At 37.7% G+C, this 144,179-nt stretch overlaps 6 protein-coding genes across 20 annotated transcripts; 2 read left to right on the top strand and 4 right to left on the bottom strand.

Annotated features, from left to right (window-relative positions):
- Positions 1-50,917: 50,917 nt before the first annotated feature.
- Positions 50,918-97,565, bottom strand: galt (galactose-1-phosphate uridylyltransferase). 7 transcript variants are annotated; one of them, XR_010911397.1, is made up of 12 exons: positions 97,387-97,565; positions 96,545-96,714; positions 96,217-96,292; positions 95,316-95,364; positions 92,721-92,850; positions 90,526-90,582; positions 85,368-85,490; positions 83,101-83,233; positions 81,710-81,793; positions 74,607-74,679; positions 74,251-74,405; positions 52,789-52,937 (listed from the first exon to the last, which is right to left on the bottom strand). XR_010911397.1 is itself a non-coding variant. In XM_067483229.1 (11 exons), the coding sequence occupies exons 1-11, from the start codon at positions 97,421-97,423 to the stop codon at positions 52,869-52,871; spliced, it is 1,083 nt and encodes a 360-aa protein (XP_067339330.1). In that variant the 5' UTR covers positions 97,424-97,563; the 3' UTR covers positions 50,918-52,868. The 7 variants fall into 7 exon arrangements, 4 of the variants coding, with proteins under 4 accessions (XP_067339330.1, XP_067339328.1, XP_067339331.1 ...); XR_010911396.1 differs by lacking the exon at positions 52,789-52,937 and adding an exon at positions 72,841-73,229 and having other exon boundaries at positions 97,387-97,564; XR_010911398.1 differs by lacking the exon at positions 52,789-52,937 and adding an exon at positions 73,726-73,746.
- Positions 97,566-97,852: 287 nt separating this feature from the next.
- On the top strand, positions 97,853-101,985 carry sigmar1 (sigma non-opioid intracellular receptor 1). The gene is made up of 5 exons (XM_067483238.1): positions 97,853-98,145; positions 98,307-98,358; positions 98,757-98,905; positions 99,165-99,257; positions 99,406-101,985. The coding sequence occupies exons 1-5, from the start codon at positions 98,001-98,003 to the stop codon at positions 99,633-99,635; spliced, it is 669 nt and encodes a 222-aa protein (XP_067339339.1). The 5' UTR covers positions 97,853-98,000; the 3' UTR covers positions 99,636-101,985.
- A 153-nt stretch (positions 101,986-102,138) lies between these two features.
- katnal2 (katanin p60 subunit A-like 2) lies at positions 102,139-109,881 on the top strand. Of its 3 annotated transcripts, none has more exons than XM_067483224.1 (16): positions 102,139-103,796; positions 104,568-104,638; positions 105,213-105,379; positions 105,503-105,539; positions 105,760-105,862; positions 105,963-106,061; positions 106,287-106,358; positions 106,449-106,526; positions 106,875-106,973; positions 108,000-108,063; positions 108,191-108,309; positions 108,447-108,538; positions 108,760-108,870; positions 109,186-109,348; positions 109,511-109,613; positions 109,742-109,881. In XM_067483224.1, exons 1-16 carry the CDS (start codon positions 103,743-103,745, stop codon positions 109,879-109,881), a joined length of 1,572 nt encoding a protein of 523 aa, XP_067339325.1. In that variant the 5' UTR covers positions 102,139-103,742. The 3 variants fall into 3 exon arrangements, with proteins under 3 accessions (XP_067339325.1, XP_067339326.1, XP_067339327.1); XM_067483225.1 differs by having other exon boundaries at positions 102,139-103,800; XM_067483226.1 differs by lacking the exon at positions 109,511-109,613 and having other exon boundaries at positions 109,742-109,877.
- On the bottom strand, positions 108,987-114,514 carry hdhd2 (haloacid dehalogenase-like hydrolase domain containing 2). 7 transcript variants are annotated; one of them, XM_067483237.1, is made up of 10 exons: positions 114,434-114,458; positions 113,826-113,856; positions 113,145-113,254; positions 112,892-112,994; positions 112,652-112,757; positions 112,365-112,449; positions 111,873-112,038; positions 111,534-111,584; positions 110,897-110,960; positions 108,987-110,752 (listed from the first exon to the last, which is right to left on the bottom strand). In XM_067483237.1, the coding sequence occupies exons 3-10, from the start codon at positions 113,243-113,245 to the stop codon at positions 110,649-110,651; spliced, it is 780 nt and encodes a 259-aa protein (XP_067339338.1). In that variant the 5' UTR covers positions 113,246-113,254; positions 113,826-113,856; positions 114,434-114,458; the 3' UTR covers positions 108,987-110,648. The 7 variants fall into 7 exon arrangements, with proteins under 7 accessions (XP_067339338.1, XP_067339336.1, XP_067339335.1 ...); XM_067483235.1 differs by lacking the exon at positions 113,826-113,856 and having other exon boundaries at positions 113,145-113,273; positions 114,434-114,514; XM_067483234.1 differs by lacking the exon at positions 113,826-113,856 and having other exon boundaries at positions 114,434-114,500.
- A 2,434-nt stretch (positions 114,515-116,948) lies between these two features.
- ier3ip1 (immediate early response 3 interacting protein 1) lies at positions 116,949-118,974 on the bottom strand. The gene is made up of 3 exons (XM_067483239.1): positions 118,813-118,974; positions 118,306-118,407; positions 116,949-118,076 (listed from the first exon to the last, which is right to left on the bottom strand). Exons 1-3 carry the CDS (start codon positions 118,901-118,903, stop codon positions 118,021-118,023), a joined length of 249 nt encoding a protein of 82 aa, XP_067339340.1. The 5' UTR covers positions 118,904-118,974; the 3' UTR covers positions 116,949-118,020.
- A 592-nt stretch (positions 118,975-119,566) lies between these two features.
- On the bottom strand, positions 119,567-131,347 carry skor2 (SKI family transcriptional corepressor 2). The gene is made up of 9 exons (XM_067485142.1): positions 131,119-131,347; positions 127,086-129,087; positions 126,357-126,420; positions 125,542-125,619; positions 123,162-123,227; positions 122,866-122,964; positions 122,543-122,610; positions 121,399-121,462; positions 119,567-121,258 (listed from the first exon to the last, which is right to left on the bottom strand). Exons 2-8 carry the CDS (start codon positions 129,072-129,074, stop codon positions 121,406-121,408), a joined length of 2,421 nt encoding a protein of 806 aa, XP_067341243.1. The 5' UTR covers positions 129,075-129,087; positions 131,119-131,347; the 3' UTR covers positions 119,567-121,258; positions 121,399-121,405.
- Positions 131,348-144,179: the final 12,832 nt, after the last annotated feature.

Here is a 144,179-nt window from a genome sequence, read left to right as displayed (position 1 = left end):
GTTGAAATTTTTTTACTTCTATTTCCTTCTTATACAAGCTTGGATTCACAGAAAGCTAAAGCAGGAGACAGGTGAGAAGAGCAGTGACATTTTAACAGGGAGTGCATGTTTAATGAGATAATCACTTTTTAAATGTGTCCATTTTATTATTCATAATTCACACACGCCTATATGGGTTGGCAAACATGACAAATAATTTATAAAACATGTTGAAACAGCATTACAAACGAAAACAAACTGAAATTATTCTTACCTAACTAGTATTTTATTAGAATCACATCGCTTCAATATTACTGAGATTGCTATATATTAAATTGGCTTAAATTAATCAGTATATGGATAATTTTTGTAGGATAGACTTGAGAATGTGCAAGTGTAAAGCACATAGTCAGACAAATAAGTGTTCCATTATATATTAATTTAGAACAAAATTTTATATGACTTTCTTCATTTGCATATACAGAGCAATATAAAAAAAATTACATACATAACATACATGTGCATACATGTGCTATATGTTAACTCAGATATACATATATAACCTACATTTTGCTCATCTGCATCCACATTTTGATCATCTACAGCCCAGTGATGCTATCCGTCTAAAAAGATACAAGTGACAAGTGAAATGCCTACAAATTTGAATTTGTAGTTCTGTTAATTCCAATAGTCACCTGAGGGCAGCATAGATTTGAATTTAGTATATGTTGCAAATTAATAGGAATATACTTCATCAGTTAATCACGGTGCTGCTTAGCAAACAAAGAACAACCATATAAAACATTTTGCACATATCACATATTATTTTATTAGATTTCTTCTTTGTTGGCAGCTTAAATGCAAGAAAATAAGCTATAAGCAGAATATTCACACTCTCCAGGATTATGTGGATATTTTTAAGTTAAGTTAAAAGTAACACTTCTGTAGAGCTTGTTGTGATGTGGTGTGACACTAGGTGCTGGTGGTTGCCATAGGTCGGGTAGAGGAGTGCTGCCTTATCTTTCCCCAATCTCTATCAAATTTGAATGACTTTCAGAACTTTTTAGCTTAACAAAACAAAAGATGTATGTAACCACGGTACAAGGCTAAGTGCAGACTTGACGAGATTAAGTTACATCACCCAGTGTGACGTAACTTTACATTATCTATTACCTCCCTCTTGGTTTCCTCCACCTCTTGAGGTTTATATTTGACTCTTATGTATATAGCTGCACCAGTTTGTTTTCAATGAAACCCAATGTTTGGATCATTTGGAAACATCACTAATCACTAGTTTGACTGAATCAAAACAGTGAAAATACTGAACACATCAGAACACTTAATCAAGGAGCTTAATCAAAATGCTTCACTGTGCTGAGGAGAACAGACTGATAATTCTCCATAGGTTTTATCATTGTTAACGCCAAAAACTATAATTACAGCAGCTTTGACTAAAAGATCTCTACTTTTTTTTCTGCAACTGTACTTAACAAAGAGGGTTTTGTTTTATAATACTCATTTCAATTGATATTATGGGATTCTACACTGTGTTAGTAGGAAGTCCCTAACAAAGCACCACTTTATGATGGTTAACAACAGGTTACAATTACAAAGTACAAAGGTGAGAATATTTTGCTTGAAATAGGATAAAAAACAAAAGTAAAAACTAAACTAAGCAATCCAACACATACACACACTTTCCTGTCTGTATTGTAAAGCTAAGGAGATAATATGCATAAGCAACTTTTTTTTCTGTACTAGGATGGAATAAATGTATCTATCACAGGAGCAGAAAGCACAAGGTTGAATAGGGCATATATAAATTTTTCCTTAACAGTACAAAACCACAGAGCAGGTAGGGAGACAGAAAGAAAGAAAAAAGACAAAGGTATAAGAAAAAAAAGATACACTGAACTATATACAAACAGCTTGTAAAGATATGAGCAGGTACACAGAGATGTGCAGAGTCACAGCTGGAGTCAGAGACGAGCTGTGAGGTGGAGAGAACAGACAGGGGCAAAGACACAGGCTGAGTAACTGATCCAGAGACACAGAGAGGAGAAGCCCTACAGGTCAGAAATGTTTTAAAGGAATGAGGTTATAAGTTTTCTTCAAGAAGTGTTTGTGTGTGTGTGTGTGTGTGTTTGTGTGTGTGTGTGTGTGTGTGTGTGTGTGTACGAATGAGACAGAGAAAGAGAGACTACATTAGGGTTTCAAGAAGAGCACAGCAGACAGTCAGATCTCCTAAGACTACAGCTCAGGGGAGAGGACCTTTAGAGGCTCAGAGTTGAAGCAAGAGTGTGTGCATGCGTGTGTTCTGTGTGTGTGTGTTTGGCTTTGTTTAGATGTGTGGATGCATTTTACTTAAGTGCCGGAGGGATCGGGTGCAGCAGGTCATCTACTAATTGCAGGGTTGGCAGTTTGATCTCCAGGCTCCTTCTGTGCACGTATCGTAGTATCCTTATGCAAGATTCTGAACCCTAAGCTGTTCCTGGTGGGTAGGCCTGCGCCTTGCATGGTGCCTTCATCACTATCAGTGTGTGAGGTGTGTGAACGGGTGAATGACAGACAAGTTGCGAAGCCATTTGACCATCAGTGTAGAAAAAAGTTGACCAGTCCTCTCAACTTTAAAGGGCTGTGGGGGTTAGGATTAGTGTACAGTAAGGGTTGGAGTTAGATATGTACAGTAATTGATAAGTTTAATCCATTGGGTTTGGAAATACAGTGTGGATAGTATGCGTGATGTCATGTTTGTACAAATGTTAATGTTAAAATAAACAGGTCTTAAAGTAAACATTTGATGTTGCATCTGTGTTAACATGATGAAACCCCATGTGACATACTGCATAATGTTTCCCCGCAGAAATACTGAATTACAATGTTGTCCGTCCATGCTGGCAGACAACAGCTGTGGCCAGAGGCATAACGTTGTCTGGTTGCTTGTCTGCCTGTCCATCTATCCTTTTCTTGTGAAGGCAGTATTACAATAACTGAGGAAAGTTCTTCAAAATTGGCATAAACATCCACTTGTAGTCATAGATGACTGATTCAATTTTGGTGGTCAAAAGTCAAAGGTTAAGTCTACCGTGACCTTATTTTTTTTTCTTAAACATTACAACAATATTGCAAGAATGTCCTGAGGGAAATTCACAGCATGTGGAAGAAACATCCAGTAGGAGTTATGAATGCACTGATTAAGTCTGGCTTGACATGCAACTTGAGTTATGGGGCCATACAATCCTACAAGCAACAATTATAGTTTATCTATATAATGTGAAAAGGTTTATAATGAATGTATCTGTTTAGCTGCAACAAGATCATAATGAGATCTGAAAAAGGGTCACTAACAGGTTTCATCACCTTTCCTTTTTCAGCAAAATATTGTTTTATATTTATATTTGATTTGCACTCAAAGCACTTGCTTATAATTGTGGTGTCTAATAGATGTTATAGCGTTAACAGACTCAAAGCAGGAAACAGGAATTTCTTTTACTTTCTTAGTGAAAGTGTATTTGTTGCTGAAGCTCAACTACACAGGACCGTTTACGCAGCTCACCAATATCAAAGTCCAGCTACCATCCACTCCAACTGCCACTCTGTGACGACCATAGACCATCACATTGCAGTGAGAAACATCAATGCAGCAATTATGTCCACCACCAAGACATCCATCTTGTATCAAAAACATCTGTGCTAAACCTTTTAGTACTGTATGTGTTTGTAATCATCATATAATAGCACATCTTACTGTATGTGTTCACCAAAGTGTGTTTTGTCATGCTGGTGTTGACTCCCTCTGACCTGAGGCAAAGACAATAAATTGGCACAGCACAGTGATGGAGGAGTATGAATTGAGGTTAGGCCCCTACAAGAGACTCTTGGCATTTAAATAAAAACTTTAGAAGCTAATTGAATAACACTCAGATCAAGGGATTTGCAGTCTGAGATTTACAGAGCATAAATACAAGGTGTTAAAATCTTGTTGTCACACAGCTCCTCTTTGTAGTTAAATATCAATAGTAGTTGCTCACAACAGGAAACCTGCACTTACTGATAGACTATAAGCTCTCAGTTATTTTCTCTGTGGTAGTATACCCTCCTGGTTCTCCTGTCAGATTAACTCCACAAACTCCAGTTTTCTTTATTGTTCAGCACACTACAGGCAAATTAGTCCTCTCTGACTGGTATGGTTTTGTACAACAATTCATAAGTGAATGTGAGCTGGTATCGGACAATCGTTTGAAGTTACTAACTTGTTCATGTTGTTTTTCTGCCCTCTGCATTGCTTGTCCTAGGAACGCCATGAGCACCTCCCCCAGGCAAATCATTCAGCAGCCCAGAGGCTCTAACAGCAAAGACTACAGGATGTTACAGAGGACAACCCAAACATCCCAACAAGACAGAAAAACAACACTGGCCTTCCTGCTTGAAATAATGTGCATAAACCTGATTTATTTCTGGGGTGATTAAATTGGTCTTTTTCATTTTGAACAAAGGTTGGATCTACAGAAAATATCCAGGGAAGCAGTTTGGTCGAAGAAAAGAACAAACTACACACTAAGCAAACACACAAAAAAAATCTTTCTTACAGATGACTGTAGGAAAATCCTTGAAAGGTATTATGCAGTATTAATCTGCGAGATTCCACTAACTAATACAGAAGATAGATATTCCCAGTGCATCTCATTACAAAATCACATTCCTTAACACTTCTCTGGATCAGTTTCAATGTGCCTTACCTCCAAGGTTAGTGAGAACTCATTCAATTGTTCCGTGTAGATCCTCTAATTAAATTAGTTCATTAATTATTTTACCTTACTGGACACATTTTAAAGTGTCTGTACAAAATTACAATGAATTACCAACATTTCATCCTGGTCAAATGAAACGTTTCAAGAAGTGAGAATTTATTAACTTAACAAAAAATAAATAAAAAAATAAACTGCCTTATTGCTGTGTGTTTGCTTTGTTTAATGCAGAATGTACTTTTCCACCTGTATGTGGAACATTTTTTGGATAGAAACATACTTATATCTTGTATTCCCCTTTTTAATTTTATTGATTTGATTCTTATAAATTGATGTTATTGTAGTCATTCCTTAATGATTATCTGTTGCAATAGATGTTTTCCAGAGTTTAAAAAACTTACTATGACCTTTTTACCTTCGGAGGTAGAAATGTATTTATAACTCCCACATAAAGCAAGTCCATTTTCAGCAACACAGTATAGTTGGATAAGATGTTATATTTTCTGCTCTGCTTTAGTGTGAGGAGGCAGTCAGCAGAGATCCATTTAGGTGGAAGTCGGAGTATGCATGGAGCTATGTATGGAGCAGAACTGGAAAAGCTTTATTTTGGCCGATACTACTACTTTGAAATACGTTCCACTTGGCAATGATACAAATAACTCAGGACATCTCTAACATACACAAAGAAAGAGAGAGTAGTAGAGCGGACAGGTGTGAGTCTTTGTCTAATTGATTATTCTTTTGGTCAATTTCAAGTTTCTTTTGAACTGTATAATTTTTAGCATTCACAAACACACACCCACGCACACATGCACACACACACTGAGCTAATCTATTTCTGATGGATTGTAATACTAAGGTCATGTCGTGTCTGTGCCTTCTCATCAGCTTGTTAAATCTCACTCTGAAACACGTTCAGCATTTAAACACTTTATGATAATTAGGCTTCCTGCTGCAAGGCAGCCAATCCTGTGTGACCTGCATTATTACCATGTTGAACTCACTTAGTTTGAAATAGCGAGCACATGTCACATGCTAAATGTGCTCTTTGAAAGGGTCTTTTGGAACCAACTGCCATGCCAAAAAATGTGCTTTACATACATGCAACATAAAAACTGGACTTCTGAATGTTAATGCAAACCATATTATTAAAGCATTCACTCAAATAATCTGTAATAATACACACTTTAATAAAGATGAGAGAATGTTTCTGTGTGCACCAGCCCTACCAAAAATTGTGCTGAGTGTCAACACATTGCTAGAGACATAACGGGGTCTCAATCAACACTGATGATCAACTTTGTATCCACAATTTTACAAAGTGAAAACAAAACATCACTGTACTGCATCCATGCATATACACATGAACGCTCACATGCTTGTGCACAACCTTTAGTACACTTTTCTTATACTTTGTATTTTTTCTTGCACTTTGTTTTACTTCATTCTATGGCCATTTTGTGTTATCAATAGCCATTAGCCAACAGGCTCAGTAGGTCATCATGTGATAATACAAACCACCATATCGTTTGGTTTGGGCAGACAAATGACATGATTTGTTTAGGTACAAATACTGAGGGGTAATGGGTGGAATACTAGAAACTCAAATAACAACAGCATGGGGACATGAACTGGTGTCATTTATTAAAAAGTCCTGTGTTTTTCACCCAGCCTTCCATCCTCACCTTCTCCCTCCTTAGACTTTGTCGACTTCAAGTGCCAGCCTTGTGACTGTTGTATTTACTATGATTGCTCGATTTCACCAATTTCCCACACGTCTCACTATTAATAACTAAGCCAGTGTGTAATGACCTACTGTAGAAAACGATATCAATGAGCCTATAACAACTAAGAACTCACCATTCTTTGACCTGACAATGTTCAAATGGTTTGAAGGCAGGCTTCAAAAAACATTTATTAAAACTTGACAGAAGCTGCAAGCTGTATGACTTACCTGACATTTGGTACGTGAGAGCAGAGTGTGGCTTACTGTTTAAAGATGCCATAAAGTGCCCTTGTATTGCCACAGCATTTCTCAACTATTGTAAGTTTGTTAGACAAACAAATTATGCAAACGAATGATTCATACAGGAACAATAAAATCAGAGCTGTCGTCATTGATGGTGATTCCAAAATTGATGCTGTGAATAAATAAAAGAACAATTCAAGTTCAATCTTGGGTCACTTCAGTGAACTCTAATTTCCTTCTGAATGTACCTCAGTTCATAGCAATGTGTGTTAAAGCACTAATTTTGGGTCACAGCTGTTACGAAAGAGCAAGTTGTTTATCTGAGTGCACAGTTTGTGTGTGTGTTTATGTGAATGCTTGGAAGCGTTCATCCCCCTCACTCTTGGCATTATGGTGTTTTAACGATTCTGGCAGATGTTGTTTTTGTTGGAGAATGAACTCACTTAAGTGTGAGATGGTGATCTGGTGAGATTACCTGCCTTTTCCCTCCAAGGGCAAATTTTAATGGTGCTGTAAATCAGCAAAGAGCTCATTTTGTAAGAAATATGCGGCCCTCTCTCTTCTGATGAAGGAAGGACTGAAAGGTTGGACCAGTTCAAATCTGTTAAGGGATTTTTTGCATGTAATTGAATTTATTAAATAATTCAGTATCTTTTTCTTAATCAGTTCAGTCATTCAGTTACATGTTGGTCACAAGTACTTTGCAGGAAAACAAAGCATCAGCTCTGTAACCTGATCTTGACATGGGACAAAGAGAAAAGCATACATTTACTCTGTAATGTGACCAAACTTCCCTCCAGGACGGGCAGTAATCAAATATTACTTATAACTATTTAAATATATGATAACCGAAAGCGGTCATTCATGGTTGGCTAATTTGACAGAGACAGATTGAAAGGAAAGGTTATTGCAAAGAAATCTACTCTTAATGTTTTTTACTTTGAGACCTAAACATGGGAATAAATGAACTGGCAGAAACACAAGTTTTATTGGATAAGCTATAAGACACAATTAAAGAATCATATTGAAGGGATGGCAAAATGGTTTGTTTTTTTGTTGCTTTTTGTGTCTCAAGAAGCAAGAATTAAAAAAAATTGACCAGCATCTGCGATAAAAGAGGGCGAGGCTCCAGGCTCACATCAAAATGGGTTTTTCATCAGCATGTGTTAAATGTGCCAAACCAAATGTCATTAACATAGCCAGCGGTTTATATAGTAAATGAGACTGGTCTCCTAAGATATTCTAGATATAACCAAAGCCCTGAGTAAATATTTTATTAAAGAAAAAAAAAACTTGCAATTTCATGTGTTGTAAATTGCACTGGTGCCATAGTGTAAATCAGGATGACTTAGAAGCTGAGCAGTGCAGAAGACAAATTTGAGAGTAAAGAATAAGCACCAAGAAAATCTTAGAAAAACCTTCAAAAAGCTTAATATGACATCAAAAAATTGCTATCTATACTATTAGTTTATATTGTTAATTTTTTTATTACCTATTTTTAACAAGTAGCTCAAGTGTCATGACAACATTCACATCTCAGCACCCAAAACTAAAATCCACATAGGAAATACACACACAGTGCACTAAAAACCACAACCTCCATCTATTCCATTAAACACACTTACATTTCCTTGTTATAAACTAGTTAGACTAGCTGAATTGTATATTTTGTTCATACTTTGAACTGGTTGTAATTATCTGCAGACAGAACACCTGATCTACTTAAACAGCATCGACTATAGTTGCAGGAAAAACCAACGGCACTGTTTGGAATTTCAAAGCAGCTTTGCAAAGCTTGATTTGTTATAACATTGTTTTGAGATGTTTTTCACTCCAACACTGGACAAAAAAGATCAATAAAGTCACACATCCCATTTCTTTTCAACTACATGACATGGAAAAAGCTTTTGTTCTTACCATGAGGCATTTACACAAATCTCTTCACCTGGTAGTCTTTATTAGAACTTGTAGGACATTTTCTTTGACCCTGTGGCTGACAAATCCCTGGCTTAAAACATCTTGACATTTGTCTTGTTGGGCCATGATGTTGCCTGTCATAACCATTTTCCCGTTTACACAGTGTACTTCTCATGTACTAGGGTGACATGGTGGTGAATGGTAAATGGTTTGCCCTTATCTAGTGCTTTTATCTTATAAGCCAAAAAACTTTACACTGCTTCTCATTCATGTATTCACACACCAATGGAGGAGTTACAATGCAGGCCTGCACTTAAGGAGAGTAAGGTCAGATGAGGATTTTTCCAGGGAGCAACTCTAACAGAGGGTTAAAGTAGACAGGGGCACAGATGCAAACAATCAGGACTAATGAGGCAAGTAAAGTGACTATAAACAGGAAGTTGGGAAGAGGCATTACAAAATAAAAGCTGGGAAACAGGAAGCAGGGCTGGGGAAGACAGGGTGCGAGAAGAAATGTGTGCGTGCCAGAGAGTGAGGGAGAACGAAGGGCTGAGACGGATGGTAAGAGAAAGAGAGACAGAAGAGGCGAGGTGGAGAGCGGATGGGTAGACTGGAGCACGGAGGGCCAAAAAGAGACTGTGGGCAGAGTCCAGGGTCAGGTGTATGACACTTTCAGACATGCACTGGGATTCTGGTGCATGTGTGAACTGATTGAACCTATTTTATTAGATTCACGGTTCCAATGTGCTGTAAACACAACACTGTTTCCCAGATTTTAAGTTTTCTATTATGTTGTGCTTCCTGTGCGTGTTAATGTGCACGTATATCAAGCAGATTTTCACACGTGGGAATGGTTGTTACTGGGGCGATCTCCCGCTGTGTGTTACATGTCTGAAACATCTCTCTGGACCATCTCTGGGGCTAAATTCTCCTAACATTTTCTGAAGTTCAAAGCTCCTGAACTATACAATCAGAAGGGTGGATTAGTTAGCATTCGCACCTCACATCCAGGATGTAGTGGGTTTTAACCTGCTGCTCACCACTGGCTTTTCTGTCTGCAGCTTGCAAGTTCTCCCCTAACTGTTTAATTTGATACGCTGGTTTCTTCCCATCATCTAGAAACATGCAGATTAAGTAAACTGGTGGCTCTAAGTTGCTGGCTCTAGGTGTGAAGTGATAAATTGGCGACCTGTCCAGAATGTACCCCACCTCTTGCCCATTAACACTTATATCATCTCCACCTTTGCAACAAGGATAAGTAGTATAGATATTGGGTAGATACTTATACTGTCCCCATTTTATCATTGTCATTATCACGCCATTAGAGTTTAAGTGAAATCACAATAAGCATTACATTTGACCTCTAAACAATGAACATGTTCACATTTGTAAAGTTGAGGAAATGGTACGTTAGCCTTATTAAGAGTGACTGGGGGGATTAAAGGGCTAGAGCCTTCTAAGATTTTTAATAAGAGATTATAAAGGATATATCAGATTCACTAACACTACAGTATGTCTATAAAACAATACACGCAAATCATCTAAATTGGTAACATTTACTGTATGTACATTCACACACTCATTTGCACAGGGACAGATCTGTTTTTGTTTTAGCACATTTAGAAACAGGCAGCTCTTTATACGGTTCGTATATATCAGCGGCAGTGTGTAAGTAGATGTGGCTGGATGCTGGAATTAATTAATTTAAAAGGAATTGCATGTTGGGAGCCACCAGGGAAATCAGGGATTAGATAAAACTACCTGCTTAATCTTCCTGCAGGAAAATAACACATTACAGACATTATTAACTGGCTGGATGAAAGACTGAGACACTGAGAAATAGACAGAAATGGTAAATTAGACACGTAAGGACGCAGACAGGGCATCATTAAAAAATGACAAACACACCAAAGTGTGAACAAAGCTAACAGGTTATTCCTCCAGGATTGAAAACACACAAGCTGGGTGACAGACAGAGCAAGTGACACACACACACATTTGAATCGTTTCTCCTGTATTTAAAGGATTTGTTTAAATGTGTTTGAAATTAAAATGTTGGTGGGAAAAAGGGTATCTAAGCCACAGTGAGGAAACATATATGACCTCTTTAGTGATATTTGCAGTTGCAAGCATGTAATCACAGTGCAACGGAACCATGCTTATCAGCTAAATCACCTACTGAATTAAGAGATATTTTTAGAAATGTTGTGTTGATAAAAAGTAGAATAAATGTTGATTTGGGGTGGACACGAAATAGGTAAGTGCCAAAGAATGCTTTTTTAGCATGTCAGTGGTAGCCGTGTGTCAAGTCCTGTTAGGATGAAGCATTTGCTGTGGAATAAATGTGGCAGGCCTGGTTCAAAGGTTGGTCGAACTAGTAAGGATGACGAGATTTTTTCTTTTTTTTTTGTCCTGGACCTGAGTTGGGAGATGTCCATCCTTGGCAAATGGTCTATTTTTCTCTCAGTAAGGTGCTGATGACTACAGATGGAGCAGGATGCAGCTGGATTTTTACAGCCAGGTGGGGCAATGATGAAAGGATCAGACTCCAGATGGTAGACATCACCCAGATATACTTCAGAGTTGGGAAGCTTGGTGGGGGCAGGTAGGGTACAACATTGATAATATGACAGCTCTATCAGGACAAGATGGCAAACACGTGGCAATGCCAGCAAAAAGAAAGAGCTCTAATGGCTTAAATCTGTACATAGAAATGCTTAATGACCAGGCTAAGAGGGAGGCTCACAGCTAGGTAAAGAGTTGACCCTGTTTGAATGTGGGCTGAGCCTCATAACACAGGCTAAATGGTTTGAATTACTGTCAGTGATGCAGACAGAAGATACAACAGAGAAGTATGTAAATAAAAGATAATGGAAAATGTGCAGATAGACAAGGTTTTACACGTGAGCGTGAATATGTTTCTAGTTATAAAAAGACAAACAAAATGATAAGGGATTGTTAACTCTGTGCTATAATTTCTTAATTATACATTAAATCCAATATTGGTAAAGGGCACACCTAAGCCACCTGTGGGGAGCATTTTGACTAAAGTCATTCTCTCTTTGTGCAGTTAAACACTGGTTGGTGACAGTATCAGCATATAGTCTTTTTAAAGAAAACATCTGCAGTGCATTTACAAAGCCTGGTGTTAAGTGAGGTTATGGAGAAAAGATACATCATAATATCGAGTTTCCACATAGGCACTAATTTAATTTTGTCTGTGTTTTCAGCTAAATTAAGGCTATACTACAATTACATTTACATTACAATTAAATGTTCTAACAACTTAGTTTCTTGTTTTTTTTTTTTCTTTTCCATTTCCTTTTGTGATCCCCATATTTACTCAAGATAGAAACTCTGCTATGATTCCACAAAAACACAAATAGTGAGTGAGTGAGTTTGATATAAGTCTCAAACATTCACTCAGTCAAGGAAAACACATCCTGTGTGTCTGATGTCAAAATCTCTCCTGAGAGACACTTACTCACAGACATCAGAATCCACCGAGAGAGTGTGTTTTTTTTTTTGTTGTTTTTTTCAAAATGACCTTTTTACGCATCTCCCTGGAGAAAGGACAACATAATTTGTTTGTCTTTACTTGCAATCAGAATTCAGTGACTGTAAAATAGCGAGTTGAAAAATAAAATTTGTGATGTGAGTGCCATGTTTACCTGCACAGCCCCAAAGTGAGCTACAGATAACAGAGTATAATTATTGTAGCTCAGACTGAGTTTGTTCTACCCCGGTTGAGATTTGATTGGTCAGATGATGGCTAACATTCTCCAAGCAGCTATTTTTTCTTTAATATTGCTGTGAAGTGTTGGATGTGAGTGAGATGCAGCCATTATACACTTGTATTTCTGCACAGCCTGTTCTTTTTCCCAAGGCATCGAAAACAAGACGTGCGAGACATGCATTTTAATAATCATCACTGGTCAACATCATGCACATTGTTATTATAGTAAGGAAGAACATGCGTAACATTATTATCAGATGCAGATGAGCGTATTTTATGTTTATGCTTTATGAATTTTAGGTTTTTCGAACATTATCTTACCCTGAAATAAGTGCCCAGTCCTTGCATAGGGTACCTTCGGCGTTCATACAAGATGCCAAAACACATAAAAATCAGCAATGTTTGATCCCTTGGGCAGGTTAATTTTCTGACACTGTGGGATGAGAATGTGTTGTTCTGCAATAAGCAAGTTTGCCATGATTGGAGGAACCTGCGATTAATGAACAATGCTACCTACAATTAATGCCAACACACCCTCTAATCTGACTCATAGTATCCCAAACAACTGTGTAAATAATTACCTCTATTGAAACTTTGGAGCTAATGTAGAAACTAGGTGCGTTTTGAGCATTTTGAATAAATAAAAGAGTGAATAATACTGCAGGAGCTGTTCATTCACTTGCCGTCTTTGTATTCTCACATTAATTGCTAGAAGTAAAAACCACCATTTTATGATAATACTTTTTTCTGCTGACAAGGTTTAAAGCACCTAGTGTGTAAAGGGAAGAAAATGAATGCTCATTTATACTATTCGTGTTCAGTATTCAAAATTAGACAATAATTGGCCATTAGCTATGACAGCACTTTGTCACAGACTCTGAATCCTCTTGTTTTGCTAAATGGCTTATGTGCCAAATGGTTTCAATCCATAAATGAGTATGTGGAGACTCTCAGCCATAGCTCAGAGACTCCACATACTTGAACATACAACATGTATGTTCACACACAGAGAAGCAAATTAACATGCACACAGAGGCAAGAAGTCATTATAGGGACTTTAATTAAAACTTAATGCTTTGTGATTGCTCACCACTCACAGTGGTGAGGTATACAGGATAAGTGACACAAAAAACTATAATAATAAAAAAAGTCAAGACTCATGAGATCATAATGAAAGAGAGAATACATGTATAAATTAAAACTATGGGATCAAGCAACATTGTGTTTTATCAGAAACAAAAAAAATGCATATGGAGCTTGTCTAATTTCTTGATGAATTTATGTGATGATAAATTACATTTTAGATTAACATATGTAAAATGCTTATCTGTGACCGCAACAACATTGGTGTCACTAACCCCCTCCCTCCTTTCCTCGGTTCATCCCTCCTAGTGTAATAGGAGATCATTTCAGATCTTTACATCTGCTTTACACAGTCAGCACACACAGCTGGGCATCAATGACAAGACTTTCATTCAATGCTCCACAATCACTCCCTCGTGTTCTTTAACTCCTCTTTTTGAGTTTAATCGTTATGTTTTTTCTACGCTAAATAATGCTGTGAACTGGATATTAGTATGGTTCAGTATAATGAATTGTTCGTTGTGACTTTAACCCTTAAAGTTCTATTCAAGGTCAAAAATGACCCATCACAACGTTAAAAGGCCTCTACATTATCTTTTCTTGATTTCAGACAAATATTAATTAACATTAAAAGTCCAAGATTTTCACTATTGGAAAAGCGAGTCATGCTGCAGTTTTTTTCAGATGTTTAGGAAGAACAATAGAACATTCATTTAGGAGAGGGAAAAGGTGAAGAAGGAAAAACACAGAACATGATGCATTATCTTTAGAAGACATAGAAATTCCTTGATAGAGAGGCATTTTAGCCAAAGAACAGGAAAATAAGAGAGTCCTTACTGCCATGTTACAATCAGGGTAGAATAGCAGCATAAAATGACATAGCGACGACCCCAGGACATTGCTTCAATATTCTCATGATCATCACACCAACCACTAAAAAAAAATTATCCTGGAGATGGAACATTTCGAGGGTTTCCTCTGCCAAAAAAGTTTGAGACTGTTATTGTTTCTCTTCCACAATGCAATCTTTTACTAAAAGGGTATGTCTGCACCTGCACAGTGCATTATTAATATTATTAATAATAATAAACCTCTATTTCAGTAAAAAAAAAAAACTTAATTATGACTGGTGTGTGTAATAAAACCAAGTGGTGTCCTCTAAATAAATGTAATCATGTTGGACTATAAAAAGGAAAATCCCAGATGTATCTATGGTGAATGACAATTGTTCCTTTGTGCAAAGTAGATGTGAGGTTTAAAATGTTATTGAGCTGCTTTATTTTAAGGGTTTATGAAGGTGGGTCATTTGATGACAAGACAGGACCACAAAAGAGTTAAATTACAGTATGTGCATCACTAATATGAACTAATGAACTAGGTCCTTGTTTTGCATAGTGTCTTTCTATCTGACCCACCTGTTTCTGGATTCATGCTCTTTTTTTCACAATTTGGTTGTAAATTGCCAGTTGTTTAGCTTTCAAAAGTGGCTTGGAAATAAGGTAGAGAAGAACACACAGATATAGGGTGAAAGTAGAGACACTTTGGAAGAAAGGGGAGGCTATACAGGGGTAGTAAAGTGATGGAAAGGGGAGAGGTAAAAAGAGAGGCAGGAGGATAAAGGGCAGACAGGCTGCCAGGGCAGTGAGGAGGAGATCAGGCTGGAGCCCTGAATATGTAAAAGCTTTATGATGGATGGCTACCCTGCAACCACATCAACTGCAGGTTACTTATGCATGTCATTAACTCACCGCATTGAGGAGTCAAAGTGTGGAGCAAAGCATAAACACTTCTGATGAATGATATATGGACAGTCTGGCAGTTAAATAGACAGGCAGGGAGACAGACACATAAATATGCTGCCAACTGGTCATATAATAAGGCAGATAAGAATTATAAGTCAAACTAATAGACTGATGCCAGGTTGCACAGATAAACAAAATTGACAAAAGTTAAAAAGTTAAGCTTCAAGTATCACATACAGCAAACATGTGACCATATTACACATAAACAAACAATAGGTGAATCTAAGACATACATAAACCCAGGAAGACCATGGAGTTTCTATATTTGGTTAGTCTTTTCTGTCACCCCATGGTCTCTGTTACAAACATGCAGGGTAGCATCCAAATAAGCATACAGGAAAATTACAGAGCCAGGGGTGGATGATTACATACAGAGAATAAAAGATAAAGTACAGTACAAGAAACCGACATACAAGCAGAACAGGAGTTGACCTCTGAAAATCCAGAGGGTGTGAATTGATAAAAACAACGGTGTCTTTTAGTTGTCACTAAGCTTGACAGCTGTTTCAGTATTCTTAGTGGCTCTGTGTGTGAGAGAGTGTTTATGTCAGGGATACAGGTCTGGGGTTGACATGCTCCACAGGACAAAGCCTGGGCCTCACACACACACACACACACACACACACACACACACACACACACACCTACACACACACACACACACACACACACACACAGCCCAATGTCCTGCAGACACTTAACAGAATCTTGAATTTGTTGGATTCTTTCACACCTGCATCACATCAGCATTTGGAGTCAAGCTGGGTTCATTAAATCAAAGCAAAGCAGTGAAAAGCATATTTTTCTTAGCACTGGACAACATAATACACATGGCACACATAATATTGTCTCAACAGATCACATCTCAATTTGGAGATGATTTGATGGTTGTTCTCTTTTGTTTCTTCCATTGGGGATTTTTTTCCTAAATAAAAAAGGTCCAGATGCAAAATTTCCAAAACTGTCCTAACACAAATACTATATGCGGTAGGAACTTTGGTTTGGACAATTTTTAGATCTTTTGCACAGGAAAAGTTGTGTCAGGAAAATACAACCAATGAGTGTTTTTGTATAAACAGTAAGTAAAGTAACCTACAACACAGGGTGCACATCATTAGAGAGACAAGCATGTGGTTCACTTCTGTGGTTTGTTGTGTTGTTGAACTGTTCACCAAATATTTTCAGCACTACTAAGAAATGCCATCCCCACAGCAAAATGAATGTGCTCTAGAAAATACAAACTATATTGATTTCTCATTTATGTAAAGATGTACATTCGTATGTACGTGTGTGTGTGTGTGTGTGGGGGGGGGGGGGGGGGGGGGGGGTAATAGCTTCTTTTTGTTCTATCATCAGTTTCAATTGATTGTGAATTACCTTCAAGGGTTTTGTACATAACCATATGTTGAGATAAGATTCACACTAACTAGACTTTGAGGGAGAACTTTGCTATCTGGTGAAAGCTTATGGAAGTGATCTTTTGTGGGCTCATTTTTGATGTACCTCTAAATCATTATTCAAAAATCGATGCAGCTTGGTACTTCAGCCCCCAGCCAAACTGATTTGCCGGTGTGATTTACTCAATAGCTCAACAGCTTTAAGCAAAACAATAAATAAAAAAAACCTGCACACTTCACATGGGTTCTTTCAGAAAAATGCAATTGCAGTTATCTTAGCAACGACAGGCACCACCGGTGTTTCTGCCAAATGTCTGTTGTGTGCCAATAGCTTGGAAGAAAGAGAAGCACGGCTGACAGGCACAGAGAGAGGGATGTGAATGAAGAGAGCAACATAAAAGCAGAGAAGAAAGGAGGCAGCATGAAAGAAAGTGGCTGAACCAAAAGACCAAAAATTCTATGTTACAATAAATTACTAAAATATTATTTTCTCACCTTATATGTCGAAGTGTCTCTGGGTGAGACACTGAACCTTTAACAGCCCATTCGCATCCCCAGCTGTGCTGTGCCGGTCCAAGCCTGGTAGAAATTGGGGAGGGTTGCGTCACGAAGGGCATCCGGCATAAAAACTGTGCCAAATCAACATGCGGACAATGATCCGCTGTGGCGAACCCTGAACTCACGGGAGAAGCCGAAAGGACAAAATAAATAATAATTTCTCATCTTAACTTACTTCTGGTATTTTCTTATTAACTACAACACACACACCCACTACAGTTTAGAAAAAAAACAAAAAACATAAAAATGTGTAATGAAACACCTTATCTTCTTTTATGAATGGTATAGAGCTGCTTATTGCAAGAGGAGAGTATTGGTTAGTTTAATCTATAGAGTCCACTGATTAACATAAGGTGAAAAGACTCTAAACCAAGCTCACAATGATTAATCCCACATGCTAAAATCAGTTAATATTTGTCTACACAAAACACGACTTTAATATCTTTCACATTTAGGAGGTATACTGCATATACTGTTAATGACATAGAAACAATCCTGAGGACCTTTACCACTACACTGCATGAAGAACAGTAAGTACATGACAATTAAATCGCATGGTTGTTGCTAGGTCTGGTTTATTTTATATCTGTACACAATTTGTGTTTTATTATTCTCTAAATTGAAAATCATTGGCTTCATATTGTCCAAAAATGAGTACAGCACAAACAAAGATACTAGTTTCTTCAGTGAGTATATCCTCAGTAAACAACAATGCAATTCAATCACATGGTTTGTAAGGGGACAAAAGATTCATAGTCTTGTTATTTCTGATGCTTGTTCCCAAGGTCAACTGTTTTGTTTGAGTCTGTATTAAGTGCTGGGGCTTTAATTTTGCAGCACTGACCTACCGTAATGATGTAGCAGCTATTCATCACCATGAAAGTGCATTGACATAAGCAGCTAATGAAGGCTTTTCTTATTGCTGAACAATGGAGACTTTTAACAAGAAGAACCAATGGATATGGATGGAAAGATGCAGTAGATGAGTGATTGTGCCGTGGGAGCAAAAGATCACCCAGTCACTCATTTCATTAAAAAGAAGGAAAACAAGATGGAAAAGTGTCTTCTTTCCTTCTTTTACTTTCTGAATGATTTTGTGCTTTTATTCAACTGTGTTCAGAAATAAAAGACAGATTAAATATGGCTCCTTTAGATGCAGCAATTCATCTCAGTTTTCATTGACTCTCGAGGCTATATTCATTATATTTCTGTGCTTCATGAATGCTAAATTACAGCACAGTTACATCTTAATACATAATAAAACTTTCAGTTACCATATATTGTCAGTGACACCTGCTCTGTCCTCTCTGTAACTTCAGATTGTATTTCTCACTCTGACTGTGTGTTTGTATTAGAATTTTCCAAATCTTCACCTCTCCAGGAGTTGTCCTCCCTGCTCCAGTCACCTGCCTGCTCAGCTGCTCTTCATTCACAATCAAACCCAGGTGATATATAAGGGTCAGTTTCCATCTAGTCTTGCTGTTTGAGTTTTAGGTGTTTAAACTTTAAAGAAACATATATTGTTTCTTTTCTAAGTAGCAGACTGAGATCATGTATTGTATTTTCAGGGATGACTGTGGCGCAGGAAGGTAGAGCGGCTGTCCACCAATCTCACAGTTTTTGGTTTAATCCCCGGCTGCTCCGCTCACATGTCGAAGTGTCTTTAAGAAAGACACTGAACCCCACCTTAGTTGCCCCCAGTGAATGTTGGCCAGCTGCATAGCAGCTTCCCCATCGGTGTGTGAATGGGTAAATTAGAAAGCAGCGTAAAGCGCTTTGAGTGCCAATAGGTAGAAAAGCGCTATATAAGTGCTGACCATTTACCATTTACTCCATAAACTCAAAATGGGGATTCTCTACACATTGTCAATAAAGCACCTTTATTTCCTTGTCTTCATAGAAGAGCAAAAATTAAGCAAAACATAGGATGTTTGTGTTACAATGGTCTTGTCTTTAATTTTACTAATTAATAGTACATTTTTTTGTGTGTTTTTTTACACTAAACTCTGACTTGGTGAATTATTTTTAATAAATGATAAACTACCAAATTGAAAATAAGTCTCTGTTACCAATAAATGTAGAACTGTTCACTTTCCCTTTGTACCACTGAAAATTAAGTGCTGAACCATAAATATAAATTGCTAATGAAAGCAACTGTATGTACTTGTAAATTTATACAGCGTGAACCTGTGAGTTTAAAAAAAATGTGCGTCCAGCAACTGTTAACAACTTTGGGGCGATTTCAGAGAGACATGTTTGTGTGAGATTTTGTGATTGATGTGTAAATTAGCTTGGTACTTTAAACAAAGCTGAAAACCCTCAATCTGGCACAGGCTCCAAACAATCATAAAAAAAGAGTTTTATTTTATGAGGTTTTATCATCTCCAACTTTGTTTTTTAACCATGTTGAAGGTTTTATCTTTAGGAATGTGATTCAGTGAAGCCTCTCACACTCCTTTGCCACTGGTGCACTCACATATTGACTGGTTAAACCTCCTTTGTGTGTCCAATGTACAAAGAGCTCTTGTCTGACATCTATGCCACTCATTTTTCAGTTTTGTTACAGACTTATAAACCTGCACTTTCTTACTAATAAACCATGTGCATTGATCATCAGCTTCATTCTGAACAGCGGATTAATAAGACAGAAGGACTATAAATCAGTATCAGTATGCAGTGTTGCTACAGTTTGCATTGAACAGCTCATTGATCAGGGATCTTAATTATTAAAGAAATTCACAGCATAAATAATTTTCTTCTTGTGATTTTAGAACTTTTTAGAGATAAACCCTTTCATGTTTTCATATGTCACAACAGAATAGTAAGAATGAAGGCTGAACTCCATTTAGCTCCTTTGGTTTCAGGTTCTTGGTGGTGTTTCATCTTTTATGTGTAATTTAATTCATGCATTAAAAATGCTCCAAGACCATTAGGAAAATATATAGTTTAATTTTAAAAGTAATTTTCTCATTTGAGAATGCACATGCGATGATGTCCAAACTAGATTGGGTTTCAAGCAAATTTATTAGTACTAAAACAGCTCCATCAGGATGGTATCTGGATTGAGACAGATGCCCATTCGTGCTCACATTCACACCTAGAGTACAGCCAATTTAACCTAAGCTGCATGTAATTATTGAAATTTGATCTATCATATGATTAGTCATATAAAATGACATGTTGTAAAATAAACACATGCCTCTGACACATATTATATATTGATCTGTAGCTATCATACATCACACTTTCTTTAAAATGCAGACTCTCTCTCTCATACAAACACAGATGTTATCAAAGGCGAGTGACAGGGGTTCTGAGCAATCCTTGAATACAAACACATTGTGTTACATTGGAGTAGGGAGGAGAGGCCTGCACAGAGCTTCAAAGCTGACAAGACTGCGGTTTAGTTATTGAAGGGACAAAGGGGAGAGGTGAAAGAGGGAAGAAAAAATAGGGTGGCAGAGAGGATGACAAACACAAGCACAGCTTTACAGGAAACACAACCTCCTTAGGGAAAGAAAAAGGGGGAGAGGAGTGAGAGGAGATCGAAAAAAAATGGGAAGAGGACAAACACACAGCTTCGTAGTTGACAAGACTTCCTGCTGAGCACCACATGGGACAAGAGATGTTTTGGGAATAGAGGCAAACACAGAGGAGAAGAGAAGCTGTGACAAACATGTACCCACTGTTAAAGCTTGGAGAGGCAACAGAAGAAAGAGAGTCCACTTACAACTAGAACTTATTTAGTTCCTGGGTGCTTGCACAATCTTAATATACTCTATACTGTATATTTGTGATTAGCCATATATGGAGAACAGGGGTGAAAAAGTAGCGGAGCAAAAGTAAAGCCAAAAATACAAAGGTAGGTCATTTATTTAGAGGCACCAGTAGAGCTGTGTTGTAGACTCCTGATTACTCCTCGTTTAAAATGGATTACAGCAGCGATTTGGCTTTGGGCACTGAATTGCTTCAATGTTCAAACAATGACAGAGCTCAGTGTACTAATCTGTATGCTAATGAATGTGTTTGATATTTCATCTTAAGTCTCTTTCCTTGCTGCCTAGGCTGCTCTGATGCCAAAAAAAAGCTACGTGGCTGTGATCAGGACAACCAGAGAAAAGGAAAGGAAGTAGAAAATCTTTTTTGGTTAAAAAATACACATATATGTGACCTTAAAATCTACAGTGCAGAACAAAAATGCTGTTGCATCCCTGAAAGTATTGTATTAATAATAAAAGCTTTTCTTTAAAAGCAGTTTTCACACAATAGAGGCTGATGAGACTCGGAAACAGAGGAGATTGGTGGCCCACATAATGGAAACTAATGAATGGGAAAAGAGAACAGAAGGAACAAAGAGAACACTTTGTTATTGTACAAGAAGAGATACCCTCATTACACACTTAAATTCACTATGTAATTATTAGATGCCTGTTTGCATGTCTTTAAAATTGAACTTAAAGCAAAACTATATTTTCATTTAACTGATTACATGTTCACATTGGGCAAATATTTTGATAAAGTGTAGACATGTAAAGGGTTGCTTTTTTGGGTCTGACATTTTTTTAAGTGTTGAAACCCACTGAAGCTTCAGTAACAGTATTTTTAAAAATGTGTGATCATTTTGCATTTTTACCATCTAATTAGCACTTCTACACAGCTTGACAGTGGATTTGTTTGGTTCAATTACAATGTGTGTTTTTAAAAAAACAGGAAAAGTTTGAGGACAGCAGGATCTAGAATGCCAGCATGCATCCCACATGTTTTCATTCACATGCAAGCTGAACTCTGATCAAAGAACATGTAGGTGTTTCATTTTGTTGAACTGTATCAGTGTTCTGTTCACAACCATTACAGCTTTATTCAACAAGTGTCCATGACTGGTTTCATTGCCAAAGAAGGATTGAACAAAGGCAGATAAAAATGACATGAGAGGGAATCCTATCAATGTCCATAACAATGTTGATTTATCATACAATCTGTAAAAATCAGTGTGAATCACCTTTATTACATTTCCTAAATTACTCTGGGCTTTAACTTTTGAGTCTAAGGTATTGGGCACATCACAGATCATTTACTGTAATTGTGTGCAAAGATGTTACATTTAGTGCCAACATTTTGCTGAATTTCATTCCAACCAAACACTACAGCGTTTGATTGCACTGATTAGGACTTTCAACCAGAGAGGAGGATGCAATCACTCAAATCACCTGCTACTGGGTTTAGTTGGAATGAAATCTGGCCTGGTCCTTAGCTTCCCTGACATATGGTTGGAAATTATTGGTTTTGAAGTTGAGGGCTCACTCAAGTTTAAAAATTACAAACTAAGTTCAAAATCCTAGTTTTAAGTTGAAGGTAGCAATTACAATTGTAACCTAAAATCAGTAAAGAATGTATAAGGATGACAGCATCAGCGAGGCTCAGTTTACAGCCAATTGACATTTGAAAAATTCAGCAATTTATCAATTGACATTTCTCTTTTGGAAGTATTGAAAACTATCACAGAACTACTGTGATACTGACAATATCCTAAAAACCTGATCAATCTATGGCAGGTTCGGAAACTTTCTCATATTTATGAGGTCCCTAAGTCCTGTATCTCATAATTTACTCTCATAGTTTTAAGAAACATAACTCCTAAATACAAGATCCGGAGGTCATAATTACGAGCAAAGCATAATTATGAGATAAGGTCTCAAATTTAGTTCCTTTGATGAATGCGATGTGCCGCCGCAGACACATACCCACAAAAATTGTTACTATTTCCCCACATCAGTGTAGGTCTCGCAGTGCTTGCATATCTCAGGACGTACCTCTGTACTGCACTGTTTTTTTTATCAGCTATAGTCTATATATTCCTTCTCACGTGCATTTTACCTCTTGTTTGCACCAGTTTACCTCAACAACTCCTTAAGCTACTTAACATTGAACTTATTTCTGATTTTGATAATATCATGCCATTTACACACATATCATGGAGGGTTTGGCAAAGCAAGGGTTTGCTTGAAATGGACGAGGATGAGGAAGTAGGATTGAAATTGTGTTCTCCTCCACAACTGCTAGGCATACTACACAGAAAGTGTGTTTCTCTAAAATGTTTCCATTTCCTATATACTACTCAAATATTATGTTGGATAGACAGATAAATATTTGCCATTATTCTCTGGCTTGGTAGCTGAGGATAAATCACAGTAAAGTAAAAAATAAAAGAACCTTTAGCTTCATAGGACATGCAGGGAAATGGCACATAATATAACACAACAGCTGGGAGAGAAGGTGTATTTCATTATCCTCGCTGGCAGATTTTTCTGGTCATGGTGAGGTAAGCGAGCACATCCAGCTGTTATTTATTCCATCCTACTTAATACAGAGAGCCCACCTCAAGTGCGTGTGTGACTTCATACAGTGTGACACTCCTTAGCGAAGGGCTAGTGGGGAGGGACTGCTTTGGCAGAGCTCCATATTGTATCAGGAATAAGCAGCGATGAGTTTGTGCCCTTGTGGCTTGTGCTGGGGGAAAGAGAACAGCATAATGGATTTAATTAGGCTGGAGGACTGTGTGCAATAAGTTCCATATCCAGAAGGGTGCTGCTGCAAATAAACTGCAATTGTGTGAGAAGTGCTACCACTGTATGAGAGACTTCTTATAAGTTGTCCTCAGCCGATAGATGAGGCCCTTTTTGACACCTAAAACTAAAACAGCAAAACACACTGTAAAGTACTATTATTCAAAAAACAAGTGTTTATTAAAGTCACCTAATATTCACTTATTACTGTCTGATTGCTATTAAAGGTGTAATCCTTGACATTTGCTTCTCAACATAAGCCCAATTAATTACCCACTTTAGAGTTTAAAAACCTATTTAGCCATACAAATTGTTGCAGTTTGTGCCTGGTTTTCCATATTTCTACCCCTTAAAGCACTAATAAACACAAAATGTTTGGAGCAATCCATTTTGCATTATTTCAAGTGTTAGGTCTGAGACTTTGTTGTGTTTGGATGCAATCACCCCGTGCCACTTCTCTCTGTCTCTCTCTCTCAGCTCTCAGTAATTTAACAGACTGAGTCACCAGTTGTCGTGCCTGCTCCACAGTGGTCCCAACCTGAGCATAGTTTAATTCATTATTGTAAAGTCCATCCAGTTAATTTAACTCCAGCAGTTGAGTCCGTGCAGAGACTGGATGGTCTAATTGTTGGTTTGTCTCAGCCAGAGGCACTGTAGTCTCTCAGCAGGAAAAGAAGATGGGCCAAAAGTTCCCCACAGAGAGCCTGCTAGTGTCTTCAGCAGAGACAAAGCAACAATTAGCAACAATTAGCAATTAGTCTCAGCTGCTAAAGTGAAACTAACAGCTATTTGGCTTCAGGGATTGGGTCCATTGTTTGCATTCCAAGGCAGAAAGCTACATTGATCAGTGAAGATTTGCTGGAAGACACAGTAATTAGCTCAAGTCTTTGTTCAGAACTTCAGTCTCTGGAATGAACAAAATCATCAGTTGCTCATAGAAATTTTCCACCAACACTTGTTTGACACTTCTGTAGTGCACCTGTCCACAAAATGCGTTATGTTGTTAAAATGTTTGGTGAGAAGAGCAAGCTAAAGGGGACAATTTGTAGTTACAGTAGCATCTTTTGGGTAAGATTTGTGTAATGCATAGGCTTATCTATTAAAGCATAGGTTGGATTCACTCACATTCAAATGAAAATACGTAGTGTTTGCTGTGATGTTTCCTTCCCTCTATTTTATCGCTGAAACATCCCTGAAGTCACTTGTACAGGGAAATGGGAGACAAAATGCACAGCCCTCATTCATTAAATATCTATTCCAAAGTTCAGCTAAGTATATTTTTTTTAATCTCATTTGTTTATTTGTCAGGGACTATACAACTGAACTTATATACAAGCAAATGATTGAGTGTATATGTGGTTCCTATCAGTAAGCTATTTCACAGCCCCACCACCTCTGGTTAAGCTTCACCAATCCACTAAGCTAAACTGAGTCTTTCAAAGTTATAGTTGTTCAAGACAATTTTCTCGTGGATTCCTTGTTAAGTTATGCTTGAGGGATAGCTGGAGTTGGCTCATCACTTATGTTACAAACTGAGTGAATCAGAAGTTGGATTCTGTTGTTGTTACAATACTCTGTATTTATTGTACTTACCCCATGTCAGTTGTTAGTTAGCTTGTTAACTGACAATAAAATTAAATTATGTGTTTTTCTCATAGCATCTCTCTGTTTTGCAAACACTGTATTTATGTCCATTAGACGCAGAAAAACAGATGCAAACCTTGTTTTGTGTCTTATAAAGCACAGAGGAGACAGGAACAAGTGAAGGTGATTTGAAAGACAACAAGAGAAAAATACAGAGCAAGATGTCACACATGCACAAATATAATACAGAGTTGCAGGATGTCATAACAAATTATTTGAGCCACAAACCACAACCTTCAAAGATACTCCAGCTCTTTAGGTACTATGGCACAATTTGGCAGGACCTACTATCCTGGGAAACAAATCAAGGGAAAAGTGGGGTAACAGACCGTCTTGAAAGATGTTAACTCAGTTCATCTTAGTGGGTGAAACGCTTTAGGGCTCTTCTAAACCACCTAATTTTGACCTTTTCAAAAACTTTTAATACACTTTCATGTAAAACCATTGGTTACTGTATGCAGTAATGAAAGCATTCATCTTCCTCATTAGACCTAGAATTATTCCCAATGAAGTCCCGCTACAATAGTTTTCTGATTTATTTACAATACCAAAAATGGGTAAATCTGGCAATGGGTCTTGGGTCGCCAGCTCTTACTCCACTCTGCATAAAATAGGTAGCTTTAGCTCCTGCCTCTTTAAAGTGTCCCCTCACCACGAGTCTGTTCTGGTTGGCCAGAGAGGAGAGGTGGAAAAACGTACCAACTCACATGAGCTATGGATGTAATATGAGCATGCTTGGGCAGGACTGTAGGCATGCAGGGAAAAAAAACAGAGGTTAGTTTATAGAGTGACAGCAGCCAAACAGTATGAACTGCAGGTACATTTTGGTTGAGTCCATACAAAGTCTTAACTTGTGCTGATGAGTGTCACTCTACGGAGTCAACAGAGGAGACAGGCATGAAATGGTGTTTCTTTGTGATGTCTTATTTTCAGCATATGCTTTGGATCATTGGCATTTATTTAAAACGGACACCCATCATTGAAACAGTTAATGCCCCCAAAAAGTTGGATTTAGTATTTTGTTACTCTTTTCATTTCTGTCACTTCAATGTATGTGATCAGTTTCTAAAATAACAACATTTTCAGAAAGGGATGCATAATCTGAACTGGGACTCTCAATGTTGTCTACTTAAACAGCCCTGTTCAGAAAGAAATTTAACGCAGAGCAGAGATCTGGAACAGTAAAATGTAAATTTTTGTCGCTGCATACTACATGAGAGCTGTTTCATCTCTTAGAAACTTTCCCTTAAAGGGAATAAAAGTTGGAACATTGTGTATCAGTAAGGCAAAAATGTGCTTCCTTCCTGAGAGCGTCTGGGCTCGAGCTCCTCTGAAGGTGAGTACACACTGACCAGAAAAATCATTGTGTTGATACTCCAGCAAGTCTAGCTCTCAGTCGTGTTGTTAAGTCAAAACACTCTGGGACTGTGAACCAGTCTACAGCAGCACACAGGCTGCCGAAGGATGCAGGAGATGTCAAACAGTGCAAATGTTGAATTCTTCCTAATTATATGTTGTGTTTCTCTTTATATACATTGTATGTTAGTTATTTAATTATTAGTGGGTTTTGGAAAGAAACATGAAAAGTGGCTGGTTGCCTTCAGATCAGTGAACCAATTGCCATCAAGGAGCCAAGTCTCTAGCCAGCTTATAAGATATGAGATTGCAGCCATGCACAGGGATTTGTGTCACTTGCCAGGAAGCATAAAGCAGACCTTATGTTTCAGCATGTTTCTGCGTGTTGAAAGACATATTTTTGTTTTCTTTTGATTATTTAGGCTCAAATGAAGCAGTGAACAGCTGGTTTCTTCCTGAAATTGTTTAATCACTTTAAATGCTAAAACTGTCATCCAGAAACTAGATTTTTTTTTTAACCCAGTGACACTTGAACTTTGGCATAAACTGTGTTTGACAAGGCTAAGTGATAGAACACTACAGGACTAGTCTCTGATTTTTATCTGAAGACATTTATATCAAACATAAATATTAATCTGTGATGCTCTTTGTTTTGTGTCCATGCTGCAGGCTGTACTGTATGTCATTGATACAATACACAGGCTGTACGCAGCTACACAAATTAATACATAGCATAAAAATAAATTAGGCACAAAGTTGGTATATGAATCCAGAAATACTGTTTCATTTCCATTCTTTTCTGTGAGGTTTCTAGGCTGCCATCAGCATGCAAGACATGTCTGATTCTTCAATCTGAACTGTTGTGAACCAAGTTTAAGACCTTTGTTCTGAAGTCATTTTCCCTTATGAGCACAAGCTCTTTTGGTATTATAATGGACAGCATGTCCCATAGAAACAGGGTCCTGTTTCAATAATGCATCGTATAGAGGGATTATTATTAATTCAGAGGAACCTGAAAGAGAAGTTATGGCTATGGTATAAGGTGTTATACAATGTCAACTTGATCAAAACAAGGGTTGGATGGTTGAAAGAAACTACTGAGCATTTTGAAATCCTAAGTGGTCAGACAATTTATATTATCTTATTTATGTTTAGGAGTTAATGATGTAAATTAACAGCAAAAGTGATTGTGCCACATCTCGCTAAGCTTTTCAACAATGGAGACCAAGACTAATTTCAGTTGACATCTCTTTAAGTCAGTCAATAATGGCAGATTACTATGTGCAGACTCATTTTCCATTAACATCTGTTCATGTCTGTATTCTCAGTAAGGTTATTATTATCCTTTAGGAAGAATCTTGCAATGTAAATGCATTCCAAGATGCTGGAGTATGTTTTGAGAGGATTACACTTGAGACAACAGAGATTCAGGGGCATCTGTTGCCCCTAATGACTCAAATCACACTCTCATTTCGCCTCCTTTGTTCTTCTGCTTTTGGTAAGTAATACCTGTCTCTCGACCCGGTTGCACTGCTTTATTTTTTATTTTCAGCCATTTCAGTGGGCCATGTACATGCTATGGACTTACCATCATTGGAGTTGCAATAACAAATGCAAGTTATAGCAGGTAAGTGAAAATGTTATGTTAGTCTAATTTGGAGGGCCCCAAATGGTTGGTTACCCTGAACCCATACTTTATTGTATCAATAAACAATGTAAAGCAAGGAGCAGAGCAACTTACTACCAAAAATGTGCCCTTAGCTTCCCTGGCCACTATTGTGATAGTCATCATCACATTCTTTCTGCCATCACCAACTCCTAACCCCTCTCTGTATCATCATTTTCTCTCCTTTACAATCTCTCTCCCTTCTTTCCTCCTCACCATTTCTCCCTGCTGGACCCTGTCAGCCTGCCTCCTTGCTATTGTTTGTCCCTCCCTATCTCCATTGCACGCTTTTCAGAGCTCAGATTATTGTCCGTGGTTGACAACTCCTCATAGTGGGAGTGTTATAATTGGATAGAGGAAGACGTTCTCTCTATGAGTCCCAGAAAACCTTCGGCTCTAAGTGCTGAAAGTCACAATCAATAAAGAATCCTTTTTCCCACTCCAGCTGTCTTTTACTTTGTTCTTCATCTCTCCCATTTCTCTCACTCACCCGTTTACCTCTCACTACTTCTAATTAGGTCGCTGCTGACACATTCTTGTTGCAGGAGTGTATCGCATTCACAAGCTTGTCCATTGTGTATTTGTATGTAAGTGTGCATAGCTATTGCTGTGTCTGTCACTGTGTGTGTGTGTGTGTGTGTGTGTGTGTGTGTGTGTGTGTGTGGTTAAAAAAGAGCACACATTGCAGTGTTGACAAGCCAGCTAATTAGCGGCTCAGCTAACAAATGTGTCACTAACAAGGCTGTACTTGTGGTGGCAGCATGTTTTGAGCACTGCAACTATGACTCACATTCAGAATATTGGCGAAGATGAAAAGAAGCTTGACAGTGCAAGAAATTCAAAAGCAAATCAAAGCTGAGTGTATGTAATGAAGTGCCACAGGTGCAGATGCAGATTTTATCATAAATCGTTGGGAAAAGTAAAGGTTGTGTGTTGTCTATTAAACCCCACATGTCTGTTATATTATAAAATTTGTAAAAATATTACAAAGCATGAAATGTTATTTTGAGGTTTAATTGTCCCAACTAATTAGCGTTTTTGTTAATTAGACATTTTTAATAACTAATACTGAAATTTACAAATATGACATCCCCAAATATCTTTCAAAAACAATACTGCACATTGTATTGTAATTTCCTATAAATTTTGTGTTTAACAGATGTAAATGAGGATCTAAGGACAAATCATTTTAATGCTTTTTCTTTCTTTGGAACTTTAGCTTTCACTTTGTTTCCACCTGTAACTGAGAGACAGACACAATGAAAAGGAAAAAGGGCAGGACAGCCACAATAACATAATTGATAACTGTGTCATCATTCATTATTTATCATAATTTAATTGATTTCACAATTCTTCAGTTACGTTGAGCACATGCATTAAACACGGAGCCTCTACAATGTTATGATGAATATGAAGCGAATAACTGCAGTAAGCGTGAATTGAACTTAACAATGATAATACAGCATTTGCAGTGACCTATTTCTTTTCAGCAAAATTATAGTAATTCATTTAAATTTTGTCCTTTAATTCCTCATAATCACCACTGTGTTTAATGAGTAATAATTTGAAAATTACATACCACTACACTGAAATGCAGATGTAGACAAGCTATTTTTTCATTTGTGATGTTCAAAGGTGAGCTAGCCATTTAATTGTCGGTCACATGGTCATGTGGCATAATGAGAATTCTGTCTCACTGAGAACACAGAAGTCTGGGAAGATGGAAACGTGGGGGAAAAAAATTGAAAAGATGATTAGAAACTAATAGAGACACAGTCAGTTCCATTTAATAATCTAACACAGGGGATAATGAGAGGTGCTGTTTCTCTTTATTGCTTAGAGCCAATTAAATGTCTACTTTGGGACTGTATGCACCAGAGGAAACTAAGCTTCATCCGCTTTAAATGTTGTTTTAACATTCAACTAGTTTAACTATGATTTAGCTCACTTTGGGATTTTCTCATGCACGATATGGGAGGCTAGCTTCCCATATGGTACTTGCTTCAAAAAACATGCTTTGCTCCTTAGCAGTGCTGGGAAAAGTTAACAAAAGCATTTATTATGAATTTTGACCTTTTAATATTGAAGTTACCCTGTGTATTGTTTTTACCATATTGTTCACCATTGGGATTGTATGTTGCACTCAGGTTTTCAGTTCCTCTTTCACATCAACCTCAGCAAATATCTAGAGAATCAGACTGGGTTATTCTCCAGACGTGTGGGGTAGTACCTGGGTAGAATTTGGTACATAAAGCTTGCTGCGGGAATCACAATGATTTATTTACAGCAAATCAAAGATCATATATGACCAGGTCTCCTACTGTTCCCGGAATTTGTTTCACATTTTTAATGTCTGCCTTTACTGACAGAAGTTCATCAAGTTTGTTGTCTTTCCAGTTATCATCTTCATAGAAATGAACGTTCTTTGCCCTTGGGTGTTGGTATGTGTTTGTTTGCGGAACAGTAGCAGGTTGTAGATACTTGTGTGATAATTACTTGATCTATTCACATGTGCTTAATTGCATATAATCTGGCCTTTGTTCCAGAGAGCTGGCTGGGTATAATGCACATAAAGTCTGAGCCAACTTACTTAGGCATTTCCATTCTCACATACAGCCTGTCTAGATAATATCTAGATAAACTCTGGGATAGTGCATGTCTGAAAGGGGCCCAAGAGACAAAATTGAGTACAGGAGATTGTTGAGCTAACCTTCAATATAGTGCATTTAGGTTATTGTCACTTGGGTTAAGGTATGTAATAGCAGTGATATTGCACGCTATAGCGTATTAGCAGAAGGAGGAGAAAGAATAGAATGCATTTAACATATTATGTGGCCTCAAAAACAAGAACAACATTTTCCATATGAATTAACATTATGGGTACCTTATTTACTTGCTTTATATTATATAAAGATTTAACCTGTTATAAACATATGAACACCCTGTTATTGATGGTTATTTTTCCCTCATGTTATCTTACATGATAAGAAATGTGTAACTGTGCCACACTGATCATATCTGTAAAGGCACCAGAGGCTGAGTTTCAGTGCTCATTTTTGAAGAGTGCAGGAGAGTGAAGGAAAGACAGGATAAATTAGTTTAGCGGGTTGGTCTTCAGCCCATATCAGTACCAGGACACGGTATGCTCCACAGCCAGCTGAGCCGAGGGGCGTCCCAGGAGCTTCCCTGGAAAGAGGAGTTGTGATATGCACACACAAACACACCGAAGACTTGTGCAGGTGTGTGCACATATACACACAGGTTGCATCCCACATGTCCTCTTCATCTCAGGAGCTGTTCTGTTTTGACCGGAGCTCATTTACCACAGCCTGAGGCTATCAACACCACCACCAGCACATACCCCACCCACACTCCTCTGCACGCGCACAAACACACACACACACACACACACACACACACACAGTACTCCTTATTAGCCCTCCCTCCACATTTCTTCTAGTCTTCTATTACCAAACCTCACTCAGTTTACCTCGTCATGTCTGTCTTTTTTGCCTTTGTCTCGCTCCAACACCATCCTTATTAATGCAAACATCTTCCCATGCTCTTCAGCAACATACCATTATTGGCTAGACAGAATGATGCAGAAAATAAATCAATGTGATATGTTTTGATCGCATTCTTGTTTATACACAAATACCGAATGAAGCGCTGAGATTCTGTGTGTTAACAGAATATGAGGCAGGAAGTACATTAATACAACCACAAGGGGGCACAAGCTAGTGTCTTCTTGTGCCAGTCCCAAGTCTGCATAAATGCAGAAGGTTGTGTCAGGAAGGACATCCGCCGTAAAAGACATGCCAAATTAAACACACAAGTTGTGACTTCCACACAGAATCTGATATTCCATACCTGATCGGTCAGGGTGATGAGTCTGAAGCTGGAAATTGAAGGCGTGATGTTCAGTGTTGTTAGTGGTTATGCCCCACAGGTAGGATGTGAGTTAGAAGAGAAGGAGAAATTCTGGAGTGGGTTAGATGAAGTGATTCAGAGCATCACCAGAGGTGAGAGAGTGGTGATTGGTGCAGATTTCAATGGGCATGTAGGTGAAGATGAACAGAGGTGATGAGAATGTGATGGGCAGGTTTGGTCTTCAGGACAGGAATGCAGAAGGACAGATGTGGTAGACTTTGCAAAGAGGATGGAAATGGCTGAACACTTTCTTCCAGAAGGGGCAGGTAAATAGGTTGACATATAAGAGCGGCGGTAGAAGCACTCAGGTGGACGACATCTTGTTTAGACTTTGTAATCTGAGAGAGATCAGTGACTGCAAAGGATTGGTAGGGGAGAGTGTAGCCAGACAACACAGGATGGTGGTGTGTAAAATGACTCTTGTGGTGAGGAAGATGAAGAGGACAAAGGCAGAGCAGAGGATGAAGTGGTGGCAGTTGAAAAAGGAAGAATGTAGTGTAGTTTCTAGGGAGGAACTGACACAGACTCTGGCTGGTCAGGAGGTGCTTCCAGATGACTGGACCACTACAGCTAATGTGAACAGGGAGACAGGTAGAAGTAGAGTTACAAACTACAAGATCTTGGAAATTGAGAGGATGCCCGAGGACTGGAGGAGAAGTGTACTGGTGCTGGTGCTATTTTTAGGAACAAGGGAGAAGTGCAAAGCTGTGGCAACTACAGAGGAATTAAGCTGATGAGCCAAACAAGGAAGTTGTGGGAAAGAGTAGTGGAAGCTCGGCTAAGGGCAGAGGTAAACATTTGTGAGCAGCAATATGGTTTCATGCCTATAAAGAGGTGCAGTTGCAGTATTTGCTTAGAGGATGCTGATGGAGAAGTACAGAGAAGGTCATAGGGAGTTGCATTGTGTCTTCGTAGATTTGGAAAAAGCGTATGACAGGGTGCCAAGAGAGGAGCTGTGGTGTTGTATGAGGACGTCTGGAGTGGCAGAGAAGTATGTTAGAGTGGTGCAGGACATGTATGAGAGCTGTAAGACAGTGGTGAGGTGAGCTGTAGGTGTGACAGAGAAGTTCAAGGTGGAGTTGGGTCTGCATCAAGATCGGCTCTGAGCCCCTTCTTGTTTGCTCTGGTGATGGACAGACTGACAGATGAGGTTAGACAAGAATCTCCCTGGACTATGATGTTTGCAGATGACATTGTGATTTGTAGTGAGAGCAGGGAGCAGGTGGAGGAAAATCTAGAGAGGTGGATGTCTGCTCTGGAAAACAGAGGAATGAAGCTTAGCCGCAGTAAGACAGAATACATGTGTGTGAATGAGAGGGACGCAGGTGGAACGGTGAGGTTACGGGGGAGCAGAGGTGAAGAAGGTGCAGGACTTTAAGTACTTAGGGTCAATGGTTCAGAGCAATGGAGAGTGTGGATCACATACACTCCTACCACTAGGTGTCACTAAGTGGCAACACGTATCTGTTGAGATTTTTTCACAAACAGTATAAACAACATGCTACAGTATCTCGTGTTTTACAAGAAGACACTCTCCAAATGCAGATGACAAGTCATGCTTTTTCATCCTTCCTTTTCAACCTTTCCTCTCCTTTGTGAAGAAAAGAGATGTAACTGTGTTAAGAATGAAATTCAAGCTTTTGAGAGAAGTTCAGGTGAAATGAAATGATAAGAAACATGGAATTTGCATAGCAGCGTGTCTTGCTCTCTGCAGCAGCATAGTGTGGCCAAGTCTAAAATTTCCAAATTGGCCAAACATTGGCTCTGAGTTTGTTAGTTTTCCAAGATGAACTTAGATTATGTTTCCTTTTGCTCACACATGCAGCTGTCACTGTCATATGTTTATGCAGTTTGGTGTTTTGGAAGGAATCTTGGCCAGTAATGCTGGGGCATAAATACACTAACCTTCAACAGTAGGAAGCTCAGTTTGATGGATCATTGGGCATGACTGTGTTTCACTGCCAACCGATCTTCCCCGATCTCAACCCTGGATCGCTGATTGCGGCCTTTTCTCCCTGCACAACACATCACCTTGTTGCCCCATTTACTCTGTCCTCCACCCTACACCTCCATGTTTTGCTGCTGTAATAACTCAATTTCCCCTCTGGCATGCCTGGCCTTCAGGGATCAATAAAGCTAATCTTAAGTTGCCTTACCTTATCTCGCCTTGGATCTCAGCCTCATTAAGACATACTGGAACTTTTGCCATACAGGGGACTGAATAAAAATAGGCCCATGGCCCAAAAATGTGTCTGAGGCTTAGTTCTGGTGGCAGCAGTGGCAATGTATTTTAATAAATCTCGATCCTAGACTCACGGGGAGTGCATTTCTCATTTGTGTCCCTGACTGAAGGAGCTTTAATATCCCTGGGATTACGGGTTTGTGAAAGCCACAGGGCTTCGAGTCCATCTGTCAGAAATTGTTCATATTAAAAAAGCATAGCGTTTTTCTCCAGTTAAATAGTTGCTGGTAGCAATAGAACACAGAACCAAGGGATTCTCAGTGTCAGTCTTTTGTCATTATGCCTTCTTCCATCTCACTTTTCTATTCTGACATGCATCAATTTACCTTGCTTATTCAGTGCATCAGTCTAAAAAAAGTACTCAGGGCAGAGGCTAAAAGCCCCTTTAGCTACACTACCCCATATGGTTAAAGCTTTAGAGTAGTGGATAACATATAAATTTTTGTTTTGTGAGCCAGGCTAAAGCAAACTCTTTTTACTGAAACATAACTTTGAACATATTGCAACTTTAGTGCATATTCAGAAAAATGCAGCAATTAATGCATCAAAAATATTATAGATATTATAAAATATTGGTTTTAGATACTAAAAAATGTCATGTCTATATAAAGCTCCAAGTCTTTGAATAAGGTTTTAGTTCTTCAAAAGCCATCATTTTAAAAAACATATATAACTTCAAATAAAATCCACATGTTCAGTAAAGAAATAAATGTCAGAACTTGCAGGGTTTTCTAAAAAAGCTGTGTAAACAAAAAAAAATGATGTGCTTGTGTCTAGATTCCTTTCCTGTATGATCACGATCTTTTTGTGAGTTAGCATTATACTGTTTGACCTTGTTTCTTTTGGCTGATCTTTGCCTTCACAGCAATGAGTCAAGGAGGCTAATTAACCTCCCACGTGCACACACTCAGGCACACGGCTGCTTTGGCACACACACATACGTATGCATACATGCATGAGTCATCCTGTCGGCGTGATTACTGGCTTTTCTGTGATAATATTGGACAGTGCCTCTCATGGGTCAGACGAACCTTGCCCTGCTGTCTTGGTAAAGAGTCAAGCAGGCTAATCTCCTACCTCCATCCTTCCATGAGAAGGCAACACTGGCTGCCTCCTTCATTTACCTTTTTAGCTAACTGACAGGGGGCTGTCTGGCCTGCAGCTTAAAGCCCTTAATGAGCAGTGGGTCTTGTTAGTGCTGTGCGGATGGTGATAGAAAAATGAGCTTGTTAAGTCCAGGCTATGCATATTCTTAATTAGTCTTTTGTAGTGTGTTTGATAGCATAATTATTCTGCATGCGAGAGAGGACAGGATAGAGAGAGAGAGAGAAAGAGACAGAGGGAGAGTTTTGTGCAACAGTAAAAGCATTATAAACTGATGAATAATACCCCTTAGGTCTGTGTTAGTATTTACTATTGGAAGTCCTCAGGGCAGAAACTTATTACCTCTGACTGTTTGATGTCTATTTAGGTTTTTGTTGTTGTTTGTTATGAGTGTGATGAATGCAAACCTGAATGTTCTTCTAATATTATACAGTAGCACGCATGCTGTGCAGTATGTGTGTGTACAGGCATTCACCTTGGCTACATACCCTCACCCTGTTATTCACAAAAGGTGTCCCAGTGCAGGACCTCTCCTTCTTGAAGTCCTTAACTGAAGCTTGCGCATGTCAAAACAGGTCAACAAGACTGTCCCATACCAGTGTCTACTTTGGACATGTGTCTTGTTAAGATGAAATGCATATCAACCAGAAAGCAAATGAGAGCTGGCAGCAGTAGCAAAGGGCAGTGACAAAAAGCTGCAGTCAGAGGGACTGATCCCGGGCTTTCCAGATCTTTCCAGTCTCTGAAGGAAGTCACACAAACACTCTTGTCCTTTGGTTTAATGATGTTCTTCTATATCAGCAATTACAGACAATTTACAATCCACAGTATCATTGCCTCCTAAGAATTACTTTAATTATGTTTTTGTAGCGAACAAATTAGTCATAGAAAATTTTTTGAATGCATGAAAGTGAACTAATTTGGAGAAGAGTTGCAAGGTGGTGGTTGTGGTTGGGGGACTAGATAGGACTGTCAAGCCAAAGACCTGAAATCAATTCTAGTCCTCTGTCTGCAGGTTTAGGCAAGAAAACCACTAAAGTTAGGGTTAGAGAAAGATCATGTACGTCATTGTTTGAAAGCATTAAAGTGACTGTTACAGTTAGGCTTCTTTTACTGTAACCAGCTGCTGCTTTTTCTGTTTTTGTTTTGTGTGTTTGTGTATATGCCTCCGTAGCTGAACATCATCTTTACTTCTGTCAGTGCAACGCTTTTCATGATGGCCTGTTGATTACCTCGTGCTCCTGACATCCACAGGGCTCAGCTCTGTCTGCTTAAACATCGTGGCAATGGTGCTCTCACACTTTTGTTTCAAAAATCTAGAAGAGTAGCCTAGTTTTAATTAACTTAAACATATCTGTGGCTGTCACTGAGCAGCAGGATGGATTTGTGTGTGTCGGATGTGTGTGGGGGAGGGACAGTAGCATTAATGTCGTCATTAATAAATGAGCCATTTTTCTAATACTTGTAGAAAAGGCTACAAATAAGTGAAACCCTAAACATTGCAATTCATCAAACCTAGGTATACTTACATAAACTGAAAACTTATTGATTGATTGATAATAAAAGAAACAGTAGAAAACAAACAGCCCTGCAGTAAAACCGACCCCAAGAATTTGACTGAACTTTGTGGTACTGTAGAAATATTAGCCTTTGGATACATAAAGAGCCTCTTTTAAATTAGCTCCACTGCTAGTGTGGTCGCTTCGCTTCCTGGAAGCTGCACAACTCGCGGGACTGAGACCTTTAACAGGCTTGTTGTAATAGGATGAAGTCCTTGGAGTACTTGCTGGCTTGGCGGATTAACAGTCATAACTACTTTGAAAACAATGTATGCACTGTAAACATAATAAGTAATATTATATATCATAATATCCATATTTATCTATGACTTACAGTACACACACATAATCATTAAGGCAAAAAATATAGCTTTTATACATTACATCTCTCCCCTAACAGAGCATAAACTACTGAAAGCGACATAATCAATAAGTCAACAGATGTCCATGTATTTCTCATTAAGTTAACAGCTGCTGAAAATTGTCTGATTTTTGGATGACTGACAGGCTTCTTGGCAAGGGCTGAATATTAGAAACTAGTCTTAAATATATTATCCCTAGATTTCCACACATTGTTATCTACTAGTCTGTTTTTTTGAAAAATGCAAGTACGGTTGATGCAAGACTTTCTATGCTTCCTTGTTGTCTACAACTTTTATGTGAATGACTCAATGTCAGGGTTGATAGAAGTAAATAGATTGGCTTGTTGTGTATTTCCACTGAATGCCTCTGTTAACAAATCAAAACAAAATAGTAATAATAATGTGAGAACCAAATCATACATGCAACTGTTGACAGCACATTTTATTCACACAAGGCCACTTGTTTAATTTTAGTCTAATTTATTTATTAATATAGGCCTGTTTTGATTTTGATGGCAATAGTTACTGAAAACCTGTTTTGCTGTTTTCCAAGTACACAAAGATAAGCACTATATAAATTCTGTGGCTTGTAATATTATGGGACATCACCCTCATTAACATCTTTGACATCATTTTGTGAATAGACAGTAATGGGCTCCCTGTGGTAATTATGGAGAGAACATTTGAAGCAAAGAATCATATAAATCCCTCATATTTTTTAGAGTTTTTGCTAGAAAATAATCTGTTCTTTCCCCATGATATAAATTTGAGCAAACAGCCAATCAGTGTATTTTGCTGAACAAAAACTGAGTTTTACCACAGCCGCATAATGTCACTGTAGAGATTCAAATCACTGTCTTCATTTCTTTTTGAAGGTGTCAGTTTGAAGGTCTCAAATTAGACTATGCACCAGCTTACAGCTTTAAAAGCTAACAACTGGCAATTGTGAGGATTACTGTTAGCCTTTTGCTTAAGATTCAAGCTTTGCTTTGAAAGTGTCTGTTCTGCCAAGGTGCCCTTGAATCCCCGCTAGCTCCACAGGGGTATTTGAGGTGATTGAGGTGTTTTGTGGTAAAGTGGCAACCACACCCCTCATTTCATAGCTTAACCAAAGGACAAACTATAAAAAGAAACTAAGACTTAGAACTGTTACTTCAAAACCTGTGTCAATTAGATTTGTGTAGAGTATCATCACCCATATATTATATGTATAAACTCCCAACCACTTAAATAAAGCAACCTATTATTTTATTTCTTTTACCATTATGTTAAAGGGAATTGGGGAGCTAGAGCATATACCAGCTGTCAAGTGTGGGTCCAATAATCTATAAGACGGCCGACAGACAGAAAACCATTCATATGCACAACTACTGAGCAATTTAACAAACAAACTTAATAATTAATATGTTGTTTTCTGCCATACAAATGATAAAAGTTTTGTCAACACTTGTCTACACCTGATTAAACAGTGTCTGGTGTTTACACATGTGAGGATTCATCCACTTCTCTCACCTTGACTCACTGGACCTCTTTCTCTCTATCCTCCTCCTCACTAACAACATGCTTTTCTGCATTTTCTATTATAAAAGCACAGTAAAGGGTTCGAGAAATTATTTTCTGTGTTAGTGTGATTCATCATGGTCTTCTATTCAGTTTTTGTACACAGGGTTTTTTACTAACTGGTTTGGACTAAGTTTTCACATGAGCACAGGTCTCAAAGCAACTTACCATCCTCTTCTTACTCGTAATGTGTAGATGATCTTATTATTATTTAACAAAGCAATAAAAAACAGACTTTTCAGCAACATTTAGATTATCAGTTCAAAATACTTAAACTCTTCAAATTTCGAACTGCACTTTCCCTCATCTCAGTGGCAATTTAGTCTCCGTCTGATAAAATATTAATATATCAAATTAAATAATTGATAACGCGACTCCATTAACATTTTCATGGTTAATTGATTAAGCAATTAGCCATCTGTTGATGAAGCCGATCTGAAAACACATGCTGACTGGTGTAATCCATACGCACACACTTACAAAGATCAGAGGTTACGCAGTCATGACTGTCACCCCAGTACGAGATTTGTTTTATACTAAGATTGTGTGTGTGTGTGTGTGTGTGTGTGTGTGTTTGTGTTTGTTTGCTTTTAGGGTAAGTTTGGGTTAGTTAAGTACTGATTATGGTTAAGGATAGGGTAAGACTCCAAAAATGTGTGTGTATGTGTGTGTGTGTGTCTGTGTGTGTCAGATAGTAGAATAGAATAGAATATACTTTTTTGTCCCTTTAGGGTAAAGGGGGTGAGTTGGACTCAAGTTCTGGTACTGATACAGTAGCTGTTACACAATCAAAATAAATAACAATATCAACAAAACAATAACAACAATAACCACTATGATATTATTGCACACAACGCAGACCTTAAAATCAACTCATAACGCCCAAGGAAGATTTAAAATCTATGCCATCTGTTCTCCCAGTTTTAAGACATTGCATGTTTTAACGACATTCTTGAATCAAAAGAGCACTTCATTCACCTTTGACTAAGCCATCTGATTCAGTATTTAACACTGACAGCAGTAAATGTCAATGCATTGATTCCACCTGCAGCACTGTGTGTTGCCATGTTTCTTAATTGGATTTTATTAAAGATCATTATATTGGTCCTGGTGTTTAAAGAGTCTATTAGGGGGAATAAAAGGCACAGTCATTTTTATGAGCTGCTTTTAATGTTGTCAACTATAAATATAATATGGTAGTTTTTCTCTTGAAAAATATTATGAATATTGTCCTCTAACTTATTAAAAAGGAGAGCGTGAGGCGCAGTAAAGTTTTTTGATATGGACACGTATAAGTTAAGACTGACTCATGACTTCATGTTAGCAATCACTAATCACATGTAAAATCCACATACTTTATATTTAAGTGTTTCCTTTTCATTCCAAAGTCTCACATTTACAACATTTGTCATTTCTCTAAGCTCAGGCCAGTAAGTTGCCCGTTACTGGCATACTTCATTAAACCTTGCCACATTTTTTTGTCAAGAAAAGTGTCTCTCACTGAATAGACCGGGACAAAATCTGGTGATCTTCGCTGATCCATTACGTTTTTCTCCAGTGACACTATGATTTAAAAGTCACTTTTTAATAGTGCATCTCAGTTTTTGATGAATTGCTCTACTGTTCATTGATAAATTGTATAAGCAGATTTCTTGACTTTTCCAGTGTTTTAATTAGTTCGAATTTGTTGATCAAGATAAGAATTGTGTCTACTAAACATCACCATGTTGGCACTGTTGTTTTAGTCTTCTGTAGCTTGCTGACATTAGCTGTAAAACCCTAAGAACAGCCTCTCGGTGCTATTAGCATGGATGTAGACACTTGTTTTATTAACTTAGAGGTTTTCTGGTGCATGAACAGCACCCCATTTGTTTTAACACTCTATTTGTCCCTTTTACTTTCTATTGTCAGAAGATTTTCTAAGCCTCGTTAGCTGCAAAGTAAACTGTGAGGAAACACACCACTTCTGGATGCCAATAGGCACAGAGTTAAAAGCATTAAAAAATCTGAGTTCCTCAAGAAATATCTTAAAGATAATAAGCAGTGCATTCACATTACTGGTAACAAATCACTTAGCTCCCCACACCTGCCATTGTCAATGGAAATTCTGCATAGTGACTCGATAAACCCTGCTGTAGGCAGAGACATAAATAAACCAGCAAGGCAACAGGGGAAAAGTTGACTTAAGGCCTGTCTGGACTTCAGTGAAAACTGAAGCAGAGTGAGTTTACTGGCTGGTCATCTCGATCTTGATTTACTGAATATGTACTACATAGCATGTTTAACATGTCAAATCAAATGTCAGAACTACACATTTTTAATTCATTTTTGCATACAACCTATGCAGTAATAAATATGCTATATTCAATGTTAAATATCGTCAATGTGTCATTTTTAGTTTTAAACCTGCCATGATTATACCTTGAAAGAATCGCATCGAGATCCAGAACAGCTAAATAACTATCGTCAAGTTTCCAACCTCTCATTCTTTTTCAATGTATTTTTAAAATCTTATTCGGCTTTTTCTGGAGTCATGTTTGGAGTGGCAGGGCTCTGTTCTTTCTGTCCATATCTCCTAATGATTACATTATCTGGAAGTATGGGGGGGATTTTGATTGCTATCCTAATAATGTCAGCTTCATGTCCCTGTGAAGGTTGATGATAATTCTGGTATAGATAAGCTAGAAGCATGCTGGACCAGAAAACCTGGAGGTCTCAAATCTTTCTGCTTTTATACCCTGAAAAGTCTGAGTCTGATACTTTTGGTTTGCTCAGCTAGAACAAGACAACATCTACTGATAAATGTAATTTCTTTGAAAATTAGGATGTTGTTTTTTTGACTGCTCTCTGTTTTGATGATCACGTAAAAGATATCACCCAAGCTACTCTTTTTAGAATTTTTCTCTCCTTCACTGATCCTAAAACTTTGATTCAGGCATTTGGAACATGTAAACTGGATTACTACAATGTTCTGCTGTCAGGTTTACCTTATGAGTATTAGAAACCTCTAGATGGTCCAGAATACTGCAGCTAGGGGTCTTACCCAAATCAGGAGGGTTGATCATATTACATCGAAAAGCACTGGCATCTCTTTCAATACCTTTAAATCCCTGCGTCCACCTAGATCCCTCTGCCCACAGAGTTTTATGTATCCACAGAAAAAGAATGATCAGCTGGTTAAAGTGCTTTTTCATATCAAGCTCCTCCCCATGGGAATATTCTTCTTGTCACAATTAGACATCAAACACCACTTTTTTTTAACGGGAAAGGTCTGCAGCAAGTTCTTTGGACATTACAACTTGTTTTTTGTCCGGACATGCAGTGTGAATTTATACACAGGTGTGTGCCTCTACAAACTGTGTCCAATCAATTCTGTTTGCCACAGGTGGACTCCAGGCAAATTCTAAACCCATCTCAGGGATAATTAAAGTAAACAGGCGGCACCTGACCACAGTTTGGACTGTCACAGCATCCAAAACCACACTAAATGGTAAAAAATATTTTTATAAAACAATCATTATTGAGCGCATACATGTTACAATGAAATTCTTTCTCTGCATTTAACTCATCCCCTTGATGAGCCACCGCTGAGTTTGTCTCTCGGGGTCACACCTGGTGGGTAGGCTGGGATTTGATCCTGCAGACTTCTGCATCTCATCTTGTTGCACTACCCATTGATTTACCAGGTTGCTTTAATGACTGGATAACCTGTTTCCACTACCTGAATGAAATGGGATTTGTGAGCAGTTAATTTTTCTTCAGCAACATTTATCAGCACTTGAGAATGTAGAACGACATCCCACTGAGCCACAAACACTGAGACACAGGTGCTCATGCAATCTTAGCCTTTTTTAATGAAAACTATCATTCATGAGTCATTTTCACCAAAACTCAGCAGCAGCAACACCTCTCAGCATGGACATCTAGAGATTGTGAGTACACTTATGACAGGAATAAAATTTCTCACGAACCTTGAAGGAAATTCTGGTTCATTCATGTTGCACTTCCATCGATTGGGCGAAATGTAGGTCTAATCGACAGAAGATTTCCAGTCTCCTTTTTTATAGTGTTGTCAGACAGGACATATCTCTGAGGAAACTTTTGAATTACTTATAATTACTTTTTTTTAGCTCCAGACACTTTCAGCTGTAAGAAACAGTCGCAGGCTGATGAATGGTTAGCTATGAACATAAAAATGTTCTAATCCATCCTTAATGATAAATCAGACAATCTGTTATTAATTTTCCATCAGGTTCCCTTGGAGTGACCATGAATCTAAAGTTTTGCCATGCATTTGTACCCACTTTTATCTGCCCTTCCATTACTTTTACCATCTCCCTCTCATCTGCTCTGTCCTTTCTCCTGCTCTTGCTTCATCTTTGTCACCTCTCAGCCAGTAGTTTTTTTTTCTTCTTTGGCTCTCACACTCTTCATCCTTGACTTTTGTTTTACTCTGTCCTTATCCTCTCCTTTCTTGTTTCCTTTTCTTGTTTACCTGCCCTCCCCCTTTCCTCCCTTTATCTCTTTTCCTCTTGTTTTCCTCCATCTCCTGGCAGCAAATTAATCTTGCCTACTGTTAATTCCTCATGAGTGCCGTTTAGTGGCAGCTCAGTGGGAGGATCCATAAGGATGTAATGTGTTTCTTAAAAGTTTGACTGCTGGTCAATAGAGACTTCTCTTCTCCCAGCGGCCTCCCTTTCTCTGCCAGCAGGACAAAGCACAACATGGGTTTTTGTGTGTATTTCTCTGTGTGCGAATTCCTCAGGGCTGCTGCTTAGTAAATTGTATTCAATATCTGTGGCATGTTGGGTGGTTACAATAAAGCAGACAGCAATAATACATTTTAGCAGTAGCTGTTTGACAGTGACTGAAAACCACCAAGTGTTTTTACATTATTGCTGTTTTATTTTATAACTTAAATGTAATTTAGTTAACCGGTAGATTTGCACGTGTAAATAATCATGCATTTAAACTTTTGTATTGATGTGATTTTGAAAATGTCGGCAGAAATCTTGGTATACAAAGTAGATGATGGATCAGTCAAGGAGAAGCATCTTAGTGGTGTAGTTGACTATTTCTGCATTAATTCAACATTATTTTGTTCTCGCAGGTACTGCATAAGGAGTATAAGAAACAAAAATATCTATTTTTTACATCTCTGTGTTACGCCCTGGCCTACAGGAAACCTAACAAGACTAAATTCTCCCCACATTACAGACTTCAAATAACTGATTTCACACTTTATTTATAAAATACTTTAGCCTTGGTATAGGTTAACAGCAAAATAAACAAAGTGGTCCTAAATTAATCAACATAAAATTCTTGCCTAAAATTCTCCTAGTAGGAACAAAAAAAGTTCAAAACAAAATACTGCTGATGCCTACACATCCCATGGCTGGTATAAGTATTTGAAATAATGCTGCAAATTCAACACAGCAAAGTTCTGACTACACCTGAGTACACCTTTCACTGATGAGGCAAAATAATGATGATGATTAACTATTGAACTTAACCTTTAAACAAGAGAGGGAACATTAATTTGACCCTTATATTTGAATTAATCTAATAATAAAATAGATTTAAAACATTAGGAATAACCTGAGAAAAGTATTGCAGCACTAAATGGATGTTCTCAGTTTTTTTTCTTTCGCTGAAGTCAACCAATGAAGTGTGAATTTTCGATCAGAAATTAAAAAACACCTATGGAACATAAGTCTTTATGGTGCTCTGAACAACTAATCTGCTGGAAACTGACAAAAAGTAGCTGAGGAAGACCATGGCTGAATGTCAGCATTTAAAGCCAATTATTTCTGTTTATATGTTGTTATACATACAGTATGTATAATGAAAAATCTCGCTGGTTTGGCTGCTAGCAATTATACAGTAAAAAAATATCTTGTGAAATCAGATGTGCTGTATATCCATGATTGATCCTCACACCATTTTAAGAGTGAATTGTGAGAATACACTGCATCCATGTATTAAAATTTTGAGACAGCCTGATTTCAAAAGTAGTGTTAAGTTTAGAGTAAATTATGTCAATTGGTCAGTTTCCCTCTTTCCCCAGTAGCACTGCTCCTATGTTGCCATTATATTGAGATGTGTTACTTCGACTCAGTTGCACATATTAATGTGGGGTTGAAAATAATAAACAATAATAGTCAAAACAACCTAACAGCTTAACAATATGAAATCCACTGCAAAACCATTGCTAAATAAATGCTACACATTTCTGACAGAGTGTCAACAAATTCTTATTATAAAATTCCCAAATAAGGGTACTGCATTGATTGTTGCATGTGGTGTTGTTATTTTGCCACCCTCTTCATATCAGAACTTATATCAACATGCATGAGATGAACTTTTTTTGTACCATTTCGGAAAGGCCACATTAGTTTGCATTAGTATGCATAAAGTAGTTTGGCTCTTGGCCTAAGAGAGAAGAACTTAGGTGAGGGTGTGAACATTTACCTCTGATAGTGTGCAACGAAATATTGTTGTTGGCGAGTACAAATCAATTAACTGGACATTACTTGGTGAACGGTGTGTTTGGTATGATATGTTAATATCATGCTAAGTATGAGTGTTTAACTTTTTGTTTAGTTAGTTGTTTAATTAGTACCTGCATCCAGTTCATTTGTTGTTGTAACATTCCAATGCATTCTGGCACGTTGCAAGTGATTGTTTTTCTTCAAATGCTTTGTTTAACAAATCCTGGTGCACTTTTAAGTATTTAATATTTTAATTTAATAATGTAATTATTTAATAACTAAGTAGATAATTTTTGAACTAAATAGGACTTCCCTTTTTCTTGTCCTTTTTATATATTTGTAGTGGTTATATAATTTCAATAGTTTTGTTTCCACAGTATAGTTTAGGAGCTGTGGAAATAAACAATTACGTGGTGACAAAGATGTCCTTTGGTCCTGAGCCATTAATCCCTTGCTGTGCATGGAAGGTTGTGGTCTTGCATTTTTCCTTGGCTCATTTCTATTCTGAACCTACGCCAGAACAAAAGTTGGCAGGCGAGACAAATAAAAGTGAAAAAAAGAATTTTTGTGTTCATATTTCTTTACCCAGTGACAGCGATTCAGGTTTGTTTTCAACAACAGAGATGATGTACATCAATGCACTGTGTTCAGCAGGGATTGTGGAACATAAATTGTTTTTATTGAAACTAAATTAAATGAATGGGTAGTGCAGTTGCTTCGGGAGTGGATAATCATTTATACTAGATTTGTCTTTAAAGCTTTCCAACTTTGCACATAAATTAAACATAACAATTTTTCAATTTATATATGATTAATAAATTGAGTAACCTCCTTCAGTTTTCTCACCTCAATCAAAGACTTGTTGAGACTTTGAGGAAAGTAATTTTACACTTAGATGGGTTTAAAGTTTAACACTATGTCACTGTGCCAAACGCTTCAGATTTACCAGGCTACAATAGTTTTTTAGGCTATATCCCTTTTTGTATATTAGCACCATTGAAAAATAGCCCAACTTCTCTATTAGCAGTTTCTATATGTAGTGTACACATGTGTTAACATCTATCAATCAATTTCTTAGATATACTTTAAGCTACTAAAACTATTTATAAAGGAAGGATACTGTAATTTCTTTATGATTTCAAATATATCAATTGTCATTTTTTGACAGATTGACTGAGTCATAGTGCAGAGGTGGATTATCTTTTAATTCATGTCTCTTCAGGCTCTTTTCACCTCTGCCTCACAGTTTGAAAATCTCAGGTCTGTATGATACAATTTAATAGACCTCATTGCAGATATATTGTATAGTACACAAGATAGTATTTTGCTAACAATGCTGACTTAAGTAAGTTGTCATTTTGAACAGTGTAGTTTTGGGTGAAACCGACTGGATCTAGAATAGTTTGCAGTTCAGCACCATGGACAGCTCCACGACAAACGACCCAATGAGCAACTGTGTTGACTGGCATTTAGAGATGTGCAAACACTGTCATTGAGACGTAGAAAAATGACCAATTTGAACCTTGAACCAATTTAGTGTAAGTTTTCGATAATTTCTCTGTGTATTTTATTTCCCACACACTAAAGGATCAAGGATTTTCTTCTGTCTCCATCTTTCCCTCTTTCAAACAGATTTCTTTTTCAAATTTAGACACACATACATACACACACACACACACACACACACACACACAAGCTCATGTCCCATGGTGACAGGGTCTAGTTGAGCGATATCATCTGCCAGGGGACAATCTGTCAAAGCCAGGACAGAAAATTGGCAAAGGAGAACTGCAGGACAATCCAGGATACTCGAGAGGCACAATGCCAAGATTAAAAGAGGGAGGCGGCTGACACACACAGAGTCAAGCCAGAATGAAAGCAAAAAGTGATGCCAGTCTGTAGTGTGACTACACTTCTACAGATTCACATTACACACTGCACTTAACAACTTGAATCAAACTACAGGAAAATATAGATTTTAAGATGATGTTAATATTTTGATTCATTACTTATGAAAATACTTATAAGAATCTACCTAGAGAGCCAAGAGTTATTTGTATTTTGTGTAGGAGCTTCAAAGTGCATAATAGTCTACTTTAGAATTAATGAAGGTTTTTTGACAGCTGCTGTAAATAGATATAAATTAGGAAAACATATTTTTTTACATTTTATTACTCTAAATCTAAGACATAATTTAGCATTCTGAAATTTATATTCTGTGTATTTGCCCTCTGGTTTTAATGATTTATGCATTTAATAAAGTCTGTAGTTAAAGAAAAACATAACATAAAAAATACACTATATACAATAATGTGCAGAAAGACAAAATTAGATAGTTGACTGTTTCTGCTGTAATGGAGGTTTTCTGGGTATTGGTGCCAACATCCTGGAGCAACCTCTAAAAACTGCCATTATTATCCATCCAGCAATTGACGATTTTGGTTGATGTTTAGCTAATGCTGTTAGGTCTCTAAATAATGGATTATCATACCTTTTATATTATTCTGTCAAAACAAATGTATTCATTTTGCGTTAAAAACTTTCTGGGTATTAGTTTTCTGGGTTACAGCAACAAGGTTTTCAGTTGAGTTATGGTCTTGTCTTTGGAAAGTTCAACCTTGATTTGTCTTTGAGTCTAACAACCTGCAGTTAATACAGAGAGGAACTACATTCAACAGCCAACACACACACACACACACTTCTCATTTTACAGCCCACCTGACCACACCTGTGGTAAATGGGCCAGCAAATGGAATACTGCTCAACACTCATGAGCGCACACACACACACACACCACTGTGTTTCAGTGTTTTTTTTCTTAAAGAAAAGACAACATGCTCTTATGAATTTATACAGAATTGTAAAATAACTGTATAATGTGACAGAAAGTAAGAGTTAATAGAATCTTACATGCCTAAGCATATTTATCAAAAGCCATACACACAAATAGGCTTGAAATCCATCCATACATCACATCTGAGACAGCTGGACAGCGATCGGATCCTGAAAAAAACAATTTCATGGTCTACAGTATTTATTTTAAAAATTTAATTTGTGATCACACACACATGTGCACACACATACACACATATAGATATGAATAGGCAAAAAATAATAATTTTAAACTAACTCAGATTTTCAGATGACATTTTTATATTCTAGGATAATTGGTTTTAAACACTTTAGGGGATTTTTACAAACTAGTCTTTACAATTTTTGAGAATCACAATTACATTTTTAATATAATTATAAATCAAGTCTTTATATATGCATCTCTTTCTCTCTCTCTCTCTCGCTCTGTTTGCAGACCTGATATTTCATTGTAGTGCATCACGATAACAAATGTGTGAAACTAGAACTCAATTGAACGACTCCTTAGCCATGTTCATCGTACATTCCCACTCCTTAGTGGCAAGCATTCACATTTTCCAGTCACAGGAAAGCTGAGCACATTTAATGACCATGCTCTTTTAGCCTTTTCAGAAACAACATTGTTAAAAACTGTGTTTCATCTTCTCAGTTTGTTAACACTAAAATATGCTTAATTGGAAGAATGTTAAATAATTTACAATTTTAAGTAAAAAAACAAGACTGAGTCTTTACGACAGATAGTTATAAAGAAGCTGACTGAGAAGGTCAAAGTACAGCTACAACGGAAGATTGCATTTGATTGTTCATTTTTCACTGGACATAAAATTTTAAGGCAGCACTTCCCCAAAAACCTTTTTTGGAGAAGTGGGAACTGGCTAAAATATATTTAGTTTCTAAAACTGTCACATCTGTCTTCATAAAAACCTGTATACAGTATGTGAGCAGGCACAGAGACACACACACACTCGCTTACACATACACATACACACGCACGCAAACACACACACACTATAAAAAGATTTCAGCCTGCACCAATCGACCACAATGAAAGAGCTTTGGAAAAAGTAAAATTGACTGGAGTAAAAGTTATTAAAACTGATGTACTTCGTTAATAGCCAGCAGACCCACTCCATTATCCCAGGCCGGCCTTTCACCACCCCTGAGACCTTGTAAAACCAAGCATCTGTCATTTACTCTCATTTACCAAACAAGCGCTCACACACAAATATACAAAGTACACAATCTGAAAACACACGCTATTTAACTTTTCAATACACACCCTGATACCTTGTTATGAACACACACAATTTCTGCTGACACATCATTCACAATCTGTGCCTTCTGAATACGCACACAAACACACACGCATTCACACAGACAAACACACACCTCTGCAGCCATCTAAGTTGAAGGGCTCATCAATTTTTTAATCTGCATCGCTCTTAGGACAGCAATTACCGCCCTTCCTTCTTGTCACATTGGCCAATAAAAATTGGTCACACAGGGCGAATAGCTTGTTATTGCAGTAATTACAAACAGTGGTAATAAGTCTCTTCTCACCTCTCCCTCAGTTTTTCTCTCTCCTTTGTTTTCCCCCATTCCAGTCCTCTCCACTGTGTTTTTTCTTCCTTTCTCCTCACACTGCTTCAATTTGTTTTCCTCCAATCCTGTCTGCTAATCATAAGCAACTGTGGGCTTGTTTTGCAGGAAGCCAAAGGTTTAAGGAGGCATTTTTAAGAGAGGCACCACAGATATATAAAATTTAAATTGCTGTCTAAGGAAATATATGCAAATTACTAGAGAAAAGAGGAGGTCAGAAAGTGGTTATTGCGTGTTTATTTCTTTTTTCTAAGGGGGGTTTTCTTTTCTCAGAGCAGAGAGACTGGACAATTGTTTTTTAACAAGTCAAATGTATGTTTTAGTATTCCCTGGCAGGATTAATACTGTAATCTCACATGCAATCTCCACACAGAAAGGCCATGGTCAGGCAGGGATGTGAATCCACAACCTTTTATTTGTGAGGTGGCAGTGCTAACCACTCCCCTGTAGAAAATCTTTGTTCTTTGTTGGACTGTTTATGTTCAGTCCTTTGTTGGTTCTTATGGTAATGCTTTAGATACAGCCCGTGATTTACTGTGTAGGTACTGTAACTGTAATTGACTGTAATATTGGTGCACTTTTACAGCATATACATAATTGTAGGTACCTAATAACAAGATGAAACATTTGGGGAATTAGTGTGTGATAACCTGGGAAAATAATTATTCTGCAGGTATTTATTTATGAAGGGGTATTTTTTCTAAAATGACATTGTGCATATTGTTACATGCTAAGGGACAATCTTGTGTTAATAGACAGCAACATTGAGAACTTTTGGTGCAGGCATTATATTTTATTTTGTACTGTATTTTAACTCTGAGGCACTTATTCTGTAGCTACATGGTACAATATGAACATAACAAAACAACAAAAATGGAAAGTTTCTGCTATGGTTCCAAATGTGTTTCTGAACATTTTTGAGGTAGTCGTCAAATATTTCATGAATATTTAACTCACTCTGGGTAATGCACTAGATCCAATGACAGCAAAATAGCCTAAAAGTAAGATGCAACCACACCCATGCTTAACAATAGGTGCAGTGTTCTTGTGGTTGAATTCTTCACTTTTACACTTGCAAACATAGCTCTACTCAGCTTTGCCAAACAACTACATTTCTGACTTGTCTGACAACAAAACTTCCCAAAAGAATTTTTCTTTGTTCATGTTTTGTCAGCTAAAAACATCTGTCTAGATTTAAGGTGTTGATTTTAAAGCAGGTGCTTCTTTGTTGAATGGCAGAATTTCAGTCCATGGCCATGTAAAACCTGACTGTAGACAGTGGCATCGGTGATCCAGCAGTAACCAGTTCATTGGAGACTTGTACCTTGGTCGTTTCTGGGTTGTCTCTGACCATCTCAACCAGTGTCCTCCCAGCTGAGTAAGACAATTTGAGTCTTTTACCAGACTTTTAAAAGTGCTTACCTCTGTATTTATGTACAAATTTGTTTTAACTAATGATCTTGGAACCTGCAGTTGAACCTGCAAGAAACATTCGTGACTTGTGCAAATTTTACCATTGTACTGTGTTGGTCAATGAGAAAAATGCCACAGGGAAGCCACCAACTAAAGACTATCATCATTACTAACAAGACATTAAGAGGCTTTGGGCTCTAGTAAATTAAAAGACATTTCATTAATTTCATCATTTAAGTGGGTATATTTTAGATCCTGTACAATATCCATGTTGATGTCAGAACAATGCAAATTCGTGAGGATTTATCATAGCTGTACGTTGAACAATCGTTCTGTGTCAGCAAAAACAAGCCCATAATATAATAATTTAAAGCCAAAAATTACCATGAAAATCATTTCCATGATGTTGCATTTACAACCCAAATTCAAAAGAGTTGGGACGATGTGCAACGAGAGATTGGCCTTTGGCCTTGTTCCTTGCACACAGAGAGATTCCTCCCAATTCTCCGAATCTTTTGATCATATTATATAGTGAAGATGGTGGGACGTTCAAAGTCTTAAAAATGTTACAGTTAGGAACATGTTCCACAATTTGTAGAAGCAGTTTGTCGCAGATTGGTGAACCTCTGCCCACCTTTACATTTGAGAGTCTCTGCCTCTCTGAAATGCTCCTTTTATACCCAAACATGTTTCTGACCTGTTGGCAATTACCCTAATTAGTTGTCAAATTCTCCTCCATTTGTTTTTGATCTGTAGCGATTACTTTTCCAGCCTTTTGTTGCCTCTTACAACTTTTCTGAGATGTGTTGCAGCAATTCAAAACGAGCTAATATTTTCCATGAAATGGTAAAATGTCTCAGTTTCAGCATCTATGTTGTCTATGTTCTATTGTGAGTAAAATATGGGTTGATGAGATTTGCCACATCATCACTCATTGCGTTCTGTCCCAACTTTTTTTGAATCAGGGTTGTAAAGTTACTACAGCAACAGTAGTTGTTGCTTGTACTAAGTCAGCCTGAAGAGAGACTTAGGCTTGTATAATTTTACAAATTCTGTAGCTGAAGTGAAGTCTAATACATTTTCACACCTGCCTAGTGCTTGAAAGATTTAGTAGAGGTACACGTTCAAGCAGTTGTTAATGTCAATACTGTCTTACTGCGAGGACGTCAATGGAGAACAGTAAATAGACTGTCTAAATGTAAAGATTCCTTCATTTGTCTTTGCCTAGCTGTACCCGATGCCCTTTTCAAGGTTCTGGCAGAGATTGTGGTTTAAAGCAGTTAGGTGTCGATTAACTTGGACAGAAGTGTGGTAGCACTTCAGCTCTGAGCAGCACTAACAGCTGATATGGAGAGATTGGTTGGGGCTGTCAGCTTGATGTTTGGACTCTATAACACACAAACAGACAGGTGATGAAGTCAACAGGTACATTGTATGTAAGGAAACCAAACAACAAACAAACAGATCAAATGCTGAAAGAGTGTTTTGGGTATGTGAAGAGTCTTTTCTTCTTGCATAACTTAATGTTTTCACTGAAGTTATTGTCTCTAGCTATCAAGAGGCAGGGTGTCATGAGTCAGGGCATCGCAGAACATCTGTCATGTACATGCAGGTTACGCTGTACAAAACAAGGACTTGCTTCATTGCGCAGCAGACTGGGCTGACCTGTGCTACAGAGAGAATTAACAGACAGTGTGAATGCCAGTTTCCATCTGTTATTATAGGTATCAGCTAGCAGCTTGCAATTCCCTTACTTGTATTTATTATTATTATTATTGTTGTTGTTCATATTAAAATATTTTTAAAAGGGACTATGACCCCAATAAATGTTGCACTTCACCTGATCTGAAAGAAAACAAACTAGCCTATAGATATATAGATATATAATTTGTGATTAATAAATTTAGAATGTAACTTTTTTTTGTAAAGTTTTAAATTGGGTTAGCTCATTGCTTTGAATTCCTGTGTAAAGGACAACATGCACAAACACAAGTACATGCCTACTAACAAACAACGGTTGTACATGTTCTGAATGTAAAAAGTGTCATATTTAAAAATGTTCATTTCATATTGATGGACCTGATGGGAAAAGATGGGGGTGGCAAAGTCAGCAAGGTACGTATAGGTGTGTCACTCATCCGTTACTGATCATATTACACTGTCTGGCAGCTGCTGAAACAAATAAAAGGAAAGTTTATGGTGAGGAAAAACACATTTGCTGCTACTGAGGTGGTTTGCAGTAACGCTAAAGTCATTCACAGTAACTACAAACTAACATTTAGACTAACATTAGAGTGCAGGGATACTGCCAACGGGACATTAGTTGACATTAAATAAGCTGTGGAATGTTTTAATATTCTATATGTGATTCCTTAGATTTAAATGGACATCTAAAAACACGTGCTAGGCTACAAACAAGGGCCAATGCTGTATTCTTTGCATTAAGAAGAGGCACATTAACATGAACATGCTCTTTCTCAAATCCTTCACTGAGTGATTTCTTCCATAGGCATTGACATTTTTCACATTTTGTCCCATTACAACCACAAACATAAATGTATTTTATTGGTATTTTATGTGATAGACTATCACAAAGTGGTACAAATAAATATCTGAAAAGTGTGACATGCATTTGTATTCAGCCCCTTTTACTCTGATACCACTAAGAAAAACCCAGTGGAAACAGTTGCCTTCAGAAGTCACCTAATTAGTAAATAGAGTATAGAGTAATAGAGTCCACCTGTGTGTAATTAAATCTCAGTATAAATACAGCTGTTCTGTGAAGCTCTCAGGGGTTTATTAGAGAACATTAGTGAACAAACAGCATCATGAAGTCCAAGGAACAAACCAGACAGGTCAGGGATAAAGTTGTGGAGAAGTTTAAAGCAGAGTTAGCTTATATAAAAAATCTCCCAAGCTTTGAACATCTCACAGAGCACTGTACAATCTATCATCCAAAAATGGAAAGAGGCCATGTAGGGGACACAGCAAACATGTGGAAGAACATGCTCTGTTCAGATGAGAACAAAATTGAACTTTTTGGCCTAAATGCAAAACGTTATTTGTGGCTGAAACCTAACACTGCACATCACCCTGAACACACCATCCCCACCGTGAAACATGGTGGTGGCAGCATCACGTTGTGGGGATGCTTTTCTTCAGCAATGGACAGGGAAGCTGGTCAGAGGTGATGGGAAGATGGATGGAGACAAATACAAGGCAATCTTAGAAGCAAACCTGTTAGAGTCTGCAAAAAAAACTTGAGACTTGGGAGGAAGTTCATCTTCCAGCAGGACAACAAACCCTAAACATACAGACAGAGCTGTGACCTAGTCAAAGTCCAGACCTAAATCCAATTGAGAATCTGTGGCAATAATTGAAAATTGATGTTCACAGGTGCTCTTCTTCCAATCTGACTGAGCTTGAGCTATTTTGCGAAGAAGAATGGGCAAAAATTTCACTCTCTAGATGTGCAAAGCAGGTAGAGACACACACTAAAAGACTTGCAGCTGTAATCACAGGGGAAAGTGGATCTACAAAGTGTTGACTCGGTGGGGGCTGAAAACAAATGCACACCACACTTTTTGGATATTTATTTGTAAAAAAGTTTGAAAACCATTTATCACTTTCCTTCCACTTCACAATTATGTACCACTTTGTGTTGGTCTATCACATAAAATAAGTTTATAAAATAAGTTTAAATTTGTGTTTGTAATGTGAATAAATGTGTAATTGTGTATGTGTTTCAATGGGTATGAATACTTTTGCAAAGGCACTGTGTGTCCTCTTAACTCTAACCAGCCAACCAACTTAACCTCTCTTGTTTCATTACTGAGATTTTCAGTCTAATTGAGTGGTTGTTGGTGATTTGATTTTACTGTCAAATAGAAAACCCATAGCACATGAGGAGCTACTAGAAAGGTACTGCAGTGTTGTGGACGGACAGTATTTTTACATCTTGTGCTCTGTGTCATGTACAGTATCAATTTTACACTGTTAGAGAAAATCCCTTGTTTCCCTTGGAGTGTGACTTTGATCTGTGGACATACGGTACCATCAATAAACCCCTTGTTATCAGATTTTTTCCTAATTAAGGGTTAGAGCACTGTGTTCAACAATCATATAGGGAACATGCAATACAACTTTAATTATAGTTGTTCAGCTGTATCATAAAATCAAACTATGCTGGCTGAAATCGATAGTAATTCACTGTGGATTACACATGTCAAACTCACGGTTGTTCTAGAAACAAAGTCAGTGGCCTATTATATCTATATTTCTCTGGTGTCCATGAATGTCTCGACAGAAATACATAACAATTTATCAAATCCCTTAAGTCCAAAGAGATGGACAAAACAACACATTAATACTTGTATTCATATATCCAAGCATTTGATTCTGCTGCACAGGTAATGAATGAAAGGCACATGTTGGGAGGATGGGACTGAAATAACATATAAGCATCCTTTTTCCCCATCCTCAGTCTGGACAAGCATGCCATGACTTGAAGCATGTTAAAGCTGTGGTGGCCCAGTGTCTTTACCTCATATTCAATTAATATAGGTCGACCTTGAACCTTCTGGCACTGCTGGTTCCCTGTCAGCCTCCTCGCTGACAGATGGGTAGCTGCCTGATGGTGTCTGGCTGGTTCAGTGGCTGGTCACCAGCTGCTGGCTGGCCAGGTGGCTGCTAACTGGCTGTTGGCTTGCTGTATGAATAGCCATCAAATGCTGGCTGGCTGTGTAACCAGTTACCTGCTGCCAAGGTGGGAGATGGCGATCGGCTGCAGGTACACTGATTGGCTTGCTCTCATTTTGACAGAATGAGTGGCTTAGTAAAATGAAATCAGAGCTAGTGACCCTACAAATAACCAAACATGATGTGACCAACACTTTTAGCACTCCTTTGACAACAAAAGTACATAAAAAATAGGAATAAGCTACCATCTAGTATAGCTTCAAATAATCATATTCCCTTTAGTTCTCAGCCTGGATTTTATTATAAGTGGTTCATTCTAACATTGCACTCACGTGCTGTACTGTATATGTGGGAATGCAATACAAGAGTCTCAAAGCTTTCCAAAAAAAGAAAAAAACAACACACATTAAAAAAACCAATAGTTTGTCTCTGATTCCAAACAAAAGAAATTACCTTAAGTAGCTATTGTGACCAACTGCATTGTGGGGAAACTAGTTCCCCATGCAGACATTTCTGCCCCTGTTAGTCAATACTCAATTATGTGCATTGGTCCTCTGAGTAGCTTACATTAAAGCTATAAATTCAAAATTCTAATATGTGGACAGTTACATATTTTTTTAATTCTTCATTATCTTAGTTTCAACACATTGAAATTGTCAGCTTTTATTTAAGTAGGTTAATTTTGGAAGTAATTGTTATAATTTAGCCCATTTAGTCAGAGTTCCGACTCAGCCAGTGAAGAATATTCCACCTCTTCACCCTGCAAAGCTCTGTGGATGCTTTGCTCCAATAGGTTTTTATACATTTGATTGAACAAGAATTCTTCTCTACAACTCTGCAATCATCTTGTTTATCAACAGTGAAATATCAATACATGCCAGTGAGCCAGTGCAACTGGCAGCCTAAAGCAGAGTGGCCATTGTAGGAACCAGGGCTCTTCCCGGTCGGGTGCTACAAAAATTGGGCCAGTGGTTCAACGTGTAAATAAAACATCAGAGAGAACCAAAGAAAGACAAAGAGACATGGATAGTGCCTTATCTGTTGATCATCCCTGTGGAGGAGGCTGTAACCCAGTGCTATCCCACTGTAGTTCTGTGCAGCTTTCATCTCCGTCACATGTAAGTGATAAGTTTTACAGCATAAGCAGTAAAAAGACAACAGGAAGGTACTTTGTTTTGTTTTTGTTTTGTTTGCAGCCGATGAATGTTATGTAGCTTCTTTTCAGCTCTGATTTCATCTGAAATTCTAATAAGTCAATTTAAGTACTCAAAGTCTGTGTGATTATCTCAGACTTACAGAATTTATTATGGAGTGATCTGGAAGAAAAGCCACTAAAATTGACTAAATATGTCTGGTGCTGTGTTTCCTGCTGTGCAGTTTGAATTCTAATCTATGTCTAAACCCTTTCAACTTGCACTTACAGTGAGTGACAGCTATAAATACTTTTTAATTAAATGCAAACTGAACAACATATACCAATTTAATTCTTAATGATGGTATGTTTTTTATTTTTTTTGTGAGGAGCTGTAACTACTTTACAGTATAGACTATAATATGAAAGGCGTTTGTTGGTGTGAGAGAAGAAGATGCAGACGAAAGGGTTAGATGGAGGCAGATGATTCGTTGTGACGACCCCAGAAAGGGAACCGCCAAAAGGGAAAGGAGAAGACAAAAATATAAAAGGGTCTGAAAAGGACAATTATATTATTAATGATGGAAAGAAAATTGAATGTGAGACATGTGCAGGTGTTTCTATTTGATGTATTTCATGTTGAACAACTCATAATTAATTTCAGCTCTGAGCCACAAGCAAACAAATGTTACAAGACAAAGCTGCCCAAGAAATATTTCATAGATATGTATAAAATTATATTTGAAACTTTGCAACTTGGGCACAATGTTTTAAAATGACTATTTCACTTCCCTATCTTATTTGCAATGTCTACATAAACCATCTCAAATGAAGCTGATATGTACGTGAACATGCTGAGGCAATAGCAAAACCTAGTCTTAGTGTATATAAAGTACAATCAAACTTGTAAGGGGATAGAATAAAACAGATGTGTCTGTGCATGGAACTAGTGTATTACCAGCACTCTTTACCCTGTGCTGATAAAACAATGTTGCCTATTTCTTAGAATGCTTCAATTAAATATAGTTATGCAAAAAGGCACACAGACACTGACAATAACAATGGAAAGTGAAGAGGAAAAGAAATTTGATGAGGCTGATTTATTGGAAGATACGTTTAGTCTGCCAGGACATCGATATCTCCTTCTCCCTGTCGAAATCACTGTCTGAAGGAAAACCCACCACTCTCACACACAGCAATATTAAGCATGTAGGCTAAGAATTCTGTGTATGAATTAACAGATCAAATTTGCTAATACTGTTTTGCTGTTGGGAAATTATGATATATGCTGAAAATAACTATGCAAATAATCATTCTGCCCAAACACATGCTTTGACTTAACATCGCTAATCAGTTTTCTTGGAAGCTTTGATATTAAAGTGCCAGATGGTAAACATTTTATAGAGTTAACAAATGCCGATCACTGCTATTCAACTTACATGGTCTCATTTGGAGTTGTGTTTGAATTACTAAATCATTTCACTCCATTTCTTTGGTTTTCTACTTTGTGTTTTGCTGCTTTGTTCCTTTGTTGCTTTCAGTCTCGATAGAAGCAAATAGTGGAGACAATCTGAAATTGCACTTTCCCCTAAATAAACACATGTGTGCAATGTAATTTGACAGATTTCAAATTGCGGATAATTTTCTGTAATCCAAACCCAGATGATTTTCTTAACCTTCTGCTGCTTCTGTAATTCTATTCAAGAGCTGTTGTTTTTTACAGTACATTGTTACACTTCTTACTTCCTTTTTCGATTTATTTGAACCAATTTTGCTCTTATATTTTTTTCTTGCTGGTTAGGCTTTTCTGTGTTTTTGCAGCATTTTTCTGAATGTCTGGGCATTCCAATGCAAATGGATGGAATATCTAGAGTGTGCCTGTGTGTTTACAATTAATTTCACATAATAAGACAAATAATACACTGTGAAGTCTTCATCATCCCTCCTTTCAGGTGACCAGTTGCTTTCCAATGTCAGCTATATTTAAAAAGAAAACAGCCCTAAAAAAAATATGCACACGGAGTAGTATGCCTTATCTATCATAAATTTGTCCCTGTATTATTGTTAAATTTGCAAAATGTACAGTCTGGAAAGAAAATGTATTTGCTTGTAAGGGAATGACATTTACAGGTGCTGTTAGAGGAAGCAGGAATAAGTCCTGCTATCAAAACCAATCACAGCTTCACTGGGGACAAAGGCCTCTATTCTACTGAAACCAGGGAGCAGTCCAAATGCAAGCCTAAACTTTATGGGCAGAGGGGTTATGGACATGCCCAACAATCGTTTTGCAATTTTCAAGACCATTGGCACTGGTACATACCAGGCACAGCAAGTGCAGTCAGGTACTATATGGAAGACAGGTGGAATACTATATTATTGGGAGCACTGTATTATAAGCAGGGGATGTTTCGGTGCCAATAAGGCAATGGACAATCATATTGGTTCCTCATATTTCATTCAGGGGCAGATGGTTTTTATGGCGTGGTGAGACTGAGGCACATTTACATTTAGTCATTTAGCAGATGCTTTCATCCAAAGCGACTTACAAGTGAGGTACAAGGCAAGCAAAAATCTAAATCAAGGAGAAAACATCAAAGCAAAGTCCTGTCAGAAAAGTGTTTCCATTTAATGAGATGCAAGTGCAAGAAAGAACGTTTATTTTTATTTATTTTTTGTTCATAGATTCAAGTCCGGAAAAGTTCTGTTTGCAGCAGTTTTTTAAATATCGGGAGTGAGTTTGCTGAGCGAGTTTGGTAGCTCGTTCCACCATTGTGGAATCATTAAGTTTTGCTCGCTGTCATCTATTCATTGTCAGAGCACAGCGGACAGCAGGGATTGTAGACCTGAATGAGGCAGTTGAGCTAAGGGGTTGTTGAGGTGATCACCCTGTAGGCAAGAGACAGAGATTTGAACCTGATGCGAGCAGCTACAGGAAGCCAGTGTAGGAGATCTGAAGAGTGATGTGACATGACTCCTTTTTAGCTGATTAAAAATGAAGCGTGCAGCCGCATTTTGGATCATCTGCAAGAGTTTGATTGTGCATACCGGTAACCCCATTAAGAGAGTGTTGCAGTAATCAAGACAAGATACGACCAGCACCTGTACACTTAGTTGGGTTGCATATTCCGTGAGGTCGGGTCTGATCTTTCTCATGTTGTAGGGCAAACCTCCAACCCTATGGTCAGTAGGTGGCCACTCTACCAACTGAGCCACTGCCGCCCCCTCAAAACCATTAAATATAATTTGGCAAATTTTAGACAAAATAGAACCTGTTTGAATATCAATGCAACAAAATAGTCATTAAAGTCTTTAGAGTCTTTGTACAAACAAACTTTTGAATATCAAAACAACGCAGAATCATTACAAACTTTTTCTTGTGTATAAACTTTTAACAAGCTTGGCTCCTTCTCCATTATGTGACATTTTTCATTTAATTCAGAGTTTTTTGTTAATTCAGTGAGAATATCTTCTGTAAGAGATTGCAAAGGAACTATTTTGTCAAACTGCCTTTTGGCAGTAAGCATTCTCTGTTAAAGATACAGCTCAGTGGAACACCTATACCAGACAACCCAAAGTGAAAATGTTTCAGATATTTTAATATCTTTAAAGTCAAATGACCAGGGTTATTACTATTTAGTGTTTTAGTGTCTTTCTTTTGATTGTTTATTGAATACATTTATTAATAATAATGTGAAGAAGAACGAAGGGAAGAAGAACAAACAATAATTTCATTAATCTTACTAAAATAGTAAACAAAAACTGTTAAAACAGAGAGGTGGGCACCTGGGGTGGCCAATCAGAGTTTAGGAGTGGCTAGTGCTCCCCCTCTGGCCTACCCCTGGATATCATGCTGCTGTGTGAAAATAGGAGACATAAAATCTACTGCTGTGGGATAAATATATCTTTAACCACCTACACAGAAAAACACAGTGTAGTACAACTTGTTGTGAGTGACACAGAACAACAATACTGAGAGTTCAGCTGAACTTGGGGTCACATCATTAAATGTATAATGATATTGATAATAATAGTGTTGTTTGTAATTTTTGTTCATGCATATATTAATTAGGAGTTTGTGAAAAAGTACAGAGTACAGAAAGTTGTTGAGGTCTATGGGTGCACGTCTTTGTCAAGTAATGGCATGAAAATTTGCAGTGCATCTGTGTATGCCGAAAAAAAATGTTTCAACAGACTCTATTGCAAATGCTGTTTGGGTCCAAAATGAGCACCAAAATTGCACTATACTGTACCACCTGATCAGCATAAACCTAGCTTAAGCTAAACCTCTTCTCCCACACCCGTGCAATCAAGTTCGCCCTGTACCAGGAAAATTGCAAAAGCAGGTGCAGCCTAAAAATAAAAAATAGACTAGTGCTGAGCAAAATTGCATAACACCTGCGTTTGAGCGAGCATTGTCATGCACCTGCAGAAAAATATAACCCATAATGTCACACAGTCTCTACGCACTTGCTATCTACAGGGATATAAAAATCACCACCAATAAGCAAGAGTGTTAAAATATTCTGAGGTGAAGCTTCTTCACTGAGCCTTGTAGACTCTGAGGAATAATAAAGTCCACTGCAGAAATCGTAGCGGGTTAAAGGTCACCAGATGCATACTGTATGTGTATATGTATCTGTACCACCTCAATATCTGAAGGACAACTTCATTAATTCCAGTAGGAATTTAATAGAGAAAACTCTGTTTGTTTGGCCTAGCATCACAGCAGCAGAGAATCAAACAGATTGTCTGGCCTAAGCATAGCACAGAAGCTGACAATAGGATCAATACGCAGTTTGCTTTCTTGTTTACCTGTGCACTTTTCTCCCTGTCTAAGCTGTGAGCAGAAGAACCAGTACTAATTCAAATATCAACATATATGATACGACATTTCTCTCACTATGATGAAAATAAAGAGATTATTCTATTCTATAAGCAAAGGCAAAGTCAGCCTACTTGCTTCAGTCCAATACAAAAATTATCAGCATCCAAATAAAAAAATAAAAGCCCTGAATGTTTGATTTTCCTACGTTTTGAGGTAAACATGTCTTTTGCCCATGCTGGACTGAAAAATCACTCCTGAAAAACACCTATAATTCTACTATCCATAAAACAATGTCAATAATTATAAAAGAAAATGATAAATAAAATACAAAAAAAAAATCCAAACTTTCCTGAGCTGAAGCTCATTTAAATGGATTAAGGTAAAGTAGAAAACTGTGCTGTGAACTGTGCTGTGATCTGATGAGTCAACATCTAAAAATATTTTTTTTTAAAAATCATGGACAATGGATCCTGCGTTCAAAAACCAGCATCTGTGATGGTTGGGGAGGTGCGTTCCTCCACATGGCATGGGTAATATGTACACCTGTGCAGGAAGCATTAGTGCTGAACATTATATGCAGGGTTGTATACAGCATATATAACTGTGTGACCGTGTTTCTTGCTCTCACGTTGTGATTTATTTATCAGACCACATTGATTGAAACATACGATTTACAACATTTGATAAACTCTCAGAGCAGCTCAAAGCAACTGGATATCACTTTATGTGAGATTACAAAGACAAAAACCATTTACAAACTTTTCAGATCAAAATGTGTAGATAGATTTAGACTTTGGAATTAAAGCTGTAATCAGATTGTCCCCATGGGGTACAGTTGTTTCATCTTCTTGCTTTAGGTAAGACGATAGGTATGATAAAACCAACTCTTCGAGACAATAAATGGCACAGTAAACAACACAGTGGGCAGTGAGATAACATCCAAAAAACACCAGTGGGCAGCACAGGTTAACAAGTGTTTGTTTAACTTTGCTAAGACAAGCAGGATAAAAGACAGTTTTTTGTTGTTGCCCACAGACCCGGAGGCTGATTCTAGAAGTCCTGCAGGGTTCAGTCCTCCTATCTTGATTTGACCAGAGTTGAGGTTATCATTTGAAGCCTCTCAGTATGTATGAAAGTGTGTTGTATTATCTACCAAAGTAACATTAGCATCACTTTTTCTAAATATCTGATAGTGGAAAGAGACAAATCAGCCTCCTCTCCTGATCTAACCATTTTTCTCCCTCTCCAATGAAAGTTTAGAGATTTGGGGATATAGCTGCGTGTTTATCCTGTTTATCTTGCAGACAGTAATAAATATTATAATCCAACAGCCTTCTCTGTGGTTTTATAAAGTGGAGTTAAGGGAGTTGGGGCCTTTGCTGAGCTACAGCAGCTAATATTCAGTTTCTGAAATCCATCTGCTTGCCAATTCTCATGGCAGCTATGAAACTCCTACTTGACCCTTTGGGGCTATCGATTGTATCTGTTTCTCTTGTCAATGTAAAAAAAAGAAACAAAAAAACCAAAACAATATAAGACCAACCACTGCTTAGTCAGCTGTAATATAGATAAACTATATAATAGGTGGAGGTGGATGAAGAGAGGACATAGAAGAGGATCAGGAAGAGGAGATACAGTAACAGTGAGAAACCGAGTGAGAAAAGGGGGCAATTTGGAAAGGAGATACGTAAAAGAAAAAAGAAGAGAAAGTTAAAAAGAGAGATAAATGTGATGTGATTACTCCTTAGAATGGCTACAACTGTAAATTCCACTTTCCATACTGTACCACAGTAATGAGTCCTAAAACCTGGAAATCAATTTGCATTTTTGCACTTTGGGTTTCTTTGTCCCAAAGTCTGTTGGACTTTTAAACTTGTTTTGGTTTAAATGCCTAAAAAAAGGTCTGTAGTTAACACAAGGACAAGAGATTTCTAAAAAAAAAAGGCAGCTGCTAGCAAAAGGCTACAAAGATTGTCAGAATTGTTCTATTGATAAATACTGATCTACTTAGTCCATGTGAACAGCCTGGTTGAGTTTTGTGATGAAAGGTCAAGTATGATTAATCATATCTGATTAGATTTTAATGCTTGTGTTTTATCCAGTTGTAATGGTAACTTATATTTATGAAGGACAAGTCAAAGTGTTTTAGCAAACTGGCTCTGGGATACTCATGTGTATTTATCAAGTGTTCAAAAGAGAAAAGGTTACATAAAAGGAGTAAAGGGCTGGGAGCAGTAGCCTGAGGGGGGAGGTATAAAACTATGTGCAAGGTATAAAGTTTAGAACTGCATAGGATAGACACTCGAAACTCTGATGTACTTCTCACTTGCAAGAAAATAAAACTAAAATACATTCTGGATGTTAAAGCTCATATATGTTAACCAGAAGGGGACCTGGTGGATCAGTGGTAGAGCATTGGGTTGGGGGGCAGAAAGCTGTGGGTTTGAATCCCACAGCTTTCTGTGGCAATCTCCACCAGGTGTGGCCGCACCTAGCCACCAAGGGTCCGAAGCCACTCCCAGGCCCAGAAAGAATGGGAGGGTTACAGCAGGAAGGGCATCCAGCATGAATGCTCATGCTAATTCAACATGTGAAAAACATTTCTATTTGCTGACCCCTGAAGGGACGAGCCGACAGCCATTGAACTCTATGTACACCGGCCTCATTTAAGGTGTTTTCTTAGGCCCAGTGCATCATGCATTGAACATAAACGCATAAACACTGAAAAATAAGTTTTACTTTCATTTTTAATTCAACCCTTGGTACATTCAATCATAAAAAGGAAAGGTATGATAATATCCACACTCATATGTAGCATGTGGTTCAAAGGTTTCTGGATCTTCTGTGCAAGCTTTGTTCAACACCTCCTACCTTTACACTGACACAGTATCACATGACAAATTTGCCTCGAGGCACACGCACACGCACACACACACGCACACACACACACACAATGCCTTTATAAGGGAACAAAATGGAAGAAACAGCAGAAAGATGAAGAGAGGAATGACCCCTCCTCTAGATTGGACATTGGACAGATATGATTTACAACTTGAATAATCAGAAAGACAACATAATAAATTAAACACATTTAAAAGGAAATTTCCAAAGTTTCCATCACCAGATATGAATTACTGTATACCACCTTTTCTTCAACTTGAAGAACTGGCCAAAGGCTAGATTACACCCACACGGAGTATTAACCCAAAGACCATTTGCATGTCTAAGAGAAAGAAACTACATACAGAAGGAGAGACGTGGACAGCATGAACACAAGGAGGAGCATGTGAGAGACACGTGACACATTAGAAATAAATGTTGAACAGATTCCTTGTTTCTGATGTCACTTATAGACTTCTGGTTCACTGCTGCCTTTTAAAAGTCTCTTACTGCCCCCTGTCGTTCATGTAAATACCGCTGCTCCACAACGAGCACACGCCACTAGTATGTAGAGTTAAATTTCTTCATGTTTAGCACAGTTTAAATGATAACACACTGCCTCTGGAGTGTATCTTATTTTTTTCTTTGTCACACTAGAAAGTCTCCCCATGCCTCGAAAACCATCGGTCTTGGTTCATTTTCATTACGCTAGCCCTGCAAGACGCTGGGATCCTACTGTGAGAGCGTTAAGCTTCGTTTGAAGTCTGCTGCTGGTGTGATTTAAAAGGGAGCTCCAAGGCAGAGTGAAGTCATTGTTGGCCTGAAAAAACATTGACAGAACAGAATAATGCACACAAGTAAAATTGGTTTTACAAAGTTAATAAATAAATGGTTGGATAAATAGATAGTGGATCCCCATCAGTGTTCCAGAAAGTTTACGTGATACATCAGTGTTTTCGTGTGTTTTACTTTAGCTCACTAGACAACCTTCCCAAATCAGAGGAAAAAACAATTCTCTTTTACTTCCATTATACCAGCACTGCATGGTTGCAGGAGCCAACTGTGAAAGTTTTCAGCTTCATTTGAACTCTGCTGCTGATCTGTTTTGAAATAGGGCTCCAAGGCAGAGATAACTCATGGTTGGTCTGAGAATTAAAAAAGATGCACAAGTGATGCACATAAGGGCAAGTTTATTTTCAAGTCTGTGGCTGTTAAATTGCCTCTTTAGTTCAACAGCTAAATCCCTCGTATCTTCTCATTCCAACTACAAATTTCCTAATTGGCTTTACATGTTCAGTAAAGCCAGTCTGTCTATAGAGATGTTTTACAGGCCTGAAGAAAGAACAAAGACTGAAGCATGCTACGTATGTCTCAGACCGGACCAGCGCCTAAAGGAGAGAGAATATTGCACCAACACAAAGACCCCACATGAATGCTAATATTGCTGTGTGTTTGCTGGATGTATCAATTGTTTGCAAACACAAAAGCCATAGCAACTTATTAAGGTGAAAATGTGTCAGAGCTGTGGCGAGTTAAGTGTAAAAGGAGCATGAAAAATCTAGTCAGGGTGCACAGATGGAGTGGGAGGGAGGGTGTCAGAGCCTCATAAAAAGGCACTCAGGCTAAAAACTGGAACAAATTGTTAGAAGATTTTACAATGTAATGAAATTCAATACAATAGTCTTGAGATAGACCTCACAAAATATAACACTCAATCGTTATTGAGGAGGTTTCAAAAAGGCTCCGATCCAACTATAGTAATTCTTCTGAGGCTGTAACTTGGGGATGTGTTAAATCATTTTGTTTCAAATTAAAATAAAGTGCTGTCTTTGCATCTTCCATGCCCTTTTCCATTCTTTCTGTTTCTTCCTCTATCTCCTGCCCTCCTGCCTCTCTCTTTTTCACTCTTCTCTCCCTCTCATCTTAGGATCTACAGCACCCAGTGAGTTGACAGATTACTAGGACACAGGCTCACTCACGCCTCAGTCTAATTGGAGTCTACTGAGCTGTTAGCTGTGCCTGCATTTATCTCACTCTGTCTGGTCAGCCGAAGGAGAAGAGAAAGGAAACAGGTTGAAGACTCTTTAATAAATCAATTAAAGCTAATGTCAGCCTGCCTGTCACAACCTCGGTGAACAGAAAAGGTCAGCACCCAGATGTATAAAAATGATTGACAGGATTATGGCTGTGGGATAGATACACTGATATTTATTGATGCATGGGTGATGGAAGAAGGAGTACAGTATATGGAGAGTACATCTGTTGATGCATATATTCACATCATAAAAGCCTTGAAAACCTTATTAGTTATCAAATTTCAATCACACATAGTGGGGTTGTGTGCAGCATCACCATAAACAATAGCTTTAAAAATGACAATAGAATTGAATCAACTATTCAGTGATACCGTAGTGACTTAAAATCAACATCATACTATAGTATATTCTAAGTGAAATGTATTTATTCAGGTGTTAATAATACAGTTGTTCCAACCACTTTCCTTTTGTTTTTTTTTTCTTTATAGTTGATGTGTTGTTACAACAAGGACATGCAAATTTTACTAATCACATTTCACAAAGCACATTTGGCATCATTATCTGCACTGGGAGAACAATCCTCAACCAGAACAGTGGCAGAAAAGACAAACATAAATTTGGCAAAAGAGCCATAATTCCTTCCTTCCTTTGCCAGTGAGGAGTTACACAGGGGTTACACATAAATGCAGACACAAAGACAAACACATTCCTCTTTGTCTTTGTAGAGAGAGAAGTATATATCTTGAATACACGCAGAAACACATATGCGTGCACACACATACAAAGTCTCAAAGGATGAAAAAGATAACAGCATCCCCCAGTGAGCCCAGAGGCCTGGATAAATAAATATTGACCTGAATGAATGAGGTCTGTCGCAGTGGAAAAAAATGCCTATACAGTACATTTATACAAACAGTCTGACAAACATCTATGCCATAGAACAATACCTCACTCTAGAAACCAGCCTCTCACTGTTTATTACAGTATGTTTCAAGAAATCAATTAATATAAATAAATATTTCTATTTATAGAAAAACTGAGATTGAGATTGCTGTAAGTGGTAATACACGTGCACATATAAGCACCTTTGTTCATGTGCATCCTGAAACTTTAGCTCCCCAAGTTTGCTGAAATACTATCCTTGTCTGAAGTGGAGTAGGTGGTGTATCAATAATAACATGTGATGATGGCTGATGGACTAATAATGATATTTTAAAGCCTGCTTCTGTGTTATCTTACTGTCAACACACAATTGGTCAATAGTCCACAATAGTCCCAAACACTAACAAACCAAAAGGCTACAATTGTTATTGTGTATGAGTTTGATGCATTTGACATGTTTACTACATCTTGTGCTTACCTGAGCAAATGGTACACTCCAATTAAACTAGCTGAGGCGGAGACGGTAAAAAGCAACTTTGTGGAATTATGTGTTAGTTTGAACAGTGTTTTCTTTTTATCTTTATTATAGTTCAATCATATGTTGTTTTTTTGAACTTCTGGTGTTTTGCTTTTGTGCCTGTTTCATTAAATGTTTTGTTGTTAATAAAACATGGATTTCTGCAAATTTCTGTTTCCATGTAGAGTGACACAAACAACAGCACTGTTTGCAATTTTCTGGTTTTATGTATAAATTGGTCATTAAATGTCATTTGATTGTCAGTCTCAAATATCAACAAAGAGAAAATTTCTAAGCTGATAAAACACGGTCATGATTTTTAATGTGCTTATTGATCAGAAACAAACTTAGAATGTAATGGCAGTAAACGCAACAGCTAGGCTTCTGATGTCAATGTCAACTAGAGTCAGGCATTATTAGTTAATGGCAAAGTAATGAAACAAAAATGGAGGTGTGGTTTAGAACTACTTTGACTTATAAAAACACTCAAACAGTATCAGTGTGCTATTCACAGCCAGCAGAAGGTTAAAAAACAGGTCTCAGAAGACCTATAATCATAAGTTGTTGATTTCTCTTTTCACGAGTGAACCATATGCAAAACATTGAACAGGCATAGTATCTATGGCAGAAAAACCCCCAGAGGACACTTATTGCTTGACATGCCCCCACACTACTGGGAAAATGTTTTGTAGACAGATGAAACAAAGGTAGAATTGTTTGGGAAGAACACACAGCACTTTCTATGGTGTAAAAACAGAACTACAAACCAACATGAAAACCTCATACCAAAAATGAAGTATACTGAGAGGAAGCCTCTGGATACGATCCACTTGCCATTGCGGTGGGGAAAAGGAATTCTCAAGACTATCAAAGCGTCCTATAGAATAATGTCAGAGTGGCTGTCGACTAGATGAAGCTTAGAAGACGCTGGGTGATGCAGCAGGACAATGACTATAAACCTTGAAGCAAAACTACTACAAAATGGCATAGGTGACACAAAATCTGCAGATTGGCCTCAAAAGAGCTGTTCACACCAGACATGCTAAGAACATGGCTGTGATGACGCGTTCTATGAAGACAGACTTAAAATTTCTCCTGAACTTTCCTGAATTTTTTTAACCATAACTCAGTATATTTAATGAATATGTTCAATAAATGAATGAAAGGTCTTGACTGTTCGTTTTCAGCTAAGAAATATTTGTCAATATCTGCGTCATTGGTGTGGATCACATCACGTTTAATGACCAATTTATCCAGAAAACCAGGAAGCTGCAAACAGTGCTATATTTTTTCTTGAGACAATATGTGGAGTGGCAGCATCTCGCGAGAAACCATAAGCCTAATTTTTGCTGGTAATGGTAATGCTATTGTGTTAGAACTAGTGCTGGAGAAAAATATGGATTTTCCGATTAATTGTGATACTTCTTTAAAGTATTTAATATTGATTCATAAAATTCAAAGATTGGTCTTTCCAGCTCCTGCTGTTCTCAGTAACATTAAACATGTTACATCTGAATATTACATGTAAACAGTTATTGCTTGCTGTATGTGGTTGATCAGCGACTCTGTTATCCACCAATCTCGCAGTTGTGGGTTCAATCCCCGGCTCCTCCGGTCACATGCCGAAGTGTCCTTGAGCAAGACACTGAGCCCCAGCTTAGTTGCTCCCGGTGAGCGGTGGCCCCCATCTGTGTTTGAGTGTGTGTGTGATTGTGAGTGTGAATGGGTGAATAAGAAGCAGTGTAAAGCACTTTGAGTGCCAATGTAGAAAAGCGTTGCATAAGTACAGAACATTTACCATTTAAGATGAATCTAGAAAACACCTGCGAGAGGGACAGACTGAAAAGAATCCAAACACTGCTCTGTGATTTACGCTTGTTTTTGAAGAGACCTTATCTATGAGTGCAAGACGAGAAGAAATAGTAGTCAAGTAAACGGTGTGTGGATGCAACTTTATTTAATCTGTCTACTTTAGTGGGAGCTAAGTCTAACTAACTAGCTAACAGCTGTCTCCATACATCTGAATGATGTCTCATCACCACAAGCACTGCAGATAAATTGATTATTAAAGTGGATATGCTGTAGTTAGTTGGAGCACCTGCTGCTAATAGTCCATCTGTGGTACAGCATTTTTTTATATACACGTTTACGTTAGGCGTGGGATTGCATCCCTGGCCGTATGTGGTCTATCTGTGCGGTGTTTGTATGTTCTCCCTGTACTTGCTTGGGTTTCCTCCCACGGTCCAAAGACATGTTAAGTTAACTGGTGACTTTAAATTCCCCATAGGTGGGAATGATTGTCTGTCTGTGTATGTCTTTCTGTTGGGCCCTGAGATAGACTAGCAACCTGTCCAGGGTGCACCGTCCACCATAAGGCTCACAAACCCAAACAGGATAAGCGGTTACAGACAATGGATGGATGTTTACGCTATCAACTGTTTTCATGTGTAGGCTGACTTGATAAAATAAGAAAGAAATTAATTCCTAGATATTGGCAATTATCTGATGTAAACATAACTGAATCAAATCTAAAGGAAATATTTTTTTTGTTTTGTATGGATCAAAATCTAATTGATTTGGGGGATGTGTGCCAATATTTAGCCCTAGTTAGAACTGAACATTTGTTCTTATTATTCAGTACCAGCATATAATTACTATTTTAATATGGAGAAATAAGGTTTAATCAAATTTACATATGACAATCAGATTTCATTAGCATTTTCTAAATCAAATTTCTAATAACTTGAAAGCCAAATGTGTTGGTCTTCCAAAACTCTCGGCCTCTGCCACTGAATTGTAAGTCTCATTTCTGACCCATGACTTTTATTAAACTCTAAAAAAATTTAATAACAAATAAGGCGGGTGGTATCTGGTAATTATACTTGTCATTCATTAACTTACATTTGTTTTAAAAATCTAGATTTTACTTTAATAATGAGGATCTCTCACATACTACTTTATTTCTCTGTGGGTTATTGTATTCTACTGACCTATTAGTGGGCGTCTAATCACTAACAATTCTCTCTGTTGCTCAGAAAGAATAAATCAATGAGTCTCAATAAATCTCATTCACATCCATTTGATCTATTTGTGTTGAAATGCTGCTATGATAAATTTATGTCATGCGGGATTATGTTTCAAAGCGTAGATTGATTTTTAAAAGGATGCACAGTATTATTACACAATGTGTCTGACAAAAATGAAAGCAGACAAGATGTTTACTGTGATGAATTGAGTTGTTTAAGAGTTTCTGCAAGTTGAATTCTATAATAAATAAAACCAAAATAATACGGATATGTTTGGGATGATTAACCATATGGCCCTTACCAGTTTTTTTTTATGATCTGACATAGTTGACAGAAAGCTAGGATTTAAAAAAGCACTACAATATGAACACAACAGCTTTGTGTTTTTGTACTGTTTTCACTGATATTTGCGTTCTCCACTAAACCTACCAGCAACTATCATGACTACATGTCAAACCTCAACCTTTATTCTAATATAACAGGGTGGAAATGTGTGATTCAGAAACATTTAGAATATTTGCATTAATTGCCAATTTGTTTGATATGCAATAAGGTAACATCAACTATCTCTATCTTAAAAAGGCTAGATTGTTAATGAAGTAAAGAAAGATAAATTAAGTCGAACAATGCACTTCTAAAATGTGTGTTATGTAGCACAGTTCATAAATTTAAAGATCATACGCAGAGACATGCTTAGGCCATCGCCATGCTTAGTGTCCTCAAGTAAAAGACTGATCCACTATTTATTGTATAGATATTTTTCTAAAACAAACCCTTAACTCTGACTTCCCTAATGCAGCAGACATGATTTCTGAGATTTTAGTTCAAAGAGTCATATTCTGAGATTATGTCATTCGTTTCAATTTTTTTAAGCAATACTACCATCTGCTGTTGTCATACTGATAGCACACATCTTTATGTTAGAGAGCAGCATCGCTGTCCATGGTTCTGAAACATATAAACTCATCCATCTACAAAGTAGCTATTTATCCTATATATAAAAACATTTGTCATCTATTTGATCACTAATTGTATATAATGTTAACCTTTACATGTGAAAGTTGAAGTAACTAAATTAAGTTTCCCTGTACATACATCCATACAATAAAAAAACATTCATTTAAATCACAAATAACTCATTGTTTTGTTGTAAGAAAAGGCTCTGTGGTTGAAAGAGTTCCAACTTAACCAGTCAAAAATGTTTTTCTTAATTCAACATAAGAGTCAGCGGAGAAGAAAAAACTAAAGTTCTCTCATTATCACCTGAAAGCATGGAGGAAGCATTCCACAGCACATTTTGTTTGAAAATGATTTCATTTAATTTAGTAAAGAGCTCAGTACCTGATTTGTGTACACAGAAATGTATTAACAAAAATATACATATGCTGTACAATGTGCCTCACAGAATAGGATATGTATAACCCTTGTGTTGTCAAAGGCACTTTCACATGTTTTTACAATACTTCTAAAACAAAAGTACAAAAAAGGTATACAGTAGGTGAAATAAAGAGGTGTAAAGTCAGTTTGGTGTGGTCCAATTTGAAATAATCCCTTTACATCCACCCTTTAAACGGGTTATTTAGAATTTCATTTTCTTTGATCTTCTTTCTCCTTTCCTCTATTTGTCTTGGTTCTGTCTAGTTATATAGTGCTCTTCTGGTAAGTTCCTTAGCTTCTCAGCAGCCTATAATTAGAAAAACACAGCAACATTGAGCTTAAACTGAATACAGGCTGTAAGGCAAATACAGGGATCCTGGATTTGCATTGTAACAACTTCTGGAAGGAGGGCATCCTTTGATAGTCTTTGTATGAAAGCAATGACACAAATGTCATACATCAAACCGCAGTACTTTATAATAGTGGAAAAATATGTATGCTGTCAGAGCGTACCATGTCACCATCTGTACTGCAGGAGGTTGTTAGAATTTTGTAATTGCAGTATAAAATAAAACTAGCAGAACTTTTGGAGAAGTATAGAGTGGGGGAAAACAACTCCTTACGTCACATCGGTCACATATGACCTTTGTAAAGCCAGAAGAGAACCAACAAAACCTTGCTGATCGAAGGACAAGAATGAGGATAGGAAATGTGAGCTAGCAACCAGCTAGTTTATTTTCAAAAAGATCATACAAACAACTCTCAGAGTAGATATTGTGATGTGGCCCACAGCTGCCAGGGTGGTCCTCATTATTGAGCAGATCCTTTAGAAGGAATATACTGGATGAATCTCTACAGATGTCATGCCAAGAATGAACCCATTGCTTACAAAACTGCAGATTAAACTAAAGAACATGTGAAAATGCCTGATGAACATTAGCATCACATTCTTTGTTTGGATGAAATCAAAGTTAGCCAGTTTGGATCACAAGAGTCAAGCAGTGTGAACTTGGTGCCATCTGTGAAACGAAGATTGTGCTGATACATTGTAGAGATATTCATAGATATCACTATGAATGGAAGTTTAACCCTAAATAGTGAATGAAAAGTTGACTCCCAGTCCCAGGCATCTTAAAAGGAGAGGGACACCCCCCCCCCTGATGGATTATGGATAGTTAATAATGATTAAGTAATTGGCTTTATACTTCATTGACTTTGGTTTAAAACGGAATTGTAATAAATAGGCTGCATATTCAGTTACTTAACATTTTATTGTTGTTGACCAGAGGGGGTCAAAGTGTGTTGTATCCAGTATGTTTTTTACTCACCTGTTCAGGGGTGAGGTCTCTCTGTTCCTGAGCAAGCATCTCATACCCCACCATAAACTTCTTAACTGTAGCTGAACGCAGCAAAGGAGGGTAGTAATGGGCATGCAGGTGCCAGTAGGAGTTGTTTTCCTTCAAATGGGGACCAGTAGGGGCTCCTAAATACAAACAGATAAAGAGAGAGCAGTGCTAGAGTTGAGAAACAGTGCTGCTTTTACAGTACAATTAAAGTCAATCAGAAGCTCTGTTCACACTAATTGGAAAAGTAAGACATACTGTAACAAGTTATGTTTAAGCAGTTAGCGAACCAATCTCACCTAGTCTAACTATAAAAGTGTTCCCCCTTTGTACATTTTTACCTCTTCTGCCCTGTGTATATATTGCAGTGCATCTTTAAATTCTCCATTGCCTCCAGCAGAAGCTCTTTCTCTACTGGGGTGAAAAAAAAGTGTCATTTTTAGGACTTATTTATACATTCATGACTTTATTTTCTCTCCCTCTTTCTGTCTTTCTCATAATAATCATTATTTGTTCATACACAGTGGAGCTCCTTCACTGTGGGGGCACCCAGGTAAAGAAGCCCATCAAGGCCCTCCCAAAAAACGCTATGCAACTGTCAAGATGGCTTGAAGGGCCCCAGTCAGGGGGTTTGTGATCATGGCATTTGAGTCATATCCTTTGTTCTGGGAAAGAAGGCGTCTCAATTCTTTTTTTCCCTCTCTTTTATGCTGATTTTCCTTCTAGTTTGTTACTGTCTGTATAACTTTACCAAAACCTAACATCTTAATTTTAAAAATGTTTTTTTGACTGTGTTGCTTTCTTAGTGAAAGGTAATGAAAGGTAAAAGCAAAAATAAATAAATAAAACAGCCACAACATACCTGTCTTAAAAAAATGACAAAAGCATCAATCCCTAAATTTTTTATTCCTTAAGAAAGCTCTTCCGGTTCTTGACAGGAGATGCTGATCAGACAGAGATGGCGATTACAGGAGGGTGACAAAAAGGAGATTATTGGATTGGAAAAGAAAAGATTGAAGAGCTTTGATAAGGAATGAACAGAAGCAAATGCTTCTATTAGTAGACAGTTACCCAGTTTTAATTTGTTTTCAGATGAGTTAGCTTTGACTTTGACAAATCATAAAATGATCTGACACATTTTCTACTCCCTACATATTCAAAATGGTACAATAAAAATTTACTGTAATTTATTCTTTTGTATGTAGTTCCAGGCCCTGTTTGTTTCTTTCACATAGTCCTTTAGTCAATCGGTTAATACAGTCTGTAATGTGCTGTGTGTTTTTCCTTCTGAAGAAACAGGCAGGTAGCTCTGTCTAAGCCATGATTTCCCAGATGAGTCAAACACCATCCAACCACTTTTTTTAAATTCACACTACCACTAATAAGCACGTCCCTAAATAAAAACTTGCTGTTTCTAAATGAGCTCAAATAAAGCACAAACACAGATGGAAGATAACGAAGCTCATTATGTGAGCTGGACCTGAGTGTGTTTATGTGCACAAGGCTGCAAGGTTCAAAATTAGATGGTTAGTGTGTGCACGCTGCCGTTTGTGCATGTTGCAGATACATTGTGCTCTACAGACTTCTATTACAATTTAAGCCCTTAAGCCCACTTTCTGAGGTAAAAATAAGATTATTTTTGGGAGATGAAAGTGCTACTATTCTGTCAACTGTAAAATGAGCAATGGAAACACAAAGCATGTAATAAGTCTATTTGTATACCTTACAAGCAAAATGTAAAATAATTTCCACATGGTCACACCTTGTAACTGCTTGAGGCATTCTCTCTGATTTACCTGAGGGTGGATCTGAAACTTAACACCCTTAATAATCATTAATGAGAGCAGTAAAAAGCACAACTCTCAATATAAACTTTATGTCAAGGTAACAGCAATAGTGGTAAACATGGATGGCATGGCAGCTTCAAAGAAGTGAAGCCATATATATAATATATATTGAATAAGTTACAAAGCTTTGAGTATTGAAATAATGAATGGCTCACTCAAAGTGGGCAGGAATTAATAAATTACAGGTCAAATAGTGGTGGGTCAAGTGCGGCTTGATAAAATGTGCAAAGTCAGGTGGTGACTCAAATTCACATTACATTGGACACAGTTCTGTAAATGCTGCAGAATCCAAGATGAAAATTTTCCAGAAAAATGGGATTTGGATTAAAAAATACATAATTTTCCAACACTTATTTAGCACATAACCAAAAGTGATTTATAAACAACTGGAAAAGGGACACAGTAACAGAGCTTGTTTTCTCTACTGTGAAAAATTGTCTTTGCCTTCAGCACACTGCTTTACAAACACTACAGGACAACTGACAATGATATGAGGATAAACAGAGAAGACACAGTATCAACAACCAATAATAAATAAAGATTTTTACATTTATACTGTGTATTTATATAAATTAATAATTATTTAAACATTGCCCAAGTTGCATTTAATATTTTATACCACAGAGAACATTAACTTGACTGCTTTACCCTTTTTATTAATCTCTCTTCTCCCTACATCTCTCACTCTCTTTACACTTTGCTCGCACTCTTTTCACTGATGGGAATAACAACAGAAAGGTGCTAATGAACCAAATATTTCACAGATAATTAAATAGATAAGTGTACTGAAAATTCAGTATAGAAAAAGTGCAAACTGCCTTCTGGTACTAAATGTGTACATGATAAGCTGGCAGGATTGTTTTTTGTGTACGTGTGTGTGTGTGTACCATATAAAAGTTGTGTAATCCTAGGGACCTGATTGAACAACTCTAAGACAATACTTACTCAAAGTGTTTTCCTGCTTTTTTAGAATTTCTCAATAGCATTATAGAGAAATTTATTCTCTTTGCTATAAAAAATAAAATGAACTGACAACCTGAAGTAACATGAACTGTGAGGTTTTGTTTCTGTCGAAAGAAATAAAACAGACTAGAAGATTAAAGCAAAATCTTAATACAAGACCTGCAGGAGGCTTCACCACTGGTGACTTTAGACTAAGATTTAACTTCAAAGATCTGATATTGGATAGAGTAGAAGCAAGGAAATCAATGGCTGTGTCCTCTCATGCCCTCTGCCCTTTGGGTGGGAGTACATCATCTCTTTTTATAAATATCTTTCATGTAGGCTTTCTTGCTCTGAAAATGAATAGCAGCATCAGACTGACAGCAGCAGGTCAGCAATCCAATTATTAACAATAGATACAGATAGTAATACCTATATAAGCTTTTCGAAACATACTTCCTAAAAAACTGCTTCCATACCAATATGAACTAACAAGAAATCTTGGAAGTGCTCTCGCATCTATGCTGTAGTGTTTATATTTCCAGACCCAGTTCTGCGTGTTTTTTTAGACATTTACCTGTCATTCTGAAGAATGACGTACAGTCAGCAAGCATTAAAGTTTACCTTTTCTGAAACAGCTCAGCAGGATGTAGCTACTGCAAAGATTGACCCTGCAACCTTTAGCTTATACAAGGATCACTGTGACCATTCAGGCACGATGACACTGCTCTCCTTTCTGTCGCGTACCACTCAGCGCATCACTGCACACTGCTACCCTTTGTTTCAGTTTGAAACCACCAAGGCATTTCTCTGACACTGCTTGACAGTAGCTTTACCCTCACCATCTCAGCACAGGTAAATATCAGCCAGTGCCTTTAAGCTGTGTTGATGACAAACACCTTTCTGTACAAATCTTACAGTCGTCTTCTGTGTTTGTGAAAGCTGCATCTTCACAGTGGGCCAGTTAAAGCCATTGCCATTGTTTAGATACGAGTCATAGGTACGTCTTAAAAGCCAAGCTGTTTTTTTATTCCATGTTCCATGTTCTCTGACTGTGGTGTTTTGTTGTGACTAAAAGGTAATGTCAGGTGTGGGAATTAGCAGGATAGAGACAAATTAAGATAAAGAAAAATGTGTTAAATTGAACAGGTTCAGGATGAGTAATTACAACAAACATTACAACCTGAGCTATTTTTCTGTATCCACAAGATCATTACCTTCAGACATAAGAGTCCCATTACAATCACAATATGACCTTTTAGCTCTTGCCATTATGCCTCTCATATGAATACTTGGTCTTTCAGAAGATGAAAGGTGATTATTCACTCATCTCGCTCAGCAAAATGTACTGTATTAAAATAAATTATTTGGACACAAAAATCATGTGTGCACCTTATCTCTTACCTAATAAACCTTGTTTTTTAGTACAACACTAATTCAAAAAAAGTTGAGACAATATGTAAAACCCCCCAGAAAAACAGAATGAAATGATTTGTAAATCTCATCAACCCATATTTTCTTCACAAGAGAACTTAAACAGCATATCAGATGTTGAAACTGAGACATTAGACGTTAGAGCCGTTTTATGCATAGAAGAAGACGTATGTGAACATGATCCGGAAATGCTGTGGTTTCAGGGCCAAAGCTCATTTAAAATGGTCTGAGACAAAATGATGGTCAGATAATTCAAAATCTGAAATTAAATTTGAAATTATGGACGTTGTGTCCTGTGGACTAAAGAGGAGAGAGGCCATTGTTCAATAGCCTGCATCTTTGATGGTATGTGGGTTCATTAGTGCCTATAGCATTGGCAGCTTACACTTCTGGAAAGGCACCATCAATGCTGAAAAGTACATAGAGGTTTTAGAGCAACATCTGCTTCCATCCAGACAACACCACTTTTAGGGAAGACTTGCATATTTCAGTAAGATAAAGCTAAACCACCTACTGTATCCTTCACAACAGCATGGCTTTGCAGGGTAAAGAGTCCAGGTGCTAAACTCGCCTGCCTGCAATCCAGACCTTTAATTATTTAAAAAAAAAATAATTAAATTTTAAAATCCAGCAACAAAGGCCCAGGACTGCTGAGCAGCTAGAATCCTCTATATGACAAGAATGGGACAACATTACTCTCCTCAACTCACGTAACTGGTTTCCTTAAAAGAAGAGGGGATGCTACATCACCCTTTGAGATGTGTTGCTGCCATCAAATTTAAAATGATCTAATTTTTACATGAAATAGTAAAAGGTCTTAGTTTAGACATCTGATATGTTGTTTATGTTCTATTGTGAATAAAATATGGGTTAATCAGATTTGTAAATCATTGCATTCTGTTTCCATTTACGTTATATACATCAGAGAGAAGTTTAAAAAATAAGGTACAATAAAAAAATGTACATTTACAACCTTAACTAAAGCCATCGAAAGCAAGTTGAAAATTGGTAAAGTCGCCCTTTAAATGTACATTTCTACTACTGATTTATTTATTTTACTACTGATGTTATTTCAGCTACTGAAGTTAAGATACTTCTGAACACCAGAGACTGAGCAAAGTTCAGCAGACAAAGGTGACAGAGTAATGGCCTGTTTGAAAGTGATTATTCAATTTTACTGTGCTGGGACATGTGAAAGGACAGGCAGCTAAAGTAAATAAATCGAACTCAAATAAAAGTGGGAAACTTGCTTTAATTAATATCTTAAATAAAACTTGGGAGATTAAAATAGTTGGGTGGCTTATATAAACACGCTCTAATCAATATTCAATTATTGGCAAAAGATCAAATGACAAGGAAAAATGTGCAAAATGTTGCTACTGGTGACAAGCCCCACAGACAATTATTGCCAGATTTTTTTGTTCCCTTATTTAGTATGGTTTAGTCTCCATTGTCTGCTCACTCATGTAGCTAACTTCAGAACCTGGTTTAAGCTTATTTATCTTTGCCATTGAGCTCCATTGAAAAACCATCACTTTTTAATCCTTTTTATGGAAATACATTTCGGAAAATGTACAGGAAAGAGTGAAAGTCTTTGAGGTCTTTTCTACTCTACAGTCACATTTTCTGTGAGGAAGGACCATATCATTAAACACTAATGTGTTTAATAATTTTTGTCCATGTCAAAAGTTAAGGTCTATGGCGCAGATGAATTAGCTAAAATTGATGCAATTCATTACTTTTTATTGGTATTTTGTTTTTGACCATAACAAACCTTGCTGTACTACTCTCATCAACCTTATTTTCAGGTGCAGCAGTAGGCACACATTCAAAAGAAAAAGCTCTAAAAACCCATTGTACATTACTTACAAAGCACTAGATAGCACACAGACAAAGTAAGCAACTAGCTTCTGAATACACTGTAGGGTTTAATGGCTGCAGAAACTTCCTTTAAAGTTGGTGGAAACTGAAACAGAACTGAAATATAAATCATTCATCAGGTGTATTCATCAGGACTGAAACATAACTTCAGATACAGTACATAGGAGACCTTATATAAATCTTTCCCATAACATTGGACAAGCTAATTAAGATTCATATATTATATTAAAGCCAAGTTCTTTTGCATGATAAGAGTTAATAGAAGAGAAAAGACTGGGCCACACACACTGACTGATGAAACAAGAAGATGGGGAAAGATGTGAGACGAACCCCTCGGCATGTAAGACTCTACTGACTGCCTCTGACATTGTTAATGGCACTACACAGTGGGAAGGTTGATTTGAAGGAGAAAGGCATACATGACACAAAGGGTGAAGGGGAAGATACAGACAGAAAGGATGAGAAGAGATGGAAAAATGGAAGAGAGAAAGGTGAGGGGTGGCATCTTTTCTGCTGCTCATAGGGCGAGAAACAGAATACATGCCAGGATATGAGACATAAGGGGAAGTGAAGTTGGAAGGGATTTAGTGTATTAAAAACCTGTGAGGTGTTTGGCTGTCACAAAACCTTCAAGTAAGGTGTGACAGTATTTTTCTCTTCCCTCTTTATCACTTCCTATTTAGAAGTCTTTTAAAATCCTGACTGTGAAAAGACTCAGCTTCACATATTTTATTACTGACTTTTGCAGATTAGAGTCACAGAGAAGCACACACTAGTTTCAGACTAGTGTCAGTGGAGCTCATTTGCATTTTAAATTGTCTAAGTGTATTAATTTATAGCTGGCCTGATATCTGAAGAGCCTCTAATTTGTAGCGGTACACTTGTGTTCCAATCCATCCAGACTAGGGGGTGCACAATAATGGAAAAATACTTGTTTCTGCAATGTATAATCCAATAAGAATTTTCACTAGATGACTTGGAAAGAATTGATTGTGGTTGAACCACAACTGACAGATTCTCTAATCAGTCTTCACACTATTTACTAAGAAAGTCAGATGAGGAAGAGATGGTGACTAGCCATAGCATATTAGAGACTGGAGAATCTAGAGACACACTGAATAAACAAAGTAGACACGACGGAATATGTTTAACTGACTGTCCTGCCCCCCCCCCTAGAAAACGTGAATGTTAAATTAACAGCACTTTTGTAGTGATCAACGTCATCCTTAACTGGTCAAGAAGAATTGTGATTGGTGGTTTGCTGTGCATGTGGACCCTGCAACCACCTTTAATCTATAACTCATTTTTATTCCCCCCTCCTCTCCCACTTTTTGTCTTACCATGCCAGCCCATGGAGTAGGGGAAAGACACTTCAAACAGATTGTCATACTTGGTCAGTAGTCGCTTCATAATGTCAGCCAGACCTAGCAAACAAAAGAGACAGAGAGAAATAAATTGGGGAAAAAAAACAATCTGAAGGTCGGCAGGAGAAGGAAAGCTGATTTTTTGAATACTGTTAATAATATATGAGCATTAGCAGCTGAAGAGATGGCATGTAGGAGAAAAAAATCAAAAAACAGTGACTGAAAATTGACAGAGGAATGTATTTTACAACTAGAAAAGCTGTAAATTGAAAAGAAGATGAAATCTTTATACACCTTAGAGGGGAATGAAATATAAAAGCAACACCTGAATCCATGATGAAGGAGTCAAAGAGAAAAGACAGACAAAAACAAAGTGTGGCTAATAACACACAAACACAAGTTTCTCTCTTTCACTCAAACCCTGGACAGATCGAACTGAGGCAGCTTCCTCAATCAGTTAGCTGCCACAATCAATAGTTCATCTTCAAAAGCTTCAAAAATGTAGGAAGCATCTTTTTATTTTATATTTAAGTTTGACTATTTAATTAACCTAGTTAAAAAACATATTGTAAGTAATTTATTTTCGTCACAAAAAGAAATAGAAGCAGGCACTAAAAGTAAAGCTAAACCACTGCTGTATCAGCACCATGTTTAGTGTTAAAAAGTAGGTAGTAATGGATTGTGTCTGAGAAGATACTTATCTATTGATGCTTCTTATCTATGTATGTCCCTTGGGCTTCATGCTGTCCCTACACACAAGCTTGAACGGCTAAACAGATTAAACTGTCAACATAGGTCATTTAAATGAGCCCTTTACTTAATTTACATAAGAAGTGGTGTTTGCCCTTGAAAAGGAACCTTTGGTCTCAACACATCACCTCGATTTTAACACATTTCATTTTCTAACAATTTTAGAAAAAGGTGGGCAGAAACGTCGGTTTACTATCTAAATGTTTCATAGCTTTCTGTATAATAATATATTATATAATAATGTTGTGGGTTAACAAGGAATAAGTATCTTCAATCTCGTTTGCTATTAACGATAGCAAATCGATTAATAATCAACTCTGGTCCATATTTATGGTTATCCAGTATATTTAAACACCACAACATTGGAAGTGAACTGAAACGGTTTAGTATGAAGGTTTCTCCTCTGATGATACATGCATGCACCACACACACACACACACACACACACACACACACACACACACACACGGCATGGTTGAGAACCAAACCTGCAGGCTCCCCCCTGACCTGCTGAGTCACCTTAAGACTACACTAAATTGCCTTATCACTCTCTCAGTCAGTCACTCTGTCAGTATCTACACACACACACACACACACACACACACACACACACTCACCCTCCCTCTCCTCTGTTGTCAAGTCATTGATTCTGAGGACATGTCGCCGTGGCAACAGCAGTGTCTGATAGGGCCACGTAGCCCAGTATGGAACCACTGCCAGCCAGTCAGAACTCTCCACCACCACACGTTCCTAATAAGGGAGACAAAATTAAAATGGTTTTGAATGTGCAGAAAGAATTCATATACTATATAAAAAGTTAAAAACACAAAATTTTGTATGCACCAGTGAGAATTCCTCATGATTTTCCTGTGCACTGGATTTTCAGTGAGAGCCAGTAACATATTTTCTAACACAACTCTGTGTGAACGCCCTGTGATCTAATCTAAGCACGAGTGGAAAGAGATAGTAGTGTGTTAAAGCTTAATACTACAATCAACCCCCCATGGTAGAGCCATCTAGAGATGACACCAAGATGGTATTTTTTGGATTATACTGCATTTCTATGCAAGAAAGCCTATATTATTTATAACGAACTAAACGTGATTACAGAAAACTCAGTGTTGGCTTTAGCGTCTGTATGATGATTGTGCCTGTGCTACTCTCTATGAATGGTATGAAAACTTAATCAGATAAAACAGAGTGTTAGAGTGTGTCAAAATCCTCCAGATGTTTGAACACAAGCAAGGTATTAGTGCATAATTAAAAGGTCTATATGGAATACTGTCGTGCATAATATATGTGGTGGAAAACATAAACTCATTCAACAGAGTCCCAAAGTGTTCACTCCTCTTAATGGAGGGTGAGAAAGGATTGAGATAGCAGAGAGAGAAAAAGAAAGAGACAGGAAGTGCGAGATGTCCTAATACAGACCTCCTGATGGGCAGCAAGTCCCAAAGAGTTTATTCAATTAGCTTAGAAAGTTTTTGTTTCAAAGTCAAGAGTGTCACCTGGGAGCCAAACCCCAATTCAGACTCCTCCAAACACCGCAGTATGCCAATTTATGGTCCTAACCTTAGGTCAGAGAGACAAGAGCAAAAAGTGATACGCTCACGTACAAATACACACAACAAGTTTCTTTAGGTCATTCTTCCAAACACACTAATACACACACATACACACACACACACACACACACATTTCTATTTCTACTCTGATTTTATAAAGGTCAGTCCCCATGAGAAGCTGTCTGGGAGATTCAAGTGTCTACTCTGCTCTTCTCGAAACATTAATGCCCCCCCTTCCCCACCTTACTTGCACGCACACACATGCACAGACATACACTCCCAGTAGAACAGGTATCAGCTCATTCCCTGAATGAATTAGTGGCTGTCTGATTTCTCCTTTCCATCTTACCTGCACAGCTCTCAAGACCCTTTTCTCTCTCTCCAACTATCCCCAAAAGAGCACTGATGTTCTCCATAGTCACAGAACAAAATAGATTCCAGAAAAAAGAATAGATTCTCTTGAAAATAATTTTGGGAAGCTATATAACTCAGTAACAAACATTTTGTTTCTTTATTACTACATAACTACTAATGACAGTTTACAGATAGAAGACAAAAAGAAAAGGGGATAAAGTATTGAAAGTTTATCTCATTAGAACAAGACACAGGCAGCATATTTGACTAGCTTAACAGTGAACACATGAAGCCAGTTTGAAAAGGGATTTTGGAGATGAACACAGTATAACCTGAGATGTAGTATGTTAAATAAAAAAGTGATGTAAATAAGGCATCTCCTTGAAGCTTTAGGTGGAAAAAAATATATATTTGTGACAAGTTTAATTGTCTTGTAAAAAGTTCATTCACGGTTTACATTCACTGTCTCCTAATAAGACATGTGCCAACATGCTTAATGTGCTCAGACTTTATCTTCAGTGATTACTGCTACTGATACTCCACACACAATAGCAGATTCCCTCAAACATACAGACACACAGAGACTTGGTTTTCCTCATAATCATGCAGAGTGAAGATAAATGCTGCACCATTATGCTAATGAGCATCTCTGCTGTCCAATCACATGCCTCACTGCCTGAAAGACAGGCAGAGGATACTGATGCAAAAAGCAGAAGGAGAGGGAAAGAGAAGCATCGTGGCAAAGAGTGAGTGTAGAAGGATGTAGGGCAGTCACATTTTTTAACAAATCTGGTGTTTGGAGACATTTAAAACTTTCATTTTTCTGAGGTTGTATGGTAAACAGTCAACACGGTTGGCTAAAATGAATTCAGTGTTCATGATAGTGCCTATTATTATACAAATCCAAATTTTAGTGAGATGCTTTCTCTTTAAAAATCTTTGGATTGCATTTCTATGTGCTGTACCTTTTTCTCGGCCTCTTGCCTGGCATATTCCAGCAGCAGTGGCTCTCCATGCTTCTCATAGTACACCCTCTGACAGCGGTCTGACAGAGCCGGCTCATTAGGCAGGAAGTTGCTGGCCCAAACCTATGACGTAACAGGAAGATGGAGGAAGACAACAATGAGCTGTGAAAATAAAATCTGCACTCCAGACTGTGTGTCACTGTGTTTCAATAGACCATTTAGAAAATGAAAGAAACAATAAGTAACCTGTCCCCTATTTTCCTGTTGTCTTGATTCCAAATGGCCACATTACATCTGTGATTTAAAAGGGTTATTTATCAACAGTATCCAATCAATGAGTGTTTCACAGGTGCAGAGATATGTATTTGTAGAATGATAAATGAGTCTTCTCCTGCAGCCACTACTTTCATTTGCTTCAATACAGAGTAAATACCAAAGTGCAAACACAAGTGTAATGGATATAGGTACTTCATCACAGTGAACATTGGCATCCATGTACAGACTTTTACATTCCTGAAAACCTATTTGTCTAATCACCTCCCTACTGTAGGCATTAGGGGGCTGCAGGGGGCTGGTATTTTCTGTCTTTAGCAAGTCACCTTATCCTGCTCCTTCCAGCACACCTCTCTATATTTCCAGAATATACTAGACTTTTCTTTATCAGCCTGGTTGTCTTGGATTTCCTGAACCTCTATATACCTGTTACTCATGCTATAACCTGCTGCTTGTTTGTCACAGTGCTGTTTGGTCTTTTTTTGCCTGTTAGCCTGCCATTTGAAGCCGGTATCAGAGTTACTGCATACAAGTCCTGATCCATGGTGCATAATACCTCAGTTGTAACAGTAGGACCGATTTCAGAGGTATGAATAATTATTAATACTGTGCATAATATCACATTAAACTCACACTCTAAAAGAACATGATTGATTCAGTTATACAGTAGTTAACATACTGTAAATGTCAAAGTGATGTTCTGCAGGCCCATAGAGACAAAAACAAACACAGGGACCGAATTAGCTTCCTGATTGTGATTAATAACGTCTCTCAGAAAACAGGCTGACAAGAGACAAGCACATTGTATAAACTTCGAGCTCATCAGCCACCAACTGGCATTCTGTACGAGACAGCATTCAGTCTAACTGAGACATTGGTATCAACTGTGATTGAATAAGTAAACTTCCTTGAGAGTATATAAACTTTTATGCCCTAAAACAGATGAGATGCTGTCGGTCGTTTCATTTGTGTGAAATCATCCATCTGCATTAGTTGCAAACTCCTGTTTGCAGAGGTGAGTTGTAGTTGCTATTCCAGTTCATTTCCAATCATGCTTTGGAGTAAACACCTTAAGGCTTCAGAATTGCTTCATAATGTAACTCTAATGTTTTTCAGAAAGCTTTTTTATGACTAACATTGAACATCATGACAGACATTCAGATTATTTATGTTTGCACTTTATGGTGTTTTAATGGATGTCAATGCAAGCAAAGACTTCCAAACAACTAACATTCTGCTCAGTGCTGCATGATGAATCAACATTTAAGATAATGGTCATGAAAGTTTTGAATATGAGCCATTTACATAGGGGTATGTCAAGATTAGCATCCACGCTAATGGACAGAGGTAATGCAAAACAGAACACTGTAAAGTAAGCAGTATACAGTATATTCATGCTGTAATGCATGAGACCTTCCCCAGCATACTGATTAGCTTCTGCTGCCCTGCAAAAGTGTATGTGTTTTTAAATCTTTTTGCGTGTAGTGGCCTCATGGTTATAGACCAGATGGCCACCAGTGCAATCCCCTTTATAAGCAGGTTATACAGTATGTAGTTGGAACAGGTAAAAAAAAAAAAAAAATCTACGCTTGCCCTCCATCAAATTTGCCCTCGTGCAAGTCCCTCAACTCCATGTACCTTTCTGGAGCTGTTCACTGGCCACAGATCAAACTGTGGTTGTACTGGGCAACTTCCAAGAGAGTTTTTAACATGAAAACGCGTAAAACCACGCTCTATAAGCACTACAAAATGTCCAGGGTAGTAGTTGCTGTTAGCTGCTTTACCTGGGGATCATTTCAAACATTTTGCCTTCCATTTCTTAGACAGAGTTTAGGCTTTTGACTGTGTAGTTTTACAGAACATAACATACAGTATTTGAATTAGGAGGTGTAGTCTTTCCCATTATATTATTCCATCACGTCATGAGTAGTATAATCATCAGAAGTATTTTCCACTGTTTTGAACAACACTGCTTCAGGGTGCCGGGCAAATTGTTTTCTGATTAATCACTCCTATTTTCACCCACAATACAGTGCAGAAATCACACTTTGATAGGCTCCTACATATTCCCCTTTTTTCCTCTTTATGACAAAGAAAATATAAAAAGGGCTCTCTTGATCATCAGAAGGTTCATCTTTCTTTTGAATTTTGAGGCAGTCTGATTCTAAGTGTCCTGCTGGTCTTACCTTTAAGTCGTATAGGTGTATCGACTTGGTTTTAATACTTGAAAATACTTTTAAAAGCTGGGAGTTATTAAAGTTTCCTGGTATTTTCCTGAGGCACTGGTAAAATTTTGTATACAATCATGCCACTGGGAGTAAAAAATAGATTAGTGTAATGCGAATATTAATGGATTGTGAATATTGGCTAAAGGCTATACCATGTGATCACAATCCTGGAAAGACCGAAACAAGCAGCCATGGTTAATGTGTGAACTATGTGGGTAATCCTCTGCATCTGCATGCCTCCAAGTGTGTGTAACAGTGTGTGTAGCTATATCTGCATCCCTGCCAACATCTGTAGCTGCAGGTCTGTTTGTACACCTGTGTTTCTGTATACATGGATGATCTCCAGCAGAAGACTGTTGATTCTATGAGAAAGATAATGATAATACACAACAGAATAACAAGTATTCCCACAAACCACACCTTCTGAAAATAACACATAAACCTCTTACTCGCCATTTCTACACCACTGGATCTTTTAACTTCAGCTTCCACAAGCTCCTCCTCAATATGAATATAACCCATAGAATGTACTCTAACCATCTGCTCCTGAGAGGCCAATGTTTCCAAACACATTTTGAATGCTTGACAGAATGTACTGTATACTGTATGCTTTGGGCTATAAAAAACAAACAAAAAAAAAAACTATTACTGTTTTTTCCCCCTATTAAATAACAATGATACATACATCTCTCTTTTTGAGAGCAAAGTTATAGAAAGCAATGCTGCCTCCAGAACACGATTAACATTTTCTCTTAGTATTTCTTCTCTATGTTTCATACATTTTGTCCAGGAGTTGTCTGGCTGTACACACAGACATGCGCACATTATTACGACACTCTTCATGGACTTTGATGTCTTGAGAATAGGAAATCTGGACTGCAGAGGAAAAAAACAAAATTCTGACACTTTTTAAAAAGCTGTATCAAAAAAATACATATTTTTGATCTGATAACAAGAGTAAACAAGACTTTGGTGGTACCTGAATTACTAGGAATAAATAACATCCCTTAAGAAGGAAATAGACCAGTGTTTTAAAACAGGGTTTGTCCACCAGTGGTCTGCATTTCTCTAGAGGTTTATAATACAAAATAAATAACATTTAGAAAAGCTAAGGTGACTTTCGGGATTCTGGTCTATCTTTGATAGCCTGTGTTTATCCTAATGTTGGAAAGTGCCCCTAATGTCCTAGCCATATGCATAGATGCACACAGATGTTTGTTTAGTGACAAGAATCTTAAAAGAGTTACTACTTGATTCTGCCAATGATAGAGCCTATTTGCAAGAAGTGTTTGTAGTAACAGGTATGAAAAAAATAAAAAAAAAACCTCTTACACTCCACAAAAGTGGCCCTCATGTTGCTCCTTAGTCAGAATAGTGGTCCCTGGTTCTCTTGAAATTGAAAATCCCATTAAAACCGGCCTACTCGAAAGTCACATACTGCCACCTGCTGTTCATTTCTATATTACAGTCTTAGAAAACTTGACAGCAGAGACTGTCTGTTTGTAATTTACCATTATCCTGTCATTAAGAACATATTTTCTGTTTGTATTTACAATTGCTTTCAGTCTCTTTGCTAAGCTAAGCACACCACCTGCTGCCTTTATATTTCACAAACAGACAGGAAAGTAGCAGAGACAGAGAACAATAAAAATGCTACTTTTAAACTTTTATTTAAAAATAATCACAGAGAAATGTCAGTATTTGTTTGTTGGATTTTGCATGAATATGGCTTTTCTAATTAAGTCCTGGAAAAGTATTTTTCAGTCTACCATAAGTTTCAGACACTAAAAATATTTGCTGATGACTTCAGTTGGTAATATTCTCATAGTAGTTTTCAAAGCTAGTCAAAAACCATCTACCTGCTCAGCACCGTACTAAATTACATGGATTTACTGTACAGCAAGTTTTCAGCTTGATCATTGTCAGTCTTTGTTTCTGATGGGCCTGTCATCTCATGTGTGTGACATCAAATTGGTTTCAGTCCTGTGGTATTTTCCTTTTTGCATTCTAGGCACCTATATTATTTCAATACCTGACATACAATATTGCTGTTTTAAATTCAACATATCACTTTGTTTACCCCAACTAACCATCCCTCTGTTTTTCTTCATTCTGTCTATTGATTGTGCTTTTTCTCAACATCACACTGTGAAGTGACAGTTTGACAGGAATTGCCTCTGTTTGTGTGAGTTGTTAGTTTTGCCTGAATCACCTCACTGAAAAGGAAAACATGAAAAGACAAGAAAATGCCCACACTGTAATACTGGTGTGACTGTGCTTTTTAAAAAATGATCAATCATAAAAACATGCACTTAGACAAAGTGTGACACAGACACATAATTATTGCTGATGTGAAGAGCCAATTAACAGCTTCTATACTGAGACTTGGTAGGCCAAACCTTTTAGCTGAATTCTTTTCAACAAAATCATTGTCATGGTGAATTTGCTATTATCTTAGATGTACAAACTGACCAGTGTAACACATTGTTTTGTGCCTATGTGATTAAGGTCTTTTTATTTCAGGTTAATGCAGCATTTTAAAAATAGCTATCAATACAACTGGTTGGTGTATACATGTTAATGCATGCACATCATCTCTTTATAAAAAATATTTTGTGTGACAATTGCTATGAAGATTTTATGTGTGCATTTCCTACCTGACAGTGAGGGTGTGGATTTGAACAACCCATCATGGCTCCTTTATTCTCAAAGATCTAAAACCAGTAAATAGGAAGTTATATATCTATTTGCTCAAATGTAGAGTGACAAAAATAAGGTAATAAACCATATTGAACAGAAGAGCACTTTAGAATTTTAACTGGACTTTCCAAGTAAACAGACACTTATCCATTGGCTTATGGTAAAACCCCAATTTCAAAGAAGTTGGGACAAAGTGTAAAAAGTGTGATGATTTGCAAATCTTATCAACCCATATTTTATTCACAATAGAACATAAACAACATATCAGATGTAAAAACGTAGACATTTGACCATTTCAAGGAAAATATTAGCTAATTTTGAATTTGATGGAATCAACACATCTCAAAAAAGTGTGAACAAGGTGATGTTTACCATTGTGTAGCATCCTCTCTTCTTTTAACAACAGTCTGTAAATTTCTCAGAAGTAAAGAGATCAGTTCCTGAAGTTTTAGGAGAGGGATGTTGTCCCATTCTAGTCTGATGCAGGATTCTAGCTGCTCAACAGTCCTGGGCCATTGTTGCCAGATTTTTTACTTTATGATGCACCAAATGTTTTTTATTGGTGAAAGGTCTGTACCTCAGGCAGGGCAGTTCAGCACCCAAACTCTTCTCCTGCGAAGCCATGTTGTTGGTGGATGCAGTATGTGGTTTAGCATTGTCTTGCTGAAATATGCTAGTCTTCCCTAAAAGTGGCGTTGTCTGGATGGGAGCATATGTTGCTCTAAAACCTCTCTGTACTTTTCAGCATTGATTGTGCCTTTCCAGATGTGTAAGATGCACTAATGCACCCCTATACTTCAGAGATGCAGGCTATTGAACAGTCCTCTGACAACAAGCTGGATGGACCCTCTCCTCTTTAGTCCGCAGGACACAACGTCCATGGTTTCCCAAGGAATTTCAAATTTTCATTCATCTGAAAACAGAACAGTTTTCCATTTTGCCTCAGACCATTTTAAATGAGCTTTGGCCCAAAAAAGCAACGCAATGTCTTTAGATTGTGTTCACATATGGCTTCTTCTTTGCATAATACAGCTTTAAGTTACATTTGTGGATTGCACAGTGAACTCTGTTCACAGACAGTGATTTCTGGAAGTCTTCCTGAGCCCATGCAGTGATGTCCAGTAGAGAAACATACCTGTTTTTAATGCAGTGCTGCCTGAGAGCCCAAAGATCACATGCGTCCAGTTTTGACCTTCCACCTTTTCCCTTGCGCACAGAGATTCCTCCCGATTCTCTGAATCTTTTGATGATATTATATACTGTAGAGGGTGGGATCTTCAAAGTCTTCACAATTTTACATTGAGGAACTTTTTTCTGAAATTGTTCCACGATTTTTTGGAGCAGTTTGTCACAGATTGGTAACCCATGGCCCATCTTTACATTCAAGAAGCTCTCCTTCTCTGAAACGCTCCTTTAATTGATTTATTTTATACCCATGTGACTGACCTGTGGCCAATTAACCTAATTAGTTGTCAAATGCTCCTCCTTTTGTTTTTGATTTGCGGCAATTAATTTTCCTTGCTTTTGTTGCCCCTGTTCCAACATTTGTGTTGCTGCCATCAAATTCAAAATGAGCAAACATAATTCACGAAATGGTAAAATGTCTCAGTTTCAACATCTGATATGTTGTTTATGTTCTATTGTGAATAAAATAAAGGTTTATGAGATTTGCATTCTGTTTTTATTTATGTTTTACACATTGTCTCAACTTCTTTGGAATTGAGGTTGTACATGGGAAACACTGTATATTTCTACATTGAGTGTGAATATCTTTTATCCATGTAAAACATACATGAAGATATACATCAGCTTGTAGCCTCTTACACCTTTAACCTTTTTTTTTTTACTGTAAGATTCTCAGCTGTGATATAGGAAGGATTTAATGTACAGTTGTATACACTTCGACATCTTATCTCATCCCCATCCTTATATATGTGCTGCTGTTCAAATTTACAAGTTTGCCTATAGGCATGTTTAAAATTTAATCCAATCCATTACATGACACATTACAATAAAAAATCTAAAAGGGAATGATCAGCAACACTGGAGCAAAGCGTAAAAAGTTGATCTGTCACAATTTTACAGGTATCCACTTATGTGTGAACATGATTATGAGTGTGCTTGTGTGTGTGCGTGTGTGTGTAGCTCGTACCTGAACCCAGGGGTAGGTAGCCCCTAGTTCTTCAACAAGGTCCGCCCACTTGTCAATCACCCTGACAAGCTCTTCTTTTTTCATGAGTGGGAGGGTGACATCCGACCAGGGGTGGAAACACATGACTTTACTGAAAACATGGGATAAAAAGGAGAGGACAGAAGGAAAAGTGTTAGCTTGTGTGGGGTGTAAAAATACAGTACATCAAATTGATATCACATTTTGCTAGATGTAGCTCTTAATTCAGCACACTTGGGTGAGACTTTCCAAGCTTTGGCAGACATAATGCTTGGAGGTCTGGCCAAAGGGTAAACTTTCATTTTATTGGATGAAATAATCCTTTTCTTTGTGCTCTCAGAGCCCTTTAAATTGAGTTCAGCAAACGCAAACAGTTTTCTTTACCAATTTGCATTCAGTAATCCATAACTGTGTTAAATCATGTTCTTAGCAATTTTTGCTTATTAACTGAAAACAAAAAAACTGTAATCTCTCATTTACAAAAGTGTTCATACCCACTGCAGTTGAATTCCCAGTTTTGGTCAGGTGCATCTTATTTCCATTACTTATTATTGACATAGGAGAGCAGGTTGGTGAAGTAGTTAGAGCCACTGCCTCACAGCTTACACACACAGCTTGCCTCACAGTTTGCATGTCCTCCCTGTGTTTGCATGGACTTCCTTCAGTTTCCCCCCACAGTCCAAAAATATGCACGTTAGATTAATTGGTAACTTTAAATTGCCATTTATGATATGACCAAACTGCATAGACAAGAGAGGCGATTAACAGACAGAGAGGTAATTAACAACCCAAGAGTCACACTAACAGAGCATCAAAAGTCCTTAGAGCTGGGAGGATCTGTTGGAAGGAAGACTCAATCACTCAGGACTTTGTCTTTGAGTGGCTTAGATGACAGTTACTTTGTATCAAAGACACACAAAAGCTCACTTGGACTTTGTCAAACTGCACTGATAGGAGTCTGGAAGCACAAAGAAAAACCATTATGTCAGGCTAACACCAGATACTGTTCTACTGGCTAGCAGCATCCCTATAGCGATGGTAGCATTATGCTAGGGACAGGGAAACTGGTGAGAACTGAGGGAAAGATGAATGCAGCCAAATACAGAGGTCTTTGAAGAGTACTTGGAACTAGAGACTGGGACAATAGTTCACTTTTCAGTACTACAATGACCTGAAGCATACAGGCCACTCCACTCCAGAGGTGAATCTCCGGACCGAGTGGCATGAACACTTACGTTCATGTGTACGTTTGCTTTTCACCTTAACATTTATTACTTAGTGATACCAGTTCGACTGTGAGATTCAGAAAAATGTTAATTTTATCGACCGACAGACACTTCTTCTTAGTACTCAAGCAGCTAGTACGTTTTCAATAATTCAGCATGACTTGGTGTTTATGCTCGAAGCCAAACTGTATGGCCGTATTTATGAATTTTACATGAGTATTGTAGGAGGTCCCAGGACTTTAGTGTGTTACTGTGTTTAACAATGTTACATAAACCAACATACACCACTTTAGATCAATCAAACTGAATATGTATGATGTATGTTTGACATGTCCAGATTTTATATGTCACAAGCCTGTAAGTCATAACCCTTTTCATGTATTTTCTTCACTCCCAGCATTGGCATATCACATTATAGGAAAAATAAAGGTAAAGGACACTGCAATGAACCTAAGGAAATAAAAAGGGGGAGTTAGGATCCATATAACTAAAGTCACAAACATTTGTTTAGGCAACCACATCAGTAAGATGTTGTCTTTTATTTTGTTCAAAGTGTGACAAATCAGCACAGTTTGAAAAATGCATAGATGTTGTTCTTTTTTTGGAAAGGAATAACACATAAAAGGTGTGATTTATAAGATTATGTTCGAAAAATAACTCACGTCAGTGCCCTTAAAACAGAAAGCTAGTTCAAAGCTTTTCATGTTTAGGACTGGATCAAACAAGAAAACCACAGTAAATGCTCTTATCCCCTGTTTCACATAGTTCTGAGATGAATTTTATCTGGACTGAAATCCAGGTCATTGTGACATCACTTAAGCATCTAGCTGTCTAGCTTTCCTATTAAATGGAAAGGTGAACAAACATCTCCATCTACTGGTGGCACAGTGGAATCACATATTTTTGTGATTTTGTTTAGTTTTTTAGGTTAAAAATGTCCTGAAAGCAGGTGGCATGCAGTGTGTTGATTAACACAATCATCTTCAACTAAAAGCTGACTGATAATGATGATAGCAAATGAACTCATCAGTTCATATAAGTTTAATTAGTCATAAATTTGAAAGCATCATAACTCTTAGGAAGAACATTAATTACACTCAATCTGTTAATAAATTGCAAAGTCCCATTTACATATTACTGATATTATGAATGTGTTTAATGTATACTGTACCTCAACATATAGAGTAACCAACATTATTTAGATGAAGGAGCAGATTCAATATCTGTATCTGAATATCATATACTGGATGTTATCTACAGTGTATTTGAATTTTATACACAATATACACAAAGTAAAATGGCAAACTGATTAATTTTATTACTTTGTGTCACATAAAGATTTCTTTCTTACCAGATTCCCCTGGCAGCTTTGGATTGGAACAATGGATGCTGATCTGAACCTTAAGAATGCGAAAGCAAAAGCATTTTCAACAATTTGTTTGCTTTGTAATTTTTTTTTACAAGAACATTAGTAGTGGTTACATGGATAACATTTCTTCAATTACCTGTATTTTAAAATTATTTCAATTAGAACCTTTATTCAGAATATAATGTTTTTTTGTCAGCAAAAAGTGGTTCTGCCTGCTGTGAGATATTTTAGTCTGTCACATAACAGAAAAAGTCATGTTTTTTTTTTCAAGATTTGGAAAAAAAAAGTCAGTTTATTCAACAGAAGGAGAGAACCAAGATGGAGTCTCATCATGCCATGGGAACAATATACGCGTTTTTGTAAGCAATCCCATAAGCACATAGTGCTCCTGATAATGTTAAACAGGAGGAGAGGTTGAGAGGACATTTAAAACTCAGAAAGTCCTCATATCAAAAAACAGTCATCATATCATCCCCATGTGGGGCCAACATGTGCAGAAACATATTTATTCCAGCAAATATTTACATGGATAAAATGTTCCTGTTGATCACATTAGTGGTATATTTGGATCCATGTAAACACGGCTACTGATCCACTCCTTAGCCATGATTCAGCCGTTTACTGTGCCATGAAATAATCTCAAAAGTAATTATTTTTGTCTCTCAATGTAAATTTAACCTCAGATTTTTGGGGAAAAAAATATTGAAAACAGACAATCAATTTGGCATGTATCTACACTTCTGCTAAACTATGGGGAAAATTAAATATGCATAATACAGGTTCCAAGAAGCAGCTAAATATATGTTTGAACATTTTGTGTTATGTTTTACTCTGCATTGACTTGTTTTAGTTTTTATTTTACAGCATGATAAATGTCACTCACCAGGATCTGGAGCATCTGGCTGAAGAGCAGGGAAGTCATTTTCAAAGACAAAAGTGCTTTCATAGTCTGGATTTTCCTAGTTCGCAATAGAGATAATGTAGAACTTATTGAGTTGTGCAAATCCACAGTTTATACTTGGCATTTGAGTCTGGCAGCTGGATGGGTCCAGAAAATAGTATGAAGAGTAAAAACGTGGCAAAAATTATATCTTCATTGAATTGAACTAGCAATGTTATGGTTACATTATATTTTTTGAGGAAATGTCCACAGCATCATCAGTAACTAACAACAGAGAAAATATGGCTATTATCTATCCAACTGTTTTTACCTCTCCATTTGCACGTGTGTTCCCAGGACAGAGTGGATTGCGGCGGTCATATCTTGGTATGTGTTCCTCAGGAGGTTTTTCTACCTGACCTGCCCAGGGTCTCTTCATGCGGTGGGCCGATACCAGGACCCAGCTGTCCCGCAAGGGGTTATAGCGCAGGTGCTGATGCTCTGAGATGTATACAAGACATAAGATTAGACAAGAAAATGTCACCCACAGTGGCATTAAATATTTGTGTGTAAAGATATCTACAGATGCACAGATTTTACATAAAAAGGTCACAAAATTCAGTTCTACAGAAACAAGAGTTAGACAACAGTAGAGTAAAATAAATGTGCAAGCATTCAGTTGCTGTTCCTGCATTTTCAGCAGTAAAAGCAGCAGGAACTGAAGTCACGGGGCTACTCAGCACAGTTTGTTCCAAAAAGATCAAGCCCTCTGCCAATGCAGAGAGAAAGACAGAGGTCTGACATGTTAACTTCATCATTACATTAACGTTATGTATCTGGACAAAGTGGTTTAACATCAACACGTAGCCTTCGTATTTTAGCAAATTTCCACACGACCAAAAAGCATTTCACAAAATTTTACATAAACCTTTACTCGACCACAGGTAATTTCAGCTTCTAGACAGACAAAGCAGACTGTGAATAACTATGACTTAGAGTAAATATAAAAAACATTAGTAATGGTACATTACATACATTCTGTTTTAATGGCAATGAGATGCGTTTATAGTAACGTTGCATACAGTAACTAACTGAGGTAAGTCAGATTTTACACTTTCGGGACGCCAATAAAGGAACTAAAAAAATACATTTTAAGCCGTTAAAATTCAATACCTCTGGCATCAAACTGGACACCCTGTTCCTCAGTCATCTCAGCTGTTGCAGTTTTACACCAACCGCCTCTCTGGTGTCAAACCGCTGAGCTACAAACTTTTTCGCTCCGAATTTTAGCTAGCAGCTTCCTAAAGCTGCCCCATGTCCACAACGCCCCTTGTCCCACTTCCTGTTGTCTCAATAGAGAAAAAAGCCGTGCTCCTTGGGAGAAATCAACGTGTAAGGACAAATCTTTAAAAACTAAAATAATTACCGGCAAAAACGAATCATATGTTAATTACATAAATACTACATGTTTATATTTAAGACATCATACCACTTACATTACGTTTTGTGGAAAATAGTTTTATAAAACATGCATTATGATATTATACTATCTTTGGGGGGTTTTACACTATGCTGGCAACCCCTGAGTATTTCTCGTCTACGCGACAAAATTTGTTTCCTATTGGCTGAGCGGCGACATCTCGCCCTCACTTGACCAGGAAGAAGCTGTCAGATGAAGTGTACGCCTCCACTGCTGATGGCGTGGTTGGTGCAACCTTTCTGCCTCAAAGTCCACATGTAGTCAAACCTGCTGCTGTATCTCTGTCTGTGCACGTGTTGTTTTAGCTATGTCTGTAGTCAGAACGACTTTAAGACTGTTCGTGTTCGCCGCAGTCACCGTACTGGCCGTGCTACTGCTGCAGCACTGGATGGCCAACAAGCAGTACGTTTTTAACAAAGACGACATCGCCAAATTAGCCAAACAGTACGCAGGTGAGTTAGTTTATGTGGACTTTTTAAAAAAATCTAAATCAAGTCCAGGCAACTTGAAGTTCCCACAAATGCACGTTGAAGTAAAAAAGCATCCATAGAGGTAAAGCAAATAGTCTTCTCTCTGCCCTTTTGTATACAGTGTAAAATGTCTTTATTCTCAGGACAGGACCATGAGCAGGCCTTTTCCAAAGTGGTGGTCGAACTCAGGAAGAGGTAACAGTTGGATCATTTTGCATCAGTAATATATACAGACATCTTTGCCTATCAGTTCAGCAAAAATCTCTGACAAAGTGGTACAACGTGGTTATTCATGCTCTTGTACCAAATTCAAAACATTTACTTAACCAGGATCTAAAACATCAATTTGTATCTTGCACTTATATTTTTAAGAAAAAGTTAAGGTCAGTGCTTAGCTTTGCTTGTTCTATTTCTCTAAATGTTTAAACAATTAATACTTTAAGCGCTACTTGCAGCACAGGATTACATAAAACTCCAGTTAGTCAAGATAAATTCTTCTTTAAATGGTTTTACAGTTACCTTTCTGATGTTTATATACAAATAAAGGGTTTTAAGTTTTGTTGTAAAGTGCTAATATGGTGTGACTGCACTAGGTATCCCGGCCACATATTGCCTGATGAGGACTTGCAGTGGGTGTTTGTGAATGCCGGAGGCTGGATGGGCTCTATGTGCCTGCTCCACGCTTCGCTTACAGAGTACGTGCTGCTATTTGGAACAGCTGTGGACACAGGGGGACACTCAGGTGAGTAAGAATGAAGTTGTTGTGGCATGCAACATGGGAAAAGATCAGTTCCACAGGTCAAGTTTTGTAGAATGTTTCTTCTGTTATTATCATATGCTAAAGGACAAAATGTCTCCACACTTTTTTTGTCATATTTTACAACACAGACTCTCACACTTGGCCTGTGTGATGTATTTTGCTTGCTTTCTATTTTTTAGAATTTTGTGACTAATTAAAACAATATAAATTTAACCCATGAACTGTTTCCTGCGTCTGTCAGGTCGTTATTGGGCTGAAATTTCTGACACCATCATTTCTGGTACCTTCAGACAGTGGAAGGAGGGTACAACCAAGAGCGAATTATACTACCCTGGTAAGATTTTGATATCTTTTATTTTAAATGTTTATTTTTTATGAAAATATGCCCCTTGTTATTAGGATAAGCCTTTACGTGGCAATAAACCTGTTTTTTTTTTTTTTTGTTTGTTTGTTTTGTTTGCATTTTCTAATTTTCCCCGCAGGTGACACAATTATACATGGCGTAGGTGAGGCCACGTCAGTGCAGTGGAGCGCTGGGACATGGATGGTGGAGTATGGCAGAGGTTTCATCCCCTCAACACTGGGCTTTGCTCTAGCAGACACCCTCTTCAGCACCCAGGACTTTCTTACAATGTTCTACACTGTACAAGTCTATGCCAAGGGTTTGCTACTTGAAGTTGGTACACTACTTACAGATGCTGGAGTTTTCTGAGGTGCAATTGAGGCTCTGATGCTTGATCATGGATAGTAACATCGGAAGTTCAACTTGTCATACCATGTCAGCCCTGACCACAAAAATCTACCTTGGAAAAAGCTAGATTCCAAGTCTACATTTTTTTTTTCATTACAGTTAATCCAGCTTTATTTATTTTTTTCTCTCACAAGGACAATATTTGACTCCACCTTAAATTTTAATATTACCTAACCTGTTACATCAAATGACTGTGGTACATACAAAAATCAAATCAGGACTCCACATGGAGCATTCCTCTGCAAGCTCTGATTCTGCCTACATAGTCGGTGAGGTGTTCAGCACCCATAGAAATACGTATTATTATTATTATTATTATTATTATTATTATTATTATTAGCCCAAGACCTTCCGACAAGTTTTGATAAATAGGGTTCTTCGGGAAGTGATAAAGCAACATTTATATCCAGGTTTTGGAGTATTGTCTTTTTCAACAATCAGTGACCTTTACAGAGGGAGGGAGTCTAAAATGTATCATTTCAAATGGATGGTAATTGGTTCACATTTTGTGACAAAGGAAATTACTTTTAAACCTATTATGCAATGCTGGTAATGATCAATACATTACTCTCTATATATATACCTCTCTATCTATATAAATACATAGAAAATTCAAAAACACTTTTCTACATTGTACCCCTACAGTAAATGTGTGTATATGCATATAGATCCCCAGAGGTCCTTTTATAGATTAGATTTATAAAGCTCTGACTTGTTAAACCTTTAACGGAACCAACAAAAAGAAGTGCTTGCTCCAAAGACCAAGTATCTCTTGATGAGGCACACAAAAACGGTTTCAAACCTGACAGAATATATTTAAAAAAATGCTCAGATCCTTGTGAGCGCCGAGATGGCAACATTTTAATCATCATAGGTCCTGTCTTTGTATGTGCTCTCTCTTCTTTGTTAAGGTCTATTCTCACATTACCTTGTCAGGGTTCACCCATAGTTTTTCTCCCAACACTTAAGTTTATCAGTGAAATCAAATCCTATAAATCATGTAGCCCTGTGACTTTTTTTTAAACTATAAAGCATAACATTTGTCATATACCATATATAACAAACAATGGTGGCCCTGAGAGCAAATTGAGAAAACACATGCAAATATACAAAAACAACTTCACTAATTTGAAAATGGGGGCAGCATTTAGAAATGCGCTGCAAAAAGGCATACTACAACCAAATTGAGAGAAGTCCTGCAAAAAACCACAACGCAACGAAAATAGCTCCGGGAGCAACTAAAAATAAATTTACATTTCTAAATGTCCATGACTTTTTAGTGTTCCTGTAGAAACATTGTTATGACAGTTGTCTACAACAAAAACCATTGTAGGTGGTCTTGTGTCTTTTGGTTGTGCTGTGGCTTATGCAGAGCATTTCTCAATTTGGCTGAGTTATGCCTTTTTGCAGCTTGTTTCTTAATGCTGCGGCCATATTGTTAAATTGGTGAAGTTGTTTTTGTATATTTGCTTGTGTTTTGTCTATTTTTATGCGTTTTCTAAAATTGGAGTTCTTTCTCAAGGCTACCGTACCAATCAGGCATTATGACCACCTGTGCAATTTAATGCAGTCCAATACAGTGGCTCTGCCGTGAATTCTACTTTTACAGGTTATAATTATAATCCTATTTTCTAGGCTGAAAGTGTCAGAAATGTGATAATTCTATTATGTTTATTATTGAGGTCAAAGTGGGCAGTGGAGTTGTACTGGAGTGCATTAGAGGAAGAGGTATATCTAATATTTTGGCAACCTCATTCATTTGCAATATGTATTGGAGAGTGGTTTTATGAGGTTAAATATACTTGGAACAATGTTTTTTCAAGATCAATTTGCTTGATCTCAGGTTCTGCCCAAGCTACGTGGCCACCATTTACTCAGCCTCTGTTTATCATCCGGAACTTTGCACTAGCCTAACAGGGCATGAAAAAGACTATCCACAGTCTTTGTCCTCTACATTTCTACACTGTAATAAGCTAATAAGCCTTTGGGGATGTTATTTGTTATTTGAATTGTACCACACAACCAATCACATGCTCTCCCTTCTGCTCGTTCTACCTTTTTAGGCAAACCACTCAAACCACTTATCTTTTTTGTGAAAATATACTGAAACTCTCCAAAACTGGAGTAAATTAGTTTACATACAACACTATCAGTAGCAGTATGGTCACAGATGGGTAGCAAAACAATATGCAAGATGGACCAAAAAGCCCATTACTGTACCTTAAATGCCGATGAGCAGATGTGCAATTTACTGTAAAGTAAAAATGGAAACAGACAGTACCAGAAGAAATAAATTTTTTTGGAAAGAAAAGTCTTATATGATTATTACATACATATTTAAGGAGGTTAAACCTAAAAGAGCTAGTTCGTTCTGATCCTTTACTGAAGTCATAGCACCAATGACAGACAGAGGTCAACCGATATTATGCATAACTATATTGATGGATCCCAAATGATTCTTGAGTCAAGGCTACCATATTCATCACGTAAAATTTTTTCTGTTAAAATTACATGCATAGAGCTATAATCGCAGCATGCAATCCATCACAGCCTTTGCCCTCCAAGCAGAACAAAAACAAGGGGTAATTTTAGCAGGTAAATAGAAGCTGAATGAAATCACAAAGCTGACCTTATATACTCTGGAGAGTTGATAGAAATAGAGATGAGGTTAGGGATTGTGGGTAGGTGGAGGGATGCTGCGCGAACAGATGGTGTTATTCAATAAAACAGGCCATCAGAATAGAAGATAGACACATCAGTCCTCATCTTCCTCTGTAAATGTCAAGAGGATGCAGACAACCTGATTTGTTGTCATATCCATGGGAAAGGCCTGGGGGCTGACAGAAGTTTGAGTTTCATGCGGGTGTGTTTTTGTATGGGTGTATCTTTGGAAGGTGATAGTCATGTTCATACTTGTCCACATGTACAACATATACAGTGCACATGTGCATATTGCTTTGTAACCGACATGTATATGTGCATTTGTATATGTATATTTCATCCCTGCCTATTTATTCTTTGGGGTTCTTTATTCTATGTGTGTTACCATAATATCCCAGAAATAGATTTAACATCATCCTAACAAACTGGCCTGATCCTGCTGCCTGCATCTTCTTAAAATCCTTTAAAAAGATATATTCACATTTGAAGTCAGGAAACCTGCACTGAAATACCAGTGTGCACTGGCAGAAGTTGCACCTTATTGGAATATATGAATAATTGCTTGGCTTATTCAGTACTCACCCATTATCATTCTATAAACACATGTTGCAGAAATGCAAACCCATTATTGCGGATTAAACTCGCACGCACACAGCTTTAAGACCCCTTTCACCCCCTAAAAAACAGATGCGAGCTCAACCTGGCAACCAGCCTAAATATATTTGTCAACTGCGTGTATAAAAATGGACAAACTTCACAATGACACAAGTACAAACACTTCTTTGTCAGATAGATGACAGACAAAAGAAATAATTACAAATAGAACGGTGTTTATTAGTAAGGAGCATAGCTTCAGTTTACCCACAGCAATAGCTGACAGCTTGCTACTGCTCTCTAGTGGACAAATTCAGTATCACATCTCAGCCGGAAACAATGTATGATTGTTGAAGTGCACTAGACAATCAAATATCGTTTTGTAATTAGAGCTAAGTAAGACTTTCAAGGTGCTAAAAGATCACATATTCTTTTTTTGTGGCAAAAGTCTTACTCTTGACCAGAGGTACACTTACTGGCTTTTTCCAGATTTTACAACCATTATTTAACATTAACATTATTTAACATTATTTTGAAAAATAAACGCTCTTTTTGTAAACACAATTACATTTTCCCTTATTTCCCCTTTTTTTAAATGCATGTTTACACCGATTCTATACTTTTGCTATGTGCCACTGCCATAGATTTGAAGTACTTAGCAGTTTTTTGCGGTATTTGTGTTTTCGCACAGAAAGCGCTCAGTACAATCTGCATGTACGGAGGCCGGGAGGTGAAACTAGAGAAACGGAGCAGACTGACAACAACTGGCAAACACACAGCTGAGAGACTTGTTGTCCCTCTAACCTTAGAATCATGATGGAACTTTCATATCAATCTATGAAAGTCGCTAATCAAGCCCGAGAGGCGGTGAGTGAGTAAAACACTTTTGTCATTTTAGCCAACCTTTAGTAAGCTAACGTAGCTAAAGTTAGCTCTGCTACTTGGGAGAGGGGCAGTTACGGTAATGTCTATGATCCAAATTAACTGTCCCAAATGTCAACGTAACTTTTCACTAACAGTAGAGGGTATCCAGGCCTGCGCCACTGCATTTAAGATATATGTTGTGAAATAATATCAGAATAATAATATCAGACTAACATTTGAAGTGGACTTTAACATGTTAGCTGTTTAGCTAACCGAGCTAATGTCGTATCCAAATAGTTGGCGTCCACTGGTTGCCTAGAAACCCGGTCATCTGGTTGTCATTTGTGACAATTTGTCGCCCTCTACTGGATACTTGACTCCTTTTACATTCATCTGCAGTCAATAAGTCACCCATTTATTTAACAATACTGGAATTGTATCTAACAAATAGTTTCATTATGTCTTCTTTACATCTTTACGTTTTGTCTTGATTTGTTCATTAGGCTATTTGTTTTGTCCACATATTGCAGTGTGTTATAGTTTTGCACAGCTAAAGGTGACTGCTTTAAATGGCTTATATTTGCAGTTGCATAGTCTATGTTGTGTTGGAACTACGGTCAAACACCTAGAGATTTTCACTGTTATTTAAAGCGTTTCCTATATTTGATAAACAGGCCCAGCTCCAAACCCAGCTTCCAGTTTTTGCTGTTAAATTTAGTATAAGAGTTGTGTTCAAGCTATTGCTGAGGGACTTTTTGTGTTGTTTTCCAACAGGACGAGCTGAGGACTGAGATGAGGAAGAAAGGCCTTCTCACCCTCATGTACCACCACCTGCTAGGACAGGGGTCAGTATGACGAACTCAAGTATCATGTACTTAAAGGCATTTGAACACAGCAAAATAACACAGGTTTTAAATGTGACAGAACACAAATACAAACAAATACTGAGAGGGGAAAAAAGCATGTACCTCTGCATATACAGTATATGCTGCTGATATTTTTAGATTAATTTACAATTGCTATAATACAGGTACCTGAGAAAGCAGGAATGTGAGTAACAGTTATCTAAAGCTGTGTCAGTCTATAATATATACATGTAAATGTCCATTAAGATTCACAGGTTGGTTTTTCTTAAAGCTAAGACAGAGCAACTCAACTTTTTTATTCTTAGTGCGATAAGTTTCACTGCTCATCCAAATATTATTCTGGGCATAGTTGGTTAGGAAGCCCCAAATATAAGACACAGAAGATCATACCTATGTGTAGCCGTACACCTGTATACTGCATAGAGATTATAGACACATTCAACTCAGTTAGAAGTAAACAATGTTAGACTCGTGAGGCTCACTGCTCGAAACAGCCCAACAGACATAGTTGACCATGGTTTTGTTACTTTTTATGTGTGTGTCTGCCCACCAGCTATGTGGCAGCAGCTATGGCCTTGGACCAGGAGACGAATGGAGGTGTGAAGAAGTTTGATGTTTGTGATAACATCGACCTCGAAATGATGCTGATGGAATATGAGAGTTATCATTACATTAAGTTCCAGAAATATCCCAAACTCATCAGAAGAACAGTGGAACCAGGTAAATTACATTAAAAACAAATCATACTGAATCTCCTGCTTAGCCGTGAAAGTGAATTATTGCTGTTAAATCTGTTAAATCTCATTTGCAGTTAAATTTTCTATACATCTTTTTTCTGTGAAGGTGAAAGCAGATTTGGAAAAAGTGGTGGAGTAAAGAGGTCAGTATATCAGTCTCTAACATTTTTCTTTTTAATGCTCAGGACAGTATATTGATATTCAGTAATAAACAAAAAAAAAAAAACAGTATTAAAGCCGGAGCAAAAACAAATTTGTAATGGCTGATCTGAAAATAAAAAAGAAAGAAAATATGAAACAAAATATATTTGAGCTAGTTAACCACACACCATTGATTCCAATGAAATGCCTTCTGTCTCTCAGAAGTCCTTGTTCAGCTGTGAAGCCTCTTCCCAAAATCATCCTGTCCCAGAGCACACAATCTGGAAATGGAGCCAAGAAGACAGCAACCAGCGCACATACCAATGTACACATTTAAACACAGAACCACCAGGATCAATTTATTCAAAAAATAAATAGTGATTATTGTGACATCACTTTCATGATCATTGTGATTCATTTTCTAGGAGAATGGCTCCTGTGTTCCTCTAGAGTTGTCAGAGTTTGGTCTCAATGTTTCCTCCATCAAAAATGGAGCAGCCGGAGAAGCATTGACACACAGGAAGGTATTAGGGGAGTTGCTGATTATATTTGCTGCTGATATGTCTGACAGAACCTTTACTAACAGTATGTATTTTGGTGTAGACATACAGGGGCAATACCAAATGTCCCATGAAAACAAAGCGTACACAGACACGTAAACATTTGAAACAAAAGTATTGCTTTTGGTTTTGTTTTTACTAAGATTACATTTACCTAAATGTTACAAAATATTATATTGTTTGTCTTAGGGCCAGTTGACTGATGGCAAAGGTACAACCCATGATGCTGCTAAAGGAGGTGGCTTGGACTCAGACTACATGGTAATTAGATTGAAAAACTGGATATCTACAAACCAAAAATAGTAAAAACCCCTTCTTACTCACAAAATACATTTTTGTATTGTGTTGTAGGAACGGCTTCTGAAGCCCCTCAGTGGCTTTTCGGGAATGACTGGTGAGATGAGAGAACTGGCAACAATCATCAGCAGGGTACAGAAGACATGCTTAAATAGTATAAATATATGTAATGAATATGTAGAGGAGATTTTTTTTAACTTGTGTCACTGAATATAATGTAAAAATGTGAAAACATCCTTTAAGTGATTTATGTTATATCAAATATGTCCACTAGAGAGCAACGAAAAGCTGTGAATGCATTGATTTGTTGTATTAATGAAGGTCCAGGTTCCATCTATCCACCTTATCTGATGTCTCATTCTAAAGGACACCTGTTTAAGCAAGCTTAATCGCACCACGACATGTGTGTCCTTTGAAAGCTGATAGCTTCCAAATTCTTCCTTGACTGTGTGTGTGTCTGTGTGCGTTTCACCCCTAAAGGACATCTATTTACACAGTCCCAATGTGCGGTGGGAGGACATCGTCGGCCTGGAGGACGCCAAGCGATTAGTCAAAGAGGCCGTCGTCTATCCCATTAAGGTACAGCGGATGCTAGAAGATGCTGGTATTTCAGCACCGGTCGCCCATCTTCGATTCTGAATACATCTTCTTTAAAGGGCTTAAAGAGATGGAGGGCAGTGGGGTCAGGCCAGTCTGTTAAGCTGACATTAAATCTATATCTGGGATATTATGGTAACACACACATACATCGATGAATAGACAGGTAGGAAGGAAGGAACACACACGGAATGCCATGTAGAATATATATAGCTACATTCACACAGTTTTGCCTCTGCAGACATACACATACAAATAAAAGCTGGTACACACACAAAAAAAATACATACTAACTGTTCAGTCATCATCACCAGGACCTTTCTCATGGATATGATGACAAAAAATCAGGTTGTCTGCATCCTCTTGACATTAACAAACTGAGATGAAAACTGATTTGTCTATTGTCTATTCTGCTGCCCTGTTTTATTGAATAAAACCGTCCCTTCACCTCCCCAACGTTCCTAACTCTGTCTCCATTATTGTCCATTCTCAGGTTTTCCTCTCCTTTCCCATTTTCATTCTTCTTTCTGTCACTCTGACAGCTGTGGCCAGAGGCTCTGAGGTTGTCGGTCCATCCTATTCATTCTTGTGAATGTAATATCCCAGGAATGCCTTTAGACAGCTTTTTCACACTAGGCACAAAACATCCCTTAGAGTTCAAGGATGAATTTATTAGATTTGGGGGGGTCAGAGGTCAAGCTAACTATAACCTCACATCTGTACTGAACACAATATCACAACAAATTTAGGGAATTTCATAGAATTTAGCACAAGCATCCAACAGCACACGAGGAGGAACTGAGTAGACTTTGGTGGTCAAAGTTAATGTAAACTTATGTCCATCACATTCTTGTCAATGCTATATGTCAGAATTGGCTGTAGGGAATTTAATTACATCTGGCACAAATGTCTAGACTCATGAATAAATGGGTTAGAATATAGCATATACAAAGGCATTCAACTCAAATGTGGCAATTTTAGTTTCCCCTCTCTTCTGTCTCTCTACAGTACCCTCAGCTGTTTACAGGCATCCTGTCCCCATGGAAGGGCTTGCTGCTCTATGGTCCCCCAGGTAACGCCTGAAGTGCTACCTTTGTCAGGTTCACAGATAAAAAGAAAAACATGCCATTTTCGTGGTCCTAATCAGTATCCTACTATAAAGCCTTTTCCACTCTTGTCATCAATTGTCTCACATGCAGGTACAGGTAAGACCTTACTGGCCAAAGCCGTGGCTACAGAATGTAAGACAACTTTCTTCAACATCTCAGCCTCCAGCATCGTCAGCAAGTGGAGGGGAGACTCAGAGAAGCTGGTTAGGGTAGGTTGCTATTCAACACATGTACCAGATAAGTGAAAAATAAAGTTATTAGTCCCTTATCTTTTCATATTTTATCATGGATTCGTATCTATCTATCCAACTATCTCTCTCTCTCGGTCTCTCTCAAATGTCTGCAGGTCCTGTTTGAGCTGGCCAGGTACCATGCTCCATCCACTATATTCCTGGATGAGCTGGAGTCAGTAATGGGTCAGAGAGAAAGCAGCATGGGGTGAGCTGAACTGCAAAATGTGGAAAATTTTCATTTGTCAGTTTTAGCGGAGCTGGAGGTTGGAGATAAAGAATATTGGAACCATGTTATTCCCACTGTGTTCAACCTTTAGTTACTACGCACTCATGGCTCTGCAAACATCACTGAATAATAATCCACTAATGTGGATGCCAAACCGAATGAAAATTTAATGTTAACTGCAGACTAATATCTGTTTTTAGGGGCCAGCACGAGGGGAGTCGCAGGATGAAGACTGAACTACTGGTTCAGATGGATGGACTAACGAGATCAGAAGACCTGGTCTTTGTACTGGCTGCCTCTAACCTGCCTTGGTAACACTAAGCATAAACACATACCATGTGCCTTTATCCTTCATAATGACACCCAACTAATTAACATGTTCTGGTTAATTACATTTATAAATGGAGATGTAAGACAGACACATAAATACAGGTAAACTTCTTAATCTTCTTTTTTATTTCTTTCTTTTATCACACATTTGGTAATTTCCTAAAACATCACGTCATTATCTTATACTCTGAATGTTACTTTTTTGTCAGCAGCAGTAAATGATTTTTAATTTGCAGTTCCAGAGAACCAGTTAAAAAGAAAATTACAAAAAAAAAACGATTGTCCTCTTTTTTCAGGGAACTGGACCACGCCATGCTAAGGAGGTTAGAGAAGAGAATTCTAGTTAGTCTTCCCTCCTCACAAGCTCGCCAAGCCATGATCTCTCATTGGCTGCCTCCTCTTAGTTCCACAGGAGGGGTAGAGTTACGAACTGAGTTGGACTATGAAACTCTAGCAAAGGTAAGTGTTTAATCCTTTTATCCGTTTTTGTCAACTGCATGAGAGTAATAATTGCAGTGTCTGGGGAAAAAATGCTGCCTATCATGTATGAGAGGAGAGAATAAATATCCATAAATCATTTCCTATCAGCTAGGCTTCATTTGTTTGTGATGTGTGTTTGAGGACATGGAGGGTTATTCTGGCTCTGATGTAAGATTGGTGTGTAAGGAGGCCGCCATGAGACCAGTCCGCAAGATCTTTGATGCGCTGGAGTCCCATCAGGATGGTAGGGTGGCACACACGAACACAGATGTTTAGTGGACAGACGGAGTACAAAATAAGACTGACCACACAACAGACACTTGTTCTGTGAAGTGTCCCTGAATAATCTTTTCATGTGATTCTCCTCAACAGAAAATATTGGCATGCCTGCCATTAAGCTGGAAACTGTGACAACAGCTGACTTACTGGAAGTCATCACACACACGAAACCTTCGGCCCGAAACTTGATAGACAGATACACAGCCTGGGAGAAAGAGTACGAGTCTGTCTGACTCACAGGCACAATTTACACATTTTTACACCAACTCTACAATATTTTTACTCTACACGATCATTTTGTACTGAATGCAAATTCATCTGTGGCAGTTGCACTACCATGCAGTTTTTTTCTACCATATTTTCTTATCTGTTTCTTTTGTTTTTTAGCTTTGGGTATTTGTTACTGTATTTAAAATCTGTGACTTCTAGAGGCATATTTGACAGTTAATCTTGTTCTCACATAAGTTAAACTTTAACATCAACTGTATCAGTTTTGTTTCTCCAATACAGAAAAAACATTACATGACAAAACGCTAAAATATTTTATGTTAATAAATTTTGAGCAAATACCTGAAGGTTCTGAGACTGTGAAGTACTTTCTTAATTTTGTTCATCTTTGCATTAAGCATAATACATATTTAATTCTACAGTAAATAACAGCTGATTTATTTTATACATGATCTTAAACCTCTTGATAAAACATTTTGTGTTTGCTATTTCCAAAGTACATATTTTTCTAATTATGTTGTTTTCGACTCACCAATGGAAACCACCTAAACACTAAAACTACCTGATGATCCGTCAACTGTAATTTTTTTTAGGATGATGTAAATCATTGAGTATCTTCCTTTCTTCCACTGTTAACAGCACTAGCATACAGTGCTGGAGTTATGTGAGGAGTGTTTTGAGCTTTTCGCAGATTAGTGGCTCGATAAGAAATGAAACTGTAGACTTCTGTTGTAATTACTTGTTGTCATCATCTGTTGTAGTTACTTGTAGCTTATAGCAGGTTTTTCAAGATGTGTTCAATAGCATCTGGGAAACTGTCACATGTCAAGTGAGGTGGAGGGTTGATTTTATTCTCATCTCCTTCTCTGTATTTACCTGAGAGAGATCGTGGAAAAAACATCAAGAATCACCATGGTTATTGGTGTAGTGTGATCCAAGGTTGCGTACCATGCAATGTAGGTTATAATGTAACCATGACTGGTTGAGGCAGGAAGGTGGCAAAAACTTTGATTCTCTTACCAGTTCTGACTAAAATGCCCAACATTCCTGCATTCTGAGCTCCACCTACATCATCTCTTGCATCCTGTAGGAAAAGATCAACATTAAATAAGGGAGGAGTTTCAAAAATTGATTCAGTTTAATATAAACAAGATAGGCCTTTTTCTTCCTCAGAAATCTCAGCATGTAATAACATTTTAGGTTTGTGGGCCATCATGGAGACAGGAAATCAAAGTAGAAGTGAACGTGATTTGCCCAAATTACTCTTAGGAAAACAAACAAGTATGTTGTACGCTCGACCATATTTGTGGCAGTTTATCAGCTGCAGGAAGCTCCGAGGTCATTTTGGCAACCAAGTTCAACTGAGACCCAGAGAGAGTGAGAGTGAGAGTGAGAGATCGATATAGTCATGCCAAGAGCAAGCTGTGAGTTCCTTTGCTGGTTCTTTCACCACAACAACATTCATGTACATCGGCAAGGGACCATCATGATAATAAGATTTCTGACAATAATCATGACAATAAGATTTCTGACAATAATCATGACAATAAGATTTCTAGGTTATATAAAATTAATTCTATAAAATGGACAAAATTTTGAAACTCCTCATAAAGTTTACAGATTTTACTTCATTAATCACAAATAACAATATACTTACATCACCTATCATGATGGCTTCACAGGGACTACATCCCAAATCAGACAAAGCCTATTTGAAAAAAACAAAGAGAAGGAAATGAGAGGGGAGGCAGCACGTTTTTATGTTAATCGAGTATGGTAATCAACTCCAATCCAGATCAAATCTGTCTCCAAAATGATGGTGTAGCCTTCTAAAGATAAACTCCACAGCTGGTCCAAAAAAAATTCATAGCAGCATATCATGCAGTTTATTTTGGCCCAACTAAAAAGTACATTTAAAGTATCAATATAACAATAAATATAACCATGTTCGCCTTTCTTAATTCAATAAAAAGGTATAAATAAAAACATTTCTAACCTGTGTGAAAAACGTCTTTTCAGGCTTTCCCACCACCACAGCTTTACAGTCTGTGGCATACTCCAGTCCTGTCACAAAGGGCCCAGGGCCAAGGGCCAAACCATCCTTACGTTTATAGTACCGAGCCTTATGAATGGCGATGAGAGGAGCTCCATCCAGAATCATTCTGAGGATAAATATACACAATAAAACGGCCGCATTGTTTATATCAAAAATCATATTGAAGAAATAATAGGAGAAAGAGCACTTTCTGCAAACTTTACAATCAACAACAGGATGAGGTAGTCTCTCAATGATTCTGCTATTTCTGCAGGCCAAAAAAACCTTTAAATCTTATTGCTGATTTAAATATTTATTAAAAAAATACAATAAAAACAGTCCATTAAAACTTTGTATTTGATAAATTGGAACTTTGCCCATGTATTTACTCCAAAAGTAACAAAATGGCTCTGTTATTCACTGAAAAACGCTAGTCATGAATAACCTTGTCACCTGAAAGCTGTGTTGAGTGTTTGATAGTTGAAGTGATCAGGAGCGAGTCCAATTACAACAGCATTTGGCTCTGTCGTGTCAATTCCTGCAGATTAAAGGACATAAAGTAATGTATATAGCAGTAGTCAGGCAACGAATAGTCAGCGTTAATGTTAATTTAATTATTTCAATTCTAGTAATTTCGGCCTTTTTAAATGTTTTTGGCAATAAAACAAAAAAACATTTTACCCACAATTTAAAGGATGATCTCACTCAATCTAACACACACACCAACAAACACTTAGTACCAGTGAAGTCCTCCAGTGCGCCATCCTCCACCAGCAGCAGCGGCCTGTGTTGGTTCTGCTCCACCAGACTCCTCGCTGCACTCAGAGAAGTAAAGATCTCTTTTTCCTGTGAGTTCATTTTCAAAAGTTTGGACAATAAAGGCAACACTCCAGACGTCCAAAACACAAAATGCATCTGACTAACTTCATATTCAGTTTCTTTAACACAATAGTAGAAGCTCTAAATAAAATGTGTTTTGCCTGAAGGTCAAAGTTTAGACGTTGCAGTCGTTCCAGTAAGGTCCTTTTGCTTTCCTTTGTTGTGTTGGTCACAAACTTCACAGCTACAGATGCCTGGCGTAACCTGGCAGCATCAAAATGCATTAACAAAAGTGACAGCTGATTTAGTTAATTTATGTGAATATCAAACAACACATGGACACAATAATGCTGCACATTGGTTTTTATTCACAAATCAACCATGAAACTCTTGGGTTTGGGACCTCTTTCCTACCTGTTTAGGGCTTCCTGGGCCCCCGGTACTGCTGTGTCCTCTACGTGTAGAGTTCCACTTAGGTCAATGAGCACAGCCTTCAGAGCCCGTCTACCCGCCATGCTGAAAACCTGCAGTGGAGGACACGGTCTGAGGCAACGATATTGTGAAGTGTGAAGATTCTGTGACATGTGAGCAAAATGACAGAGGTGTCAACAAATCTTAAGATATAATGGACCTGTATTTGTTTTGTCACTTTTTGATCTACGTAAAACATTAATTGATCTTAAATTAAATGTTTGCTTAAGAACCTATTAATTTATCTGCATGTAGACTGGATGCTGACCTTGTGGCTTCAAAGTCACAGGATGAGATTTAATCAACTTGCTTTATAGTAATAGACACACTTCAACCAACCATAAAAACCTAACACTAAATAGAGGACATTTTTTAACTGCTGTTAGATAAGAAAGCTACTTGGACTGCAGTCTCTGATTATTATTTTCTAAATCCCTAAATATGACCTGGTCTGCTGTAAATTGAGCTTTGCTCCGTTTAAAAAAAAGATTATTCTCTCATAATAATTTATTATTCTACATATTACATGCTCATAATCATAATTCACATTAGTAGTGGCAGAATTTATCAGATTACTGCATTGTCCAAATCTATATGAGGAAAAAAATTCAGAGGATTACAGACCTGTTTGTCCCCAACATTTATGGTTTCCTGCCTAGAAGACAGATTTTAGGATTGTGGTCTATTGGTATTTGATTTCAGGCTGTGTTATCCCCTATTATTTAGACATGCTTGGATTTCTGTCATGTAGTTATCAATGTAAGGGTGCAATTAATGCTCCTAACTCCCACCCACAACTCTTTAAACACAAACCTATACACACCCTCGTGTTAAGTTATTATTATCTACATTTAGCTCACTTACTAAGAGCAAACATGGATAAGTGTATGTTTGTCAGGGGTTTTAAAGGACAAATGGTGGTAAAATAAGGCCTACAATTCTCTAACACTGTCTCCTAGGCTGTTTTTAGTAACTCTGTTACACTGTTACATGAACACATATTAAAAAACAGCAATAAAATGAATTTAAAATCTTAATTAACTGTAGGCCTCCAGCTTGTCTGATACAAATGATGAAAGCAAAAATCTATTTAAGTCGTCGTACTGTAACTTTTCGTTTCAGCAACAAAGCGACTTTATTCCTCAAGCAATATTTGTCTGTTTTTACCGTGAAAATCCAACAGTAATTAAAATAAATGTTTATATTTTGAAAAAGCAAACTGCTTAGCTAACCTTTAGCAATAGTACCTCTCTCTCCTGCTTCCTGTTGACGTTTCTTCTTCGTCGACTTAAGGTAACTTCTTTTAATTACTTTTAGTTGTTCTGTACTGCCCCCTGCAGCTATAACACAACAACTGCCTTTACACTCAAGTCCGGTATTTTATTATTTATTTATTTATTGTTTGTATGAGGAAGTCTGGAGTGGCTGAGAAGTATGTTAGAGTGGTGCAGGACATATATAATAGTTGTAAGACCATGGTGAGCTGTGCTGTAGGTGTGACAGAGGAGTTCAAGGTGGAGGTGGGTCTGCATCAAGGGTCGGCTCTGAGCCCCTTCTATTTGCTCTGGTGATGGACAGGTTGACAGATGAGGTTAGACAGGAATCTCCATGGACTATGATATTTGCAGATGACATTGTGATCTGTAGCGAGAGCAGGGAGCAGGTGGAGGAAAATATAGAGAGGAGGATGTCTGCTCTGGAAAACACAGGAATGAAGCTTAGCCGCATTAAGACAGAATACATGTGTGTGAATGAGAGGGACCCAGGTGAAATGGTGAAGTTACGGGGAGCAGAGGTGAAGAAGGTGCAGGACTTTAAGTACTTAGGGTCAGCGGTTCAGAGCAGTAGAGAGTGTGGAAAAGAGGTGAAGAGGCGAGTGCAGGCAGGTTGGAACCGGTGGAGAAAAGTGTCAGGTGTGTTGTGTGATAAAAGAGTATCAGCGAGAATGAAAGGAAAGGTGTTCAAGACAGTGGGGAGACCAGCGATGTTGTTCGGTTTAGACACAGTGGCACTGAAGATAAGACAGGAGGCAGAGCTGGAGGTAGCAGAGCTTAAGATGGTATGGTTCTCTTTGGGAGGGACGAGGATGGACAGGATGAGGAATGAGGACATCTGAGGGACAGCTCATGTTAGATGTGTTGGAGATAAAGTCAGAGAGACCAGATTGAGGTGGTTTGGACATGTTCAGAGGAGAGATGGTGAATATATCGGTAGAAGGATGCTGAGGTTGGAGCTGCCAGGCAGGAGGTCTAGAGGAAGATCAAAGAGGAGATTTATGGATGTAGTGAGAGAGGACATGAAGTTAGTTGGTGTGAGAGACGAGGATGCAGAGGCCAGGGTTAGATGGAGGCACGATTCACTGTGGGGACACCTGAAAGGGAACAGCCGAAAGAATAAGGAGAAGTTCTATTAATTTTTTTGTAATTTATTTTATTTATTTTGGAAACACGTTTTAGCGTAATAATCTCTTTTTTCTATAAACTATTGCTCATTCTTATTAGTTTTAGTTTTTTTGTTTTCAATTTATATGTTGTAATCTGATAAGAGGGTTAACCTCAACCACTTAATCACTCATTACAATAATAAAAAAACATATGTGCCCCATCATACTAACAACCAACAGATATATCGCATTAGTGGGTCTTTTAGGACATTCAGATAGATTTAATATGTTGGGAGGTATTAACAAAAACGATTAAACCCTTCTCTCTGCACGATGCCAGACAGCACTGATCAAATCTTCTTTTCACATACCTCAAGTGAATGACACAGTTTGCAATGCTGTTTTTCAATTACTTGTTTTTGCATTAATATTCTCTTGCTCGTGTGAAAAATATGATCTTGGAAAACTAATCTCACATTGTACATTTCTTTGTTTGGATGACCTTTTCACAAAACGACATAGCCTAAATTATTACATCAGATATTTTTCCTTATGATATTCCCTTTTTTTATATTTCTTTATATTGATAATTTCACTGACTTCTGTTGTTGGTTGGAATAAGCCTTTGGCTTTGGTTAATCACTGAAATAATTTTCCATTATGCTTTTTTATTAAATACAGGAATTATGGTCTCCTTTACATTTTTGAACATCAACTGTCTGAAAACAAGTTCTTGTAAGGTTATTTTATTGGTGTTGTTGTTTTGGTTTATTACTTAAAGACCAGAGACTTGAACAACCCACATCCTGACCTGTGCACTGCAGTTTACATGTTCATGCATAGCCACCTGTGATTGCTTACAGGTTTTACTGTGAAACCACTGCTGAACTCTGACTAATCACAGATCAACATGGCTTTGGTGTGCAAATCATCCTGATAAACATATGCTTCTAATTCCAGCAGATCCCCTTTTCCCTTTCACTCCCCCACGTATGTATTTAGGATCAGAACTGGTGTTAATAAAATGTTTGTGAAGCTTAATGGGAGAGGGAATGATGATAATTCACAACATATGAGGATTAACCATGACACACACTACAGATGGACAAATATGTCACTGACTGATACTGTTTGTCAAAGCTTATAGAGAGAACACTACAGTACCCTATTTACTTGAGAAAAAGAAATAGTTTCTTTGTCAAGTAAATTCACGGCTTCAAAAGCTTTCCCATGACTCTTTATGTGTTTATGGCAGTAAACTTAAAATATGTTCACTGATCTGTACTCCACACACACATACAGGTTAGTTGTCAGAAGTGACATGAAGTCAGTGTCTTGCACAGCGGAAGGGATACTTGATAGCCTTGTACCAAACATTTATTTTTATTTGTTTCTCAGTCAAAATAGGTTTAGAGATTTCTTGAAATGGAAAACAGTATCCAAATGTTTTCCCCTTTCCTCCGTTGCAACACAAATTAAGTAGACATTCATAAAACTTATTGACATTTTTTTTTACAAGTTAGAGAATCAACAGTACAAATGTGCATTGTTGTGAGTTTTGTTTGTTTTTCTTTTAGCTGAAAGCTCTTTGCTTAAAACAAAGTATTGTAACATTTTATTAGGCAGTGGTTACAGATAACACTAGAGATCTACCTTTAACTTTGCACACGTTTGACTTTGTGTTGAATTTCCTTTCTGTCCCATTTGATAGAATCAAAATACAGTAATAATCTATTTAACAAATTTTTAAAACCCACTGGCTTTGTTTGCAGCGTATAATCATAGTCGAGTGACACAAGTATTACAATTATATTTTTGCCACAGCTACCAGTATTAGTTCTAAAAATATCAGCTATGAGCACCAATTGAAATCATCACTGCTGAGATGATTTTTGGGACCAGGGCTGGAAAACATGTCAAAATAGGTAAAGACTGTCAGCTGCTTTGCAGAAGACTATATTGTCTATCACACTACAATACCCTGTGATAGGAAGTGTAATTAAAACTATTCTACAGCCCTGATGCATTAAGACTTCTGTCAAAGGCAATATGCTTGTACTAAAATCCCATGACACATATCATCACAAAATCACTGATAGTGATTCCTTTCAATTATGTTAACATGAAACACACAAAACATGACATTTTTGTGTTATGGTGTCACACTAACAGATGGGTTGTGGTGCAATGCAAATGCTGTATGACCTGGAAATTTGACCTGGAAATGAAATTCTTCTTTGGTTTCAGTTTGATGATTTTGGTGTTATCTTATTTAGTTTTGTAATTCTGTTCCTCCTATTATGGAAAACTTTTTCCAGGCTGCTGATGACTGGTGGGAGGTCTTTAGATGATGGACAATTTGATGTGTGTCTTTGTGAGTCTATAGTTGTTGCTTGGCACACATCTGGTCCTCTGGCTTCATATTGGTCATTATTATTAACCAAACAGCAACAAAAGGATGATGCAGGCTGAATTTACTATTATTAGAGGCACTGCAAAAAAGGAGGGATAGAGAAAACAAGGAAAGAAATGGTTGTTAGTGGTAGTTTTAGTTACAAAATTCTTAAACACAAACATAGGAAATTGTTATATACGGTTCTTTTTGTAGTAGGGTTGAAACCTTTTATTTTGTACTATATTATACCCAGTCCTAGAAAATATGATATTAGCTTAGCATTTCTTGCGAGCCAGGTGACTGTATCAATTTTTTAGCTTTCCAACCTCTCATGACTGTCCGGACTGAGCGAATGAGATTGAGAATCTGGGCTTTGATTCCTGGATCATCCCCAAAGCCTCCAACTCCCTGGTCCACTCCCCAGCCGACTGATGGCAGAAAAAAAAAAAAAAAAAGGTAGGAAAGAGGAGGTGGAAAAAAATAGGAGGAGAGGAAGGTCAAACATAGAAAGCAAAAAGCATATAGGACATAAAAAATGGTTAAAGAAAATGACTGGATTCGTTTTTTTAACCCCGTGACATCAATTTCCCCCTTTATTTCGGTTGCTTCAAGTAGCACCGGGTTTGGGGAGCGGGGGGGTCACCTTTCAGAAAATAAATGTCTCACTGATTAGCAACCAGCAATTTTTATGCATGCAAATGTTAAAATGTGCGCCTCCAGACAGCAAAACACAGCTGACACTGTATACGTTGCTAGCCGTTTTAAGCATAGTATTTATCCCTATTTTAATCACATAGTTGATGTACGTTGAATGAATATGATAGAATACGTACCTTTGCTGAGAAACCGCTCTTCATGCAACACAGCAATTGCATTAGTGCACAAAATAGCGGTTTGAATGAGAGAGTAGAGCGTAAACGCCATGCTGGCAACTTCTTCTTCTCCTCCTCCTTCTTCTGCTATTTCTTCTTCTTCATCTCCCTACCAGCGCTCCCCGAGAGCCCGATGCCGTAAATCGGCTGCAGAGGTCGTGCAACAAAAGAAAGACCCTCGAAATGAATTTGTCCTAAACAAGTATGCTCTCGTAACGTTAAAAGAAACGTAGCTCCTGATAATGTAATCATAAACATTTTTGGTTTGTATTGTTTTACCAGAGTAATGTTTTCATATTTTGTTTATATTCAAAGTTTGGGAGAATATTTCCATTAAAATAAATAAATCAGGTAAAAATGAAACTACCAATACTGTTATATTTCACAGAGCCCATTATAAGGGTTTATAAGATATATTTCTTCTGAGAATGAGTGACTGTCTTCAATAATAGTTAAAGAGATATCAGTTGTGGCTTAACCATGAATACAGAACTGAAAATGCCCACCTCAGTTAACTGCATATTAAAATGAAACATTTGAAAACAAGCCTTTCCACATTCGGTTTCAAAGATAATAGGATCTGCAGTATGTCATTAAATTCAGAAAGATGTCAACAGATTAGAACTGGCTAAGACTGACACAAATAAACATTCCTGAACCATGAAAACAACATTGTTGTTATTGTATAGATTTTAATTTACACATAAATAGTAGAGAAACTACAAGAACATATTTAAATACATCTGCATTAACAGTTTATAATGATAACATTTTCTCAGTAAAGGACAACTTTATCCATTCATTCACTTCTATAAACAAAGTGTATGATTTCCCATTTTCCTCCCTTTCATAGACTGCACAACCATCATCATCTTGTCTTATTTTCTTTTAACACTGTAATAAATAATATTTTCACAATCAGGATTTATTATTCAAATAAATAAACAAACACATATAGATAGACTGTGAGGTTCAGTGTTTTCATGAATGACCTTTTATACAACTGAGTAAAATCATTTACAGGTAGATATACAGCACTGGCAAACTTCAGTCTTTTTCTCCTTGTGGCCCGGGTGCTCTTAGAGAGCAGAGAAATACACAGAATTGTCCATTCGTCTCACATCAACAGCTCATGTACATTTTAAAGACAGATCCCTCAGTGGATGGGATGTTAGGCACGTTTACCTCTGGTTGGATGACAAGTCTGTAGGTTGGTGAGGTAAAAACTTCGGGTGGAGGTATAACAGTGCCTTCATGGTTCCTGTGCGCAAAAGAATTTTCCAATTGTATGTTCAATGTGCTCAGAAGTTAATGGTAGAGGACTGTTTGTGATTGATATACTAAAGATGTGATGCAAGATGTTTTCAGGTAACCTTTAGTTATATGTTTAAATAAAACTTGTAAACATAGAATCATTTGCTGCAATATTGTAGAGATTGTGTACAGTCAGAAATCAACGCCAAATACTAGTAGTACAAAGTGTAGCTTTAGCTTAAAATGTCAACGCATGTTGTCATGCCACCCTGTATTAATACTTGTTCTAATCCCTTCTTCTTTAAAAAAAAATACCCTTCAAAATCCTTCCCCCTTAATTTTGTTCTTCATCTGGCATCATTAAGTGAAGGAAAACATACAACTCTTGTCTGGTCATGTTTTCACCAACATTTGCTCTCTTGATGATTATAATTGACCATAATAACAACTAGTGGTAATGATTTGTGTTCAAAGGTAATTTGGTTGTAGTTAATAAACAGAACTGGATCCTTTGGGATAAAATATTAAGAATAAATAAAGGTAATTATTTGCTTCTCCTTAGGGCTTTTTGGTGACACCATAAAAATAATAACAAAAGCATCATAAAGTTAATTCTCATCCATAGTCTGATGTATGTACAGCTGGTCCAGTCATACATACAGATCATAAAAAAAACCTTTATGGTCTTTTTGTATCTATGACCCTTCCCTCTTGTGATTCATCTTTTAAAAGCTTAAAAAGGTTCAGAGTTTTCTACAACTCCCTCTCTGGCGGTCTTCAGCCCTACAATTTCACAAAGGGCAAGAAAGGCTGTGGTTGCTTTGGTCCTGGTTTGGCAAAGCTGATGTCACCACTTTGTGTCTCTTACTCATTCGGTTTGTGACACAAGCTTCACCAAGGAAACAGAGCGGGCAGTACGAACTGGTCCAAATGAATTCTTACCAGACAGAATTTAAGTGCATGACTATTAACAGGGGCTCCACTGACAAAAGCAGCCAAATAATTGCTGCCCAAAGAAAACATAAGAAATACATATGTATATACTGTATTGTGCCGTATTCCTTCTTTCTATATCTCTTTGTCACTCTCAGTTTTCTCAGGACATTCACAGAAATCCAGGCAACTTCCTCTTTATAGATTTTATTGACTCAGCCTGTGGAGATAAAAAAATCAAACCAGCAAGTGTCATGTTTTGGTTTTGTGTTATTGAAAGAGTGATGGCTCTTAATAATTATTACACATATTACAATGTCACGAAAACCTACATTACGGAATGAAATCACAGAAAGTTACCTTGTGGCTATTTTGTGAGATGGGAGCTGATCTTTTCTTTTCTAAGGATGTTTGCGTAGGGAATCTGAAAAAAAATAAATGTTAGAGACAAATTTAGAGTATGTAAAGTATGTTTATTACTCATAGTTGCCTCAAAATCTCTTTCTGTTTTGCCATTTTTAAATACATGATCTAATGGTAGGTCATAGCTAAACATTATGAACATTTGGAGTATAATGGTCCTACTATAAAATAATTTATTTAAATTAATTTAAAATAATGTATTTGTTATAGTTTTGTCTGAAAAATTAACATTTCAAAAACATACTTCAAACCAGAAAAAATTTACTATTTAGTCAAACATCTAAATTTAGCAGGAACATACATGCAATATATAGTAGGATTTTATTCGGAGGTGTGTGAAAAATTGTGTAATTACCCAATGACAGATCCATCTGCTCATTCTAGACACATTTGTCAATTTTGAATGGTTTACGTGTGCATGTACATGATTATAAAAAGTGTGAATGTCTTTGTGGTTATGAATGCAGTATGCTCTTGTGTCTGTGTGTGTGTGTTTTGCATGTGCACAGGGTTTGTGTTTGAGTGCACACAAGCGTGTACAGTTGTTGCGTATGTCAGAAAGCCAAGACAAACACAGTCTGTCAGCTTGTCTGCCAGCTGCCCTAGTGATTGATGTGGACAGAAACACTGAGACGGCTGTAGTGGAACTTCTCACCCATGAAAGACAAGCTAGATGATTGGCTCTGTATTTTGATGGACAAACGAACAACGTAAATGTGCATTTCTGTTCCTTTAATTTTGTTTTCAACTTTACACAATGGATTAAGATTTGATAGCTATGTCTTAAAGTAGTTATGGCGTTAATTGAGGTATTAGTGCTCTTTTCTTCACCTCAGTCTGTCTTGTATGGAGAAGTGGTTCCTAATTAGTCTTAATTATGTTCCTTCTCCAAATCATCACTAAGACTATTTATTTATTTAAGTTATCAGTAAAGCTTTTTTATATTCCACTATCTATAAAAGGATATTTTATGTTTCACTAAAGGTGTAGAAATGTATTTAAGAAATGTATTTATTTTAGAAATTTATTTCAGTGTCTTTATATCAGTGTTTAGCACTGATTGTATCATTAGTAGTCTCACCATCTGTAACTGCTGGACCATCTCCTCTCTGTAGGCGAGCTCTCGTTTCATCTGGTCTTGAAAATTATCTGAAATTAGTGTAAAAATATTTGATTATCCTGTGTGTTATTATCATTTGAGAAACCAATCAAGTTAAGAGATGTGAGAAAGGATAAAGGAGACTTAAATAGAAACAGGGAAATAAATGGAGAAAAAGAAAACAATATTAGGAGAGGGGGAAAGAGAGAAGAGGAACAGAGGAGAGAATGGAAAAGACCCTGAGAAAGAGAAGATGCCCTTCAGAGTATGACAAAGAAATGCAAGGTGATTAAAAATAGACTTACGGAAGACAGGAAATGGTGAGGTGCCCTTCAGAGCATGAAACTCTTGCTCCAGTCTCCTTCTGAAGTCAATCTGCTCCAGCAGAACCTTCTGAAGCTCCTCTGCAGGAGCAGACATAATAGAAGGAAGAAAAAGAGGAGAGGGGATTCTCGTTTAGGAAAAAGTGCAAAACACTTCTAATGATGGCTATGGTTTCTCTATGAGCAGAAGGACCGTGTCAACATTATTTTATGAGAGGAGTGAGAATGTTACCAACAACCAGTGTTGGTTTTTGCTAACATTCAGTAAACAATTTTACCTTTCTCCATGTTCTCAACGTCCTTCTTTAGCTGCACAGGAGAGGCAGCACCTTGGCTTTGATCACCTGAAAAAATTGAGAGAATTCAAATCAGACTGAAGTACGAATGAAACATTAATACACGAGTCACATGATTATATTCTTGTAATAGACTGATTTCCCATCAGTCTTCTTTGTATGTGTCTTTCCTGTATTTTTGCATTAACAACATAAATCCTCCTCAAGCCTCCGTGCTCTCTTCCTCTATCAGACGTTAGTGAGACACTGCAATTTACTCTTTGACCTCTGGGTGTCAGTGTAAGCTTGTGGCAACAAGCTGCAGATGCTTATAACTGAGATTTTCATTGGACTGACCCCCTGGCATGTTCAGTCTTGCTGACAGACTGCTTTCTGTTAAGCAAAGGAAATGCTTTAAGAATTTAGAGTAAATTTATTTTGTACGTTTGACAACTGAAATAAGGTGGAGTGGCCCTGTGTTATACTTATAATCCGTGCAGGGTTGACCCCAGCTCTCACCCCTGTGGCCCTTGACAGGATGCATTAAACATAATAGACAGATTAATAAGACATTTATTAATGGAAATTTAAAAACCCATTTGAAAGCCAAACGTTGACAACTTAATGACTACGATATTCCCGTTGCAATAAAATGTTATGTTTTTAGATCGGCTGTTGATCAGATACAGTGAGTATTAAAAGTGCATGAGAACAGAACAACAAATTATTGTAAAGTTATACAGTGATTCATAATATGTACTTGTTTTCTGTCTATATCATCATATTCTTACAGGTACATCTACTTGTTGCTTTAAGTTAATCTTCCTTTTTTATCAAAAATAAACATCACATACTGTTTTCAAAATCGACCAGTTTGAAAGTGTCTACATTGTCTTGCTTTTGTGTTTGCACTATCATCCAAATTGTGACAATGAGCCATTGAACGTCTTAAATGAACCGATCCAGCACCCTCAATATGTATATTCTCCTCTAGTCATTTCATATTCTGGCTCCTTAAGCCTCCCTATGTTTCTCTCTCTCTCTTTCTCACATTTAGAGCAGAGAGAGCTCTCCTCTGTTTCCTTCTCTCCTCTCTCCTTTCCTCTCCTCTCTCTGTCTCATTTGACAAGCAAATTTGCAGACAGTGCCTGAGGATAACAACCTCGTTTGACAGTCAATTAACCGTGAATAGTCAAAGCCAAGGCGGTTTGCATTACATAAATGGAAAATTAGATTATTTTTTCTCCCTAGAAACAGAGAGAGAGTTTAAAGACAGTGGAGGGGGGTTGGTGGGACTCAGAGGAATCAGGCCTTCTAATCACGTAGAGCTTCCCACCGCCCAGGGAGACGTTTGGCAATCAGGGGAAAGGTGGTCTCATTTAATTTGTTTCGTGTAATTTTTCGAAATACATTATACATTATGTGCAGGGATCATTACGGTGTGTGTGCAGGGGTTGAGGGAGTGAGGGGGGGATAGATATAAATGTTGGCACAGATGTCATAAAGCACTTTTAATGTCTTCCTGACAGATATAAAAAGGCAATAAGCTGTGATCTTTTTCAAACAGGAAAGGGGTTTTGCGCTGAGAAAGGAAAAAAAAGGCAATTATGTCGGCAGCGATATGGGTCTAGGATGGAGATTGCCAGCGTGGCTGCTTATCTCTGAGCTGATGTTTTCTTGTTGAACTATAACGCCCCCCCCCCCCCAAGAGTAACAGCAGTGGTGACAATGCTGCTAAAGAGAGCCACTGTGGTAGAGCAGCAGCAGAAGCAGTTTTGCAGTGCTGTTTCATCTCCCTATGTATTTATATGAATCCCTTAACTTAGTGTCTGAAAGGAGGAGGAGATTGAGTTGGATAAAGCTGAGGACCGAGGGGTTTTCCTCACTGCTTCAAGTATGCAGTTGCATATAAAACACAAATCAAATAAAATTTTTGTATGTAAAAAGATATATTTTACATTGTAAATTTGCATTGTTTGTCATCACACAGTGTGTGCACTGAATTACACAACTCATGATGCCAATAGACATTTTCAGTAAAGAAGAAAATAGATACATTTTAATCAATATTTCAGTACTGATATTTTTAAATGTCGAGCTTGAAATACATCCAAACAAATTTTTGTTCTAATTTGTTAACTTTTATTTAACAAACAAGGATTTTTTTTCCTAAATAGCCTAAATAAAAATACTACATAAGGATTTTGGTATGAAGTCTCAAAAAGATGTCAGATAAGCTCTGTGATATGACATAAAACAAAGTGTGAAGTTAAACCAAATACTAAAATAAATGTATCTTGCCACCTTATTAATTATACTTGTGGGAGTTTTTAGCCAACCATTTTTACACTTCTAATAAGAAAACACAAGTAAATATTTGTACCTGAGCTCTCCCTCCAGTAGTCCGGTGCTGATGTCTCACTCTCTGTTACAAAGAAACTATTCTGCTCTTTGTTTTCGTCTGAGAGAAAATGAGAGAGAAAGACAGGAGGAGAGCTTCAGCAAGGCCCATTGGCTGAGCTGGTTATCCAGACACATGGAGATAACAAAGTGTGCTCATGTTGTGTGTCTCCTATGTTTGAATGTGTATGTGGGCTATGTGGTCACAAAACACACACAAGACATTTTCTTTAGTGAAAGGGTCAGAGTGGGAGATGAGAGGAGCAAATGAAACGTCCCAAGAATATGAACCTTGTAGGGACACAGAGACACTATAAAACCACTCACTCAGACAATAAATGAAACAAAAATACGATAATACAACTGACTCAGATGTCTGATGAAACAGATAGTGTGTAACAGCTTGCTGAAATAGACTGTGTTATGCTATTTGATGAAAGAGTGTAAAAACCTGAACCTAAGACATAGTAAAATAACTGCAGGGTGAGAGATGTAGTGTCAGACAACCCATGCAAACAGAAGAGCAAGCGAGTGATTTTTTTAGATTATATCTGAAAGGGAAAATATATAGAGATGTTTGATGAAATAAAGAGTAGTCAATTTAGTGTAGTATTTTAACTTCTGTGCAACCATATTCGGAGGTTGAAAATGGCTAACTGCACAAAACAAATTAATTTAATTACATTTTTGGTAAATACAGCTTCTAGGAGTAATTTTACTTTTTACCTTGTGTGTGATATGCAATTGCGCATTAGAGAAGGCCAACAGGAAGTTTTAAAGTCAAATGTATTTACTCACCAGAAATGCTGCAGTTGTCTTTGGTTACGTATGCAGGTAGTCCTTCATCTCTGTTTTTATGAACCTAGAAATCATATAGAGTTGGTCAGCATTTCATATATGTTTGCATCCTGTAGTTCAGTTTCAACACGGTACAATATGATTTTTAAAACTGAAACCAGTCACTTTTTGATTTTAATTATTTAAGGTTATGTTTTTAACATCAATGTAGTTTTCCTTTATTCATTTTTGCATTTGGAATATTTTTGTCATAACTGGAATTTTGTCTAGATTTTAAATCAATACAAGTTAAACATATACTCTCTGATCTCCCTGGTCTAATTTGAACTATGGTTAAATCTCTTTTGCCTTCTTGGTGTCTGAAACCATGTATTTCCAAGTTGCTGAATGAATGATTTAAACTCTTCTAGATTAAAATGCTTGTCATAACTCTTTATGTCAGCCCCTCCTTTGCGTCCTCTCTTTCAGAGGCTTGGTTAATGTGGGAGTCGACAGGTTAAAGATTAGAGTTGCCCTAACAGGCTGGGATGACAGAGGCTGAACAAACACACCGTGGCCATTAAACAATCCTCGCTTGTGCCTATTAGCTGGGATCAAAGAGTGAGATGACTGTTTCAATTTCTACAGGGAGAAACCAGCCTATCAATCTGCTTATGCAGATCACATCACTGCCTGACTGCAGCACCATTTAAATAATAATTAGCTAAAGTGGCCTGGGGTGATATTTACGTTTTTGTAAGCTGGGTCCTCTCTGTGAGGTGGGGTGGAGCTGGAGAGCGGCAGACTGGCAGGAGGGGAGGCAGGCAGACTTGGGGACTCCTGCTGGATAGGGTCAGAGGAGGAAGAAGGGGAGGTGCTGGGATACACAGCACCACTTCCTCTCTTCTCCTTTCCTCTCTCCTCTCCGGCACTGCCACCCAGAGCAGGGAGAAACAGGTTAGGTTGAGTCTGTGGCTGCCTGGCTGTAAAACTGCCTTCCTCCTCCTCATCCTCCTGCTTTGAGGATTCCACATCCACCTCTCCCTCCTCCTCACTCTCCCCTCCCTCTGCTTCTCCGTCACCTCCGCTTTCACTGCCGTAACTACAGCTGCTGGTAGGTGATAGCTGCTGGTGGCAGTCTGACCGGGAAACCACAACCCCAAAGTCCTCGTCTGTTGCCCCTGTGACTCCTCCACCATTGGTGTGGAGTTTGGAGATGCTGTCTGTGTCTTTGATGACAGGGCGGAAGGCTGACCCATAGCTTGGCTTCCTGGTTTGAAGGGATGGGGTCTCTAAGAGCTTAAGCCAGCCCTCTGATGCTACAGGACGAATGTCAGGCATTACTGTTGAGCCCTCTGGATCAAAAAGTCCTGATCTCGATGTAGGGGTCCCGCTGCCAGGGGCCATGGTTGTGCTGACACTATTTCCATTGCCAGTTACAGGTCCAGGCTCACTGGGGTCTGAGAGATCCAGAAAGGCCTGTCTAAGAGAGGGGTTGTCTGCCAGGGAAGAGAGTGCACTGGGCTGAGGTTGGAGATAGGTAGGGACAGGGATCCCTCCTGCTGCTCTTGGTGGCCAAAACATGCAGAACGGAGGATAAAAAGCGTCTTTGCGGCCAGGCCATAGAAGACCTGACAATCCTGCACTTTTCTGCCCAGCTGAAACATCACTGTCCTCTTTTTTCTGCTGACAGAGTCCAAATGCTGGGAAGGGATAAGGCGAGGGGAAAAGTGATGTGGGGGGGAACTTCTGCAGCATACCGAAACCTTTGCTTGGGACGGGGATGACAGGGTAGTTGCGTGGTGTTTTACGGGGAGAGAGGCTACCTCCATCTAAATCATCATCGTCTTCAAAGCGAGCTCTCTTCTGACCTAGGTCAGGTCCCATCATGTGAGGCACCACTGAACCTGGGAGTGTTTTCATAGACCCCATAGAGGAACACTGGGCTGAAGAGGGAAGAGCTCTCTTACGGCTGCCTCCATTGAACATGGCTTTAACGTCTTCCCATGCGAACACTAACTCATCAGGTGGGTGTTTGTCGCTGAGTTTAAGATGTCGTCGCCAGGAGTTGAAGTTGGCAGCATCGGGCTGGGTGTACTTGGCTTCTGGTGTGCGGTGGGAATGGAAAATAAATTTATTTGGGGAGAAGTACATGTTGCAGAACGAGCATTTGATGCATTTGGCCCTGGAGCTGTTGTAGCGAGCGGGGATGAAGTTACCACGACAACCCCAGGCACACTCGTGTGTCACATCGAAGGCAAAGTTGTCGGGCAGCTTTGGTGGTGAGTTCTCTCCCAGGAAGGACTTGCACAGCCGCTCAGCTTCACGCTTGGTGATCATGCCACAGCGGCGTGATGAGATGGGCATGGCACCGGCCCGACGAAGGATCTCCAGCTGAACTGGAGTGCACTGGACACACGTAATGCCCAGTGCAACACGACGATTATGAATCTCATTATAACTGTAGTTCTTGAGGAGTGTGTTGGAAATTTGTGCCAGGCAGAGTCTTTCATTGTTATCAATAACCAGGGACACAATAGGAACACCATACAGGATGACCTGGCCAACCTGGTTAGGCTTTAAGGGTGAGGAAGAAGAGGAGGGAGAGGGGGAGGATAAGGAAGAAGATGAAGAGTGAAGGTGGGTTGGTCTAGGTGGAGTCAGGGGTTCCTGTTGATAAGGGCCTGTTGAGCTTGTCATTATGATGTCATTAGGACTTGAAATGTGGGCTTTGTCCATAGTGGCAGAAAACCTGTAGAAGAAAGACAGAAAGAAAAGGAAAGAAAATCAAAACATGTTGCTACTTTAAAAAACTTATTATGGAAATTACCATAAATAAAAGTTTAGTAACATAACTTTTCACTTTATTTGGCATTTAACATAAAATAACTGTTAATTCCTTTAATGTGAAATATCTCCAAATGTAGACTATGTTGATAATGTGTAGAAAAATGTGTATATTAAAGTACATGGTTATTTTTAACCATAAACTAAATTAATTAAATGTATTACCCCAGATTAACTAAATTCCACGTTGTTTTAATTATTTAAATTTAGAAAACTACACATTTTGAAGAGTAGGGTTTGTCTCCAATATGGAACTGGTTTTTTCTGAACTACTATTACAAAATTACTGACAGCACAATTTTTTTTTAAATGTTTAAACATTAAAAAAATGTTTGGCAAGGTGCTTGGTTGATGGAAAAAAACAGTAACATATACAGAATGCATAGGCAAAGAATAAATCATGATCTCATTAATTTATATTGTACAAATTTTCCAAAACATTAATGTCTCAGTTCATAATAGAGCTCTGCTTCCCATACACAAATTGAATGTTTTTGCCTAGTTTTGAGTTTTCAAAAATATTTTGGAATCAAACTTTGAATGAGTATGATATATAAATGATAATTACGTAAATATAAAAATGAATTAAGGTTTTCATTTTTGTTTTGACATACCAAAATCCCACTGACATCATAAAAATGTGTTCCCTAAAACAAAAAGAACAACCACAACAATAATAGTAACTGAGTGAAGTTAAACAAAACACGGGCAGGGTTTTCATTAGTTTTGGTTGCATTCTAGCGCAACGATAAGGTTATGTTTTGTTAAAATATTACAGTACATCAAGCCCATTTTCTTCAAACAAACTCTTAGACACTAATATTTTTAAGTGGTGGTGACACATTCAGGTGCCGCAGTCTCAGTCTAAGGTGGAGTCTTCTTCTAAAGTCTGTATCTCCAAAGTTATTTAGATATACCTCATATTAAAAAAATGTTTTGAAATGGCAGAAATTTTACTGCAAAGAGAAAGCATATATAAATTGAAATTCTTATGTACTAGTTGACTGTATGAATGTATACCGCTGTTTTTAACAAAATAGAGGCTAGTTTAATATTTTGCATGCACCATAAAAAGCCCATTTAAAGACTTTTGTAGTGTGAGGTGCAGATAAGTTGTATCCCGTTGCAAAACATGGAGAGTTTTGAATATTTTTTTTAAAAACAAGAAACGTTTGTGTATAACACTGATGTTTTACACACAGACACACTGCTGCTGTCCCACCAAAACCAATTAACAAAATATCTGCTTTAACACAATATTAGCAATTACATGTATTAGCAATTATTTAAACATATTCTAAAACACGGAAAGCATTGGCCAATGAGCCAACTAAAATAACAACAGGGAATATCATCGCGTTTAAAGTCAACTGACCGGGAAGTTTTGTTTAGAATGAACTCTGAACAAATATTGAGTGCACAATGTGGACTAATAGCATGTGTATAATTGTGCGGCCTGAAAGACAGATTAACACACTACGTAAGATATTTAAGCTCTAGTTGCAGATGTCAGATTTCGGTTTCAAACTCCGCAATAATGAACTTTTTTTTTTTTTTAAATATAGCCAAGAATACGATTTTACATTTCACTTCAGTCCAAGTTTGATTTCTGGCAAAGTCACGTTCCAGGCCTTCGGTAAAGTTGCGATTCAGTTCAGTTCAGCATTCATCGTTGTTAAATAAAAACCATGAAACAATAAAAGTAGACTACACAGTTATCAAATACAAATAATAATAATTAGTAAACAACTGCTGATTAATCAAAAGAAATGCACCGTGATTAGTTCACACGTCTTCTCAAGCGTTTTTTGGCTGATTTGGCTGAAGTCGGTCCCACTGCTTGTGCAGTGTTAACAGCCTTTGTTAAAATGTTAAATTGGCTACTTTATCAACATTTTAACCAACTTTAAAGTTGAAATGGTTGTGCAACGCTTACCTCTGACTCCGAAGAATATTCCCAAAACGCGTCAAAAAATGTTCCCGTGACGGCAGAAATTTAACTTGCAACTCATCTTGCCAAGCAAACGAACAGGTTTACAGTTTTACAGTCTATCCTTGATACACACGGAATCGCTACTGGCTTTTTTTTCTCCAAGTGTGGAATGAGCAGGCTGCTAAGATGTGAGTAAACTGCGATGCGCTCGCGCCGGCTTTATTCGCTTTTCAGAGACACCAAGAGCCGCTGTAATCGCTCTCCCTCTCTCTCTCTCGCTCTCTCTCTCTCTCTCTCTCTCTCTGTGTCTCTCTCTCGCAACCTCTCTCTAGACCACACACCTGCCTTGAGTTTAACTGGCGTGCGGCGCGAGCTCAGCCCCCCCATCCACGACACACACGCACACACATGCACGCACACACACACAAACGCACACTTCATTCCTCCCTCTTCGTCACTGAACAGTCAAACAGACGCGTCGCAAACTGCCGCTCAAACGCTGGAAAAGTCAAAGTAATGGATGAAGGGAGACACGCACGAGCCCGGACAGAACTCACGATTGCAGGCACCGAACGACCCCCTGAAGGTGTTCGATATATTTGTGACTTAACGAAGACCATAGAATACACAAAACAAGTGCGACTTTTAATAAGCTACACAACCACAGACCTGCAAATGACTTCTCCTAACAACAAACGGTAACTGCTGGCAGCAGAGAGAACCAGCAGAGGAGCTTGGCATCAGAAATGTGGCTTTTAAACACAGACGTAGTGTGGAGTAACCACAGGGACAGAAGAAAGACAAAATAAGAGCTGAGACAGTAATCAGACAGACAGCCAGTCTGGGGATCAGAATAATGTCTGTCAGTACAGCTGATACCCACATTCAATGCTGAGAAGGCTTTTCGAAATTCGAGTCTCTATACATGTGCAGGTTATTCCCAGGAGGAAGCGCACTCTAGCCTGTATCATCTGTTGTAATTGCAGGTCAGAGGAGCTCCGAGCTCCAACACAATGCTGTAAAAGGGAGGCACAATTCACCTGAAGAGGGCCCTAAAAAAAAATTGCAGTGTTGGATGAATTTATTTAACAAAATAGAGGGTTTGGATCAGTATTCTCTTGCGGGGACCAGGAGTTCCTACATCTTTCTCTGAGTTATCAATCTGGGCTTGGTGCTTTTGTACTAAATATATGAAGGAAAATTACAGATATGGAGAGACTGATCTAAACATGTCTACAACCCAAATATTAGCAGCACCTCATGGCAAATGGCTGAAGGATGAAAAAAATGATCTCATTAAAGCCTGAATAGGTGACACAATTAAGTCTCAAACACTGACTTGACTCTGTTAATTAAAACAATGCTGTAAAGTTGTTTTCAGGGCAAACATGTGGCCTATGTTTCATATCTGGGAAATGAAAATAAAAAAGAATCACTGTGCTCCTCAACTTGAAAAGATTTGTAATAAAACATAGGCAAGTCTACATGTGGGGATCCACAGTTCCTTGCTGAGGAGGATCGCTCCTACATTAAGGGTCTTGAAAGGGTTAAATAATTTTTTAAAGTTATGTTTATGATGACACATGGTATATGACACAAGGTTACAATAAGTTTACATGATATTGTCCCTGCTGCTATTGAGGCATAGCCTGCAGCAGGGGTGCAAAACATGCAGGAATGCAATGAAGCAAGTGGCTATACAGTCAGTGAGCCCCAAATAAAAATGAAAAGATTCCTTCAGAATAAAGCTGTGACAGACTTACAAACACTAATAACTTGGACTTCAGTTAAAAGAGATCAGTTAGGCCTGTACTTCTACTGTCATCTCAGTTTGATAATGAGAAAGACTGAATGTAATTAAAACTCTGAAAACTGAGAAAATGCACTTCAACTTTGTTTCCAACTTGTTTGTTTGTTTGTTTTTAAGTTCTAAATTACAAATGTATCTATTAGTCTGGTTTTAAGGCTGTTTGATATTGAGACTGGCTGTGATTTCTCCGTCCCCATCTTTTCTATAGCTACGGCTCAGTTTTAAATCTGTGCCTTCAGCTCGTGTGTATACGTGTGTGTGCGCCTTGGCTAAACAGAGGAGAGCACGAGCCCCATCTGCTCCGTTTCAAACCAATTTAGTCTGTCACCGCGCGTGCTTTTGTCTCGCAGACGAACGCCACAGGAAGAATAAAGGGTGGGGGGCGGGCTGTGGGCGCGAGCCTCTCACGGGCCACTGCTAAAGAGGTGACGTCACGTGAAAATATCTTAATAATACGATATATATAGTTTTAAAAAGGTAGAACAGCTTCACGAGCTAACAGTCAATCATTATTCATCAAAAAATATTAATACAGGGTAATATTTATATCCTGAAATTTCACAAAGGCTAGAGTCTTACAGATTTATTTAAAACATAAGCTAATAACCCCAGAGTTACTAAGTAGGCGAAAATAACGTTTTTTTTTTTGTAAAATTCAGGCTGCAGCTCCAACATTATTACTAATCCACATAGTTTGGTGAACAATTAAGAAAATTCCATTAACTAACACGCTATAAATCGTAAGCCCCAAAAATCACGACTAGCCAATACCCCATGTTTTACAAATATAACAGCCTAATGGGGTCATTTTTGAAGAGCACAATGACCACAACTTACTATCTGAGAACAGTGACATGTTAACAAAGGCTGAGCGTGTCTAAACCCTGTGAAGCAGGAAAAGGCTTATTGGAGTACAAAAGTGCTATTAGCCCCGCTGGAATACATTTCACTTTTTCATCATACATTAGCCGGTCGCCCTACTGAGAAATTAATCATGCGTTTAAAAAAAGAATTGCTTGTGTGACCTCGGAGGGTCAAAGCAGGGAGAAAGAGGGAGAGAGAGAGGGAGCGCTCAAAAACATAATAAATTAAGAGCTACAACACTAAGTGAGCTTGAGACGTTTAACATCAAGTCTGTCAATAAATGAAACATGGGTGAGTGACTGACATACCAAAAGCCCCCCCCCCCCCTTTCTTTTTCTCCAAAGAACGAACTGGATCAAATCTAAATCACCACAAAACTCAGTTCTTTCATTACTGTATTATTATTTTTGTAATTTATAAAAGTTCAAACTGATGTTTTTGTGTCAAATAACACATTTTTTTAAAATTTCTTTTTACTTACCTTTCTGGCCTTGTTCAAAAACTTAATTTAAAAGCAAAAGACCATGTATATTCTATCCGATCCCACCACTGTCTCACTATATGGATTTATTGTGGATTTAAAGGCACATGCAGGCTACAACATGGTGCACAGTCGCCCTGCATGCCCCAGTTTTAATCCTTACTTAATGCTGCACTCTTTTGCTGAATGGGAGTCTTCTGTTCGTCTGCAACGAAGATTTACTGTGCATTACAATTAACACACATCTTTAAAAAATTGGACAAAATAATAAAGACGATTGCTGACGTTGTTTTTAAGTACGCCCTTTCCCCTTAATGAGGAAAATCGCGGTGTGGATTTGCTCTGGGGACTGGGTTGTGCACGTTCCGCTGTGCATGCGGGTCATCATTATTTCCTGTTAAATTTGTTTTATTGCATTATTAGTACACTAAATTTAAAAAAAATGTCGAAACAATATTAGTGCATTTCCAGGATTAGTGTATATCCAATGTACACATCTGAACACATTTAACAGCCGCCTGTTATTAGGGTACAGTGAAACACGCTTCTGTACCTTATTTTAAAAATGACGATTGTGCAAATTATAATTTTTTTTTACAATAGTTTATTTTTTGTGTATTTCAGAAAAAAAAATTCGTTTTATAATTAATATTCGGTTAAACGTTACCAGCCAATATGCAGAATGGACATGTAGAGCCATCTGTTCCAATCTAGTTTTTATTTGTCATGCTGCTATTTTACTGTGTTCCCACACCAAGGCAGACGCAGCCGTTTGAACGATGCTGTCCTCAGTTTGCTAGATGTGAGCTCGCCTGAGGCAGTTGTACCAATTAGCACAGCAGACCAGCCACTAAAGATTCCCATATTTCATCGAAGATCTGGTACATTAGCCAGAGTGAATTATTAAGAAATGATCATTTGAAAAATGCATGTGATGCAATGTTCAGAGAAAACGTTTACATCAATCATAGATGCATATATTTTAAATCTTCATAATTTAATGCAGATACATCATTATTTTTGTTTATTTTCTAAAATATATTATTCAAGAAAAAAGTAATGACTTTTTTCCCTAGGTTTCTGCATAATAAGCAATTTCAATCATAAATGCAAGCTACACATATATGGAGCCTAAGGATTAAAGTAAGTTTTGTTTTTTTAATTCCTCTAATGACTTACAAATCCATGTACCAGACCTGATTTTTTTGTTTGTGGGCTGCAGGGCTGAGTGTGTGTAGACATGCATACATGTGTGTGTTATGTTCCCATTCCAACTGGTTTGCAATGACACCATAAAAAATAAAATTAAGTAATAAGTATAAAGCTGTTTAACTCAATAGTAAGACCCTACTTCAGAAAGACTTTTTACACAGGAGGTTTTAAAACATCATTAAGTTCTCTGTTATTTGCATTATAGAAACACTGTAGATTTCACTTGCTCCAGACAGAAATGTCAATCAGAGACCATCGTTCACAGCTTGGATACAAAAACCTCTTATCAAAATGCCTTGTACAATTGCCTTGAAGAAACTGTACTTCCTATAGTGTCCTCACTTCAACACACAAACCTTCGACTGAGATGTCATCTGGTTGTCTATCTGTGTTCAGAGTAAAATAGTTCAACACATATTTGACATATTTAGACAAGAGGGTCAGAGGCCAAGATCAGTCTTTTGATATATAAGTATCAATTTCTGTAAAATAACTGTGCATTAAGTGTTTTTTAAGTAGTCAATAGTGGCCTTGTGCTTTAAAATTCCACCGGTGACGTTTTACCACAACCAACTTCAATTTCGAAGTGATGTGTGAACCATCGCATCATTTTCTATGGGATCACTCTGGTTGTATTTAATGAGTAATTTTGTAAGGACTGTATACTGTACATTTAGAGCGCCTGAATGGACTTTACTTACTGAACGATCCAGGTTTATAATTAAAGGCTTGCTTGACTTTTAATGACCCCTGAACACAAGCAAAGTTGTGGAAGTTATTCTAAGTGGAATGAGTAATGAGACGTTAACAGTGAACACTGAGCTGAAGCCAATTAGCTCCAGTGCAGACAGACTGCTGGGCGCTACGGAGCGCTTTCAAGGCAAGCTGAGAGCCTACAAGGTCAGAGGGGGCAGGGTGTGGGTGAGGAGAGAGTGCAGGACTAGCCTGACTTTATTTGTGAAACATAAAGATTCAAATTGTGGATTTATATGCTTATGAATGTAAGAAACCAAAGCAAATATGAAAGAGGTCATTTATTAAATTTCCATCCATCTTTAGAAGTAGCATTTTCTGATGTGTCTTTGCTGTCATTTAATTTTTAATTTGTTGTTTATTAAACCCTGCGAAGACGTGTATTTGTTATTATGTCCTAAAAAATGCATATATGCTTGCTATTGAACCTGTAAATTATAGTGTCAGAAATGTATCTTAATTTAGTTATTTTGTTATTTAATTTGTTTTAACGTAAATCATTTTGAAGTTTGAAGTTTGACCTAAATCCATGTTATTTGATGGATGGTGAAAAATAAAAGAATGTGTGTGAGTTTTTCCATGTCCACCAGTATTGTAGATGGCCAAATTAACCATTCTTGGTACCCGCTTTAATAGTTGCTTGACAAGGTAAATTTTTCCATTTAATATCAAGCTGCCTTTATGGTGTGGTCAGCTGTTCATTATCATCTTTTCATAATGGACCTGAAAGCCAGGACTGTTCTGACAACACTTTCTTGATTCTATATTCAAGCGCTTGTGGGAAAGATCTGATATCAATAATAGCCGGGAAATCTATTAAAAAGCTTATGGCATGCTATAGAAAACAGTTGGTAGTAATGTATGGTTTACAATACAATTTGAGGTTAATGGGCTAAAACATGTAAAACCACTGATATGGTTCTTTAAATGTTCTACTGAATATAGCTCGGATCAATGTTTTGAAAAAGTGTGTGGTGCAGGCTGCTTTTCAAACAGAAACAACTCAGAAGAACTAATAGTACATTTATAATATGTGTGTGTTTGTGTTTGTGAATATTAAAATGGGAATAGCAATGCAATAGCTAAATGGATCATTTGTACATTTTAGAGATTTGTCTGATGCTGTTAAGCAGAGGAAATGAAAGCTAGAAAATTGATGGAAAGGCAATGGGAGTTTTGCTGAAAACACCCTGAATGTTGTAGTCACGTGACATTCAATAACAGGGTCAATGGCTGTAAGTAACAAACTTTGAAAAGCTAATTTTTTGTGGGTCAACACTTAGTCTAATTAGGGTTTACAGCATTATACAACACACAGCGTAACTTATTTTTTGGAGCAGGATTGTAAAAAGAATAAAAGAGACGGACAGAGATCTCAAGCAAGCGACACACTGTATAAGACTATTATCTCTCGTCCAAGAGAATCATTCAGTTCTCCGCAGGGTGTCAAAGTGACATATCTCGGCGGGGAGAAGATAACTAACCGAGATGATCTCACAGTATCACGGCTTAATTTTCTTTACTGGGGAATATTTGTCGGTAATGTAACTTAAATAGGCCATTGTGGAGTAAACTGCATCGTTTTATATGGGACATAAAATCATGGAAACTCACCAAAAAGGAAGATTGGCACTTAGGTCTGCACAATGTGCTAAAATGGATTCTGAATGAATTACCACAAATGTTGTCCCATAAGGCCAGTGCTTAGTGTTTTTTTGCTGTGTGTGCTTGTGTGTGAGAGCTTCAGAATTTCCTTGTTATTAACCTTCTGCTCATCTAAAAAAGCTTTTTTCTACATTATTATGAACACATTTGAAAAGAAACAGCACAATTAAGAGCATTAAGGTAATTGTCTTTTTACTTGCCTTTGTACATGGGTGTTTGTAAAGTATGTTTACACTTTATCTGAGCTCACAGAGACAGTGTGTTACTCAATGGTATGTCAGCCTAACACTCTGGTTACACCACCAAACATTCAACTATACATGCAATATATACCAATAATAATAATAATACATGTATGTGGAAATAATACTAAATATATATGGACACCACTCTCACACTGTGTATTGTTGCTCTGGAGCTGATATAAGATACCATGCTAAGAAACCTATGAAATAACGGGTTCTTTGGGCCCTTACATCCAATTTAGAAGAATCTTAATATTATAGGTTCAAAATTCTATAAAAAGCCAAGCTAGATTCATAAAAAAGCTGGTTGATGTGGAAGAAATTGACTGGCCAGCACAGTGTTATCCCCTTCATGCAACCAGCTGCCAAATTTTGTGGAAAAGCCTTTTCCCAGAAGAGAGGAGGCTAATGCAGCAGTAGGTTAATGCCCGTGGTTTTTGGTCACATACAGTCCCTTATGGTTGGAAGGTGATGTTGTCCACATACTGTACTATACAAGTTACGTGCATGTTAGTTTACATGCATTACAGTAGATACATGATTCATAGATGTGTCTTTGCCTGTCTGTCCATCTGCCCGAGTAAACAAGAGCTTTGTTAATGCGAACGTTAAGGGCTCTATTAGTGCTGCAGACAGGAAGCGGAACAACCAGGGCTTTTTCTATTTGTCTATTATTAATGAGGACTGGAAGTTAATCTACCGCTTAATCACCAGGCAACATAGAAAGTGATGTGCATGATGGAGAGCGTGAAAAAAAGGGAGAGTACATTTGCCATTGAAACCACAGAGGAAGTGAAAGAGAGAGTTTAAGATGAAGGCATTGGTACCTCACTAGCTTTATATCAACCAGCATGTGTTTGTCCACAAATGTGGACATGTAAAAACTCTGTAATTATCCCTGTAGAAATTAGTTAAAGTATAATACCATTTTATTAGTGCACTGTGGTTATTTGTCCCATCTTTTAGTTTAAATGTTCTGGATTCATACAGTGACTGTCTTGTATTTGAAAATAAATTCTGGAAACACTTCTAAAAAAATTCCTATTTGCATCCTTTTAGGCTTTCTTGACTGAAAACGTGAAGGAAATATTCACCTCGCAGCAATCAAACACACTTTATAACAGCCTTTGACGCACCTTCACTTTCCAGTTCTGCCGAGCCCTGAAGGGCCAAAAACACCAGAAAGTTCATAGAATTGCAGCACAGACCTGTTACTTTTCTGTTCTATGTAACAAAGATGCATGTATACTCCTCAACAACCGAAGAAAACAAAGACATGAGAATAAGAAGGGCAAGTAAGAGAAGAAGGTGCAGGAACCATCACTGAAGGACAAATTTCTGCAAGGTAGGTACCGTGGGCAGATAGACGTGGCTGACATGGGAAAATCTAATCACTGGTTGGACATAGCAAAACACAGATGCACTAATAGCGGCGGCACAAGATCAATAGTAGCCAGGGTCTACCAAACCAGGCAGGTCTCCAGGTGCAGGTTGTGCAAAGATGCCCCTGAGACAACCCAGCACATAGCACCGCTAGATGCTAGCATACATGGGCATACATGGAGGACCATAACCAAGTGGCTGGCATAGTGTACAGAAACATCTGTAATGTATACAGTCCAAGGGTTAGGGTTAATATTTATATATATGAATTTGTGTGGCAGGGGTAGGTGTAAAATACTAACAGAGCGGCATTACATGCATTGATGCAGCCTGTATGTGAAACAAAAACAAGTAAAAAGTACAATTTCTGTCCTTCATTAAGGTGTTCACATAGTGATGTGATATATTCTATTAATTTAACTCCTAACCCTAACGCAAATCCTAAATATTCATTATTTTAACATTGTAATCTAACAGTGAATAGACAGCATATGTTTAATATACTATGAATGAATATATATCCCTGAATCAGAAAGTGTTTTTCTATCTCAAAAAATACACGTTGTCCCTAATACATGTTTATATGTGACTAGTGTCATTAGCAACCATTATTTGTGTAATGCTGTGATATAGCCAGTAATCCTCTCCAGCATAGAGTACTACTATCAAAGAACTCTTGCAGATTGTAGTGTCTTTGTAAAATAAATGACCAAATCAAAAATTATCAACAGCTTTTGCCTTGTCCCTTCAAGGCTCACCACAGCAGAACTGAGTCTTTACGCTGGATGCCCTTCCTGTCCCAACCCTCCCATTTTTTTTATCCGGGCTCGCAATGGCACCAAGGTGGCACTTGGTGGCTGGGTGGGACGGGATTCAAACCCGTGGCGTTCTACAGCCAAATTGAATGCTCTACCACTGAGTCACCAGGCCCTGTGAGGTAAATAACCAAATAATCATCTGTATTTACAGACAGAAGCAACAATTTACTGCAGTTTGATCAAAACAATTCCAGGGAAAGATATGCACATACATTAATATATAAAAATATTAAACTATCACACAAAAACATACAAATAAAGCCAGTCTTCTAGGAAAAAACATCTCAGATGTTTCTCGCATGCACACTCTCATACACACACACTTTTATTTTCAATTATTTGATTTTTAATTATTTGATATTTGAGTTAAATGCAGTCCTGCTCAAGGGCTTGCCATTATAGATAAAGGCTGGCTTTTAAAGAGGGGCCACCGGGCAAAATGGTAAACAACAGATTTAAATGGTAATAATTATTGTTCCAGAAAATAAGTATTGTTCAGCTTCCTATCAACACTGGTGTTTAAATAACAATGAATATTAGCTGTCTACACACTGTCTGAGTATGTGTGTTTGTGTGTGTGTGTGTGTGTGTGTGTGTGTGTGTGTGTGTGTGTGTGTGTGTGTGTGTGTGTGTGTGTGTGTGTGTGTGTGTGTATCTGTTTGTGTGTGTGTGTGTGTGAGTGAGGTGGATTAAGTTAAATCACATATGCAGGACACAGATAGGCACAAACAAAATGCAAAAACAATGGCACACACACATCTGGAGATTAAACCAAAAACAGCAGGTTGTGCAAATAAATAACATCAAATGCATGGAAAAACTATAATTTTTGGACGAAACAAATCATATAAACTCAGAATTGAAGCAGTTGCTTTCTGATTAAAAAAAAAAAGCACTGAAGAAAAAGGAACTTACACATTGGGCTACTTCTCATTGGCACTGACAAAGAAAGTGGTCCGATTTATAAAGTGATAATTTCTATGATTGGGATAATATTATTATGGTTTATATTTTGACTTTTTGACTGCACCAATAAAATAAACAAGGTATTATTCTCACCGTTACTGAAATAATTATCCAAATTTTCAAGCATTTCCCCCCCCAAAAATCCCCTATTTTTTGACACAACAACTTTCAAACAGGATTATATGATGCATATACTGGGGGGTTACATATGTATTGTTTTTAAAGTGGTAATCTGACACATTAAAACTCAACCCCAAAACAGCTTTTATCATTATTGTTGTTATTATTCTGCTTGATAAATACCCTTGTACAACAGTGTGTGAACCAAAGGATTAACAGTGGTGGTGAAAGAGACATGCAGGATATGTTACACTGAGCTGACAGCATTAATGATGATGGACATCTGAGAATGTTGTTTTTGATGATAACATCTAAACAACCTTAAGTCACATACAAATTTATAAGCACATATTCAACACATGCTCACTAACATAAGTACATGCATAAACATGCTGTGGCTTTTGGACAAATACAAAATGTTTTAATGTCTGATTTTGGAGGATTATTTCCCCCTAAAAACACACAAAGAATTGGTACAAATAAAAAAGGAAATAAAAACACTTTAATACCAACCACATTTGATACCTACTGAGGTTCATTAAATCCTTATATGTAAATACAGATTTTTTTTGTTTGATTACATTAAGAAAATTGTTATCCGGGTAGTTATACATATCTTATAGTCATTGGAATGTTTTTTTTAGCCAAAAAAAATTATACATTTATTCATATGCTCCTTTTTTAGCCCAAACCATCAATACAATTATTAACTAAGAATGGCCTTGGTCAAACAGGTGATTTAGAACACAATTTCACTTCAACAAACCTACAAAAGTCCTCTGCAAGCATGGAAGAATTTGCCGGAAGGATGATCATCCTAGCAGCACTTAAGCAATCAGGCCTGCGCTGTATAGTAGAGTGGCTAGAAGGAAGCCACTTTAAGTAAAAAGCAGATGATACCTTATTTGTTTTACGGCATTTAAAGAACTCTGATAGCATGGAAAAAGGTGGTCTATGTGATCAAAGACTTGTCCAACAGGTCACTGACCTTAAGTGCTCCAGTCAAAGCCAATGTTTTGCTTTTTTCCTGCATAAAAAAATTCTGATACAGAGTACTCTGTACCAGAGTACTTGGTGGCCAAAATATCTATTTTAGCTTTACAATTTAGTCTAAAATACAAAAAGCATCTAAAAAATGAAGGGCTCTAGGCTCTGATTGAAATTTCTCATCTATTGGATAGGATAACCATAATATTTGGTTCACGTGGTGCTCCAAAGTTTGTAAACCCTTGTAAAGAATGAGAATCTTGAGAATCTTGAACAACAATGGTGTGCATGGCAGGGCTGCAAGGAGCAAACCACTACTCTCCAAACATAATATTGCTCTACAGTTGGTTAAGCTAAAAGTTGAGTGCTCTGTGGCCTGATGAGACAAACAAAGAACTTTCCATAGTTCATGGAGCTATGAGTTCTAAGTGGTACAATAAGTAAACAGAAATTATAGCTAGGTGTCGATAAGTAAACTGGCTACTGAAGTTTACTGAGTGGTTCTACTAAACAATAATTAAAACAGAAGAAATGTAATGATTTGGATGGTCAAGTTGATTTTCCGACCGCAATCATAAAGAAATATTGTGGAAGGACCTTAAGCGGGCAGCTCATATAAGGAAATCAACAAACAAACCTGAGCTTAAGCTGTTCGCCGGGCTGAAATCCTCCCAGACCGATAAACAGTTCCTGGAAACATTAGCTGAAGTTGTGCAAATGGAGGTCACATACTTTTGCATAAATAGATAAATCTATTGCATATTTTTTCACAATGAATAAATAAAAACTAAAATCCTTAAAGCTCTAAATGGTATACGAACTTCAGGAACAACTGTATTGTATATGGAATCTAGAGGATAAACTCTAATGGCTCTGCTGATCCTTGCTCCACTTTTTGTTTAGTGTTAGCTAATGAATAAAATGATTCACTAAAAAAAATACTTGCTTTCGTTCACATGTAAGCATTTTAAAATGTCATTGAATTGGGGACAGGAAGTGAAGTGACTTTACTCGCAGAGGTCAGAGTGTGTGATAACAAGTCGCTGCTGACAAATACCACTGACAGGTTTTGCTCTTGGTAATGCAGCAGTCAGACAGGGCAGTAAATATGGCAGTCAGGCTTCCAAGCATAAGCTTCTTGAACCATCATTATAAGTAATTTTTAAAAATAATTACTCCTCTGCTTCTGTCCCCTTCTCTATACTCACTTAACACTTAACAAAAGTGAACAAAAACGAAACAAACTCTATATTACTTCCTCAGCAAATGGTTGATGCTATTCTCTCCAAACAAATTGCAGCTTGAACTTGTAAATGGCGATTGAAGAGAGCTTTTTTTTTCACAACTGGAATTGGAACATATATGATTCTACCTTTCTAATGTCCAAACCATTATTGCTAAGAATAACTTCCTCATGATCCCACCTGCCTAGACAGTTAAGAACAACTCAACAGCTTTCAGCTTGTTCCTTCAGGCAGAAACTGTTCCACACGTTGATTTGGCATGAGTTTTTACGCTGGATGACCTTCCTGCCGCAACCCTCCCATTTTTATCCGGGCTCGGGACCGGCACCAGGGTGGTTTTTCATGGCTGGGCGGGGCCACACCAGGTGCAGTGGGATTCCAACCCACAGCCTTCCGCATCCCAACCCAATGCTCTACCACTGATCCACCAGGCCCCCACTGTTAAGAAGAACTGTCCAACTCAAAACCCAAAGACAAAACTATACTTCCATTCATTTTAGTTCCAGTTGGGCTACA

The sequence above is a fragment of the Channa argus genome, chromosome 18 (genome assembly GCF_033026475.1).
Source record: "Channa argus isolate prfri chromosome 18, Channa argus male v1.0, whole genome shotgun sequence".
In the NCBI taxonomy this organism is placed as follows: Eukaryota; Metazoa; Chordata; class Actinopteri; order Anabantiformes; family Channidae; genus Channa; species Channa argus.
The sequence above is the reverse complement of the archived record's forward strand: the minus strand, read 5'-3'. Positions and strand labels throughout refer to the sequence as shown.

Excerpts from the sequence above, each read along its gene's own strand:
- ier3ip1 (XM_067483239.1), bottom strand. The coding sequence starts at position 118,903 with ATGGCGTTTACGCTCTACTCTCTCATTCAAACCGCTATTTTGTGCACT. Across the intron at positions 118,408-118,812 it reads AGAGCGGTTTCTCAGCAAAG|TCGGCTGGGGAGTGGACCAG; the intron begins GTACGTATTCTA and ends TTCTGCCATCAG. Across the intron at positions 118,077-118,305 it reads AGTCCGGACAGTCATGAGAG|TGCCTCTAATAATAGTAAAT; the intron begins GTTGGAAAGCTA and ends CCTTTTTTGCAG.
- sigmar1 (XM_067483238.1), top strand. The coding sequence starts at position 98,001 with ATGTCTGTAGTCAGAACGACTTTAAGACTGTTCGTGTTCGCCGCAGTC. Across the intron at positions 98,146-98,306 it reads ATTAGCCAAACAGTACGCAG|GACAGGACCATGAGCAGGCC; the intron begins GTGAGTTAGTTT and ends CTTTATTCTCAG. Across the intron at positions 98,906-99,164 it reads GGACACAGGGGGACACTCAG|GTCGTTATTGGGCTGAAATT; the intron begins GTGAGTAAGAAT and ends TGCGTCTGTCAG.
- hdhd2 (XM_067483235.1), bottom strand. The coding sequence starts at position 113,245 with ATGGCGGGTAGACGGGCTCTGAAGGCTGTGCTCATTGACCTAAGTGGA. Across the intron at positions 112,995-113,144 it reads GCCCAGGAAGCCCTAAACAG|GTTACGCCAGGCATCTGTAG; the intron begins GTAGGAAAGAGG and ends TGATGCTGCCAG. Across the intron at positions 112,758-112,891 it reads GTCTAAACTTTGACCTTCAG|GAAAAAGAGATCTTTACTTC; the intron begins GCAAAACACATT and ends ATGAACTCACAG.
- galt (XM_067483227.1), bottom strand. The coding sequence starts at position 97,423 with ATGACTGAGGAACAGGGTGTCCAGTTTGATGCCAGAG. Across the intron at positions 95,365-96,216 it reads GCCAGATGCTCCAGATCCTG|GTTCAGATCAGCATCCATTG; the intron begins GTGAGTGACATT and ends CGCATTCTTAAG. Across the intron at positions 83,234-85,367 it reads GGCAAGAGGCCGAGAAAAAG|GAACGTGTGGTGGTGGAGAG; the intron begins GTACAGCACATA and ends CTCCCTTATTAG.
- skor2 (XM_067485142.1), bottom strand. The coding sequence starts at position 129,074 with ATGGACAAAGCCCACATTTCAAGTCCTAATGACATCATAATGACAAGC. Across the intron at positions 125,620-126,356 it reads AGACAACTGCAGCATTTCTG|ACGAAAACAAAGAGCAGAAT; the intron begins GTGAGTAAATAC and ends ATTTTCTCTCAG. Across the intron at positions 123,228-125,541 it reads CTACTGGAGGGAGAGCTCAG|GTGATCAAAGCCAAGGTGCT; the intron begins GTACAAATATTT and ends CAATTTTTTCAG.
- katnal2 (XM_067483224.1), top strand. The coding sequence starts at position 103,743 with ATGATGGAACTTTCATATCAATCTATGAAAGTCGCTAATCAAGCCCGA. Across the intron at positions 104,639-105,212 it reads CACCACCTGCTAGGACAGGG|CTATGTGGCAGCAGCTATGG; the intron begins GTCAGTATGACG and ends TCTGCCCACCAG. Across the intron at positions 108,539-108,759 it reads CAGAGAGAAAGCAGCATGGG|GGGCCAGCACGAGGGGAGTC; the intron begins GTGAGCTGAACT and ends ATCTGTTTTTAG.